This window comes from Cotesia glomerata, linkage group LG9 (genome assembly GCF_020080835.1).
Source record: "Cotesia glomerata isolate CgM1 linkage group LG9, MPM_Cglom_v2.3, whole genome shotgun sequence".
Classification (NCBI taxonomy): domain Eukaryota; kingdom Metazoa; phylum Arthropoda; class Insecta; order Hymenoptera; family Braconidae; genus Cotesia; species Cotesia glomerata.
In genome coordinates this window covers 10,751,093-10,866,902 of record NC_058166.1, presented here as the reverse complement: position 1 = coordinate 10,866,902, position 115,810 = coordinate 10,751,093, and the positions used below count along the sequence as shown (strand labels likewise).

The following is a 115,810-nucleotide window of genomic DNA, read 5'->3' as shown; positions in this document are numbered from 1 at the left end:
TGCTCCGCGTCTTCATTGATTCCTGGGCAGGACGGGCACTCCGGTGAATCATCATGCTTGAAGCGGTGAAGATACGTCCGAAAACATCCATGTCCTGACAACAACTGCGTCAGATAGTAATTGACCTCGCCATGACTTCGGTTTAGCCAAACGTCGATCTTCGGTATGAGACGGTGTGTCCATCTCCCTGTTGTCGCGGCGTCCCACTGCGATTGCCATCGTGCGATGCTGTTCTGCCGTTCTTTAGCTCTGAGTTCCTCGGCACTTCGTGCGGTTGTCCTCTTTCGTTGGTAAAGGTTCCGTCTTTCCTCAGCTAAGACTCTGAGCGGCAAAGTTCCGGAAATGACACACACTGCTTCCTCTGATATTGTTCGAAAGGTGCTGGCTACTCTTAGCGCGCTCAGTCGGTAAACTGGACATGCTTTCCTCCATGATTCTTGGATCTCAAGTGCGTCGGCCCAAATGGGTATACCATATGTGAGGACCGATGTAACTACTGATGATAGCAATGACCTCCTTGTCTGCTTCGGGCCACCGATGTTGTGCATCAATCGTACTAGGTTGGCTACTACTGCTGATGCTTTGGTGGTCACGTGTTCAACTTGTTGTTTGAAGTTAAGTCGGGCATCGAGCATCACTCCCAGATATCGAATGAATGGTTGGGATGTGATTTCTTGGTCTCCGACGTTTAGATTGATGTGTGTGTGTGTGTGTGTGTGTGTGTGTGTGTGTGTGTGTGTGTGTGTGTGTGTGTGTGTGTGTAAGTAAGTAAGTAAGTAAGTAAGTAAGTAAGTAAGTTCGAGAGATATCGTGAACGAAAGAAAACTGAAAAAAGTGTTTTTTCGGAGTTACTCCGAAATTTCTAGTTTGACCAATTGAAACTTATTTAGAATTCTTTATGAGGCGTAAAAAACTGCGTAGAATGCCACCAACCGCGTAAAAATCGGTTCATTCATTCAAAAGTTATTGCGGTTTGAAAATTCAAAAAATAGTGTTCTATGAAACTTCTATCAGACTTTTGAGCTCAAAGAGCTCAAAGCATACAAAAGGTATCTTTTTGAGTTCAAAGAGCTCAAAATAATACACAGATTGTATTTTTGAACTCGAAGAGCTCAAAAAAAGTGGCCAGGTATTAACGGAATTAGCGGGAAGTTACAGGGATGGCCTTTAGGGTCAACCGTTTTCCTAATTTTTTTTTTTCAATTGACCGTTCTGTTAAAATGTTAAAATTGATGTATAGAAGTTTTAAATAAAACATTTTTAACTGTGTAGCCACATCGCAATCGCCATTACAATGTAGCAGTCAATTACCTTTATATACATTTTCTGTTAATATAATAATTGATCACATATTATGTATATGTTTAAGATAAATATATAAATTTTAGATTATTATTGATAATTAATATATTCGCATGTGCGATTACGCGGGTGTTGTCGATGATTTTTAACTGTTTGAACATAATATACGCTCGTTTTTATCAATATTAAACAGACATTGATGATATTATGCTCATTTGTCCACTTGAAATTACTTCTTAATCTGAGGAAAGTTCAAAATCATTTTTTTATTCATCAAAGTTTAAATTATTGTTTACTATTTTATTTCAATTCTTTAATATTTATACATTTTTCTTCTAAAAAGTTTTATTTGCTTTTTTTCTTCAAATTAACCCTATGTTAAAATCTTAAAACTGAACCATGAAGTAGAGGTTTTCAATGAATCTCTGTAATAAATTGTCCCAGATGATTAAAATTCATGATTAATGTCCATTGGGGAAGCTCGGTAAGCATGAAAGCAGTAAAGAGGATGAGAGATACAAGATAAGGACTGAGAGCTTAGTTTGAGAGTCATAAGTTTATCGCAAGGATACCAAAGTAGGTATCAGAGTTTAGGACTTGGGTATGTATAAAGTGCGCCAAGTCTTGGGTAGTTTTAGGTAGTGTATGATGGGCAATGGGTAATGCTGCAGTTGCAAGTTTCATCAAGCGCCATCGAGCTTTGTAGGAAGCGATCCTGCACTCAACTCTCTCTCTCTCCTTCTTGCTCATTCAAACTCACCTTGATCTTTATCTTTACGTACTTGGTAGTTCTGATAGTTGATAGTTGTAGACTCTACCTATACATATACGTGCTGTTGTGTCGTGTCGTATCGACTATCATCAACGCGGCAAAGTATCGTTGGTAATGATTATCTCCGCACTCAAAAGTTTTAATTGCGAAACTACTGCTATCATAGTTTCATCCTCACCGAAACTCGTTGATACTTAGCACAAGTTACTAACATCAGTGTTTGTTTAAAATGTCTATTACTTAGGATTAGGGCTCATTTTAAATTAACATTTAATGATTTTAATTTTAATCAATACAATAAGCGTCTATTTTCGTTGATAAACATTTTAATGTCACTTCAATAAAACGCCAGAGCTTGTAATACCTAATCTTATTTTTAGTAAATACTTTTAACGAAAGTTTATCCAATAATTGACGATTTATTTTTCATAATCCAATAAAATAATAATATTTAAAACAATGGGCTTATCTCGCAGCACTGATTTCAAAAAATTTAACGGTGAATATATTTTATAATTTCCGGGAATTTCACTGAAAATTAACCAGCAGTTAATTGATTAAAGTCAATCCATTGTTAATTTAATCCTAAGCGAACTCACTGTTCGGATTATTATCCTACACAGGTATTCGGTGGAAAAATCATTGTCTATCGAGGATATTGTCAAGGATTTTGTACTCTTTTTTTTTTTAATTAAATTGTACATTGTTACCGTTGGTGTTATTCGAGATAAAATTTTTTAATTTTAATAAATTTTTAAAATCTCCGTTAAAATCGAAGATGAGCTAAATTAGTTGATTAGTTTGAAGGTTGTTCAAAATTTTTGATCATGAAAAAATTATTGATAATTCTTAAATAACTTTAAAATATGATAATCTCGTAAAATGTATCTTAAAGTTCGAAAGATTAGCTCTTATTGACATCATTTAACTTAACAGGCGAGACCATCTTTTTCTCGCTTTGCTCTCACGGAGTTCAACGGAACTATCTCTGTCGCTCTCCCAACAGCAGAGCAATTGCAGTTTCGATTGGTTTCACGAAACGAATGAAATTTTTGAAAAAAAACGCTTTGTGGTGAAATAGTTTATTAAATTATCTATTATCTCTAAAAACGTTTTTTCAAAATTTCCATTCGTTTCGCTAAACCGATTGAAACTGCAATCACTGGTCTCGGCTGTTAAGTCTGATGATTGTCGAATTTATTCTCCAGCTTTTTAAGTTTCGAAAACATGGATAAGTAGTTACTTTTATAAATTTATTTTTAAATAACTTCTAGATAGCAGATCGTATCTCAATTCCATAAAATGCATATTACAGCTAATGAAACAAGCTCTAATTTACACTATTACATTGTAACAAGGCGAAATTTGAATTGAATTTCGCGCTGCTAGTTCGTTATAGATGGCAGCACGGGAGGAGCGCTAGTTGTCTGCTCCTCTGCTTTTTAGTTAGGTTGGCCGTCGGGGTCTCCGGAGTGGGGAGCTTGGGGACTACTACCTCCAGTCAGTCGAGCGTCCAGACAGTTCTTGGTCTGCGAGCAAATAGTTCACACTAAAGTTCAGAGTTAAGTTTAGTTACCATTGTGAAGACCAGTCCATTTACTATTGGTGGAATCGTTGTTCATGGAGAGCCTACCCACAGAGGAAGACTTAAAAACAAGGAACCGCGACGTAAGGAGTTCAACATCGTTATAAATTCTTGGGGTTTTATTTCCATTGTTTTCTTAAATTAAATTCGAGTCATTAATACTAGAGTCATTGTTAATAAATTAATTAATTTGTCTGATTAAATTGTGGTTGTGCAGTGACAATAATTTCTACAACCGAGCCTCTTCCTCTCACTTAGCAATAATTAATTTATTAAGTTTATTCTGTGACCGAATACCAGTTTTGGATTACCCACTCCCTGAGTGTAAGCTAGCCTTAGTAACTCGGTTCCAGGAGGCCGAGTGAACTCAACACCAATAAACTCTCCTGGTGGCGTCCAGAAAATCTCTGGCGTGAACAGGATACCTTGGTTAGGGGGTCACGAAACCTGCTAAGTTACCACTGTTTTAACATCCATAATTTCACTTGAGCCTCTCATTCTTGTTCAGCACTCTGAAGACAGCTTCGAAAATTCTCCCAGGTTAATTAATGGTTATGTTCTGATTTATTTTCATCCATCATCTTGACGTAAATTTTAATTCAATATAACAGTTGAGGGGTGGATATAGGTCGAATTGAATAGGAATTATCGATGAATTGACAATATAAGCTTTACTGTGGATTGTTTAAATTTGATCGTGACTCTGCACTTGAAAGTTATTGGTAGTATTTATGATCAATGATATGGATGGTAAGTTCGTTCGATTTAAATAAAATGATTGTTTATACACTGATAAAAAATTTAATTTGATTCAAAAGAAAAAATCTGGAATCAAGAATATCATTTTGAAGAAAAAAATTTTCTTGAGTCAAGAGGAAAAATTCTTGAATTGAGAATAATTTCTTGAAGATATGAACAGTTAAAAATGTAATAATTCAGGAAATTTCTATTTTATTAAGCTTAATGCACTTCAACTTTAATTTCATAAATACAGTCAAACCTGGATAAGAGAGAGTTCAAGGGACTGCGATTTTTTTCTCGCTCATAGAGGATTCTCACTAATCCGAGTTTCTAGCTTATACAGGCATAGGAGAAGTAAGTCTCACTTACAGAGGTTATTTAATAAAATGCAAAATATTTAGTTATAAACAAGATAAGTATAGTCTATTAGAATGATAAGTTTGCAATGAAATCAAATAATCTACAATTTTATTTAAAGAAATCTGTTTGTTTCAACAGCGGCCCATCTATGGGAATATTCTTATTGAGGGTTTGTTTAATCCATTCTAGCAGGCATTTTTCAACGTGAGGAAACTCAGAAAGCCGGCTCCTCTTAATATTTCCGTATCCCTCGAAGCACTAAGACTTTATTGAATCTTTGAATTTAATAATCTTATAAAAGGTTATGTAATGTAATAATCTTATATCCCACAAAAAACAATTTCACTGTAAACCGCCGTGCCAAGTACACGTCCAAATATTGTTACAAACTATAATAATTCAATTTTTACAAAAAACTATTGAATCGAAAAAAAAAAACGAAGTACAAAAAATTTTTTAGATTAAAAAAACATTAAAGACAGTAAATATTCAGGAAAAAAATTTAATGTATTTGGTGAGCATCATTCGAATACTTTCATTATCCACAGTTTTTAAAATTGATACTTGTAGTGTGAATTGTATAGCACACCAAGTACACTAAATTTTTTTCCTTAGTATTTACTGTCTTTAATATTTTTTTAATCTAAAAAATTTTTTGTGCTTCGTTTTTTTTTTTTCGATTCAATAGTTTTTTGTAAAAATTGAATTATTATAGTTTGTAACAATAGTTGGACGTGTACTTGGCGCGGCGGTTTACAGTGAAACTGTTTTTTGTGGGATATATCTTTTTTTTGTAAAATAGAGTATATTAAGTGACATAATCAAATATTTTATAAATATATTAAAATTCCAAATATGTACTTCTCAAGTAATTCAGCTGATTCTTTATGCATGAATTTTTGTAATAATTTAATTACAAACAAAATTACTACAATACTTTAAATGACGCGCGTGACTAAACAATGTGACATCTAAAATATAGCGGTAATGATTTTGTGGCTCCACCTACTGTCATATATTGAAATGTTAAACTAAAGACCAACTACTTATATCGGCGCTAAGTTCAGTACTTAGTATATTAACTACTTAGATGGTAGAATAACAGGGTTAAGTGGTGCCAACTTGGAAATAAGAAAATTCGCCCTAAACTTGTAAAATCTCTCGTAGAATCGAAAACAGGCGCAAGCAAAAATTTTCAAACTGGCGATATATTAAATAATTGTTAAGATCCAATAATTTTTTGTAATATATGCATAATTGGTAAAAAGAAACTTATTAATAATGATGTCAAGTGTTAGTGTCTTAGCAATAATAAAAAAATATAGAGCTAAATATGTGAGGAGGTTATGTTAACATATGATGAGAGAATAGAGACACGTTGTCTCACGCCATATATTGGACGTGTACTTGGCGCGAGACACTATCGTGTCTCCGGATACGTTTATTTTTCGTTTTGACATTGTTTGTACCGAACCTATCAACTGTAGTTAGCATTACAAATTAGCTAATTTAGTTGATTAAGAGTTCTTCGAACTATAAAGAAAACAAAAACACACACAATTGCTGAAAAATGAAGAATGAGTCATACACTGCCAGTGTTAAATTTTCGCTTATAGAGGTACAGGCAAGAGAGACTCTCAGTTATAGAGGTCAGGGCGAAAAAAACGACTCTCACTTATACAGGTTATTGCTTCTTACTTATAGAGGTTTTTGGTGGGTCAAAGTTGGGGACCTTAGAATTATTCTTACTTATAGAGTTTTCTCGCTTACCCAGTTGTCTCTTATCCAGGTTTGACTATATTAATTTCATATATCTCTTAAATAATTTTTCATTGTATCTACTTTTTTTTACAATCAAGGGATCATTCTGGTTTGTAAATTATGAAAAAATTTTTTTTATTTTATATTTTCTGAAAGTACATATTTCTAGAAGTATTGTATTAAAATTTCTAAGTGATTGGACCACCGTAACTATATTAATTGACGAGGTTTATGTGGATTTTCGAATGAAAAAAGAATCTAATTTTTCAAGAGCTTGAAGGGATTTCGTATGGTGACGGCATCATTGATGGACTTGAGGTAAGAATTAAAGAAAAAATTAGGAAAACGATTGACCCTAAAGGCCATCCCTACCCGGACTACAACTTCCCGCTAATTCCATACCTAGGCACTTAAGGGGGATGGCCACTGTGAGAATCGAAAAAATAGGTGATTTTCAGGAATTTTTTTGACTGGGATAATAAAGGAATTTGGGGATCGGGTTTTTTTTTGTTTTATAAAGTATACATTAAAGATTATTCTTCGAAATTTTTATCAAAAAATATCATGTTGTTACAAAGTTATTAGCATTTTTTTGGAGCACCAAAAAAATTTCCCCCTCCATGATAGGATCTCTAACTCAAAAACGGATTATCTAAAACAAAAAAACGAAAGAGCGTTGTAATCTGCATGCATGTGGTTATCATTGCACGTAGGGGATTTTGAAAATTTGGATTAAAAAAAAAATGGCGACATATTAAAAATTTTTTCGTTTTTTTTTTCCTCATTTTTTTGGATTCAAACAGCCCTAAAAAATCGTAAAAATCAAAATTTCCAAAATCCTCTACGTGCAACTATAGGTACTGAATAGACGGATACAGGGGAAACAAAAAGTTGCAAATCGGTTCATATTTATGCAAATTACAGTTCTCAACAGTTCAAAAAAAGTAGTTTCGAGAAAAACGCGTTTCCATCGGAGTGCCGCGCGTGTAAAGTCAATTGACGCGCTGTCACAAAAATGACTATAACTCGGAAAATATTCGGAATTTTGATACTAAACTCTAGATACATATTTTTAAATCTACAAACTGGGATTTAGTAAAATAAAAAAAAATTTTTGTTTTTTGAAATTTCACAGTGGCCATCCCCCTTAAAATGGCACTAACGTTTTTGAGCTCTTCGAGTTCGACAATACAATTATATGTTACTAGTTGTTACCCGCCCGCTCCGCTGAGCACTTAAAACTATAGTTAGAATTGAACAGGATTGTATTTTTAGATCTAGATTTGAAATTTAATTGGAGTATTGTTTTGACTTGAACAGATTACAAATTCCATCGGATTGGTCTGTACCTTTTATCCATGTGATTATTATGGCTAATATTCATTGTAACTTTCAATGTGCAATTACTATAACATTTCCGTGGCTATCTTTCAAAAATCAATAATGATTGACATGAAGAAAAAAATTTTTAAATCTGTTGACCTTGAAGACTATCCCTGTAATTTCCTGTTTCTCTTAAGATTCTATCAAATTTTATATCTGTACTCTTTTAAAAGAAATCAGTGGAATTTCACTGGTTCACCAGTGGAAGTTCACTGATTCCAACCAGTGAATACAATGTCACTGGTGAATCAGTGGATTTCACTGATTCACCAGTAAAATTGCATTCATTGGTTGGAATCAGTGACCTTCACTGGTGAACCAGTGAAATTCCACTGATTTCTTTTAAGAGAGTAGGAACTGTATTTAAAGAATATGAATTTTTTGACTATTATTACTCCCGCACTTCTATGTTGGGGAAGAATTTCGTAAGATCCTATTCGAGATGATTTCTACATTATAAATAAAAGGTTCCAACAAAACTTCGAGTCCATAGAAACTATTGTTTGAAAATGGGAGATTTTCATTGTTAACACCCACCCCCGCAATCCATATTGAGAGTCGGTTGTCATAAAATCCGCTCTTAGATGATTTCTACCTCACATATTGCAGATTCTTACTAAATTTGGAACTTATAGGAGCTATAGCTTAGAAATTTAAAATTTTCATTGTTAACACCCACCTCCGCAATCCATATTAGGAGTAGGTTGTCATGAAATCCGCTCTTAGATCATTTTCACATCACATACAGAAGATTCTTACCAAATTTGGAGCTTATAAGAGCTACAGCTCAGAAATTTTAAATTTTGATTGTTAACACCCACCCCCGCAACCCCCTGTGGGGGTAAAATATTGTTAAAATCGTTCATAAATTATTTTTACATCACTTTCAGAAGATTCCTATCAAATTTGAAGTCGATAGGAGCTATAGCTTAAAAATTAAAAATTTTCATTGTTAATAGTCACCCCCACAACCCTCTGTGGGGTGAGATATCGTAAAATTCCTTCATAGATTATTTCTACATCTCTTATAAAAGATTCCTACCAAATTTGGAATCGATAGGAACTATAGTTTAAAAACGGGAATTTTTCATTGTTAACGCTGACCTCTACATGGCAAAAGTAATAATCCTACCAAATTTCAAGTCTCTATAGGTCTGATAGTTCCAGAGATATCGTGATGAGTCAATCTATCTATAGAACAGCGTCTATATATATATATATAGATTTTGAGCTCTCCGAGCTCAAAATGTTAGCTATTCTTTGTTTTTGAGCACTTCGAGCTCAAAAGTCTGATAGCGGTTTAATGAAACACTATTCTTAAAATTTTCAAACTGCCATTACTTTTGTATAAATAAACCGATTTTCCCGCAGTTAGAAACATTTGATGCAGTTTTTTGAATTCTATTATTTACTACTGAACACAAATTGATCAGACCGAAAATTTTGGAGAAATTTGAAAAATTCACTTTTTCCGAATTTCTTCTACAACGATTACTCCCTAACTGATTTCGACGTTTTTGGCGGCGATCGACGTGATTTTTCTAGCTATAAAAATTATTTCCTGAAATCAAAAAGAATCCAGGAAGAAATGTCGGAGTTATGTAAGAAAAACACTTTTTCCCAAATATTTCGTTCACGATATCTCACAAACGAATCAACCGACTTTGATCGCGTTGGCGGTGATCGATGCAGTTTTTCAAGCTTAATAACTAACTAGTCCTTAGAATCGATCGATAGAGCCGTTTGAAAATTATTCCAAAAAAACAGCTTTTCAAATTTTTGACGTTATACTTCTTTTGGCGCGTTAGGCAAAAATGATTAGGGTAAATTTTTACGATGCGCGCGCACACCTTCACGAAAAACCGACACCCTGAAGTTAGTTACTCAACATTTTAGTTTTTTAAAAAAAGTTACCAACAAAATAAAAATAAGTACATCTACGTATGTTTGCGTGAGAACTGGCTACTGTATTCAAGATATTTCATATAAATATATATTTTTAACTTCCCGCTAAGAAAATTGAAAATTTTTATTAATGGGAAGTTATTGATTTCGGTCCGATTTTTAAAAGTCGAGTTTTCATCGGATGTCCACGTTTTAAGGTCCCAGAAAGCCATTCTGATTATTCCCACCGAGGTGTCCGGCCGTGTGTGTGTGTCAATAAATTTTTATCGTACGGTTTTTCAAAAACGAATCAACCGATTGAGTTCTACGACACGTCATTCGAAAGGGTCTATCAAGAAATTTAAAAAAAAATTTGAATTTTTATGTTTTTTAAAAATAACTTTAAAGAGTACGAAAAAATCACAATGAAACCATGTATACATTTTTTTGCTTAAAAACTGCGTCCAATGCTTTTTTTAAAATGAAAATCGAACGACGCATTTAAAAATTATAGTTGTTTAGAAATTCACAAAATTTTTTTTTTTTCGGTATTTTTTTAAGATATTTTCTAGTTTCTTCAACCGATCAATAAAAACTTGTACATTTTCTTTTTGTGCTTTAAAAACTGCACCGAATGCTTTTTCAAAAAACAAAATCGAACGACGCATTCAAAAGTTACAGTTGTTTAATAAATACATTTGGAGCTCGAGGAGCTCAAAATGTGAAAAACTGCGCTTTGAGCTTGAAAAGCTCAAATATTAATCAAAAAACACATTTTAAGGTGCTTGAAATGCAAACTTAGCAGGAAGTTCTAGGGTTGGCCTGCACGGTCAATCGATTTCCAGATTTTTTTGTTTATGTAGAAATAATTTTTTTATGATATTTAAATAAACCTAATTTAACTAGACAATGCGTTATAATAAAACTTTCAATGTATTAAATACCTTTTTTTCTATTATTAGTGTCGTTTTTTCTACAAACGTAGGATAACGTGATAGATAAAATATTTAGAGAGATTTTTATCTTGTTACGTCAAAGAAGTATAACTTCTAACGTACGTACATAAGTACACACACACTTTTTTTTATTTTTGAGATTTCTCAAAATCTACTGGCCCGAATTACTTCAAATAGTATAAAATATGTAGGGGCAAAGAAATTCTTTCGATTGCCGCCGATTTCGTTTAAATCGGTCAAATCGTTCAAAAGTTATGTGTGTGTGTGTGTGTGTGTGTGTGTGTGTGTGTGTGTGTGTGTGTGTGTGTGTGTGTAAACCTCTTATAACTTCTGAACGGCATGAGCGATTTGATCGCAGTTGGTGTCATTCAAAAGGGCTTCACCAAACTTAGATTTCCTGTGAATTGGAATCAATTCGGACCGGTAGATTTTGAGAAATTGCAAAAAGAAGTGAAAAAAAAAAGTTGTTTTTGTTTTTCATTTTTTCAAAATATCTCCGAATTGGCTGAACCGATCGACCTCAAAAACTAATCAGCTCTTAACCTTGAAAACCCGCATCGATCGCCACCAAGTGCGTCAGAATCGGTTGATGCATTCGTGAGATATCGTTGTCGAAAAAAGTGTTTTTTTGTAATAACTCCGAAATGTTTCATCAGATCAACTTTTTTTGTCCCAAATTTTCTATAGAGCTCAAAAAACTCCGTCAATCGCCGCCAACCTCGTGAAAATCGCTTGATTCATTCATAAGTTATTGTAGTTTGAAAATTCTTTCCTATTCTTTCCCGCTTCACAGCATTATTTATATTTGTAAAAATGCTTGCCGTAAGATGGCCGGTGTGGCTTAATGTATATAGAATAAGTGAAAGGAAATTTAGTATAGACCGGATAGCTCAAATGGTAGAGTAGCCGACATGTCTTCGGAAGGTTCTGGGTTCGAATCCCAGTCCGAGCTAACTAATAATTTTTTCTCGCATATTCTATAAACTCACATTAAGATGATCCTCTCCACATTCCTTTCTCAATCCTTTCCTACCAATATCCTGTTACGTGAATGTGGAACGCTTCACGTAATAATTACCGTAACTCCTATTCTTTCCCGCTTCACAGCATTATTTATATTTGTAAAAAATGCTTGCCGTAAGATGGACGGTGTGGCTTAATGTATATCCGAACAAAAACAGTTTCACTGTAAAAAAATCGCGCCAAGTCCACGTTCATAAGACTATTAAGAAAAAAAAAATTTGTTTTTTTCTTTACAAGAATATATAAAATATAAAAATTAAAAAATCCAAGTAACCGATATGATTGTTTATGATTTTCGGAAATTAAAAAAAATTTTGTTATAAATTTAAAAATTAAGAAAAAAAGTTTGGAACGTATTTAGTGTGCGTGGTTGCAAAATTTAAAAAAATTGAAATACACAATGACGCACACCAAGTACGTTCCAAAATTTTTTTCTTAATTTTTCAATTTATAACAAAATTTTTTTTAATTTCCGAAAATCATAAACAATCATATCGGTTACTTGGATTTTTTAATTTTTTTATTTTATATATTTTTGTAAAGAAAAAAACAAATTTTTTTTCTTAATAGTCTTATGAACGTGGACTTGGCGCGATTTTTACAGTGAAACTGTTTTTGTTCGGATTTTAGTATTTTTGTAATTATAATAAAATTTACAATTGGTACCAACTTAATTAAATCTCGCGTTGGTTGCATTTTTTATAGCAAACTATCCCCTTGAAACTACAGTTTATGTAAAAATAATTCCAGCGCACCCTGGCGGGCGTAGATGCAAGCTGTGAAATATCTATTTTTAACTGTAGTTTCCCATCTAATGAAGGATTACTATGCATTCTCGAATTATTTAGTCTGTGGCAGATCACTTTGCCCATCGAAAAAAAAGTCAGGATCGAAATTTTTGCGTTGCTATAGTTTGTGCTGATTAAATTTAATAATTTCAAGTAGATTAATTGTTATAAGTGAATATAATTAATTAATAACAGTCAAATAAAGTATGAATTACTGTTATAATATACAATTTAGGAAAAAAAAGTACCGTAGAATTAATAAAATTTTGCAACCTCAAAATACCGTTCTGCTTACAGTAAACACAGTCGGTAGTCTGGCGCTCCGTTTACAGCAGATTTGAACGGAACTTGGCGCCAGATTCTACCGAATCTGTGGATAGAATAAGCAAAAGGAAATTTAATATAGACCGGATAGCTCAAATGGTAGCGTAACCGACATGTCTTCGGAAGGTTCTGGGTTCGAATCCCAGTCCGAGCTATCTAATAATTTTTTCTCGCATATTCTATAAACTCACATTAAGATGATCCTCTCCACATTCCTTTCTCAATCCTTTCCTACCAATATCCTGTTACGTGAATGTGGAACGCTTCACGTAATAATTACCGTAACTCCTATTCTTTCCTGCTTCACAGCATTATTTATATTTGTAAAAATGCTTGCCGTAAGATGGACGGTGTGTCTTAATGTATATAGAATAAGCGAAAGGAAATTTAGTATAGACCGGATAGTTCAAATGGTAGAGTAGCCGACATGTCTTTGGAAGGTTCTGGGTTCGAATCCCAGTCCGAGCTATCTAATAATTTTTCTTACTACGCCGGTCGAAAGTACGGGGTTCCCGCTGCGATTTCACGGCAGAAACCCTATCTTTCATGCATCGGTGTAGCTATGCGTGCGCCCTCTGTTTAGGCAGGAGTAAAAAATTTGTCGCGTGCACTGGTACTCAATACATGAGACTCCGATTATACTACTGTTCACGGTACACTCGGTTACTTTCGTAGAGCTCTCGTGAATATCCCCACCTCTACACCCCTCCATGCAAAAGTCTCGAAAAAAATACGATCCACGCAGTTGGGAGCTCTGCCACATTCTCGCTCAGATAACCTCAAAATTTGTTTATTAAAAGTTAATGCTAGCGTTTTAATAAACACTAGTGGATATTATTAAAAAAATAGCAGTTGCTAAAGTGTAAAAAATCAAAATAATAAAATGAATAACATAACCCCTTTACCATCTGATGAATCAACTGATGAAGAAGATGTTATTAGAAACTTTGAAGCTGAAGCACAATTAATTGTGGAAACTGAGACTTTACCGAAGAAGTCCGCTGAGAGATATATGCTAGTCTATAATACCTATCAAAAGTGGAAACACGAAAATAAAAATGCATTATCACAGTCTGAGGAAAATAATCTAATCGTGTATTTCAAAAATCTAAGTGCAAAATTAAATCCATCTACTGTCTGGAGTGTCTGTTCGATGCTAAAGTCGACATTGAGGGCCAGAGACAATATTGATATTAACCAATTCCACAAATTGAAAAACCTAGTTAAAAATAATTCTAAGGGTCATAAGTCCAAGAAATCTTCTGTTTTAACATGGGACCAAGTCATGAAATTTTTAAATGATGCACCGGACTATGACTATTTAGCTCATAAAGTATGTATTTCTCATTAATTCTATTAATTATTTAATAAATTAATTAACTTATTTACGTTTATTTTTATATTTGAAGGTTGTGCTCATCTTTGGTGTTTCTGGGGCTACGAGATGTGATGAGCTGAAAGAGCAACTCGCTGATGTCGAAGACCTTGGTGGAAAATACTTAGTTTCCATTAATGATTCTAAGAATGGTCTGCCTCGTAAATTTGTAATTGGAGACCTTTTTTATAAAACAGTAAAAAAATATATAGCATTCAAGCCTTCTGATTTTAAAACAGAAAGATTTTTTATACAATTTCAAAAGGGCAAATGTCCGCGACAAGTAATAGACCGCAATAAAATTGGTCAAATTCCTAAAATTATCGCCGAATATTTGGAATTGAATGAGCCACAACGTTACACGGGACACTGCTTACGTAGAACTTCAGCTACACTGTTATCTAACTCTGGGGCAAACACCACAATGCTTAAGCAATTGGGAGGATGGAAGTCGGCAGGTATAGCAGAAGGTAATTATTTTATTTATTAAAAGAAATAATTATTATATTTTCTATAGTATGAAAATTTAATATATATTTACACACAGAAAAAAAATGTTCTTGAATCAAGTATAAAATTTTGAAAAACTTAATACTCTTGATTTGAGTAAAAAAATTCTTGATTTACGGAAATTTTTCTTGATTTAAGGAAATTTTACTTGATTCAAGAATTTTTCATCTTGATTCAAGACAATTATCCTCTTCAAAATTATATTCTTGGCTCAAGAATTTTTCTCTTGAATCAAGTTAATTTTTTTTTTCTGTGCAGGATATATTGAAAACTCGTTGATGAACAGACAAAAAATATTTGATGGTATTACTATTGCGGCTAAAGCTAGTGCCCAATCGAATTCTCAACCATCTACGAGTAGAATTATTACAACTAAACCGCTAAACATTGATCCAAAGAAAAAGTCTACACAAATAGAAGCCGATTGTAAAAGTTTTTCTGAAGATTTCGACTTTGATAATGACACTCTGACAGCAATCGAAAATTCATTTGTATCAGAGAAACCAAAATCACTGCGACCTTTGTTTACTACAGGAAACAATCAAGACATCATAATAACTGATCCTCAAACAGCACAACCTACTCATTTTATGAAAAAAAAAGCCAATCTCAGTTTTTTGAGGTGGTGAAGAATGAAGAATGAAGAATCAGTATCTCCATCTACTGTATATACATGAAATGTATTTAAAACTTCTTATTATTTAAAAAAAAATGACTGAATATTAGTAAGTTAAATGTGATGAATAAATAAAGATGGCTGTTATAAAATAATTTTCTAATTATGATTTAAAAATATAGTCATGTTTATTAAATAATGACTATTTTTTTTCATAAGGGTGGATTACTAAGATTAAGATTAATATCTTTATTGACAAGTGTATTTGATGCCTGCCCCCCCCCCCCTCGACCAGCAGCACTCGCTTCGCTCGTGCCGCAAATGTCGGGGGCAGGCATCAATTTTTTTTCAAAGCAATTTTTTGCGTACTTTCGACCGGATAGCAAGAAAACTAGTATACACTACACGGGCAGAAATTTGAGAGCCCAGAACTGCGCGCCATGATGCCCTCGGCTTTGCCTCGGGCACATGGCGCGCAGTGCAGGAATCTTAACTTTCTGCCCTTGTAGTGTAATATACTATTTTCTCGCATATTCTATAAACTCACATTAAGATGATCCTCTCCACATTCCTTTCTCAATCCTTCCCTACCAATATCCTTTTACGTGAATGTAGAACGCTTCACTTAATAATTACCGTAACTCCTATTCTTTCCCGCTTCACAGAATTATTTATATTTGTAAAAATATAAATGTGTGGCTTAATGTATATACAAATATAAATAATGCTGTGAAGCGGGAAAGAATAGGAGTTACGGTAATTATTACGTGAAGCGTTCCACATTCACGTAACAGGATATTGGTAGGAAAGGATTGAGAAAGGAATGTGGAGAGGATCATCTTAATGTGAGTTTATAGAATATGCGAGAAAAAATTATTAGATAGCTCGGACTGAGATTCGAACCCAGAACCTTCCGAAGACATGTTGGCTACTCTACCATTTGAGCTATCCGGTCTATACTCAATTTCCTTTCGCTTATTCTATATACATTAAGCCACACCGTCCATCTTACGGCAAGAATTTTTACAAATATAAATAATGCTGTGAAGCGGGAAAGAATAGGAAAATTGTAAAAATCGTGTTTCATCGAACTTTGAGAAGACTTTTGAGCTCGGAGAGCTCAAAATGATACGAAAATGATATTTTTGAGCTCAAAGAACTCAAGAACGTAATATATGTAATTTTGAGTGCTTAAGTATGGAATTAGCTGAAAGTTGCAGGGATGGCCTTCAGGGTCAACCGTTTTCCTAATTTTTTTTTTTTTTAATCTCAGCTATTTTGTTATTTATCAACAAATATTAATCTCCGTAGTTTATGCAATAGCTACACTTCTATATTAAAGGTTAATAATTTTGGTTTTTCTGTTTTAGATGAGCCGTTATCAAGTTATCATGTACGTCAGCACTATAGCAACTTTTGGAGGAGTTCCGTTCACCTGTTGTTTGTTCATATAAAAAATATAAGAAAAAATAAAATTAGATATTATTTGTGTTATTCAAGAGTGTTTGTGTTGATCTGAATAAAGTTTACATCAATATCAATAACAGTTTCTATGTAAAAAAATAATGAATATTTGCTTTTGTTCGAGCGCTGGAATCATAATGATCCCTGAAAATAAAATAATTAATAGAATCTCCTATTTTTTCATCAACAGTTTCGATATTGAGTGAAATTAAATGTTTTCTCAAAAAAAGTTCTTAAAACATTAAAAGTGTTTTCAATATAACTTCATCTAAAACCAACTTAACAAGCCATCTAGAGTACCACCTGACAAACAAATAATTCAAAAGCCTCCTCTTAATCAAAGTCATTGAGGCGTCAGATACTCAATTCCCCAGTTTACCAACACCCCAAGTACTCATTTTCGCACCACTCTATCCATATTTACGTTGACTGTCCATGTGTAAGTCAAAGTACCTATCAAAATAATCGATGATAAATGCCTATGGATATCGATAGGCACTCGTTCCTCGTTCCTGCTCGGTGGGCCCGCTGGGAAACCACTTGGCTGTTGGGTTTTATTAGGGTGCGACTACACAACCAGTATGGTCCATGTAGAGGTTCATATACATCAAGGGTCAGTTGATAGCTCTTTCTCTTGAGCTTAAACATCAACCAAGACTACTCTTATAAACTCGCTTTTTTTTCCCTCTCTATTCTTCTTTTCGATCAATCTACTGGGATATTTGTGTAAATAAAAAGCTGAAGATAGAGCTCGACATGTGGAATCACCGAGGCAAGACCACCAGCATCTACTAACAACCAAAAGTCGATGGACAACTTCATCTATCTATCTTTCTGTCTATATAACCCCAGGACTTGCTACTACACTTTTTTTTCTTTCTAATGGGACATCCCCGAGGGTGTTACACACGTCCCAGTGTCTATGCTCGGTTCAGTTCGTTTAAGCAATAATCACAATCACAGTCTATGAAATGACGCGTTGCATAAGCCTCTAGATGAAACAACCACTCCCACATGATCATCAACACTAACACAAACTTGCTATAGCCCCCGTTCAATCGATCAATTTCTTACCCTTTTTCATCTGGTGCATTAAATGTCAAAACATTTTGTGACTTTAAGCTTCTTCTCCCTTTCCCTTTTAGCGTCAATTATGTGCATATGTGCGTGTTAGTGTGGATATACATTTAAATGTTTGCGCGTTTATTCATTTACGCAATTAAATGTTGACTGACTGTTGAATTTAAAATAAATTAACGCTGTCATTAAACGGCTAATGGATTAAAAATTAATGCTACGTTTTATTGCCGTTTTTTATTATCTTTTATTTTTGCGATTGAAGCATTAAAGTTTCATGTTGACATTTTGTTGAGCAAAAATTGTATGAAAATAAAATACTCCAATGTTTTGGATAAATTACTACTTCGAAAATTTTTCTGCAAGAGTCAATAACGTCGTTTCAGGACTATACCGACTGAAGTATGCCGTTTCGTAGAAAGATATAATTTTCTTTGGTGTAAATATATTTTTTCAATAAATAATTGAAAATTATCGAAAGAGTTCGTAATAACGTAATTTATTTCTCATATTAAAAATTCAGTATAACTGTAATTACAGTACAAATTATTTACCTTAAAAATAGATTTTCTATTGTCAGAAATATTTTTTGTTTCTAATTTTCTTAATCTTCAAGATTAATGATTAATGCATTAATATTTAAATTATAAGCTGATAAAATAAAATTTATATTTTTTTCACGACGAAACTATTAAGAGTATAAACTTTTAGGTTATCCATTAAATGAACATCGATAATTGAATATTAAATTTACTATAAAAATATTTCAAGCATCCATACAGTAGTTATTAATTATATTTTTGGTTGTTCTGATGAAAAATGTTATATATGTAAACGACTATATAATATATAATGACATAATGTTGGTTGTTTGATACAAAGAAATGGAACTAACAGAAAAAAAAAAAAAAATATAACTGTTATCAGCATCATGATTGTTTATTTTCGCACTATCTAATGTTAAAATTTAGACTTTGTTATTGAGAATTTGTTCTTGATTCAAGAATTCTATTATATTAACTGTATACTTTTGAAACATAAACAAATCTTTAATCAAGAACCCTTCTTACCTTAAAATAAATTATCGACCAATATCCTAGACCCGTAAAAAAAGTTTTATATCTGGTTATATATGGCCAAACTAAAAATCAGAGACAGATAAGCTCTTTGGGAACGAAAAATGATTTTTAACTTCCCACTAAGAAAATTGAAAATTTTCAAAAATCGGGAAGTTATTGGTTTCACCCCGTTTTTCGAAAATCGAGTTTTCAACGGATGTTGACGTTTTGAGGTCCTAGGAAACCTCCCCGAATATTTCCGCGATGATGTCCGTACGTCTATGTGTGTGTGTGTGTGTGTGTGTGTGTGTGTGTGTGTGTGTGTGTGTGTGTGTGTGTGTGTGTGTGTGTACGGCCGTATGTAAACCTCTCATAACTTTTGAACGGCTTGACCGATTTTATCGCGGTTGGCACCATTCGAAAGGGCTTGACAAAACTTAGATTTTGACTATAATTTGGATCGATTCAAACCAGTAGATTTTGAGAAATCTGAAAAAAACTTCAAAAAAAATTTTTTTCAAATGTGGTTTTTTTGGAATCACTTTTAAACGGCTTGACCGATCAATTCCAAAAACTAATCAGCTCTTAACATCAAAAAAACACGTCGATTGCCGCCAGCCCGGTCGGAATCGGTTAATTCGTTCGTGAGTTATCGTTAACGAAAAAAATCGAAAAAATCGTTTTTTGGGAATTACTTCGAAATTCCTTGTTCGATCAATTTAAACTTGAAAGTTCTTTATAAGGCTTCAAAAATTTCGTTGAATGCCACCAACCACGTAAAAATCGGTTCATTCATTCAAAAGTTATTGCGGTTTAAAAATTGAAAAATAGTGTTTTATTCAACTTCCAGCAGATTTTTGAGCTCGAAGAGCTCAAAATGATACGAAAATAATTTTTTTGAGCTCGAAGAGCCTAAAAACGTAATAAATGTAGGTTTGTGCGCTTAAGTACGAAATGAGCGGGAAGTTGCAGGGATGGCCTTTAGGGTCAACCGTTTTCCTAATTTTTATTTCAGAATTTAACATTCCAAGCTTAGCGCTCATCATGGGGGATGAATTCACGATCATGCGACCTCCGTCAAAGATTTGGAACACTATACCTTTGATCGACAAATTATATATGGGCATATATAAAAACATGGAGTAATATCATAAAATTTTTTCACTGCTAATTTAACCAAAATGAATAAATTATTTGCCGTATTCATAAAAAAATCAATTCCATTAACTTTTTAACAAACTAAATCGCAAAATAAATTAATATCAAAAATGAACTACGAGATTAAATAATAGTAAATAGCTTCAATAATTACCCACTGAACATTATTAAAAATTTACTACCCTATCCAGCATATAACATTAATAAAATATAATATAATAGCAGACATAAAAAATAATTCCGCCCCAAACAATATCAATCCAACCAGCCCGAAGTTATTTCAATTTATTCGAAAGTTATTCCAATTTACGACACTTGCCGGCCCTCAGTGGCCCTCAAGCCTCAAATGGGCTAAATATAAACTTCTATTATGTTGACATCGACGTGAGTATACACATACAACAATAGACTGGTGAATAAGACGATGAAAAAAGAGAAAAAGCTAATACCAAGCCAAGTAAAGTAGCGATGGGTATCCTGGTAGAGGTGAGACGTGGAGTTAGCCTCCGGCGGTGGTCGTTTTCACGGACAAGTAGCCGGTGGAGTGGATGGATAACTTGGGCATTGTGTGACGAGCGATGGCCCCAAGCAAGAGTAAATGATTGTCGTGGAAGCGGATACGGGACGGGACGGCAAGCAGGGTGATGATGGGGCTTTGTTGTTTAGAATAACCGAAGGGCTCATTGAGAGCTCTCTTAGTTTTCCCCTTTCCACTCTTCACTCTTCACTTATTGCTCTTTCTCTTTCTCTTTCTTTTTTACTCGCTCATTCTATTGTCACGGATAAATGTGTACACATATACTCAAATCCAAGCTATATATTACCCTTCCTATTCTCTATTATATATTACGCTTTAGACTCCTCAACACTACACCAGAGTATCTCTGTTTCCCGTATCCGTTAACTAATGTTAACTATTAACTGTTACTGCTGCTATCCACGCACTGGCGCTGAGTACACGTTCCAATTGGAATATCTAAACTAAAAGTTACTGCGTGTGCTGCCACCTGAGTTCGCTGACTGGTATTCACTTAATCACCATCACCATTATCGTTTTTTTTCTTGCCATCATGATTTTTTGGTTAGTTTACTCCATAAGTATCATCAACTGGCCCTGCCACGTGACTAGGCTCATTATCACACACCGTCATTTTTATAGCGTTTTATTTCTTTATTTTACTGGTATCGAGTTACTAAGCCACGAATTCGGTTATTAACCATTCTTGAGTCTCGCCCAACTCAAGCACAAATAAATAATGGTCTATTGTTATTGTTACAAATTTTACTTTACTGTTTGCATACATTAACTTAGATCAGCAATGTGGAAAAAAAATAGTTGATTCAAGAAAAATGTTTCAAAACTTCATTATCGTTTTGAGATTTTCAATTTAAATAAATTCAAAAAATTTATGAACAGAATCAATAAAATATAAAAAGAAAATAAACATAAAAAATTCCCCATTCTAAAATTTTATAAATTTAACGATACACTTTTCTATCTATAAGCAAGAGAACCTAGATTATCCGACCATTTCTTCATCGAGGATTGAGATACAAGGTAACGTTAGTGTAAGATTTTACCGATTTATTCCAAGAATACTAAAAATTCTACGATTTCTGCATTGATAAAAAATGTTAAGTTGATTCAAGAGAAAAATTTTGAACAAATAACAATTTTGCAAATTCTGATCATTTTTATTCTTCATGAAAAAAAGACCTGTCAAAATTTTAAAAAATCTGTCAAATCTAGTTTCACTTCTGTCAAAACATAATTGTCAAATTTATATTTTTCAAATACCATTCGACTGATCAACATGAAAATTAACATACACATCTTAACTCTGATCTCAGGGGATATAATAAAAATTTCGAATTATTAAGTTTTCGACTTAGCAAGTATTTCGGGATACGGAAGTTGTTACGTATAAAACTTCGACTTAGAAAGGCGCCTAATTCGCTCATCTTGTGACGAAAGTTGGAAGCCGACTAAAGACAAAACCACTCTGAAAATAAATTTCTTTAAAGATTTATATTATCACGTATTTATGGGTTCAGCGGTAAAAAATTAGGAAAACGGTTGACCCTGAAGGTCATTCCCGCAACTTCCCGCCCTATACCTAAACGCTTGAATTTGCACTTATGACTTTTTGAGCTCTTCGAGCTCATAAATACAATTTGTGTGTTATTTTGAGCTCTCCGAGCTCAAAAAAATGGCTATCATATGCTTTTCAGCTCTTCGAGCTCAAAAGTTTGGTAGAAGTTTGATAAGACACTATTTTTTGAATTTTCAAATCGCAATAACTTTTGAATGAATCAACCGATTTCCACGAGGTTGGTGGAATTCGACGCAGTTTTTTAAGCTTCATATAGAATCTTCAAATTTAAATTGATAGAACGAAAAATTTCGGAGTAATTCCGAAAAAACACTTTTTCGGTTTTCTTTCGTTAACGATAACTCACGAACGAATCAACCGATTTTGATAGGACCAGCGGCGATCAACGTGGTTTTTTTATGTTAAGAGCTGATTCGTGTTTGGAATTGATTAGTAAAGCCGTTTAAAAGTTATTCCAAAAAAACCACGTTTGAAAAAAATTTTTTTTGTAGTTTTTTTGAAATTTCTCAAAATCTACCGGTCAGAATCGTTCCTACACTGTAAAGAAGCGGTGTTAAAAATGGAATTATTTTAACACCGTGCGGTGTTTAAATAAAATAACATCGGCGTAACGGTGTACTTTTCCGGTGTCAAAACACCGGTGTTAAATCGTTGTAAAAACGGAGTAATACCAGTGTATAAGCGGAGTAAACAGTCTATTTAAAACATCCAGATTATAAAATCTATAAAACATAATGAAACTTAGTTTTTAAATTAAGAAAATATATAAAGTAGTATTCATTACACTAGCCCACAAAAAAAAAGTGGTCTGTACTTTTGACCGGACCTATCTATCTTTAGGTATTTTGACGTGTTGAATCTGAATCTGAAGTCAGTTTTGCCCGTACACCCTCAACATTTTGAGTAAAATGCAAAAAAAAACCCCAAAAAATTGCGAAAAACTGGTCACCGCAATGAATAAATTTTTGTCAACCCAGATAAATTATGATTTTTACGTATATCAAAATTCACTGAATCTGAATCTAAACGTTAAGTAGCCCCTTGAGCCGTCATTCTATCTTCGGGTTCTGAAGATAAAAATTCTGAGAATGAAGATCGTTTGAGAACAAAAACGTTTGATAACAACAAAGAACAGTTTAAAATTCGAGAAAATCGTTCTCTTCATTCTACTTATACATCATTTTTTATATATTTAAAAATTTTGTCAATTTTTCAATTCTAAGATCATATTTCATCCATTAAAATACACCCAAACCTGATCCGGGTCCACAAAATTTATTCATCGCTGTGACGTTTTTCGCAATTTTTTGCCTTTTATTGGGGTTTTTTGCATTTTACTCAAAATTTTGAAGGTGTACGGGCAAAACTGACTTCAGATTCGGATTCAGCGCGTCAAAATACATAAAGAAAGTTTGGAAAATCCAAATGAGCATGCCTTAAGCGCTCATATCATACATAAATTATTTAGATCATAACAAAAATTATTCGTTTTTAATTTGAATTTTCCCGCGAGTAGTATTATCCCCTCTGTAGATCGAACTAAAGAAAAATTTTAACAGATGATAAAACAATTAGTAATTATACCATCATGTATGTATAGTTTCTGCTTGTTTATAGTTATTTCAATTCTGTTTATGAAAAATAATATAAATGGCTGCCGAAATCGGAGAAAAAGTCACCGAACTTACAATCGAAAAAAATTAACTGCATCGAAACGGAATTATTTTGACACGCAATTTTCACAAGGGTTTTGATAAACTTTCTCAGGAATAAAACAAAAAAAAAATTAAATCGTGAAAGTGATTTTTGACAAGGTTGTGGTGTTATCAAGCCCATAGCTCCCGTGAATACCACGCTCTTATTCATTTAATTCATCAGAAAACGAGTTTTTTCTGAGAAACCTTATTTAATCGATAAGAAAATTTTTTTAACGTGTTCTGTAGTTACTATTATTTATTTCAATATGCTTTTATCCATAATTTTTTTCATTTAAATTATGAAAATCACGTTTTAATCGAAATCACGATTTTAAGGCATGCAATAGGTAGGTCCGGTCAAAAGTACAGACCACTTTTTTTTGTGGGCAGGTGTAATTTTTATGATTTTTAGTGAAATAAACAAAATTATGCCTATAAAAGTTAAAAAAAAAAATGTGTGACTTAGAAAAATATAAAAAGTCTATGAGTATCATCTAGAACAAATTTTAATTTTGGTTTGTAGTTATTTCAATTGTTACATATGTAATACAAACTTTATTAAAAAATTATACAATTTTACACCCAGCATTACAATAATTAATAGTTTTATGAATTAATGAATATACCGTTCTATAGTAGTAATTTAGTGAATAAAAACATTCATAAAGTAAAATATCTTCAACATCGAAACAAGCTTTAACACCGGAAAAAAATATTTACACCGGCAGCGGTGTTATTTTAACACCGCTTTCGGTGTTGGAATTTAACACCGCAAATTTTAACACCTACACCGCTTCGGGCTTACCCCGGTTTTTTTTACAGTGTAAGTATATTCAAAATCTAAGTTCAGTCAAGCCCTTTCGAATGGCACCAACCGCGATGAAATCGGTCAAGTCGTTCAAAAGTTATGAGGTTCACACACACACACACACACACACACACACACACACACACACACACACACACACACACACACACACACACACACACACACACACACACACACACATACACACACACACACACACACACACACACACACACACACACACTCGGGGCAGAAGAGATACTGCTACCGGGCGCGTCTCCCCGAGCGGATGGGAGAACGCTCGCTGTCCTTGGATGACACTTAATCTCTTAGTTGATGAGGTACAGCGGGTAGGAGCCAAGCAAAATAACCAAACAAAATAAGCTCCCGTGGACAAAACTCCCCTTTAATGGGTTGGTCACACTAACTGACCTAGCAAGACGATTGGTTCCTGCTGTAACTCACTGGGAGTGTCCGGAACCTGTATCGTAGTTTCCGACGATGCAGGCCACGGCTGATGTGAGCTTGCTCTGCCAAGGTGAAAGTTGCAGCAGTGGATCAGGAGCCAGCCACTTCGGGCCTTGATCAGGAAGTACGCAGTGAGTGTTAGAGATCGGAATCTTCACCGCTCTGAGCGAGTCTAGTCCGTCCGTGTATTCCGGGACTGGCTAAGTGTCGGCTAGGCCTCAGGGAACTGGGGTAGGAGTACTATCTCCGAGGGTACACCCGTTCCTAGTTATGACAACCCGCTCCACTCCGTACGATGCGGTGGTGAATTTAAAAGTATGAGTAAAATTCAGGAAAACAACAATAGTGAAAACGGGCCTCATGCCCAACAAGCAGCGATTGAAGCAAGCGCTGAAATGAAGCGGTCGCAAGCGTTTGAACGCCTTGAAAAGCTGACCAGTGAGCTAAATGACTTCATCCAATCTAAGGTCAATATCCACAAGGAGATTAAGACCAAGACGACCAGCGTAGCCAATGCCCTCCAGAGATTCAAGAAACTTGATGAAGAATGGTGTTTAACAGTACGACGCACTTCTCGCACTACACCGGAGAGAAGCATTCAAGCAACTATCGTGAATGAAGAAGCAATGGACACTGGAGCCGAAGGTGACGGTGAATCAGTCGTGGAAGACAGAATCAGAACTAGCAGCAAGTCAACTAAGAGAAAAGATCGATCTTCTCCCGACCCAACGATCTGCCAAGTTGTGAAGAAAAAGGACCTGAAACCAAGCCCTCCGAAAAACACGGCAGTGCAGAACGCCGGAAAAAAGAGGTGACTGAATGGCAGAAGGTCCAATCCAAGAAGGAGAAGAAGGAGCAAGCGAGAGAGCGGTTACCAAAACAACCGGTGAACAAATCTCGGCCGGAGCCTAAGCGGGAAAAACCGCGAAAATTCACCAAACCAGATGCCTTAATTATTCGACCCGTTGAGAAGGCAAAATATGCCGAGATACTGCGTCGGATTAAAAAGATGTCCCACCAGATCAGACCCGTGACGTCGTTGACAAGGTTCAAAAGACGAATGATGGGAATATGCTCATTACGCTTTCCAGAAAGACCGCAGACAAAGGACAAGCTTTGCTGAAGACCATCAAGAGCATCCTTAAAGAAGAAGCGCAAGTCATCTGTAAAGGCCCAGAGGAACAGCTTGAAATCCGGGACATTGACGACGAAACAACTAAAGACGATGTCCGGAAGGCCTTACAAGAGGCAGCTGGAAATGACTACGAAATACCTGAAGATGTCATTAAAATTCGTCCGGCCTACAGAGGTACTCAAACTGCTTCGGTACGATTGCCAGCAGCAATAGTGCAGAAGATACTTGGAAAGACAGGCAAAATAAGGATTGGCTGGGTAAATTGCCGTGTCAGAGCAATTAAGACACCACTACGATGCTATAAGTGCTGGCACTTTGGGCACACTACTGCCCAATGTAAAAGCGAAGTCGACCGATCTGGGCTTTGCATCAAATGTGGGCAAACAGGTCATCAAGCTGCTCAATGCCAAAATAAAGTGAAATGTGCGTTATGTGCGGAAAAACCTGGCTCTCAGGACACTGCTCACCGGTCTGGTTCTGGCCGATGTCCAGTCTTCCAAGAAGCACTCCAGAAGCTGACAAATAAACGAACATGAGGATACTGCAGCTTAACATCAATCACTGCGAAGCTGCGCATGACCTGCTTATGCAGACAGTACGGGAATTAAAGCTCGACGTTGTGCTTTTATCGGAGCCATATAAACATTTAGCTGGACAACCTTGGGAGACGGATATCACCACGAAAGCTGTGATCTGGGCTTGTGGTAAGCTCCCTTTCCAAAGTGTAGCTACCAATGGCAGCGCTGGCTTTGTAGCAGCATCAGTAGATGGCATCCGCTTTTACAGCTGCTACGCACCACCTAGCCTCTCAATTGCTGAGTTTACTGACTTCTTGGATCGACTGACCGAGGACGCGAAGCAACATCATCCAGTGGCGATAGCCGGGGACTTTAACGCCTGGGCAGTGGACTGGGGCAGTAAGCAGACTAATGCACGAGGAAGAGAGCTGCTAGAAGCTCTTTCTACACTAGATGTAGTCTTGCTCAACAGTGGTGCCACGCCGACCTACACCAAAGGTGACGCAAGCTCGATTGTAGACGTCACTTTTGTCAGTACCAGCCTTGCTAAAGGTAACACTAACTGGAAGGTACTGGACATCTACACTGCCAGTGACCATCATGCGATACTCTGGGAAACGTCTAACGACCAGAACCTCCGGGGGCCTATCAAGCAATTCAACACCGTCGGTTGGAAGGTGAAATCTCTTGACCCAGAAGTATTGCTAACAGCCCTCGATAGTGATCCGATAGAGACTGGATGTGCAGAAGAACATACTAAGGCTCTGATGATGCGAGTAACACAAGCTTGTGATGCCAGTATGCCTCGCAAACGTGTTATTAATTCAAGACCTGCGGTACACTGGTGGAATGATCATATCAGCAACCTCCGTAAAGAGTGTCATCGAAAGAGAAGAATATCACAGCGTGGCTATCAACGACCTTACTCTGCAGTGCTGATCGCAGAGTACAAAAAAGCTCGTCGTGAACTTAATAAGGCCATAAAAGAGAGCAAAGGAAGATGCTGGAAAGAGCTCACATACGAGGTCGACAAAGACGTGTGGGGTCGGCCGTATAAGGTGGTCATGACGCACCTGAAGAAACAACAAATGCCGTCACCTACGTGTCCCCAACTCCTTCAGAAAATCGTCACTGCGCTGTTTCCACAGCAACACAGTCTCAATTATCAGTCAACGCAAGATGAACTGGACGACATTCCACCTGTCACTGAAGAAGAATTGTTGGAGGCCTGTAATCGGGTAGGAAATAATAAAGCGCCGGGATTGGACGGAATCCCTAATATAGCCTTGAAAACCATCATAAAGGCAGCACCAACATTATTTCTAGACGCTTACAACGCATGCCTCAAGGAGGGGACTTTTCCTCGTAAGTGGAAACAGCAACGGTTAGTACTTTTACCTAAAGGAAAGAAACCGCCAGAAGAACCGTCATCTTACCGACCACTATGCATGCTAGATACGGCGGGTAAGATATTTGAGCGTATCATCCATCAGCGAATAGATGCAGTAGTCGACCCACTCTTGGCAGACAACCAGTATGGATTCCGGAAAGGACGATCAACCCTGGACGCGATCAACCTGGTTGTTAATACGGCCAAAGAGGCAGTCGCAGGAACTAGATGGAAGGGTGGAACGAAGAAGTACTGCCTGGTGGCTGCCTTGGACATCAAAAATGCTTTCAATTCCGCTAATTGGGACTGCATCATGCAAGCTCTCGACGAGAAGAACGTGCCAACATATCTTCGCAGACTAGTGATTAGCTATTTTACAGATAGAGTGCTGAAATACGATACAAAGAATGGTCCGAAAGAGTATGATATAACCGGTGGTGTGCCACAGGGCTCCGTTCTTGGTCCACTTCTGTGGAATATCATGTATGACGGGCTCCTGAGACTGAAGCTTCCAAGATGTGTCAAACTGGTAGCGTATGCGGATGATGTTGCCGCAGTGATCGTCGCCAAACACCTCGACGAGATTCAACATCTGTTTGACATCACTTTTGAGAAGATCAACCAGTGAATGGATACAGTGAACCTACAACTGGCCAAGCAGAAGACCGAAGCAGTGCTTATTACCAGCCGAAAAGAAGTTGAAACAATTAAGATTAATGTCGGTGACCGAGAAATCACATCACAACCTCATATACGATATCTGGGAGTGATGCTTGATGCCCGACTCAACTTCAAGCAGCAAGTGGAACACGTCTGTACGAAAGCGTCAGTAGTGAGAGCTAGTCTCGCACGATTGATGCCGAACGTCGGAGGCCCAAAGCAGAGCAGGAGGCTACTATTGTCATCAGTAGTCACATCGGTGCTCACCTACGGAATATCAATTTGGGCTGACGCACTAGAGGTGCAAGATTCATGGAGAAAAGCTGGACCAATATATCGTATGAGTGCCCTACGAGTTGCAAGCGCCTTTCGAACAATATCAGAGGAAGCAGTGTGTGTCATTTCCGGAACTCTGCCGCTTAGAGTTCTAGCTGAGGAAAGACGGAACCTTTACCAACGAAAGAGGTCAACCACACTAAGTGCCGAGGAACTCAGAGCTGAAGAACGGCAGAACAGCATCGCACGATGGCAATCGCAGTGGGACGCCGCGACAACAGGAAGATGGACACACCGTCTCATACCGAAAATCGACGTTTGGATAAACCGGAGTCATGGCGAGGTCAATTACTATCTGACGCAGATGTTGTCAGGACATGGATGTTTTCGGACGTATCTTCACCGCTTCAAGCATGATGATTCACCGGAGTGCCCGTCCTGCCCAGGAATCAATGAAGACGCGGAGCACGTTTTCTTTGAGTGCCCACGATTTTACCCACAGCGCGATGAGCTGGAGATGATCCTGAAGAAGAAAATCCAACCAGAGACAATAGTAGAAGCAATGCTGTCATCAGAGGCTGCCTGGAACGCCGCAAACACGTTTGCAACAGAAGTCCTTATAGACTTGCGTTCCATCGAAAGAAAAAGAGCAAATGACAACAACTAGAAGAAAGGTAAAATAATACCTAGTTACCAGAAGGAAGAGCAGTCGCTATATCCTCCCTCCACGAAGTAATGCCTAACGGCGGTTTCCATGAGGGATTAGAGGAAAGAGGAAAGGGGTTTAGGGTTTAGTGGGTAGGGGCGTTAGCGTCGAGTTTTAGTATGACGCTGCGTCGAGTCGCCACATATCCAGGCCAAACAGCTACGCCTAGAATCCGTAAAAAGGATTCCCCCCCCTAAAAAAAAAAAACACACACACACACACACACACACACACACACACACACACACACACACACACACACACACACACATCGGAATCTTCACCGCCCCGAGCGAGTCTAGTCCGTCCGTGTATTCCGGGGCTGGCTAAGTGTCGGCTAGGCCTCAGGGAACTGGGGTAGGAGTACTATCTATAGTTATGACAACCCGCTCCACTCCGTACGATGCGCTGGTAAATCAAAAACTATGAGTAATTTACAGGAAACAAACAAGGGTGGAAACAGGCTTCATGCCCAACAAGCAGTGATTAAAACAAGCGCTGAAATGAAGAGAACGCAAGCGCTGGAGCGCCTTGAAAAGCTGACCATTGAGCTGCAAGAGTTTGTCCAAGCTAAGGTCAATATCCACAAGAAGATAAAGACCAAGACAACCGGTGTAGTCAATGCTCTTGGAAGATTCAAGAAACTGGACGAGGAATGGCAGTCATCACGACGACGCATTCAAACTGAAGTTGAGACGGAAGAAGCAATGGACACTGGAGCTGACGGTGACGGCGAATCTGCTGCTGAGGACAAGGGTGAAACTGACACAAGGCCTGAAAAGAGAAAGGACCAAAATTCGCCAGAGCCAACCGACAAAGTCACAAAGAAGAAGGACTTGAAAAAAAGCCCTCCCCAACGTCTGGCAGGGCAGGGCGACGAACCTAAGAAAGCGACTGATTGGGAAAAAGTACAGTCTAAGAAGGAGAAGAGGAAGCTAGCTAGAGAGCAACTCTCAAAGCAGCCGCCGAAGGAGCCCAAGCCAGAGCCTAAGCGGAAAAAACCACGCAAATGGATCAGACCCGACGCACTGATCATCCGTCCGGCCGAGAAAACAAAGTATGCCGAGATTCTGCGTCGCATAAAGCAGGACGTCCCAGATGAGCAGGTTCGTTCAACGGTAGATAAGATCAACAAGACCAGTAGTGGCGACTTGTTGATTACGATTTTAAGGACGAGCACTGACACAGGCCAAGCCCTCCAAAAGACGATCGCAAACATCTTTAAGGAGGAGGCCAAAGTGATCTGCAAAGGACCATAGGAGACCATCAAGATCCGAGATGTCGATGACGACACGATGAAAGAGCATATTCAGACCGCTCTAAAGAGCGAAGCTGGAGAAAGTTGTGAAATCTTACTAGAGGCAATCAAAATCCGTAAAGCCTTTAGGGGTACGCAGACAGCCACAGTGTCACTACCAGCAGCTGCAGCACAAAAGTTACTGGAGGGAAACTGCAAAATAAAGATCGGCTGGGTCAATTGTCGAATGAGAGCAACGAATAGACCCATACAATGCTTCAAATACTGGCACTTTGAGCACTTCGGATCTCAGTGCAAAAGCGAAGTCGACCGGTCTAAGCACTGCATAAGGTGCGGAAAAGAAGGACACAAAATTGCTGATTGTAAAAATCTAGCTAAATGTGCACTGTGCGTTGAACAGCACGGCGTAGAAAAGACGGCTCACCATGCAGGCACGAACAGATGCTCCGTCTTCCAAGAAGCGCTCCAGAAGATAACGAAGCCAAGAACATGAAGATATTGCAGCTCAACCTCAATCATTGTGAGGCTACGCATGACCTGCTCATGCAAACTGTGCGCGAATTAGAGGCAGACGTAGCACTTATAAGTGAGCCTTATAGACACCTGAGTAACCAATCCTGGGAATCCGACAGCACTAACAAAGCCGTCATCTGGTCCTGCGGTAAATGTCCTTTTCAGAGAACAATCAACAATAAAGAAGCCGGCTTCGTAGCAGCATGGGTAGATAGCCTCCGCTTCTACAGTTGCTATGCACCACCTAGTCTCTCTAATGAACAGTTTGAAGACTTCCTTGATCGGCTAACTGAGGACGCAAGAAAACACTTTCCCGTGGAAATAGCTGGTGACTTCAATTCCTGGGCAGCAGACAGGGGCAGCAAGTTCACTAATATACGTGGAAAAGCACTTCTCGAGGCAATGGCCACACTGGACGTGATCCTTCTTAACACCGGTGACACGCCAACGTATAGTAAGGGAGAGGCAAACTTAATTGTCGACCTTACATTTGTCAGTAGTTGCTTAGCTCGAAGAGGTTGTTCTTGGAAAGTATTGAATATCTACACAACCAGTAACCATAGTGCGATACTATGGGAAATATCAACTGGCCAGAGTATAAACAGGAACGCCAGCTCGGTTGGGTGGAAAGTTAAATCTTTCGAACTCACTGCTTTAGTAGTAGCCCTAGAGTACGATCCGATCATCGTAGAAACTGCTGAAGAGAAGACCAAGAACCTAATGAGAAGAGTCACCCAGGCTTGCGACGCCAGTATGTCTTAGAAACGTGGCATGAATTCAAGATCTTCGGTGCACTGGTGGAACGATCACATTAGCATTCTACGTTCAGAGTGTCTTAAAAAAAGAAGAAAGTCTCAGCGTGGCTACAGACGACCTAACTCCGCAGAGCTGTTGGCAGAGTACAAAAAGGCCCGTCGAGAACTAAACAGAGCCATTAAAGAAAGCAAAAGACGCTGCTGGAACTGGTCGCAGAAGTAGAGAAAGATCCATGGGGCAGACCGTATAAGGTGGTTATGACCCACCTGAAATGCCAGCCAATGCCATCACCTACGTGTCCACAGCTCCTAGAGAAGATTGTTACTGCGCTGTTTCCCCAAGAGCCAGTATTCACCTACAAGTTGGAGCAGCTCAACCCTGAAGACATCCCAACTATCACGTTGGACGAGTTGATAGAGGCAGGCAATCGAGTAGGGAATAATAAGGCGCCGGGATTGGACGGAATCCCTAATATTGCCCTGAAATCAATCCTTAGGGCAGCACCGGCATCATTCCTGGACGTTTACGATACATGCCTGAAGGAAGGGACTCCCCAGAAGTGGAAGCAGCAACGGCTAGTGCTACTTCCGAAGGGGAAAAGGCCGCCGGAAGAACCGTCATCCTACCGACCACTCTGCATATTAGACACGGCCGGCAAGATATTCAAGCGCATAATTCATCAGAGAATAGAGGCTGTATTCGATCTACTCCTGGCAGAGAACCAGTTTGGTTTCCGAAAAGGTCGGTCAACTCTGGATGCGATCAAATTGGTTGTTAATACAGCCAAGGATGCAATCACCGGAACGAAATGGAAGGGTGGAAAGAAGAAATACTGCTTGGTGGCTGCTTTGGACATCAAGAATGCCTTCAACTCCGCTAACTGGGACTGCGTTATGCGGGCTCTAGAAAAAAAAAAACGTACCAGGATACCTTCGCAGAATGGTAGCGAGCTACTACACGAATAGGGTTCTGAAATATGACACGAAGAACGGTACGGAAGAGTACGAAATCACCGGAGGAGTGCCACAGGGATCAGTTTTAGGTCCTCTGCTATGGAACATCATGTATGATGGCCTCCTGAGAATAGCATTGCCTACGGGAGTCAAACTTGTAGCATATGCGGATGACGTAGCTGTCGTGATCGTCGCAAAGCACCTCGAAGAGATAGAAATGGCATTTGATATTACATTCAGACGAGTCAATTTGTGGATGGACCATGGTGAACTTGCAACTAGCCAAGCATAAAACCGAAGCAGTCCTCATCACCAGTAGAAAAACGGTACAAACTATCAAGTTGAGAGTCGGAGAACAAGAAATCACATCACAACCATTTATCCGTTACTTGGGAGTCATGCTGGATGCCCGACTCAACTTCAAGCAGCAGGTGGAACACGTCAGTGCTAAGGCGTCAGTAGTGAGGGCTAGTCTCGCACGGCTGATGCCTAACATCGGAGGCCCAATGCAGAGCAGGAGGCTACTATTGTCATCAGTAGTCACATCAGTCCTCACTTACGAAATATCCATTTGGGCTGATGCACTGGAAACCCAAGAATCATGGAGAAAAGCTGGACCAGTATATCGACTGAGTGCCCTACGAGTAGCTAGTGCCTTCCGCACTATATCAGAAGAAGCAGTATGCGTCATTGCCGGAACCCTACCTCTTAGAGTTCTAGCAGAAGAAAGACGAGCCCTTTACCAACTCAAAAGGTCAACTGCACTGAGTCCTGAAAAACTTAGAATTGTAGAACGGCAGAACAGCATAGGCCGATGGCAACTACAATGGGATGCTGCAGAGAAGGGTAGGTAGACGCACCGCCTCATACCTCGGATCGACATTTGGCTTAACCGGAATCATTGACCGGCGAGGTCAATTACTATCTTACGCAGATGTTGTCGGGACACGGGTGTTTTCGAGAGTATCTACACCGCTTTAAGCCCGATGACTCTTCGGAGTGCCCGTCCTGCCCAGGAGTTGCTGAAGATGCGGAGCACGTCTTCTTTGTATGTCCTCGTTTTGATTCACAGCGTGAAGAGTTGGAGAGGATCGTGAACCAGAGAACGCAACCAGATTCACTAATCGAAGCAATGTTGTCATCAGAAGCTGCCTGGAACGCTACCAACACGTTTGCAACAGAAGTCCTCAAAGACTTGCGTTCCACCGAAAGAAGAAGAGCAAATATCAGAAGATAGAAGGAAGGAAGTTAACACCTTAGCCACCAGCAGGAAGAGCAGTAGCTAGTTCCTCCCCTCACGAAGTAATGCCTGACGGCGGTTCCCATGAGGGATTAGAGGAAAGAAGAAAAGGGGTTTAGGGTTTAGTGAGTAGGGGCATTAGCGTCGAGTTTTAGTATGACGCTGCGTCGAGTCTTCACATATCCAGGCGAAACAGCTATGCCTGGAATCCGCAAAAATGATTTCCCCCTATGAAAGAAAAAAAACACACACACAGACACCATCGCAGGAATAGTCAGGGAAGCTTCCTAGGACCTTGAAACGTCGAGATCCAATGAAAATTCGATTTTCGAAAAACGGGGTAAAAACAGTAACTTCCCGATTTTCTTAGCGGGAAGTTAAAAATGGTAGTTCATTTTATCTTACTGCGGCTTTCCACTTGACGAGATTCGAGTTATCCAGGTTCAACTGTATATCTATTTTTTTACGGAGAAAGTTTTTGTGCCATACCTTTTGCTGTCACCCGCTATCAGATGGCGTTTATTAAGTTCCATACCGTTAAAACGATAGGTATGCTTATGTGCATGTCATCAAAAATAAATCTAAAACACATTTCAGAGTATACTTAATTGAAATATTTGTTTTTTTTTTTAATTTTTTTATTGAAACTACATTATTGTTAGCTTTGGAGGATAATATTTTTCGATGTCGAATTTGATTATATCTCACGAAAATAATATCCTGCAGAATTTCTCTTCGCTACGAAAATGAGTTTCGAGATAAAAAATTAAGGTAAGAAATTCTTAAAATAAGATTTTTCTTGAATCAAGTGTGTGTGTGTGTGTGTGTGTGTGTGTGTGTGTGTGTGTGTGTGTGTGTGTGTGTGTGTGTGGCCGTATATAAACCTCTCATAACTTTTAAACGGCTCGATTGATTTTATCGCAGTTGGCGCAATTCGAAAGAGCTTGACTAAACTTAGATTTTAGATACAATTTGGACCGATTCGAACCGGTAGATTTTGAGTTCGGTCAATTCAAACTTAAAAATTCTTTATGACGCTTAAAAAACTGCGTCGAATGCTGCCAACCGCGTGAAAATCGGTTCATTCATTCAAAAATTATTGCGGTTTGAAAATTCCAAAATTAGTGTTTTATTAAACTTCTATCAGATTTTCGAGCTCGGAGAACTCAAAATGACACGAAAATTATATTTTTGAGCTCAAAGAGCTTAAAAACGTCATAAGTGCAAATTTGAGCGCTTAAGTATGGAATTAGCGGAAAGTTTCAGGGATGGCCTTAAAGGTCAACCGTTTTTCTAATTTTTTATTCAATGTTGTTAAAAATTTTTTTTACGTCCTAAAATTTGATTCATCTGAAAGTACTTTATAAAGTATACTGTCAAAAACTTTTTACACCTATTCGCCATAATTATTATCATTGTTATTCTTATATTTTAGATACAAAATAAGCATCTCGAGTCAAATCATCACTTTAGCAATTATGAATCATGACAAAATTAGTTGAATAAAATATGTATAATTCGATGGATAATTGTTGCTTTTTACCTGTAAACTGAGCCGCTAGTTGGTTTCGTTGATTCTTGAAGACCCACAAGTAATCACCAGGTGTGCGTTTTAACCGTGGCAAACTCCGAGAGAGATAAAAACTAAATACTAAGTACGTACTACTTGAGAGCTAATGAGGGCTCAAAAACATCTGGTAAGTGAATTTATATCCATACACTATATTAATACAATAGTATTTATTATTATAAGGCAATAATATGATAATCAACAAATAAATGTATAGAAGTGTATTTTTTCGGACACAAAGTATCAAAAACGTACAATTAAATTAATCTTTAACTAATTTTAAATTTACTAAAAAAAATTTCTACATTCTAAGTTGTATCATGAAGTGAGAAGAAATTTAATGACTTATTAATACGAAAAGTTACTCGCGGAAAAAGTTCCGAAGTGAAAAAAAAAAAAAATTTTTATGGAAACTCATTGTAAAACATCACGTGATAAACCGTCTGTCTTGGTATACTTGTCATTCTATCGTTGTCATCCCCGGGAAATGAAAGCAAGAAAAGTGTATAACTACGCATTCGTACGCCGAAAATAAAGAAAGAAAAGACTTCAATAATCAGAGGTGTTAAACAAAACTAAAAGAGGACAGGAACAATATAAATAATAATGATAAAAATGAGAATACAAAGACCTTTTACTCATGTATACAAATGTACAGCGTAGAAAAATAAATCAACATTCTGCGGAGACAAAACATTGGATCGACGGTAGCTTTTTCTCGGTGCAAGGAATCGAAATCCGAGACTTTGCGTTATACACTCGATAAAGCTATTAGCATTTAGACGAGCTGTCGAGATTGTTCTCATCCAACTGCACCCACTCTCTTTTTCACTCAAACTCTATTTATAATGCGAATTCATTTTATGCATATAATATATTGTTGCTGAGCTTACAGTACCTTTGCCCTCTCCCCTTATTCTCCTTTTCACTACTCTGAGTACTCAGTAAATTTTGTGCGAGTTACTTTTACCTCAATGTTCCATTTTCACCTCTCTTTGTTGGCTTTTGGTTTTGTTACACTCTTATGCCCTCTACATCGAGGAATTTCCCGGCTGAAATGCATACCAATGTATCACGCCATTCCGCGAAACTCCCATCCCTACACCTACGGTAAAACCCTTCTCGCACATGACAATACCGAGGTATGTGAGCTTGCAAACGTGTCAGGTGCATATGACGGTACACGGTTATCCTTTTTTCCTGTGGAATAAAAGCTTTCGCTGGTTGGAAAATTTAAAATTTAATTTGTTAATAAATTGATATTAGTTGACAATTTGCGGAGTACAAGGCACAAAGTAATCGAAAATATTTTTTTCATTAGAATATTGTTTATTTTGTAATCTAATTTAATAAATTCACAATTTTTCATTTGGATTTCAAGCATAAAAAGTAACAATAAATTTTTTAACTCCGATATTTTTTGTAAGAATCTCGGTTCTGTGATACTTAAAGAATAATTTTTCGCAAATAAAAATTTTTTTTTAAACCCTTTGTAATTTAATAAATGAGCAAGATCACGTCAAGTGGACCCCCCATTTATCACTTGATCATAAAAATTTAATCTATATATATTTTTTATTAGTACTTATGATGGAAAATTGATCCCCCAAACGATTCTTCAAAATTTTGATTTTAACAATTTTTTTTTTTATAATGAAAATTTTAAGCACTTTTAATTAAAAAATGGATTAAAAATCAACCGCAAGAGATAAATTCGTGAAATTTTCAGGATCCATGGTCAAATGTCTATATTTTAAGAATATATTCACGAATTAAAATTATTTATTTATTTTCGTATTGTTAATTAACTTTTAAGTTAACAAATGAAAATTTAACTAACTTCTCGAGCAAAAAATGCATTGTTTTTTTATCGGTCACATACTTTATCCATTTAAGTTTAAAATTCCGGAATAAAATTTCACTGCTCGCCATTAGTTTAAACAAAATTAATTTATTTATGACAGCGCGCCAGGCGCCGAGCGCTGTGGAAATGCCGCGCTGCCGAGCGTCTTGAACTACATTAATGCTTTTATCAGTGATAATTTATAATAACATTACAAAATATTATTATAAAACAAATTTTATTATTATTTATCTTATAATTTATTATAATTATTATTAATAAAATTTAATTTTTTTCAACAATGTTATAAAGAAAATACAATCATAACATACTGAATAGAACAAACAAGCTTAAATGATTAAATAATATATTCTGTAGTCAGTTATTTTTATTTGTTTTTAAAAACTCTGTTAATTAACACTGTTTCATCTTCTGAAACGAGCCTAGATTCTAATGAAAAATTTTCCAATGGTTTGTAATAATGGAATTGGCGAGTATTTTTTATTGTTGTTAAGCGTTCAAATCGTGGTTGGTATTTTTTTTCATGTAGCTCATGATCTTTAATAGTACAGAAAGCAAAATTAATTTTCTTAAAAGAACTTTCGGCCCACTGAAAAAAGGAAAGTGCTGATGTTATGTGGTTATTCTTATCACGTTGAAGACTAGCACGATAAGCTTGTCTCTTTACACTTCCTGCCAAGCCATCACACGCTCCTTTGCCATGAGATGTAGCGAAAAAAGTCCAATCAGCATCAACACCAAAATCATTTTTATGATTAACTAAATTGGCAAAATTATATTTATTTTTATATTGTGAAGCTGCTCCATCGGAAAAATACTTGATTTTTTTAATTTTGTCGGTGCCAATTCCATTATTACAAACCATTGGAAAATTTTTCATTAGAATGTAGGCTCGTTTCAGAAGATGAAACAGTGTTAATTAACAGAGTTTTTAAAAAAAAATAAAAATAACTGACTACAGAATATATTATTTAATCATTTAAGCTTGTTTGTTCTATTCAGTATGTTATGATTGTATTTTCTTTATAACATTGTTGAAAAAAATTAAATTTTATTAATAATAATTATAATAAATTATAAGATAAATAATAATAAAATTTGTTTTATAATAATATTTTGTAATGTTATTATAAATTATCACTGATAAAAGCATTAATGTAGTTCAAGACGCTCGGCAGCGCGGCATTTCCACAGCGCTCGGCGCCTGGCGCGCTGTCATAAATAAATTAATTTTGTTTAAACTAATGGCGAGCAGTGAAATTTTATTCCGGAATTTTAAACTTAAATGGATAAAGTATGTGACCGATAAAAAAACAATGCATTTTTTGCTCGAGAAGTTAGTTAAATTTTCATTTGTTAACTTAAAAGTTAATTAACAATACGAAAATAAATAAATAATTTTAATTCGTGAATATATTCTTAAAATATAGACATTTGACCATGGATCCTGAAAATTTCACAAATTTATCTCTTGCGGTTGATTTTTAATCCATTTTTTAATTAAAAGTGCTTAAAATTTTCATTATAAAAAAAAAAATTGTTAAAATCAAAATTTTGAAGAATTGTTTGGGGGATCAATTTTCCATCATAAGTACTAATAAAAAATATATATAGATTAAATTTTTATGATCAAGTGGTAAATGGGGGGTCCACTTGACGTGATCTTGCTCAAATGTAATATCTTTTTTGTGCTATCAAAGCAAAATCACATCAATAATTACGCGTCGCATTAGCGTCAATAAATGAAAAGTTGTTAGTCTTTAGCAGGAAATTGGACGCAAAATTATAAAATTTTATTAATTTCTCAATAGATTAATCAAAAATTCTTCAAGCTTTTCAAACAATATTTTTATAAATTAAATTTAAAGTTTATACTTTAAAAAGTGAAACCGTTTTTAAAAATTACGGACATTATTCGTAAATAAGTCTAACAGTAAAGAAGTATTCTAGACTCAGAAATCCGTCAATAGTTCCCAGTAGATGGAAATAGGTAGTAACAGTTTTCGGTTATAAAGCGGTAGATCGAGTGATTAACTGCGATTCGAAAGTTCAGTTTAATATAGTACTTTTGTCCTCTGGAGATATCTTCAAATGTCTTAAATATTGTTCTATTCGCTAATCGAGATTATTGTAATTTAATAGATTAAAAGTAGTAATTATTGTAATTTAATAGATTAAAAGTAGTAATTATTGTAATTTAATAGATTAATTAGTCATTATCTAATTGAGGCAATAGCCTAGTCGGCTCGGTGCCCGCTTTTCGAAAGAGTGGGACCCGGGTTCGATCCCGGCACGCACCAATATTTTTCAGTGATTATAATTAAAAATATGTGCGTTACATTGCCAGCCTCTGGAAGTGGCAGAGATAGCCGGGCGGCACACGTCTGACTTGGGCAATCACCCACCCCCATGGAAAAATTATATATGCTAAGAATATATCCCAGAATATACTCTAGAATATACGCTGGAATATACGAAAATTCGCCGAAAAAATATATGCTAGGATATATGTGCTATTATATATCCCAGAATATATCTCGGATGTATCCATGGATATATACTTGCGCTCATATGTGTCCCGTTGTACGTAAAATTTTTTTGAGATCTATATAGTCTGGTCTGTCGTTAGATCTACAGTCTGGTTCATAACACATGCATATATATCTTAGAATATATCCTAGGGTATATTCTAAGATATATTCTAGAATATATCCTAGAATATATCTTAGAATATATTCTAGGATATATCGTAGGATATATTCTAGAATATATCCTGATATATTTTTCGGCGAATTTTCTTATACTCAGCATATATCCTAGAATATATAGCATATATGCTAGGATATATTCCCAGCATATATTCTAGGATACATAATTTTTCCTTGGGGGCAGTTAAGCTACAACTTAATTGGGTGACCACTCTAGTCAGCGTTGGTTAGCACAAGGGATCTCTGCACACTAGGAGAAGGGCCTAATGCTCCAGTGGTCGATAAAGAAGAGTTCCTTATCAATCACTGTAGACTTAGCCCAGCTCCGACTGTACTATCATGGGTTTTCTCTGTGTTTTCCCCATGATTCAGCTCCAACAGCCTAAGAAGGTGAGGTTCAGGGTGAATACGGTACAGAAAGCACAAGTCGGGCCACAGCCGCAAATATAAAGAGCAGTAACCAATCAAAATCATTAATGTTGAGAATGGCTTGGGGTGTAAAGGGGCATAAAAAGCCTATACACTAGAAATAAATAGAAATAGAAATAGTCATTATCTAATTTGACAGGACGTTAAATTTTTTTATATTTAACTTATTTAAATCATTTTGGAATTTTCATAAGTGTTATAAGCGCCAATGTAAAAAGTTAATTACATATTTATTCAACCGTAATGTGCGAACCAGAGTATCTAATCGTGGAAGGTCAATAATATCTTGACCTAGCCAGACTGCACACTACAGTCTGGCTAATTCGTAATATCACACCTACATTACGAATGTAGTCTATTCACGTACATCATGGAATAAATCCTCGGCTGGCAAGCCATATATCACAAAAACACACCGTCTAATTAATACTCACAATTAATAATGTAAAAGGTAAGAGAGTAAAAAATGTATAATTTATCTTTAAGCGCTTTGTATCGTTTTTTAAATTGATATGATAGCTTCCATTTCTTTCAATGACATTATCAATATGCTGCATAATTTAGATTTTTTTTAATTTTCAGATAATTTATACATGGCAGAATTTCCAATCATTTATCAAATGAAATGAATTCAAAAATTTAATCAAAAGTAATAAATTTTTTGTAAGAATAATTCTCTTTAGTCTAATAATAATTTATAGATTTTACTGTGTATGAAAATATTTACTAAACTACTATTGAATAATAAGTAATACTATCTATAATAATTTATTTGTTAAGGAATCCTCAAAATTTTCGATCATCAATTAATTTTAGTAATTTTAAAATAATTAATATTATTTATTATTTACTTATTTAAAGTCATTTTTAAATACTAAATCATTAACGACTACTATTTATACATAATCAAAATTCAGTACATCACATTTTTCAATAGCGATAGTTAAATCTTATGTAACAATTTGAATGGCTTTAAAAAATATAGTTCTTATACACTATTTTTGGTTTTTGAGTAAAGTTTTTAGGTTGTTTAAGAAGACCACGCTGCTTATTTTCTGATGGAGATAATTATATTTAATCAGGAGGTGCTTGATGGTTATCCTTACTTCACGCCTCGGACAAGCTTTCGGATTAATCTTATAATGTTATTAAATTAAACGTAGTCATGTTAATGATTTATTATTATAAATTTCTTATTTCAAGATTAATCAACAAGGTTTAAATCACGTTTAAAAACGTCAAATTTTTTTGAAAAATAAAATTAATAATTACAACCTTAGATTTTAGATAAACTTTTTGAAGTATTTGTTATCAATTTAACAAATTAAATTTGTTTCAGCGAAATAAAATTCATTTTAGTCTAAAAAATCCATACTCTGATGTTTTTCTGGATTAAAATCTATATTCACTCCGTAGAAAAAAAAAAAATCCAAATTTACTCCGGTACCCCGAGTAATGGGAATCGAAAATTCAGCCCCGATAAAAAAAAAATTCAATTCCATTATTCTTTAGCAGCTTACCACAACATCGTATCATAATTTTTTCTTCAATCTCAAAAAAAGCCTGAGCATTGCCAAAAAGAGTCACAATTCATAATCTCATGTTATTTATTATTACACCGTAACCATCAGAGTAGGATACCTTCCCCAAATCCGAAAAGCGAGTGTACCCGTATCCACACCCCCGTATCACACCAAAGAGATTCTATTCCTATTAAAGCCATCTTCTAAAGCTCCGTCGAGCGTGATGTGTTCCCGGGTATCTATACATATCCAGCAGAGACTAGCGTTGCCTTGGAAACCCACAGGGCACTCGCATTCTCATTCTCAGAACCACGGCATAAACGTATCTATCTCTCCAGCACCAACACTTGGCATCATCCCCGAACACCGATCTAGCTTCAAACACACCTACGATATAGAGATACAGAGGGTGCTTATATCCGCATACTCATCCGTACACCGTGCAAGTAAAGCTACCTTCTCTCTCTTTCTATCTCTATATCATCTGCTGTGCTCGCCAAGTAGAGAAACTGCTCCGCACAGTATAGCACAATATAGCACAATACAACTCAGCAAACGTAGTAAAAGTAGTGGGAGATGAAACAACCCTCTATAATAGCCGGGGCGGCGCCTGCACCCAACCCTAATAGCCCTATCTCACCCTCCACACTACTCGTTTTCTCCATCCTCATTTCATATATATCCCTCCTTTACTACTGCTGCTGCTAGCGTTCTCCGCCGAAACTAGTTCCCCCTCTCCAAAAAAGCTCACCATAGCCCATAGCATGGCCCCTCTTCTCTTGATCTTCTCTTCTCTATCATCGGCGAAACACCCATGCAATCTCACTTCCTACCCCTTCATTCCTCTTAACCATCACCAAACGTTCCTCACCGCGGCCTCTGTTGTTTATTTGATGCCTTTTCACTCTCTATTAGTCTCTACCGCGCTTCTACATTTTCTGATTAGCCGGATGTCGCGCTTTACCCACTCTCATTCTATCCGCTACATCTACACCAACCCTCTATCCTCTATCCTCTATCCTCTACCCTCTCAACTTCTGTCTATATATATGTATTCGTTGTATTGTATGTGCAAATCCAGAACTGTTCGCAGGAAAGAGACGAGCTTTTTCCTTGTGGCATTAGGAGGTGATCACTCCTGGCAACATTAACTCTCATCGCAAATGCCACAGAGGTGCTGCGATAGAGATGGAGGGACGTGATGAAATAGAATGTGGATGGGACTCAGGATCAGGGGAAAGGGTGGCTTTCCTGGTTTCCCTAAACCCAAAGCTATCCAAGCAACCATTTCGGTTCTTTGAGCGAGGCGAGGATCGATCCGGTTCTCTGTCACCGATTCCAGCCGAGGGTTCAAGGCACGAGAACGAGTCAGAGTAACGCGAATAAAAAGCCACTCGGGCTCTAAAACCGGTGTTATGTCTTTGAGGAAAAATGGCTATTTCAAGGGTTGCAGAAATAACTCAATCTCTGTAAGGAATTTTGTGAGACATATTATTGGTTTTGTAGATATTTATAGTAAGTAAATCTTTGAAAGAGTGGGTAATTTCGCTTCAGGACAGTACGGACTGAAGTATGCTGCGTTGTAGAAAAATATCATTTTCTTTGGTGAAAATAAATGTCTAGTAAACAATTAAAAATCGTTAAACAATTGATTCGTCTTAAAGAAATTTGTTTAGTAAGTTCAGGAATTGGCATTAAATAGAAATTTTTTATCAAAATTAATCATGGAGAAATATTGGTCATAATTATTTAAAATTCGATGTAACTCTAATTACAATGCAGATCATTCATGTTTAAAAATAGATTTTCTGTTGTGTCAGAAACATTTTATTCTGGAAATAATTTTCTTGATCTTCGAGATTAATGATTATTGTGTTGATATCTTGATTATGGGTCGACGAAATCGAATTTTATTTTTATAACAACGAAATTATCAAGAGTATAAGCTTTTAAGTTAACCAATAAATAAACATTGACAATTAAATACATTTATTATTAAAATCATTCAAAGTTACACACGGTAGTTATCAATTATATATTTGATTATTCCAATAAAAAATTTTATTTATGCATACATTTAAATAACAATAACATAATGTGGTTTATTGGATGCAAAGAAATGAAACTAGCTGAGAAAAATATAGAGAAAATCTGTCATCAGCAATATAAGTATGTTCACCTCAGCACTACCTGCCGTCAAAATTTAGACTTTGTACTCAAGAATTTGTTCTTGGTTCAAAAGCTCTATTATATTAGTTTTATACTTTTGAACCATAAACAAAGTAATCAATTTTCAATCAATAATCCTACTCAAGAGTATTAGAAAAACCATTTTTAAAATTTTCTCAAATCTAGTCTTTCAATCATTATTATTTTGTGCATATCGTCAGATGAAAATCACCCAATGCTAAAAAACATTAAAACCCGGGGCTTCTATAGCCCTTTACTCTTTTCCAACAGGTTTATCTTCGTCTTTTGTCATGAAGTCGGGTTATTTATCTCGAGCCTTTTCAGCGGGCGTCTATTGCCAGAATGGAGATCTATTTCTCTTTTAGTCTGTTATGTTGACACCCAACAACCAGAGGTTGCTCTGAGCGGAATTTCTGATGCCTGTGGGTTATTTATATTTTTTTTTTTTATTTTTTGCAGAAAGCACAATGCAAAAAGCGCTTCCTTACTCGACGAGAAACATCCTATAGACACCGCGCTTATTAGCTCCTCGTATTAAATTTGTGTCAAAAGAGTCGAAAGGTTATTGTGATCGAGATCAGGGAGCTAGCTCAAAAGTGTGTGGAGCATGAGTGCTGGAGTAATAAAGATGAATATACGTACACAACATGTATAAATTTGTATGCAGACATGTCGAATGTTGAGGATAAGGAAAAAGAGAAGGGGAAAGGGGAGGGATCTGGTAGCCTGGAGAGTTTAAGACTCAATGGCATTATTAGTGTTCGGCATTGGGTATAACTTGGCAAGCCAAGGTATATCATCACATCACCATGACTATTGCTGTGATCATTTTGTTTATGATTATTATTGTGATGGTTAGATTGTATACGATAATTATTTCCTCCCGCTTGAGTATGCACGGTGAATGTCAAAATAGAGGCTGCGAAACCCTCTTCATGTTTGCTTGAGTGAGCATCAGCTGCACACGTTTCGTTCACTTTTCGCTTTTCTTCGCTCACATTTGCTATTTCTCGTGCTAAACATCGGTACCAACATTTTTTATTATTTTTATCGTAGGGTCGCGAAGGAGAGAATAAAGAATTCATTAGCGAGGTTTGTCGAGGCGGTAATTAGCATTGCGTTTTATTGTTCCCTGTTTGTCGATCCTAGTCGCTCTTTGTATTGTTCCTGTTGACGTTTATTTCATTTCGTGCAGCTGCATTGGGGCGTGATGTAATGGAGCGCGGTTTCGATCAATCAGCTTTCAATTATTTAGTTTTATTTATTGCTCTGAGCGGTTTTTGGATAGTTTACTCCAGGATTTATTTGGGTTAAATTTTTGTATTTTTGTGCAAAATACATCAGTAATTGTTTTTTACCCAAAAAGCAAGAGTTAAAATTATAAAATTTAATACAGATACTTTGAAAGGGCTAAGTAACAAAATACCCAAACATCAATTTCTCAACAACTAATTACTCCATAAAAATTAAAAGGTGGTTTCAAAAACTACAAAAGGTTCTACGTCACTATATCCGAAGTCATTATATCCGCGATTTGTTTGTGTTTCTCTAAAAATACGCCAACACATAAACTTGTTACCGTGTTGTGCCCGTTTATCATGGATTTTGTGTGTGTTTATTCGATAATAAACCAACACATAGTGTCACGGATATAATGTCCTCGGATCTTTTGGTATGTTACCCTACAAAACATTATCTACAACAATCTGCCATGGTTTTTTGAAAAAGAAAAAATATATATATATATATATATATATATATATATATATATATATATATATATATTAGGGTGTGCCAAAAAGACGATATTTTTTTTTTTTCACTCTTAGCCCAAAATATGATAGGATATGTCTAAACAAAAATTCTGTCAAAAGGCCATCTCTTAATTTCAATTTGAAGAGCTCCTTCATCGAACTTTAAGTTTTCCCATATAAATAACATGGAAAGTACGGTCTTAAACAGTATTTTACCCTGCAAGCTGTGAAGAAAATTTTTTTTGATAAAATGAATGATTGGACCTTTTTAAGCATTAAATTTCTGAGAAAAAATTTCATTGAGTCATAAATCAATCGTCATTATTTAAGTTTTTACGGATCTTTGAAATTTGAATTTTTTGAAAATTTTACGTTTTTTGCATTTAACAGCCAAACTATTGGAGATAGAAAAAAAAATTAAATAGCAATTTTGTAGTTCGTTTGATGTTCTATAACAAAGTTCTTAACAATTTTTTTGTATAATCAATAACAAAAAAGCTACAGACCTACAAAGTTTTGTTTTTATTATTTTTCACTTTTTTTCAATTGAACTATCAATGATATAGAACAAAAAATTTAGTATAAATTTTTTAGTATATCAAATTTGCAACAAAATTGTATAGGTGAGATTTTTCGTATTATTGATGGTTAAAAGTTACAGGCTCAACAAATTCTATTTTTGTGATTTTTCATCTATATCATGTAGTATATCAATAATATATATAAAAAATTAATAAGAAATATAAAGTACATTCAATTTTTTACAAATTTATGCTTGGTAAACTTTATATACTGTCTGCAGTTCAATATCGTTACAATATTATTGTTACTTCAGTAATGTTTTGCGTTAAAGAAATATTCAATGAATACAAATTGAGTGATTATCGAGACAAATGGTTAATTTTTAATCAGCAAGATTGAGATTCCTAGATCAAAAATTGTTTACTAAATTCCAGTAAGAATCAGAAAAACTACAATAAGAATTTGTGAAATAGAACCCTCCTTCAAGTTGATTACTATGACTAGATTATTATAATTTTGGTTCATGATAAAATTTACACGATTAGATTAAATAATGATGATAATAAATTTATAATCACTTAATAAAAATAACAGACAAAAACGATTATCATAGTTTCAATCGTGTAGTTAAATTTTTTTTTATTTCTTTGAATAAGTAGCTACAATTTTATTTTTGGTAACGTAAGGAAATTTTTTTCTGTGTTCTTCGACAACTTGCAATAAATATTGTTTTTGTTCTTCATTTCTCGTTAAGCAGTTGTTGTAGTCCTGGATTAATGCAACACCTCTTTCAGCGAGATCGTTGACAACTTTTAAGTCTGAAAACACAGATTTGCAATGTAGATAATCTTGATCAAATGCCCAGAGCTCTGGATCCTTGTCCATAAATTGATACGGTAATTGATACTGCTCAAACAAAAATAGAGATTGCTTGCTAGCAAAATCTTCGATGTTTTTCGATAATAATAAGCTTACGTCTTTGACGATAAATTTTTTTGAATTCGAAGCATTACTTTCTCGCGTTTTTATTGCAGTTACGGTTTGTCTCTTAGCATGTAAGGAAACTCTGTCATCAAACAAAGCTAACCCGACCAACTCTTCTGACAAGTACCATAAGTGTCTTGAAAATGTCACCGTTGCTGCTTCAGACATTTTTATATGGACAGAACGGAATTCATAAAGATTTTTGATCAGATTCAAATCTTGATAGGATGACTTTATCGCAGAAGGTGCATTAAACCATGAAACCGTGTAGAAATTAACTAGAAATAAGCAGACATATCTCAGTCCATTTACTTCAGTTGCATTGACTTTAAACTGTTTTTTAAAAATGAAGATTTTTAAAGCATATAGAGCCTTAGCCATCCATCTTGCATGATGATTTGGTCCTGGAGCTCTAAATTTGATCCCGTTTTTCGGAGTACCACCTAAGAATATTAACACTAATTCCAAAAGCTCTTTATAATCATCTCTGTCATGCTTTTTCTGGAATATAAAAATGTTCATTAAGTTTTAGAAAATTATTTCAAAAATTACGATCAAATTATAAATCTCATGTCAGTTTTCAGTATTAGTTAAATTCGACTACTAGTCAAAAGTCTAAAGGAGCAAATGAATTTTTTTAATTTTTTAGTGATATTTGAAAGGCGGTACTTTCATCAATAACTGCTTGAACGAGAGACAAAAAATAGTATTTTGAAATGTTGAGTTTTTAAACGGAGAGGTTAAATTGCGATTAATTGATATTGAAAAGGAAACATATTTCTTTAGAGTCTAAATATATAATCAAAACTATAAAAAACTTTTTTATCTGTTTTATTTGCAAAGTAATTATAAATTTATTATCATCATTATTTAATCTAATCGTGTATATTTCATCATAAACCATAATTATAATAATCTAGTCATAGTAAACAACTTGAAGGAGGGTTCTATTTCACAAATTCTTATTGTAGTTCTTCTGATTCTTACTGGATTTTAGTAAACAATTTTTGATCTAGGAACTGCAGACAGTATATAAAGTTTACCAAGCATAAATTTGTAAAAAATTGAATGTACTTTATATTTCTTATTAATTTTTTATATATATTATTGATATACTACATGATATAGATGAAAAATCACAAAAATAGAATTTGTTGAGCCTGTAACTTTTAACCATCAATAATACGAAAAATCTCACCTATACAATTTTGTTGCAGATTTGATATACTAAAAAATTTATACTAAATTTTTTGTTCTATATCATCGATAGTTCAATTGAAAAAAGTGAAAAATAATAAAAACAAAACTTTGTAGGTCTGTAGCTTTTTTGTTATTGATTATACAAAAAAATTGTTAAGAACTTTGTTATAGAGCATCAAACGAACTACAAAATTGCTATTTAATTTTTTTTCCTATCTCCAATAGTTTGGCTGTTAAATGCAAAAAACGTAAAATTTTCAAAAAATTCAAATTTCAAAGATCCGTAAAAACTTAAATAATGACGATTGATTTATGACTCAATGAAATTTTTTCTCAGAAATTTAATGCTTAAAAAGGTCCAATCATTCATTTTATCAAAAAAAATTTTCTTCACAGCTTGCAGGGTAAAATACTGTTTAAAACCGTACTTTCCATGTTATTTATATGGGAAAACTTAAAGTTCGATGAAGGAGCTCTTAAAATTGAAATTAAGAGCTGGCCTTTTGACAGAATTTTTGTTTAGACATATCCTATCATATTTTGGGCTAAGAGTGAAAAAATATCGTCTTTTTGGCACACCCTAATATATATATATATATATATATATATATATATATATATATATATATATATATATATATATATATATATATATATATGTGTATCAAAAAAATCGAATATTTTTTTTTTTTTTCAATGAACATTGAGAAATCGTCAGAGTATCTCTAGAAAAAGATCATCGGAAAATATGAGCTCTTAATATTAATATTTAGAGGTAGCGTCAAGTAATTTCTATTTCCCATTTAAATAACATAGAAAAATATTCTTTTAAAGTTTGGAATTCTGTTACGTGACAACGAGCTACTTTATAGATAAAACTAAACCTTTTTCTTATAGGCAATTAAATGCTCTACAAAAAAGGTCTGATTAAAATTTTGCGTAAGTCAAGCCGTTTAAAAGATATCGAGCCTCAAACTTCAGACTGTTAAAAATTACGGTTTGTTTTCGTCTTAAACACAAGAAAATCAGTTTATATGTATTAAAAACCCATTTTTATTAACTTTAAAATAATAATATGCATATATTTAATAGAATTTTTGTCCAAAATTCTTAATAATTTGACAAATGCTAATTTTTATTAATTATTAACAAAAAATATTTACTTATGGGTCATTCCATGTCAAATCAAACAATAGTTGAAATTTTCCAATTTTTCCAGTTTTTCAATTTTGATTTTGTAATATCTCGAACGCTATTATAGATACAGGAATAGACTTTCGTTTGTTTGATAGGGGACACTTGGGGCTATTGAAAAAGAAAAAAAAGGAGTTGAAACTAATTTATTATTTAATAATTCCAGGTTGTGTATATAATTTTTTAATGCTCAAAATTACAATACAATGTATTCGCATACCTGAACCTCATTTAGAAATAGCAAAAAAAAAATTTTATTTTGAATTCAAAAATTCACATTTAAAAAAAAAAAAAAAGTTCTAAAAATTTCAGGATCTTCTAAGACTAATACAATGTATTATATAAAAGAAATTGAGCCAAAATTTTGATGTCGATTATCATTTTCGACGATGTTCAAAAATTCGAAATTTGACAAATTTGGCATTTTTCAAAATTTTTTCCAAAACTTTTTTTTTCAATAGCTCCAAGTGTCCCCTATCAAACAAACGAAAGTCTATTCCTGTATCTATAATAGCGTTCGAGATATTACAAAATCAAAATTGAAAAACTGGAAAAATGCATGCCTTAAGCGCGAAGCGCGCAGGTATGCTCTACTCTCGCCTAAAAATCGTTATTTCGATTAAAACGTGATTTTCATAATTTAAACGAAAAAAATTATGGATAAAAAGCGTATTGAAATAAATAATAGTAACTAGAGAACACGTTAAAAAAATTTTCTTATCGATTAAATAAGATTTCTCAGAAAAAACTCGTTTTTCTGATGAATTAAATGGATAAGAGCGTGGTATTCACGGGAGCTATGGGCTTGATAACACCACAACTTTGTCAAAAATCACTTTCACGATTTAATTTTTTTTTTGTTTTATTCCTGAGGAAGTTTTTCAAAACCCTTGTGAAAATTGCGTGTTAAAATAATTCCGTTTCGATACAGTTAATTTTTTTCGATTGTCAGTTCAGTGACTTTTTCTGCGATTTCGGCAGCCATATATATTATTTTTCATAAACAGAATTGAAATAACTATAAACAAAGAGGAAAAACTATACATACATAATGATATAATTACTAACTGTTTTATCATCTGTTAAAATTTTTCTTTAGTTCGACCTACAGAGGGGATAATACTACTACTCGCGGGAAAATTCAAAAAACGAATAATTTTTGTTATGATATAAATAACTTATGTATGACATGAGCGCTTAAAGCATGCTCATTTGGATTTTCCAAACTTTTTCAAATTTGCATATCTTTTGAAAAAAAAATTTTTTTTTTCTTTTTACAGAACTTCGTTATATGATAAAAGAAAACTTCTGACCAAAATTTGTCCAAATCGAAAGGATTTGTTTTCAACTATTGTTTGATTTGACATGGAATGACCCATAAGTAAATATTTTTCGTTAATAATTAATAAAAATTAGCATTTGTCAAATTATTAAGAATTTTGGACAAGCATTCTATTAAATATATGCATATTATTATTCTAAAGTTAATAATAATGGATTTTTAATACATATAAACTGATTTTCTTGTGTTTAAGACGAAAACAAACCGTAATTTTTAACAGTGAAGTTTGAGGCTCGATATCTTTTAAACGGCTTAACTTACGCAAAATTTCAATCTGACCTTTTTTGTAGAGCATTTAATTGCCCATAAGAAAAAGGTTTAGTTTTATCTATAGTGTAGCTCGTTGTCACGTAACAGAATTCCAAACTTTAAAAGAATATTTTTCTATGTTATTTAAATGGGAAATAGAAATTACTTGACGCCACCTCTAAATATTAATATTAAGAGCTCATATTTTCAGAGGATCTTTTTCTAGAGATACTCTGACGATTTCTCAATGTTCGTTGAAAAAAAAAAAATATTCGAATTTTTTGATATACTCTAATATATAAATATATATATATATATATATATATATATATATATATATATATATATATATATATATATATATATATATATATATATATATATATATATATATATATATATGTACATATTTCTACAGTGAAAAAAAAACTAGCTGATTCAAAAAAAATATTCTGTGAAAAATTTTATTCTTGTTTTGAAATTTTCAGATCGAATTTATTAAGAAAATTCACGAACAGAATCGAGAAAATAAAACTCGATGATAAAGAAAAAAAGTTCACTTTCAAAGATTTTTACCAATTCAACTAATCACTTTACTACTCTCGTAAAAAAAAATTTCTGATATAGCCTTACATGGCTATATTATAGAATTTTTTGACGGGAAGCTCTTTAAAAAATACATTTAAAAAATTTTTAAATCATTACTTACAATTATACCCGACTAGAAATTTCAGTGAAGCAGTGATTTGGCGCAAGTAAGGCATGCCGAATTCCAAACTTGCAGTAAGTGAGGCATCCAAACCAGGCCGAAGTTTGGGATGTAACGCAGTTGCGAGGCTCAGCCTAACTTGACTTCCTGATTAGGTTGCAGTTTGGAAACCAAATTCGCAACGAAGAATCCAAATCTAATTCTTTCTTGATTTTTAGCTTTTTTATTATCAAGCGAAAATTAATAATAACAAATGCTTATTTTTTTATCTTCTTTTACTATTTTAAGTATAAATATTAAATTTAGGGCTGAATTTTTTAAATATTTCATGAATAAAAAAAAAAAACAAATTCTTTGTTGCTTTTATTTAATATTATTTTTATTATTTAATTTTATTTTTTCTGTAATTTTTTTTTTTGTTTTTTGGAGCGTTTTTTAATGTGAAGAGGTTTTTTTGATTGGTAGATTTGATAAGTCAAGGGGGAAGGAGATGATGGAGGAGTTAGATACACTAATCACACATAACACTTAACTTTACTTCACACTCGCCTTAATAGTAATTATAATTAGTAATTATTAATTATTAAAAATCGTACATGTCGAACGCGAGACTCGAACACGGTACCCGACGCAGGAGGGCCCTTTACCTTACCACGACGCTACGCCGATGATGAGCGACCTCTTACTTCAAGATCCTTATAAGCACAACCAATGTTCGGCTTGCCTAATTTAAAACAAATAAGATTCGAATTGGGCTAGCCTAAGTTCGGAAAGCCAAGTTCGCTCCAAACTAGCAAAACTCAGGTTATCGTTACTTGAAATCAGTTCGGCGTTCCCATGATATATCAGACTTAAGGAATCCATGAAACTTTCCTAGTTACGTTCAAATATGGCAAGCCAAACATTTCGTTCTGCCTACCTTGGTTTTTATGAGGTACAACCTAGGCAAGCCAAACTTGCCCCGAATTGGTTCTTCGGCATATGCCTCACTGAAATTTCTAGTCGGGTACATGAGACACCATGTTTATATGTACAATACATAAATACTCTCATAAATACACACTTTTATATGTATAGAACTAAAAGGCTTAACCTTGGAAAGACTTAAAGCCAAATATCTTCTCCCACTCCGTTTTAGAATACTTTGGCAAGAAACGCCGAAGTTCGTCAAACGTTAGGAATGCCTAACTTGCAGGAAATTATAAAATCCAAAGGTCTACGGAAGTTCGGTTTGCCAAACTTGAAAGTAATTGGGGCCATCTATGGTAAGACGAAGTTTGGCGAATGTTTGGAATACCTAACTTGCAGGAAATTATAAAATCCAAAGGCTTACGAAAGTTCGGTTTACCAAACTTAAAGGTAATTAGGGACATTTATGGCAAGCCAAACTTCGGCAAATCTTTGGTTATCGTTACTTCCAGCTAGACAGGCATTCCAAAGGTTCGCCGAAGTTCGGCTTGCCATAGATGTCCCAAATTACATGCAAATTTGGCATGCCAATCTTCGTTTTGCCTAACGTGGATTTAAGAAGGCGCAAATTAGGCTTGCCTAAGTTAGGCAAGCCAAACTTGCCCCTCACTAATTGTTAGGCATTCCTCTGTAACAGGGCTATTTACCCTGTAACAGTAAAACCGCACACGCGTGATAATTATTCGACGCAGCACTGGCGCGTCTCGGTCTTCGGGACCCATTAGCATTAAGTGAGGGAAATTTTAGGTTTCTTGGCTGATCACGTAGCTGCGGTGAGTTAGAAGTAGTGCAGTGACCAACGCAATAACATCGCTAGCCAAAACAGTCCAAAGAAGGAAGCCTGAGTTTCCAAAGCACAAAAATTACACAGGTATTGAGACTTTGATTCCTTTGATGAGCCAAGGGGGTCATATACCCGGCTCATCAATTTTACTACTTCTCATTAAATCAAATTTTTTGGTAATTCAATTGTTTATAATAATTTGCTCAATAATAATTAATTATTTTAATTGATTTGGTTCGTTAGCAGTTTGAACATTCTTCTTGGGGATATTATACCCGAGGAATGTTCTAGACCTCTTGGGTTTGGAAGTCGTGAGTAATTAATTTGTTAATTTGGCCAATTGATAATTGTTAACATCTTAGATTGGCTTAAATAAATTTATTTTATTAATTAAATTCTGAACATCGAGAAGGTTCCAATCGACACGACATAGTATTCGGTACCCGAGGTCCAAAACGTGCTACGCAGCTACGAATAACGGCGTCCATTTTGAGCGCGCAAATTCCTTTGTGAATTCTACTACTCAACAATTTACAATATTAACAACTGGACTATTATTATAAATTATAACAATTGAGTTATCATTTATTAATATTATTTGTTACAAGAAAGTATTATTTATTTAATATAATTTATTGAGAATCGGCTACTGAGTTTCGACGCAATTGAGATCGAATTAACCGTGGATAATTTTTCGTGAATTTATTTTATATTGAGACAAATTGTTTTATTAATTATTTATAAATCGAAAAATTCCACGTGGTCATTTATATATTGAACTATGGAAGACTAAAATTATTATTGGAATTATTTATAAAAACTATTTATCAGTGTGGATTACGTCCGAGAAAATTTAGTTAGAATTTTACAAAGAATTATTCTTAAGAATTTATTCAAAATTTAAGAAATAAAATTACGAGTTGAAAGTGAAATAAATTTATGCGTCGATATTGTTCCTGAGAATTTATTTAATGTTGAGTATTAAACTCGTGGATAATTTGGAATAAATTCAAGCGTCGGTTTTTAGTGTAGATTTTTTTGAGAATCAAATTATTAGTTGTGAAAATGGGTTACGATTTAATTGCGAGCTAATGACTGAAAATTTTAATAAAAATTAATGTTGTAATTTTTGGAGTTTAATTTATGAGTCAGAAGTAAAAAGTAAAGTAGAGCCAGTGTGTGTGTGTGTGAGTGGGTTATGTGTGTGAAGATCGTGCGGGTGGTGTGAGGCATTTCTAGAGCGTGTGTGCCAAGTGGACAACGCGAAGTAGTTAGAAGCCGTTGTATAGACGCCAAGTGGGGTACAACGGTAGTAAGTTAGAAGCCGTGGTATAGACGCCAAGTGGGGTACCGCGGTAGTAAGATAGAAACTGCGGTATAGACGCTCCATAAGAGGGTACCGTCAGGATTAAGAATTTTGATAGAGCGTGAGGGTCCGGTGGACAGCGCGACTTAGTTAGAAACTGCAGTATAGACGCTCCATATGAGGGTACTGTAGGATTAAGAATTTTTGTTAGTTTTAAGAAGTCTTGGTCAGCCGTTAGTTAGGCTGTAGTCTTAAGTTGTAAATTGTACGTGTGAGGGCACGAGTTGTTATTCTATTTTGTTGTTAAATAAATACCGGTCATTTTTGTTAAATAAAAATTTATTTCTTTCAGATCACCTTCCTCCACTCTCTCTCCCTGTAGATTATAAGCTCAGCTCTGGTTTCCGGTTCCAGGAACCGAGATACAAAATCCTGGTGGCGCCCTTGTTAATTTAGAATCATTTATTTATTATATTGCTTTTATTTAGATTAATAAAGGGGCCAATGAGCGGCATAAACAGCCCGTTACACCTCACTACAATTTCTAGTCGGGTAATTGTAATTTTTGCAGTTTTTGAATGTATTTATAAAGTTTGTAAAAATTTTATTTTGAAACTATAACTGTTCTAGTTTTTGCATGGGGTACCTAACTATCACACTTTATTAACTGCAAAAATTCTGATATTTTTTTTTTCTTCCATGTAGCAAAAAATGAAAATCTAATTAAAGACGAAAATAATATCGTAAACTCATTTCATGAGTTTAAACAATTTTTTACAAGAGTCTTTCAAAAGAGAAATTTAATAAAATTATAACTCACACTCAGCCATGAATAGAACAAAAAATAATTATCCTTATAAAATTATTTAATTTAAAGTTTTTGAAAAAGCTATTAATTTAAAAACATGATAATATTTATTACACAATTTCGTTGGAAGCCGAGGCCTTAATTTGGACGGCACTAAATGAAAAATATTCAAGTTTATGGGCAACTATTTTCTATTTACTTTCATTATTCAGAGTTTTTACTTTCATCATCAAGATAGTAGCTCTCCCCAGCTTATCCTGTCTTGCGTGTAGGATTTGCGTTTGGGTCTGTTCCCAGCAAACCGAGCGAGTAACGAGAACGAGTATCCCTCGCTAGCTGAAAATGGAGTCCGTGCTCCATTCACTTATAGTCATTACTTGCTCAGTGAGAAAGACTCTTCTTGCCACTATATTATGGAGGCTGCTACTGTTTAGCTAAACCATAGACAAAGATAGTTTGGAAAATTTTGTAATTTAAAAAATGCTTAATCTGGAATTTTTAGCCCGTAAAAAAATGTTCTTATATGGTCATATCAGGATATCTAAGAAAATGAAAAAAAAATAAATAATTTATTATAATTGTTTGATTTTTTCTAAAAAATTTGCACGTCTATTGACATATTTTAAATTTAAATTGGCTTATTATTTAGTTAAATGAAAAAACAATGTCATATCAGGTCCTTAGTAGGGTCAAAAAAACATTTTTTTTTCTATCTTTTATTAATATCAATTTAATATTTACAGAAATGTAAATTTATATCATCATAGATATTGTCATTATACATATTGTAATAATTAGTGCTATTTGGCCTTGCAGACTCCTATCACTTGAAGTAATCTTTACATTTATTTCTATAAATTTTTATATTTATGCCTTGCATCACGGAAAGAACAATAACCCACTGTACATCCTCGTATAGTATACTCCGTCGTATTTGTAGTGAAAAAAAATTTCAGACTATAGTCAATATCCTTCAAAGTATACTAAATTATTTTTGGACTGTACTCAGTGAAGTCTCCGATTTGATCGATTAATTTTTCTGGTTATATCGCGTAAAACTTCACGGGATATAATCTGAAAAATTATTTCGTGTAAATTAAATTATACTCTGTTGGAATTTGGATTATGCCCACGGTGATTCCGCCATTTTTTTTTCTAGGGCCTGCGCGTAAAGTGCTGTTTATAATTTGTGAGTTATAGTCAATCAGCATATTGGACATTAATTAAAATATAATGAGTGAATTAAAATTTCAGACTATAGTAATATCCTTCAAAGTATACTAAATTATTTTTGGACTGTACTCAGTGAAGTCTCCAATTTAATCGATTAATTTTTCTGGTTATATCGCGTAAAACTTCACGGGATATAATCTGAAAAATTATTTCGTGTAAATTAAATTATACTCTGTTGAAATTTGGATTATGCCCACGGTGATTCCGCCAATTTTTTTTCTAGCGCCTGCGCACTTAGCATTATCATATCTATTATGTATTTTAAATATTAGGTTAGTCAAATATTGTTTTAAATAATTATTACATACATCAAAAACATTTAAGGAGCTTTAAAGCACAATTTTTTCGATAATTTGGGGTTAAAAAATTTTTTTTTCTTTTCTTAGACTCTTCGAACTTAAAAATGTTAGGCTAAGAAAAAATATTTTTACATATCAAAATATATAAATAGTCACACACTCATATAATTCACTGATTATATTTTAATTAATGTCCAATATGCTGATTGACTATAACTCACAAATTATAAACAGCACTTTACGCGCAGGCCCTAGAAAAAAAAAATGGCGGAATCACCGTGGGCATAATCCAAATTTCAACAGAGTATAATTTAATTTACACGAAATAATTTTTCAGATTATATCCCGTGAAGTTTTACGTGATATAACCAGAAAAATTAATCGATCAAATCGGAGACTTCACTGAGTACAGTCCAAAAATAATTTAGTATACTTTGAAGGATATTGACTATAGTCTGAAATTTTTTTTCACTACAAATACCACGGAGTATACTATACGAGGATGTACAGCGGGTTATTGTTCTTTCCGTGCAATATATATATTAAATTTTTAGGAAAAGTCTTTCAATGAAAAATCTCAATTAAATTAGAGCGAAGAAATGACTTTTTTTTATAGAAATTAATACTTTAAATTTAATTCTTTTGTAAGCAGACGATTCAGAAAACATGCACCTTCTTTCGGAGATTTTTAACACCACCTTTGATCGAAAAATTATATATAGACTAGGGTGCGTGTCAATTTTAGGCGACTTTTTTTTTTCAACGAAAAAACAGGCTGAAAACTTGCATGAAGGTGAGAACAGAAGCCTGTTTAAAGCAGAGCTCTTAATATTAATATTTAGAGGTGTCTGTCCCTAATTTTTCATTTCCCATTTAAATAACATAGGAAAAAAAATTCTTTTTTTTGTTCATTTTTCTAGCTCGGCATACGCACGTCATATGAATAAGTCCATAGCATATTCTTGTAGGAAATTCAACGCTCTACAAAAAAGGTCTCTTACACTTTTATCATAAAGACAGCCGTTCTAAAGTTATTCAGACGTAAACTTCTAAATGTATAAAATTTTGATTATTCGAGTATTAAACTGATACAAATTAATTTATTACTGTCTTAAAAATTATTTTTATATGTAAAATTGGTTCTGATGTGCTAACATTTTCATAAAGCTGAAAAAAATTACTCATGTATAAAATTTTTTTCTTCGTTATTTCATTTACTGTAAGAAAATCATGACCCGAGTTGAATGAATTAAATTTTTAAAAAGTTCCATGGAATTATCAATTTATTACTCTACACGGAGAGCAAAGATAAGTTTGGAAAATCAGAAAAGTGCACGTCTCATAACGCTCATTTATCACAAAAAAATCTGAAAAACGGTTGACCCTAAAAGCCATCCCTGCAACTTCCGCTAATTCCATATCTAAGTGCTTAAAATTGCACTTATGAGGTTTTTGAGCTCTTCAAGTCAAAAGTTTGATAAAAGTTTCATAGAACACTATTTTTTGAACTTTCGAACCGATCAATCAACCAATCAACCCATTTTCACGTTCTTGGCAACGATCAACGTGGTTTTTTAGACACCGAAAATTATTTTATTTCATCAAAAACAATCCAAAAGAAATGTCGACGTTATGTAAAAAAAACGTTTTTTTTCGATTATTCGTTAATTCATTCAAGAGTTATTGCACTTCGAAAGTTCAAAAAATAGTGTTCTATGAAACTTTTATCAGACTTTTGACTTGAAAGGCTCAATTAAAAATTTAATTCATTCAACTCGGGTCATAATTTTCTGACAGTAAATGAAATAAAGAAGAAAAAAATTTGATACATGAGTAATTTTTTTTAGCTTTATGAAAATTCTAGCACATCAGAACCAATTTTACATATAAAAATAATTTTTAAGACAGTAATAAATTAATTTGTATCAGTTTAATACTCGAATAATCAAAATTTTATACATTTAGAAGTTTACGTCTGAATAACTTTAGAACGTCTGTCTTTATGATAAAAGTGTAGGAGACCTTTTTTGTAGAGCGTTGAATTTCCTACAAGAATATGCTATGAACTTATTCATATGAGGTGCGTATGCCGAGCTAGAAAAATAAACAAAAAAATGATTTTTTTTCCTATGTTATTTAAATGGGAAATGAAAAATTAGGGACAGACACCTCTAAATATTAATATTAAGAGCTCCGCTTTGAACGGGCTTCTGTTCTCACCTTCATGCAAGTTTTCAGCCTGTTTTTTCGTTGAAAAAAAAAAAGTCGCCTAAAATTGACACACCCTAATATAGACATTTATTCATATCAAGCCAAATATGACTTGATATGCCCATATGTAGCCTCCCGAGTCGAAATTCGAGTTCCGTTTTAACCGTAATTTTTTCCCATCTCAATTTTACGGTCAAAACAGACTTGGCGCTGTATTGATAGCTCATTTAAACTGAGCCTGGTTTCACCGTAACTAGTGGAGTTTTGTCCCATTCTACCACGATTACGGTCAAACCAGGCTTGAAATAATGATAATAATAATAATAATAAATAATAATAAATTAAATTTTAAAATTCTTAGGGGTCCGGGTTCAAATCCAATTGAAATCCCATTTATTTATTTTTTTTTTTGTTTTAATCACTGCAATAATAATTATTATTATAATTAATAATTATTATTGTTATAAGAAATAAGTAATAGTAATTAATAATAATTGTCATTAACATAAAAATTTGTAATTAACAATTATTACAATTACTACTATCAAAATCGTTTATGAGCACAAAAAAATATATAAAATTAATTTTGTAATAAAAAAAACAAAAATGGATGATTTCCCAAATTTGAGTCTTTTTTTTACGAACAGGGGTTATTTATTGTCCAGTATATACATATTAAGGAGTAAGGAAATAGGAGGAAAGGATTACTTATGGTAACTTAACCTAATACGCTTCGTAAATAAAGAAATAAATAAAAGTCGCTTTGCCCTAACCGAGAACCGAACTTGGAACCTATCGCTCGTCAAGACTTACGCGCTACCCGCATCGCTACACTGCCGATTGGTAAAAGGCGAATCTCAGTAGTCTCATAAACTTTTTAAATGACGCGTCTTGAAATGACTAAGTTCTGAGTGGAATCTGAAAAAGAACTTAGAAATTAAATTAAATTAAATTAAATTAAAAAAGAACAGAGAAATTAAATGAATAGTAATAATTATATTTATAGACATTCAAAATTGAAATTTAGTTACCCATTCTCAATTATTAATCTTATACTTCTATTTTCAATTGTAAGATTCGGTAATTGCTTATTTTCACGGGGTGTGAAATCAACATGATTAGATTATTTTCTACTTAATAGATATTTTTTTTTTTTTTTAGAATAAATCTAAAATAGAAAAATTTTTCAAAATTTTTTTCAAAAATGTTAATTTTGGGATAAGAAAAATTATGAAACGTTTCAATTTTTTAACTAAAAACAAATTATGAAAAATTTCAAATTTTGGGTTAAAAAAAAGTTTTAGCAAAATATCGAAAAATCGATAATTAAAAAAATTTTTTTTTTCTACTTGTAAAATATTTTTTTTATCAGAGTAAATCTAAAATAGAAAAATTTTTTTTAATTTTTTGAAAAATTTCAATTTTAGAGTAAAAAATATGAAAAACGTCAGTTGTTGGATTAAAAAAAACTATGAAAAAATATCAAAAATTAATTACTTTTAAAAATGTGAAATTAAACAATTACCTGCGATTCTTATATATTTTAAAACTTTTTTCAGTGAAAATATGTGAACTAAGCTGAATTTAGAAAAGAATAATATTTTTTTTCCAAAATTCAAATTTTTGAAAGAAAAACCCTTCTCTGAGATTATTATTGTTGTTATTATTATTATTATTAAATTTTTAATTTTTAAATGTCAACTTTTCATGTTTTTTATTAATTTAAATTTTCGCGCCTAAGAACTACAAGATGGCAAGAGAAATAATAATAATCAACAAGATGACAAATATAGTAATAATATTTATAATAATAATATTATACTCCTGGAAATTTTTACGGTAAAAACAGACCTGCGTACGCCTGTTTTAACCGTACTTATTCTCCGATACCGTCTTGTACGGTCAAAATAGACTCGATTTTTAGCGGCATATTAGACTTCAAAGAGTTGGGACATTTTTACGGTCAAAACGGGACTCGAATTTTGACTCGGGCTGGTACGGCTAATTTTTATATTAGCCTATATATAGTCGTATCAAGCCACATTAGCAAATTTTTTCAGAGGAATCCAAAATTTAAACAATTTTTTTAGCTGAAAAAAACTTTGTACACTAACTTTAAAGAAGCGCAAAATGTATATTAAGATGAAACAACATTCTTGGTGTCAGTATGTCAAAACTTTTTAAAAATCCGCGTATATTTTCTTGCTTTCTTATTTTCGTTTGAAACAAAAAGCTGTAACAATAAAGACAAAAGAGCGAGATAGCTTTTTATCTACACTGTGTACCTACATGATGGCGGAATGTAACCGCACGTTAAAATGGCAACGTACGTCTGACTCTCTGACTCTCTGCTCTGCACTTGTTTGATATTTTTATTTATTTATGGTTTTCGATATATTTAATTAAAAATTTATTTAAAATAAACAGATTGTTAAAAATAATTAATGTCCCGAGTAAAAACAGAATTCCGCCGCACCACCGCCGCAACACCGCTGCACGGCTTTTTAAGCGCCGCACCACCGCTGCACTACAGCCGTGACAATTTTGATTATTTTACAAGTGCCGCATCACCACCGCACCACCACCGTGCCAAGTAAAGATTTTATCTATTCGCCGCACTACCGCCGCACTACAGATGTGACGCGCCCGGGTGAAAATAAAATTATTAATTTTTACGAAAAAATAATAAATTTCGTTCGACCGCCGCACCACTGCTGCACCACCGCCGCACCATACTACTGTTTGATGGTATATACATTGAAATAAAATATTTGTTGATCATTCAAATAACTTAACTAAATTTTTTTAGTTAACTATGGCTTGCAACTCAGTAGACAATGTTCGAGACTTCTATGCAGACGATCCAGGTTCGAATCCCATCACAGTTCAATTTTTAAAATTCTTTCAGAGTATTTCGATAGGCGTAGCGCTTTTGTGCAACCCGAGGACGAAATTAAAAATCTACATCAATAATACGACTAAAAAAATCAATAATTTCGCGGTGCTTTGGCCTGATTTAAAAAAAATTTTTTTTTTTAATATTAGGCATTTGATTAAAAGGAGGTTGATCAATAGGTCTTACATTAAGATTTCTAGTCGCATTATTTATTAATTAATTATTGCGTGATAAATTAATTATGATACCATTTTTTGTGAAATTGTAGGTATGATTTAGCATTGGTGCGACGGTGGTGCGGCGATGCTAGGGGGAGTAAATTTTTAGCGTGCGGCGTAATAGTCTGCCAAACGGCGGTCGTGCAGCGGTGGTGCGGCGGTCGAACGAAATTTATTATTTTTCCGTAAAAAATAGTAATTTCATTTTTACTCGGGGTTTCTTTTTATTTGACTAATTGAAAGTTATTTATATTTATTACTTTATAAATATAACATAATGACTAATAAATAATAGTTTAAAAAAACTAAAAACACGCTTTTTATAGAAAACCAAACTGAAAAATAGAAAATAAATTTTAATAAATTTAAATTAAGAATAGTGTTAAAAATTTCAATAAATATAAATTAATAATAGTGTAAATAAAAAAATGTATTTTATTTTAAAAAAAGCGTGGGGTGCTTTTTAAGATATCAAAATGATAATCACTCTACTCATATCTGTCAATAAAATATTTATAACTATTGACACCATGCACCCCACGCTTTTTAAAATAAAATACATTTTTTATTTACACTATTATTAATTTATATTTATTGAAATTTTTAACACTATTCTTAATTTAAATTTATTAAAATTTATTTTCTATTTTTAGTTTGGTTTTCTATAAAAAGCGTGTTTTTAGTTTTTAAACTATTATTTATTTTTACTTTTAGTTTGGTTTATTTATAAAAGCGTGATTTTTTAGTTTTTTTAAACTATTATTTGTTGATTATCAAAAATATTCAGGCGCGCAAATTACCCACGGAGAGTTACATACTGACAAACTGACATACAAGTGAAGCTAATATAAAGCGTGTAAAAAACCTACGGAGGAAAACACCTGGTTTCGAAATATAACTTCGGGATGGTCATCAGAGGATTCCGGGTTGATGTACGGGTTTATCTGTGCCATTCCCGATGAAAACCTACGGAGGAAAACACCTGGTTTCGAGATATAACTTCGGGATGGTCATCAGAGGATTCCGGGTTGATGTACGGGTTTATCTGTGCCATTCCCGATGAAAACCTACGGAGGAAAACACCTGGTTTCGAGATATAACTTCGGGATGGTCATCAGAGGATGACTAGGAAGGTCATCACCTGGGTTCTAGGTTGATAATAATCAAAATTTAAATAATATCATTATGGTAGTCTCTTTATGCGAAGGAGAGTTACATACTGACAAACTGACAAACTGACAAACTGACAAACTGACAAACTGACATACAAGTGAAGCTAATAAAAAGCGTGTAAAAAAATAAGTTATTCCACTTAAAAATTTCTAACATAAATGATCATTAGCTGATGCGTCAACTGCAGGATGGTTAAAATTTCTATCGTCATGATGGGAGCGACATATGCTCTTTGAATTTATAGAAATTCTTTTTACCAATATACTTATATAAAAATCTTTATTGTGTTATAATTAATTAATTAGCCTTCTAATTAAAATAAATTTCTTCATTAAGTATAGAGAACACTAACTTAAATTCAGACCAAATTTGGCAATTTTGAAATTATAGTGTCTACAGATAAAATACTAATTAATGAATAAAAAAAAATTTTTTTAAATAATTCCAAGCAATATCATCGACTGTCAATTGTTTTTTTTTCTTCGAAAATTTAACCTGCAATAGTTAACATTAAGTACAATCCAAGTAAATATCTCAAATTAATATTGATTATCAAGAGAATTAGTCAATTGATCTATCGAAAAAATAAATTGAAAATCTATATTATATTTACAAGCTTATACAAACATTTATACTCTATCTGTACATATAATTTATTTCAAGTTTCATTGGTAATTTAAGAAAAATCAATTTCTGAGGAGTGATAAGGCCTTAAGGTAGTTCCAGCATGAAATCACTTTTCGACAGAGTCGGCTGAAATTTTTTTACGGGTTCAGAATAGCTTTATTTATAAATTCCTAAAATTTCATAATTTTTGACCGTTTAGATCGCGAGATATTTAAAGTCAAAGTTGGCGATTTTGAGGGTCATGTTCCATTTAAAGTATGTAAAATGTCCGGTTTCTCCAAGTATTTTTTATTATATTAAAAAATTCTCTGGACAGAATTGGAAAAAAAATTAGGAGAGTGTTGAAAAATGTGTTTAGAATAAGTTAAAAAAATAAAAGTAGCACCTCACCGTTTTGTTATCGAGATATAATAATTAAAAAAAAATAATTTTCGATCCATTTCTAACCTGCTTATTGAACAATTTATAGCGATTCGGCAATGCCGTGCGCAACGCTCTCTGAAATAGTGTAGCATAAAAAGCGGGAAATTCAAATCTTTCACGGTTTTCAAGAGCAACGTTGCCAGATCACTAGACTAACAATATGTAATTGTATGTGTGAACGTCTGTGTACCGAGGCTTTTAAATTTTTGTCTATAGTAAATGCTCTGACTATACTATACCACGCTGGAACTACGTTAAAAGATTAAAATGAAATTTATTCAAGTGAATAATAATTATTTGTGAAATTTTAGTTAATTGAACGTAACTGGTAGCCTTAAATTTTCAAAATAAACAAAAATCTGGAAAACGGTTAACCCTGCCGGCCATCTCTAGAACTTTCCGCTATGTACAAAACGCTTGAGAAATGAGCTTTTCCGGTTTTGAGCTCTTCGAGCTCAAAAAAAGAACTTTTATTTTTTTTTCGACCTTGAAAGTCTGGAAGTTGTTGAGAACATACTTTTTTGAGAATTTTTAATTGCGATATCGTCCGTACGAATCAATCGTTATTAATGGGACTTGCAAACTAATTAATCGATTATGATAAGGCTTGCAGCGATCGACACAGTTTTTCAAGCACTCATAATTAACTTGCTACATGACAAATGATCCGACAAAAAATTTCGAAGTTATTTAAAAAAAACAGTTTTTTCAAAATCGATTTTGATTTTGTAAACGGCATTCAGCGTCATTTTTTAAGCTTAAAAGCTGATTAGATTGTGAAATTGATCGATGAAGCAGATCAAAAGATATTTTGGAAAAACATGATTTCAAAAAATTTTTTCATTCGGTTCTTTGGAATTTCTCGAAATCTATCACACCGAATTGGTGTAAACCTACACAGTAAAAAATTTTGCGTCATTGCGTCAAAAAACTTAGTGTTAAATATTTAACACTTTTATGTGTAAATTTAACATTTATTCTGTTAAATCAACACGAAAAAGTGTTAAATATTTAACATAAAAATTTTTAACACAAAATTTTTTGACGCAATGACGCAAAATTTTTTACTGTGTAGATAAAACCCTAAGTTTTGCTGATCCCTATTGAATGACGCAATCCTCGTTTAAATCGGTTGATTTGTTCAAAAGTTATGAGAGGTTTCACACACACACATTTTCATAGCGAGAAGTTAAAAAGTAAATCCGTCGAATGTTAATTTTTTTTCTTCAAACATTTAATTTTTAAAATTTATAATTAAATATAATCCTAGTGATTATTTAAAGTTATTATTCATTGTTAAAAGAATTAATCAATTGATTTCTCGGAAAAGGAAGTTAAAAATTTTTATTACTACACAAATATCTAGGCTCTGTACATATTATTCCTTTTAATTTTGTCCGTAATTTTTAAAAAATGAATTCCTGCGAGATAAATAAGGTTTTATAAGAAACTAAAATAAAATTCTTTCGATTGAATAATTATTTACTGTTATAATTAATCTTATAAATTCATTAAAGTTACTCACTGAGGTCGTTTTTATTCGAAAATCGTGACAAAAATAATGAATGTCGAAAAATTGTAAAGTTATAATATTATATAGTATTCGACAAAAAAAAAAACCGAAGTTGAATCATCATTAGTATTTTCTTGCATTAGATGGAAAAAATAATAAATCGTAACTTTGTAACTCCAGTTTATTGAACGAAAGTAGATTTTACAGTTTACAGCATCAAAAATAAAAATTTTTGTATATCTTGAAAAGTAAAAATACTCATTTATCATCCACAGAAAGAAAAAGCCTTGCGCTAATTTAACAATAAAAATTTTCAAATAATAAACAAATAACGCTAAATAATTAATACAAAGTTACACAAATAAAGAAGTTAAAAGAATATTGTCCCAAGTAATTATAAAATTAGCTTAGTAAGAAAAACACATTAAAGTGAATCTAGATTGAGACGTTTCACGAGATAAGTGCTAGCTTACATTTTAATTAACGAGAAATGAGTAGAGCCGAGGGCTTATTTAACTCTCTCGTAAGATCCAATGTTTCACTTTAATATTTTTATTATTTTTTCTCCACACAGAGTGTACACTGTTCAGTATAAATTTTATATTTTCTTTCTGGTGTTTTTGCTGTTTGAAATCCAGTTTTTGTCCGGGCCTCGAGTTTCCTCTATTTTTTACATTTTATTCTCGTTAGAGTTTCATGCGCCAAAAGAGTCGGGATAAAATTTCCGCGAGGTGACGAAGAACGGCTAAGGCTAATAAATATAAGAGGATAAAGGAAAGAAGAGAGGAGATACAAGAAAAAAGACAAGGACAAAAAGAAAACAGACGGAGAAAGAGGTAAGGGCACTTTTTTATTTTTTTTTGTCTCCCGTGGCTACTGAAGGAAACATTCCCGCGACAAACTCAGACAGCCGTTTTTTAATTCCCGTTTAGTCTCAACGGCGTCGAGTAATTAGTTGCTCGGTACGAAGCTTATAATGTAAGGCATTAAAGCCGGTATTACCGCTTTCTACTCCTTGATATTATAGCAACCTTCTTTAGCACTCCTTCCCTACTTATCATACACAGACAAACACCGACGTTAAAAACAATCTCTATTTATGTGTGTATGTGTGTATTTTCTACCCTCCATTCTATTCCTCCTCTTCTATTGTTCCTCGGTGTCTATATACATAGAATCTTTAGCAGCAGCAGCATCACTTCCTTAAATTTCTCAAGCTCTTCGTCATTGTGTTCAGCTCCTCCCTTCGGGCTTCACTGTCGTTAATCGTTTGTTGTCTAAACGTGCTGACGATCTACTACTGTCTTTCATACTTTATTGTACCAACAATTTGTCGATATCTTATACATAGTACCTACTTAAATTATTATTATTATTATTATCCTGTTGTAACTTGTAGAAAGGTTGTCGATAATTCACGTTAACTCAAACCCTAGTAGAAATGAAATCGAGTTTTTAGCCATTAACTGGCCAGTTTGACTAGACTTAAACTAGTAACTGGCCAGTGTAATATCGAGTTTCTGTCGAGTAACTGGCCAGTTTTACTAGAGATCTAACAAAACATGGCGGCCTTAGTGAAACTGTCAATTTAGAATTTTCAGGTTATCAGGGGTTATTAAAATTGTCAAAAAAAATAAAAGTGATGTTTAACAAACGAAATGATTTAAAAGTTTCATTTATATTTATATTGTATAATAGATAACATTATTAGACTAATAGACTAATAATAATAAATCTAACAATGAAATAATAAAATAATTGTTTTTTATTGGAGATAATTAAAAAAATATTCATTTAGTTTTTCAATTTAAATAAATTTATTCCATCGATATTAAATTGTCAAAATATTAAGCTTTGTTTATGAACACTTGGATTAATAATCCCTGTAAGATGATCTTCAACATCGAAGTAAACAAATTCACTCATTGTAACTTTATCAGCATTTGAAATTTTTTCAATTTTAAAAGATACACTGCATTTATTTAAAAATGTTTTTGCAGTTATTGGTAACTCTGGAAGAACTCCAGCTTGCAAAATTCTTAACAACTCGTCTAAATAACAATCTGAAATATTTGTTTTTATTTCCCACATTCGCAATTCATTCATTGTGTCAACTTTTTTTACTGCATCTATTTTGTAATATATATTGAAAATTATTTATACATAAATATACATAAATTTTTATTGATTTAGACTGATTTTTAACATTTTTTACAATAATAATACGTACAGGTTAATAGAGAAAAATAAACAGACACACACAACTCGTAAAGGTATAGTGTCAATGTGACCAATGTTTATCATTTAGTTGTAGATGGCGCGATTTCGAGTTTTTACTCGATATCACTGGTCAGTTACTGGTTTATATCAAGTGAAAACTCAATTATTTCTACTAGGGAAGCGTTAACAATGTGAGGAGTAACTCAACTATTTTCATATAATTATTCATAGATTTTATTTTATTTTTTTAGTAGATTTCATCGAAATCTAACTATTGCATTGGCCTTCATGACGGAACTTTTGAAAAATTTTGCTATATATCGACTCAGCTCGTCAAACGGATTCAGACAACACGTATGGTTCGAAAACTAATATATGTAGCTACTGTTTATATGTATTTAAATATATACGATATTAGCGGCTCTGTCTCTTCCATAACTCCCTTAATTCTGAACGGATTTCAATGAAACGTAACATACTTTTTTTTTGGACGATTTCTGAGGTTAAGTTCTAAGATTAGCCAAATCTGTCGATTAGTTTAGAAACGGCAGCAATTCAAAAATTTTTTTAATTCGCAAAAATTTTCAATTTTACCCTATTTCTATACAATAACAATTAAACGCAATATCATATTTAATTTCTGTAAATTTTATCTGAAAGCTTATTTAATAAGCTTGAATTTGCATACTTGTTTAATTTTCTAAATTAAATAATTTAGGAATTACAGTAATTAAAAAATGTTTAAAAATCACAAAAATTTTCACTTTTACCGTATTTTCGTGCAATAACAATTGAATGCGATATCCTGTAAAATTTCTGTAAGCTTATTAAGTATTCTTTAATTTGCATACTTATATGTTTTGTTAAATTATTATTTAAATTATAATAATATAATAATAATTATAATAATATTAATTATTAATTAAATAGTTTAAAATGACAGAAATTTGAATTCTTCAAAATCCTCAAAAATTGTCACTTTTACTGTTTCTTTGCGAAATAACTATTGAATCCAATAACTTGTAAAATTTTTGTAAATTGCATCAGAAAGCTTATTAAATAAACTTTAATTTTCATACCTTACCATCAATCTAGCTCAAAGATTCCTTACTATTTCTGTCTATTTAATTAAATTTTACTTTTGCATTCGTTTTAGAAATGATTATTTTAGTAGTTGTTGGATTCACTGTGAAATCTACTTCCATCTCGGCTGCCAAATGCTCTTTTTTACTCTTATTTTTATTTTAAGTACAGTGTGCGTCATTGATTTATACCGGTTAATAATTTTATGGTAAAATAGAAAAATCAAAATTTCGACATCTGTAAATAAAGAAATCAATAAAAGGAAAACCTTTATAAGCATCAATTTAAACAAAATTGAAAAAATAATGCACTGAAAATAAATAACTCAAAATATCAATCACAATTAAAATAGAAATTTAAAAATATCAGTAATTAAAATAATTACACTTTACAAAATAAATAATAGCAAATTTATAATATTAAAAAAAAAGACAACAATATAATTGGATAATTTTAAAAATTATCAAATATAAATATAGACATTGAATAAAATAAAATGAACTGAATTCAGACAAGTCAGTAAAAAGACATTTGAATATTTATATTTATAAAAATATTGACAGTTATTAATATGCGAATTCTTAAACAATAGACATCTATAAATATAGACTAGCAAATTTAGAAACCCGTAATTTTAGACATCTGTAAATTTTGATTTATATAAATTCATAAATTAAAATAAAAATACAATCAAATATATAATTGCTTGCAATTTATGAGGTAATAAAAAATTAAAACAAAACTTCTATAATGCTCGAGAGTCCTCAACTGCAACCCTTGGATGCTTACGGAGTCAGTTCTCCGGAAGGTTGCGGATCAGGCAGCGGCGAAATTCTCTGCGCTCCAAAAAATAACCTAGACAATTTTTAAATAGCGAGTGTCGTGCTTATCAGAGTTAGCTACCCATGGAGGTTTATCGTCCTCCAGGAAGTTGCGGATCAGGCAGCGGATGGATTCTTTGTACTGCAAAAAATAACCTACATATTTTTTAATTAAATATAAAAATTTACTTACAGTTTTGAATCTTCATACACATGTCAATTTTTCAAATGGTTATTTTATTTTTCTGTTTCTGCTTTATTTTATAAAATTCTTTGTTTACAGTCAAAAACAAGCGTCGACGACGTAAGAAAAAATTTGTAATCAAATATTAAAAAAAATAATATTAAAAACAAAATTATAACAGAATGCAAAATTGTAGGGAACATATACAACCTCAGTCTGAAGAAATTACACACGCTATTTTAAAAATGTCAAGGTTATTTTTTGGAGCGCAGGGAATCTCGTCGTTGTCTAATCCGAGACGTCCTGGAAAACCGACTCCGTAAGCATCCAAGGGTTGCAGTCGAGGGCTCTCGAGCATTATAGAAGTTTTGTTTTAATTTTTTATTACCTCATAATTTATGAATTTATATAAATCAAAATTTACAGATGTCTAAAATTACGGGTTTCTAAATTTGCTAGTCTATATTTATAGATGTCTATTGTTTAAGAATTCACATATTAATAACTGTCAATATTTTTATAAATACAATCGTCGTCATTGATTTGTAACGGTTGGCAATGATTCGAGTAAAATAAAAAATTCTCAATTTGGACATCTCTCACTAAAAATTTCAATTAATAATATGTTTGGAAAATAAAAAAAAATAAACAATATCAAATAACTATAGCTAAATATAAAGACATTTACTAAAATATTAGATCATATCATCATACAAAATTAAAATTGAAAAGGCCTAAAATTAGAAAATAGACCATTAAAGCAATTAAAATTTTTTTTCTGCCCTCCGGCCGGAAAGTGGCAACTTTCTGGCCGCTGCGCTAAACAAAGTTGCCACATTCCGGCTACGTCGAGCAGAAAAATAGTATACACACCTTGGCCAGTAAATAAGAAAGCCTCAGATCACATGTTTGTCAACCTCGGCTTCGCCTCGGCCAACAATTACATGTGATCTGAGACTTTTCTTATTTTACTGGCCTAGGTATGTAATATACTATAAAAATGGAAATATAAATAGAAGAAACAAAGGAAATTAAAAAATAATGACAAACCTAAATTCAGACAATTCGAATAAAAGACATCAAGGTTATTTGACACATACACAAATGAACAACTCTGAATATAGAAAAGCTTTACAAATGAACATCTCTAATTATGGACAAGAAAATTCGGAAATCTCTCAATATGGACATCTCTGATTAAAGAAAATAAAAAAAAAAAATACAATATTTATAAATTAAAAAATAAGTAATAGTTCAAAAAAACATGCTTTAACATAAAACCAAACTAAAAAGTAAGAATAAATTTTTCGGAAAATTTAAAATTAAGTTAAAGTGATTAAAAAAAAAAAATCATTTTTATGTAAATAAGTGTGGGGATCAGATAAAAACATTTATTCAAGGGTAATATACTCTGCACCAAGACATCTTCTTCGGAGAACTTTGCTGAAAAATTAATTTTTATTAATTATAGGTAATGTACGATTCTTTAATTTTTAGCTAGATTTTTGAGGGGTTAGTGCCGATTGAGTATCAGCACCGGCACGTGCCAGAGTCGCGGCTAATTACGCGGTTATAATTACCATTACGCCGGTACACGATGATCCGTTTTGATGATACGCTGAATTTGATGATTGAGACGAATCGCCCGCCATCTCGTCGTCGCTCAAATTATCGAGGTCATAGGAGTACGCGGTTGATGCAGCGTTCATCGCTGATGACTATAGTCAATGACGAGGGTTATTTATATCAAATTTTTCTTTCTTGACTACTAACGTGATACTATAATAAAATTCATAAAGATCAGTTCAATAGATAGATTTCTAAAAAATCTACCTAAAAATTAAAAAATCGTACATTACCTATGATTAATAAAAATTAATTTTTCAAAAAAGTTCTCCGAAGAAGATGTCTTGGTGCAGAGTATATTACCCTTGAATAATTGTTTTTATCTGATCCCCACACGGAGAAAAAAATTTTGCTATAGGAACTCTATAGTAGTTAGTTAGTTGTAAAAAGTTCCAGTAGGTTAACGTATTCTTATGGTAACAATATCGTTTGGCTCCTGCAACTCTACATCGTTGAGCTCTGAGAGCTAAACGTTATTTACCTCTCACAACTCTACATGATCGTTCTGAGACTATAACAAATTTTTGGCAGTCTGTTTAATAATTTTTTTTACAATTTAGCATTAATAATTTAATAAATAAATGCGGCAGACCGAATTTATATTGCCAACAATAATTGTATATGACAAATAAGAATAGTAATATAATAGAAATAAAATAATAATAGAACTTATGTTACAAATAAAAATTATTTGTAAAATAAAAATATGGTCGTCACAAAATTATCTTATTTTCTTAATTATATCAATAAATATTGGACATAAAATCACTACCGTATATGCACAAGAAAAGATAAATAAACGAAAACAAATTTTATTTTGTGGTAAATGGGGTTTTTTTAATGTATTCCGATAACTGATTACTTATCACAATATATTCAACTAATAAATTAAATTAACAGTCACTGCAAATGAAACTTGAAAAACCATAAATACAAAACTGTTCTAACGAAATTCCATTTGACAAAAAAAAAACCTATTTCCTTAAATAAATAAACTGGAGACTTAATTGTCCTCATATATTTTTAATAATATGGATGAGTAACAAAATAATTCTGTTTGTCATTTTAGAAGGGTATGAAATATGTCAGCGCACTCCACTACTGCGCAACATAGAGTGCTCCCAACTATACCGTTTGGCTCTGAGAACAATCCCGTAGAGCTCTGAGAGCTCAACAACATTGAGTTATCAGAACTAAATAACATTTTGTTACTGTAACTCTACAACGAATAGTAAACTGTGTATAGTTGTGGTAACTCTACAGTTAGGTTACCAGAACGAAATTTTTTTTTCCGTGCACACTTATTTACATAAAAATGATTTTTTTTTTTTTAATCACTTTAACTTAATTTTAAATTTTCCGAAAAATTTATTCTTACTTTTTAGTTTGGTTTTATGTTAAAGCATATTTTTTTGAACTATTACTTATTTTTTAATTTTTTAATTTATAAATATTGTATTTTTTTTTTTTTATTTTCTTTAATGAGAGATGTCCATATTGAGAGATTTCCGAATTTTCTTGTCCATAATTAGAGATGTTCATTTGTAAAGCTTTTCTATATTCAGAGTTGTTCATTTGTATATATGTCAAATAACCTTGATGTCTTTTATTCGAATTGTCTGAATTTAGGTTTGTCATTATTTTTTAATTTCCTTTGTTTCTTCTGTTTATATTTCCATTTTAAAAAAATTTTAATTGCTTTAATGGTCTATTTTCTAATTTTAGGCCTTTTCAATTTTAATTTTGTATGATGATATGATCTAATATTTTAGTAAATGTCTTTATATTTAGCTATAGTTATTTGATATTGTTTATTTTTTTTTATTTTCCAAACATATTATTAATTGAAATTTTTAGAGAGAGATGTCCAAATTGAGAATTTTTTATTTTACTCGAATCATTGCCAACCGTTACAAATCAATGACGACGACTGTATAAATATTCAAATGTTTTTTTACTGACGTGTCTGAATTCAGTTCATTTTATTTTATTCAATGTCTATATTTATATTTGATAATTTTTAAAATTATCCAATTATATTGTTGTCTTTTTTTTTTTAATATTATAAATTTGCTATTATTTATTTTGTAAAGTGTAATTATTTTAATTACTGATATTTTTAATTTCTATTTTAATTGTGATTGATATTTTGAATTATTTATTTTCAGTGCATTGTTTTTTCAATTTTGTTTAAATTGATGCTTATAAAGATTTTCCTTTTGTTGATTTCTTTATTTACAGATGTCGAAATTTTGATTTTTCTATTTTACCATAAAATTTTTAACCGGTATGAATCAATGACGCGCACTGTATAAGGAAGGACGTCATTTAACTTACACAGAGAAAAAATAAAAATTATCTTCAGACACGAATTTCTTGAGTCAAAAATTTGTGAAAATAAACAATTTAATATAATAATTTTTTGACAAAAGGATATTAATATCTGTTTCGATTATTACAAGCAAACAAACAAATAACTACTTGAATTAAAGAAGAATGATTTTAATTAATTCGACCAATTCTTCAGACAAAAAAGTACATTATTGAAAATTTTCAAGAGTATATTCTTGTGTCAACAACTGGTGAAAGAAGTATTTTTTTTTTTTTTCAGTGTGCGTCTAATCATTTTGAAAATTATTCTACAATTTTCAAAATTTCATAAATATGGACAAGTAGTTAATTTTACAGGTTTATTTTTAAATAACTTTCGGATAACAGATCGTATCTCAATTCCATACAATGCTTTTTGTTCTTTCTTATGAAACAAGCTACAATTTACTCATACATCTGAAAATTTTCCAAGGTCAAATTGATGAATATGATGCAATTTATTTCCATTCATTATCTTTATGTAAAAACTAATTTAATATAACAATTGAGTAGTAGAGAAGTCAAACCGAATGGTAATTATAGATAGATTGACGATCTAAACTTTCTTGTATATTATTTAAACTTAATCGTGATTCTGTACTCTTAAGTTTGCTCGATTGAAATAAAATAATTTTTTTATAATGAATTTGATGCTCTTCATCAAGAGACCCGGTAACAATTTTACTATAACGAGTCACATTATTTGTATCGTCATTTACTTGACTTTTTTCGAATAATTTCGAATATATTGAGAGAAAGGCTCGTTTATTTGAAAAAACGCTAACAGAATAGTTTTTTGTAATTCAAATCTTTACAAAAATGTCCCTGACAGTCATATTGCTTAAATGTATAGTTTTTAAGATATGAAAGTTTAATATTTTATGATCAAGAAAATTTGTATTTATATAATTCAACTTTTTTTTTTTTTTATTCATTTGTTTTTAGTCGTATAAACTACTAAGGTCATGAGCGACTACTGTAGGGAGTAAACTTTTTGTGATTTGACTCGTTTTATTTGGGCTGAGCAGAATAATACACTTAAATATTGAAAAATATTCATTAGTGTACGCCGGGCTCGAACCCAGTCCAATGCTTTGTTAAGCAAGAGTCGGATCCGATAGGCTACTGCGCGCCACTATAATTCAACTTATAATTCATAAAAATCTATTTAAAGAGACCAAAGAAAATATTAATACTTAATTAAGAAATCCTCAAAAAGTAAACCGCTTCTTGTTACATCGACGATTTAACGATTTATATTTATATTTATGTTTATCCTTATTTCGCTCCGCAATGATCGATTGTCGATTCTCAGTGGGCGTCCGAGTCGGCATATTTGAACTCACGCTCAAAATAAGTCTGAGTATCCACATTATCCTCATAAAACGAAAACAACAAAGTGAAAGCTACAAAAAACCGTGGTAGCTGGAAAGAGAAAGGAACAAAGTACCCGTAAGAATAAAATAAAATAAAGAGATCGCGCTGGGCGTAGATCGTTTGTTTGTTCGCCAAAATATCTAAGCGTAATGTATACAAGGTCCAAAATTATCCTCCATCCTAGTGGCTCCAATAAATGTAAAATATCCATGCGTAGTCTTGTTGCAGCATAATAGGGTACCCCCCGCGGTAGCTTACCTGCATCATCGACTAATCACATCGGATAATAGACAACAATGCCAAAGCCCGTGAAAAGTGAAGCATACTCACCACTTACGTCTCAAGAGAGGAGAACATAATCCTCTTACGCACCGCGCGCCAGACACAAAATAAATCTTTTATCTTCTTTTCTCCTTTTTAACCGATCTCAATAAAATGTGTACCATCCACTCACACTCGAACACACACACACACACACACACACACACACACACACACACACACACACACACATATGGAATAAACATGAGAATGTTGATGTAGACGAATTCTAAAGTGTGCTGGAGCAAAAAACATCGAGAGATAGCCAGATACCCGGCGCACCAAATGAAACTAAGTAAAAGGAAAAACTAAAAAGGCGCGAGAGAGAAAAAAAGTGGAGAAAAAAAAACAAGTTTGCAGTTTAGTTACAAGTAGCCAAACGAAAACGATCGTCAGGCATTGTTATAAAATCCAGAAGCTCTTGAGCGGGTGCTAAATTGACCCAAATCGCGTGCAACGATCTCTGGCCGTCGGGCCTCACAAATCTAAGGGAAAAGCATTCTTAAATCGTTTTCCTTACATTACATTAGCTCTGTAGAATTTATTTTAACCAAAACACATAAATGTGAGGGTGTGTTTACTGGATTCTCTTTGTTTAGGTAAAAGGAAGCAATTAGTGGTGATTGGCTTTTTTATTAATTGAAAAAGGAAAAGCGTCATGGGATAGGAAGATTAACTTTCGGGAATCTACTGGACTAGTAGAAACTTTTTTTCCGTTTACTTGAGGTGAGAAAACTCATTTTCAGGACAAGAATATGTATTTAAATTAATTAATCTAAAACAAAAATCTAAAAAGCAATAGCTGACATTAAATATTTAACAGCTTGTATTTACTAGAACAAAAAGAAATTATTGCGTCAGAGCAGTAATTTCGGAATTACCGAGAAAAATAATTTGTCTCGTGAGCCTACAACAAAAGGATCGATATAGGCTTAAAGGCGCGGCAGATTGCCCGGGTGGTTTTGATGAAGCCCCGTAGCATATCTCGACACGTAAACCAGGCACGTATATGCTAGAAACCACGCGAAAATCGACGCGTGGTTCCTATGCCAAGAATAATAATGATAATTCTCAGTACGGCTATTTAACCTCCGCATCTACTTACGACACAGAGGGCATAGGGTTGATCGTTATATTGTGCTTACCACTCATCAGAAATACTTGGCTCGCTAATGGCGGGCAGTGGATTACGTGAGTCAATAAAGTGACATTAGAATTCAGATGAACTAAGGGAATTCTGCCCTGCCCATGATTCTTCATGCTGAATTATCCAATGATAATGATGATGATGATGGTGAGCAACTACGGAAATCCAAACCAGAAGAGAAGTAGAAGATTAGGTGAATATATCGCGTAGTAGAGGTTTAACGGGTGCCCTTTCTTCTGGCTCTGGATGAGCGAGATGCTAGGATCTGAAAAGAGCCACACACTATATCCGATGAGTTGAGATATTCTGATGGTAAGGAAAACGGAATGGGTAAGCCGAGAGGGATGCTAAATGCCAGAAACTAGTGTAACAAGCTTGAACCAGAGCGAGAGAAATTGTTAGACGGTAAGGTGTGTAGAAAGACCGGGGAGAGCAGCATCATCACATCACCACCAGTAGTTAACAGCAGCTAGTTGTAGTCGTTGATGCTTGGAGTACTTCTAGGGTGAAGTAGTTGTGGTAGTTACAGAAGTGGTATTGGTAGATACGCCGCTGAGAGTGCTATACACTGAAAGCAGTTACAGCAGATCCAGTGGTGGTAGTCGCAGTAGCTGAAGAGATGGGGGACGCCGGCTATAAAGGCTAATTGGTTAAAAGCTCACCGCCGCTGCAGGCTTAAATCAAGATCTTGGAGTGTTATAATGGATAAGTAACACGGTGTGCCAGACATCCCTTCCAGCCACGGGTACCTCACTGTAGCGATCTTTCGAGTTAAGGACCACGGTTTGTCTGGGATTGGTTGCCACTGAAAGCTACCCCTGACGTTACCAGGAAATACAGGCCATCGATCGTACCTCCACCCTATGAGGAGACGTGAGAGCCGTCCCCTTGGTACGAAACTCCGCCCTGTCACCCTCCAGGCTAACTTCCAAAGGTCTGTCTCGCTCTTTCACACTGAAAGAGCATTAGATAGGGTGTCTTTGTTGAAAAGCACCGCTCTTTCAACAAGCGACAGCCGTTAAAATCTACCCCCGCGGGTTTTGGAGGGTCTCTCTCGCTCTCATGTGGCAATCATTGGTGAGAGGGGAATCCGGCAGACTAGACGGTTGCGGAACCGCCGCCCCGTGACTAGCGGCACTGATGCCAGTAGATAAAACCGACGCCTGTATTAATGTATGTTGGTGGTTGTTGTTGTGCTGTTGATATGCTGAATAGTGTATAGCATGTGATGTGTTAAACTCGGGCATGAATCGGTGTGGATTTTAGTTTTACTGTGTTGGAGTGGGCCGCCCCGTGTGTGACCTGCGGTTTCTCCGGTGTTTCTGTCCTTAGTTTTAGTACAGTAACCATCCACAGCCCGTGACAATCAGCCCCCGCTCACAACACGTACTCACTACTGATACTCTCTACTAATTCATCAACTGTGTATCATCACTACCCGGGTGTATCACCTAAATTTAGTGATTACTTTAATTATTTATGGATTGAGTGTGTTTGCTATAAATCCGTATATTTTTACTAAGTTTGATTGCTGTTTAGTGAGTGGTTGATGTTGATGTTTATAGTCATAAGTGATCGGGGTTAATCACTGTGAGTGGATATTGGAAGTTAAGCAGTGATTACCAAGGATTTTTACTCTGGAGGTGCTAACGGTGTGACAGGAAGACTACTGTGCCAACCTAACTTCGGCATCAACCTAACTTGGGTTAACGAAGATAGCTGCTAGAGGAGATGGAGATGGAGATGAATTGATAGCGGTTACAAAAGTGGGGAGTAAGTATCACGGAGGGGTTGCCCACCTAAAGTGTCTTGTCTCCTATCATCTTCTTGTTCGGGATCGCTTACGAATGAACCGCGATCGAGGGATCGGGTGGTTCAATCGCGGCGACTATCACTGTTGTCGTCGTTCTCGGGTTGTTAGCAATCATCGGCATTGCGTACTGCCTGGTATCATGATTGTCAGATTGGTTTGTTACTGTTCTTGTGTGACAACGCGGTGAAAACAACTTAGTGACTTGGATTCATATATGTGTGGATAAGTTATGATAATAATAATAATGATGATTTATGATCACGATGAGTAACAAGGACATGATGTTTGATGTGAGGACCGTTTCTTTAAACTAGTGTTAAATTATAATCGCGAGTGTGTGTTGCAATCACAAACAATAATCAAGACCACAAAGCTATATGCAGTGTGGAGTCGAAAAGTAACCACGAAAATTGTTCGACGCGTGCTGTTCCCGTCGGCCTGTGCTGGGAGGAGGTTGAACGTCATTGAGACGAAGAAAGGTGAAGACGCAGGAGAGGAGACGGCTGCACAAGCAGCCGACAACTTGGAGGTGGCGGTTGAAACGACGGGGGAGGCGGAGGAGGACATGTCGGCAGAGACCGAAATCGAGGTATCCGTCGTCTCCGAGGAAGATTTGGAAGCCTCTCGTGGCAGCAGCTCCTCTCCACATCACTCCGAAATGTTGCTCCAGGACAAGCAGAGACTCGGGTGCAATATTCCCAGCCATCCCTTCAGTTTTGACGTCGGCAAAGCTGCTCTCAGGCCGGCGTGCAATGCTCACTATACGTCTTTCAGCATCTCTAGCATCCTAGGTCGCTCCGAATCCCCGACGGCAAACGCTACAGCGGCTGTTAGCATTGTCAGATCGTCTTCCGACGCAGAACGCGGGTCTCCACCGGCGGCTACAACCTCCCAAAAACTAGTAACCTCTTGTGAGTCTTCGCCTACCGAAAGGATACTATCACCCACATCGTTGATCCTCACCGGCGGTTCTAGTGCAAGGTCAATAGTTAGCCAAAGCACCCCGGAAACACGCAATAGCAATCCTACCATTGGATTATCATGGAGTTCCGGTGCTACAACCAGTCCTCCGAGTTTCACCGCTTCTGGAGACCATGCTAATCCGCTGATGGGCCACCAGGCGTCGGCGAATCTGGCCATGTTGTCTAGGTAAACTTGTTTTAATGTCCTATTAGCTTTAAAAGATAGAAGAGAGCTGTTGGCGGGTAGTTAGATCTCTTTGGTTAGGTTCTTTAATGCAAACAATGTTTGCAATTGAAGCAATCGTTGTTTTGTTTCTGAGGAATGGTAGCACCACTGACAAATCCTCGTTTTCCTGAAGCAAATACTTGTTTCCGTTGACAAACCATTTCTTAAGCCCAAATAAATCCTTTTATCAACGCTGTGGCGCCTAAATATTTGTACTGTAAATTGTTCAGTCCAAATGAGCATCCTTAGATGTAAGATATAAAACACTTGAGTCTAAATGCAGGTAATTCTCTGAGGAATGTATCCCAAATCTGGGTTTACTTCCGCACCAGTAAACTGGTGCTATCCGAAACGAAGCCCAAAATCTTCCAGACATTCTTTTTATAACTGAAAATGGATATTATGGATATACAGAAGACTTTCGAGAAACTGTCATCAGGAATTTACTTTTTTTTTGTTGGTTAATCTTGAGTTAAAAGGTCTATGAGCATTATCTGTCGTGTGATCTAAGTGGCTACGGTGTGTGGGCGCGCGTGCAAGATGGATAAAGATATACACTGTCATGGTATAGTTGTACAGTTTGCGGTGTATATAGTATAAACTAGTATAGTAAAGTTTGATATAATATAATATAATAACAACATAAAAGAGTAAAAGCGAGGAGCGAGGGCGTGTGATGGTTGAAGGGGCTGGTGAGTTTATTCCTTCAGCAATATGATAAGGCGTGCGGTAAGGATTATATGATATGTGGGATAGGAATGGACCGAGGGTCCAAAGAGACGGGTAATGGGCCTATTAGGCTGTCTCATTTAATAACAACCGTAGTAACAACCACCCTCTTACTTTCGTTAGTTACTCTCTGATGGTTTGCGTGTTGGGGGTCCCGAGATGGAATGATATATATTTAGACAGACTACAGACTATAGACTACGGACTATAAACCCGAAATTTATATTATGACAAAGACGGTTGTTTCTCGATGATACGAGGAGAGAAGAGTTTTCACAAAGGGGATGCTTACAGGGGATGAGATTTTATCTGATTTGACGCTCAGTGAATAACGTACCAGCCGAATCTAAACCTTTATACCCTAATTTTATGTCGTAGGTGGCTCAAATTGCTTGTTTTCCACCCGTTTACCATTTTATTAAGTTATTACGGGCTAGTGCCGATTCTAGTGTGATTAGAGGCCTTTTCGGTAGTTATTTTGTTAGGGAATAAAATAAATGACAGGAAAGGCTCGAGAGCCACTTATTTTTGAAAGTCTTTTTTGGGAGGAATTGAATTTCTGGGTTGAAAGGAAGCTGAAGAGAGTGCTGAGAATATGTTATTTAACTATCGTAAAGAAATGCCTGTTTTTTCACTTTACATAGATTTTCTTCTTCTCAAAAGAATTTAAAAAATGATAATTAAATTTCGTTAAGTATATTTTAAAGTTCGTGAGATTAGCTCTCATTAACGTCATCTAAAAACATTTAATAATTTTCAAAATTATTCTGCAACTTTAAAAATTTCAAAAACATAGACAAATAATTACTTTTACAAGTTCATCTTTAAATAACTTTGCAATAACAGATCGTATTTCAATTCCATAAAATGCATGTCACAGCTTATGAGACAAGCGACAATTTACATTATTACATCAATAATTTCACTTGAGTCTATCATTTTTGTTCAGTACTCTAAAGGCCGCTTCGAAAATTTTCCAAGGTTAAATTAATGATTATTTTGAGATTTGTTTCTATCCATCATCTTCAGGTAAAAATTAATTTAACATAATAATTAAATGGTAGATAAACCAACAAGATTAAACAATTGATGGTAGATCTAATTAGGTATAATTCTCGGTGGATTAACCATCATATTAATGATATCGGTTTTGAAAATCGTTTTTTCGACTTTTTTAGTACATTTTTTAAGATAGTAAGAGAATGGCTTGTCTTATTAACAAACCGCAAACATAACAGTTGTAAGTAATTTAAATTTCTGCAGAAATAATTATAACGATGATGTCGCTAAAACGAATATATTTGAAGATATAAGCAATTGAATATTTTACAATTAAGAGAATTTGTATCTTTTTCGAGCTTAATGCATTTCAACTTCAACTTTATGACCATTAAATAATTTTCCTCCACATATACATTTTTTGATGACTGAAAAATTCATATAAGGTCATAAAATCTTTTAGCGTACTGAAACAAAATTATAAAACTAAACTGAAACTTTAATAAAACGCATAAAATACAAACTACTTTAGCGTCATTAACATTAAAGAATATGAATAAAATAAAATTCGTTTTACCTTGAATATTTAAAAAGAAATGTATAAAAATGACTTATTAAAACGTCAGCAGTAAAAATGATGCGTTTGTTTCCCGAAAAAGTTTTTTGATCTTCTGTTATTGTTGATAACGATTGTCAGTAAAAAAGAAAAATATTTATTGTACAATCTGGGATAGAAATAGAAGCTTGATCAATTATTAGCCAGGCCGTTTGTCGTCAATATCTTTTTCCAGCGAAGCCTAGAGCTTTGATCTTCTTTCTTCATTTCTTCCTCCTTTTATTTTCTTCTTTTTGCTTCAATCGCGAGAGTACTTTGTAAAGTCCGGTGTTCTTCCATGGCCATTAGGCTACCAGTCGAGGGGAACAAGCTCAAACTACCAAAAAACTACGACCAAAAATTAGGATGATTAAAATTTTTCTTCGATTTTTAGTGCCTGATCTAATCAGAAGATTTTATGAAAAATTAACTCATAGTTCATGATTAATAATCTGTCAATAATCACTTTACTGGGCATTTGACTTTATAATCGACGAATAGGCTGTAATATCAATATTCTCAAGCAGCTACTGCGAGTATGTAATAAAGTGGTATTGGGATGACTTAACAATGAGTTATTGGGTTTAGAAGTGCAGGAATTAATCCACTGGTTGGCTTCTATTCGTAGTACGATCACTATTGAGGGCCAAGTTAGGGGATTTATTTCTTGTGCTTTCGACGACCGGTACGATGGATTATTCACTCTACGAAACTTGTTACTTTGTACTTTAGTTATATTACTAGCACTTCATTGAAAATAAATCCAGATTATATGCAAAGTTTGCTGATTTTTAAAAAATTTTAAAAAGTGCCATCACTAACAGCATTTAAAAAGAAAATAAAATTATTTGACTCAAAAAAAATATCCTTTTGAAAATCTTATTCTCATTTCGAGATTTTGTGTTTCAATTGATTCAAAAATTTCATTAATTAAAATAAGAAATTACAGCGAGAAAGATTGAATGAAAAAAATTCGTCAGTCAATAATTTTACAAATTCATTGATGTAATTTATTATTTTCAAACCAGATAATCTGAATTTCACCCAATAACTTTTTTCTCAAAGATAATATTGATTCAAGATATTACTGGCTTGTTTCAAGAAAACCAATTTTCTAATTTTTTAAGTTCTTTATACCATCAAAAATAAATCTCAAATGCGTTTCAGAATTGGTTTATTGCAGAACTCATGATGCGAAGCATCAGATAGTGCTTTACGATCGAAAAATTTGTTTTGCAACTATTAGTTTATTTAAAATATTCGTTTGATTTTTTTTTTTTTTTAATTTTGAATGGAGAAACTTTTTCTTGCACCAAGATTATGAATTTTTAAAATAAAATGAAATAATTATTAGTTTTGCAAAATAATTTTTTCTTCGATGTCGAATATGATTGTATCTCACAAAAATAATATAGTCTTGATCCTCAAATTTTAAATTGACCTTCGCTAAAAAAACGAGTTAAGATAAAAAACTCTTGAATCAATACAACCAGTTCTCTTTAGGATAATTTTCTCGAACCAACAATATTTTTTTTTAATTAAGTATTTTTCGTTCAGCGCATTCATTTTAAAAAAGAACAATTTGACAAAAAACAGAAGCTAATTTCTAAAGCTTAAAAATCAAGATACTTAAAGATACTTAATCCTTTAAAAGACCCACAATAAATTTCTACTCTGGGACTAAGAAATTTTGTTTTCACTTTGCTACAATGAATAACCTCAAAATCTATAAAAATTCCTAATTGTATATCCATAGACAAAGTTAACAAGTAGCAAAATTAAATGATATTCAATATTGTATCTCAGGTATGTCCGCTTAAATTACAATAAAAGTTTATCCGTAACATGATTCAATAGACTGGTTCGATTATTAGCTCTATTTCCAACAAAAAGACACTGTATTATCATTGAGTTCCAAAGTGATGGACAAACAAACAACATAATGGCCCGAGAATCAAAATCGGGTCCGATGAGTTACGAACTTTGGGGCAGTCGAAATAATTTTATTGGATCAAGCATATCTCTCTTGAATCAATTTTTTTTCTTTTAGTATAATCAAATTTTTTTTAGATTCTTCTTTCATTAGTTTATCTTCAGCTTCCGTAAAAATTAATCACAATATTGAATACAATAATTTTAATTAAAAAATTTCATTTACACGAACACGCGTTCTTACAATATCGTCAAATACATATGAACATGTATATTCAATATCTCGGTTACATATCACCAATAGAGTTATACAATTTCTTTTGTCGTTGGAACCAAGCGAGCGATTCGTCACTAATTAACGAATCAGTCATCATTGATGGTCGTAATTAACGTGAGAGAAACTCCATCAGAGATTATCAGAATGGGAACGCGATCCGGAATTTGATAGGCTTCTCAGTGCTCAGGCAATGCAAGTTATTGGCTCTCCATCATATCGCTGGAGCACAGACCACTGGATTATCATATAACGACGATCTCTTTGTCGTTTCATTTCAATGCTTGGTAATTATTATTCAATTAGTAATCACTTCATCATTTCCAGTCCAGCTTTACTTCTGTGGATCCATCGCCGTGATTGCTATCAAGCCATTACTAATATCAGCAACTTATCACATCGCACACTGAAATTTATAATCTTAAAGTAGAAAAATGTTTTGTCTTCAAAAGTAGCTGATAAATTCTGCTCAAATTTAAATAAAATATTTCCGTGAGCGTTCTTGAGAATATTTCTTCATCGAATTATGTATACTAAAAGTTAAGTTACCAAAGTTGTTTCGTTGTGGAGTGGTATAGCTTATATAGAGTACAAAGGAACTTAGAAGCGTTGGGTTAAATAATAAATAAGGCTGAGAAAGTTGCTAAGTTCCTTCCTTGCAGAGGATGTAAAGACTCTCTGCCGAAACAAATGAACAGATTGCCGGATAAGAGAACCCTGGACCCCACTGGCTTCTTTCGATCTGGGTCTATGATGGTAAAGTATACATATATAGTAGATATACACATACGTGGATAGATGGTGGATGTGTTAAAGTGAGGGATAAATAGGGTACATTCTACTCATCTACTCAAGGGAGTTTTAAAACTCCTTAACCTTTACTTTAGCGAACGCTCTAGACTCTACCAGGTATCCATTATGCAAGCTTCTTCCTAATTGATTTCTTCAACGCGCCCATTAACCGACGGTATCAAACTAAACGGCTTTTAACTTTGTAATCTTCAAATATAAGTTGTATGACATTTTAATCTATGGAGCTGTAATTACCGCATGAACTATAGAAAGTTAGCCATAATTGTAATTATATCTCAAATTTTTTCAATATTTGAAAAAATTTTTTTTCTACCCTATTTCGAAATTTTTAATTAAATTAATAAAAAAATAAAACAGCAGTGGAAAATAGAACAGCAGTATGGAAAATATATCAATATGAAAATATAAATTGAAATTAAAATTAAAGGCTCAAATTTTGAGGAAATTTTTCCGGTGTTTCAAACAATATTGTAAATTTTCAGTGGAAAATTTGATGAGGAAAATTTGATAATATACATGTGATTGGATTACTTTTTGTAAATATTTTAAAACGTTCACAACTAAAAACAAATTTTTTTTTCTCAAAAAATAAATTTAAAAACCAACCACTAAATAACAATATAACATAACTTTAACAAATGCTTTAGTGGTTTCAATAAACTGCTATCTTTTAATTTAAAAGCCTAAGAAAAAGTAATATTTATATTTTTTTATCGACTACGAGGCCACGCGTTGATTACCAGTCTAGCCAGTGAAGCATACGAACATTAAAGTTCTTTGTCGTTTCTCCTCTCTATGGCTTCGATTATGTGTTCATTTTACTATTGCATTTTTATATGACTTACTTTGCAGTAACTTGTTGTTAGTTATACATTTAAATTCACTACTTATATTTAACTGCAAGAATAATTTACTCACTCACATATGTGGATAAATCCGTACATATGTGCATCGCACAATTACGAAAAAAGATTATGGATAGAAATCGATCGAGCATCAGATATATAAGACTACTACTGCGTACAATATAGTCATCAGCACGCGAAATTGTTCATCCATTGTCAGAAGTGAAGTTTAATACAGACGTTTGAGTGATGGCGCTGATGAAAAAATCACTTGAGCAAACCAAAGCAACCAACTGAGCCACGAAAAGCCTCAACATGCTTCCTGCCGTATACTAAGCTGATGCCCTACACTACTGGTAATATAAAAGAGAGAATCGATTGAAGAAAATTTATGGCCTTTGGAGTTTACAGAGCCCGAATGAAGATTCTTTCATCCGTATTAAATCCTTTAAAATCTGCTCTTACATGTATTGCTTCTGCTACTGTACTATAAACACTACCCAAGTCTTTTTAAGTAAATGAAATAATATTTCAAGTTTATTGGAAATAAGATTGGTTTTTTTTTTGTCTTCATTAACTATTACTATGAATTATTTCAGTCTTGATACATGAAAATAAATTTGAGTGAAATATAAATTTAAATCTATTCATAATCATTTTTGTTTTTTGTATGAAAAAAAAAAGTTTGGTGAATCCAAATGTATATGCCTTAAGCGCACGTGTCATACGTTAGTTGATCGAAGTAAAGTTCGAGTATACAACAAGTTTTTATTAATAATCTTATTACTGTATCTAATTTTTCAATAATTTTATGTCAAACGTCAACAAAAAAAAAATAATTATCTACTGTATACTACAAGAATAAATTAAAAAAATAATTTTAATAATAAGTTGATTGCAAATAAATTACAAGATATTAATTATATTTAAAATTAAATTTTGAAGCTCGTTTAAATTTTTCCGCGTATAGTATTTTTTTCATACGAATTAAACATCCCTTTCCATTCCAATTCGTGAATCATAAAAAAAGAACCAATTAAAAATTGTATTACCGGCGATCAACCAGCAAGATAATTGAGTATAATATCAGCTTCTTCAAGCTGTATTTACAAATAAATTTTATGGCTACTTAAAGAACGGAAAATTTTTCTGTCACCCGAAAAAAAATTAATTAAAATTAAACAAAACAATACTAAACTGCAATTTTTATTTTACAACTTCCCAAGAGGCAGATAAGATTAAAAAAAATTTTTAAAAAGTTCAGCGACCATTTTTCTTTTTAACAGTATACTTTTTGTATTACTTTATATGTACATTGTGCCAAGTACGATTTAATGTGATACAATGTTAGGATTTTGATTTTGAATATTTTAGTTATAATTGAAATACATTCAAAATGTAAAAAAAAAAATGAAATTAAAATTTATTTTAAACTATATAAATAATTTCAGTATATTTACGTAATTCTACTTTTTATTGGTTGAAAAATTATTTTTTTGCTCGACGGGCAGAAAGCGTCAACTTTCTGCCCACTGCGCTAAATGAAGTTGCCTCTTTCTGCCTTCGTCGAGCAAAAAAATAGTATACACTTCACGGGAAGTAAATAAAAAAGCCTCAGATCACATGTAATTGTTGACCTCGGCTTCGCCTCGGCCAACAATTACATGTGATCTGAGACATTTCTTACTTTACTTCCCTAGGTGTGTAATATACTATTCATAAGGGGTGTTGAACGAATAAAACATAAGAAAGCTTTTTCGATGACTTTGTGATAGTAATGCAATGACGATGATTGAACGATATAAAGATATTACGATATAACGACGATTGTTAGGAAAATGTGGGTATTAGGTAAGTAGGTAGGATCACTTGCTCGTGGTGGATAGGCTTCAGAAGCCATGCAACTATCCCCTTTTTTCTCCTGGATATACTGACGGTACTTCGATTATCGTTCCAGGGATATCTCGGTTGTTAAGATATCGCAAATCTAGTTCCTCAATTACGAATTAAGCAATATCATTTTTATTGACTTTGGTTCGATTACCAGTTTCGATCACTGCTATGCTCAATTAAATTGATTAGATAATAATTAAAATTGCTATTTTTTCTTCTTACTGTATTTTCGACTTCGATCAACGAAATTTTAAATTCCGGAAAGTTAAAAATTTGTAAATAAAAATTATATCACTTTCTTCCATTAATAAGTTATGATTCATATTTTTTAATATATCAAAAGAAATTTGAATAGCGCGCCTTAATTTTAACCAATAATGAATTGTGACACATTTTTTGCGAGTTTCGACCTATAACTAACTTCAAGACTTTGATGTATTTTATAATATAGGATAAATTATAAGTATTTTTAATGATAGACTCTTAAAACTGTACATTTATATTCATTATGAACATTTATGGCCTGCAAGTATACAAATTACTGCGTTTAGGAATTACTCTTCAAGAATTTTTAACCTCCCGCTAAGAAAATCGAAGATTTTTAAAAATCGGGAAGTTATTGGTTTTACCTCGTTTTGCAAAAATCGAGTTTTCATCAAATCTCGACGATTTAAGGTCACAGGAAGCTTCCCTGACTATTCCCGCGATGGTGTCAGTGCGGCTGTATGTATGTATGTATGTATGTGTGTGTGTGTGTGTGTGTGTGTGTGTGTGTGTGTGTGTGTGTGTGTGTGTGTGTGTGTGTGTGTGTGTGTGTGTGTGTAAACCTCGTATAACTTTTGAACGGTTTGACCGATCGGATTGAAATAGGTGGCGATCCAAATAGTATCATTACCATTAAATTTCGTGAAAATTTGAATCGATTCGGTTCACTAGATTTTGAGAAATCTAAACGGCTCCACCGATCAATCTCAAAAACTATACCGCTCTTAAGTTTGAAAAACCACGTCGATTGCCACCAGTCCCGTCGAAATCGGTTGATTCGTTCGAGAGTTATCGAAAACGAAAAATTTCGAAAAAAGTGTTTTTTTCACATAACTCCGACATTTCTTTTCGGATCGTTTTTGATGAAATAAAATAATTTTTAGAGCTCAAGAAACTGCGTTGATCACCACCAAGAAAGTGAAAATTGGTTGATTCGTTCGTGAGTTATCGTTGTCAAAAGAAAACCGAAGAAAGTGTTTTTTCGGAATTACTTCAGAATTCCTTGTTCGAGCAATTAAAACTTAAAGATCCTTCATGAGGCTTTAAAAATTGCGTCGAATGACACCGAGAACGTGAAAATCGGTTGATTCGCTCAAAAGTTATTTAGTGTTTTATTAAACCTTTCTCAGACTTTTGAACTCTGAGAGAATTAGCGGGAAGTTGCCGGGATGGCCTGTAGGGTCAACCGTTTTTCGAATTTTTTTTTTAGCAAATTTGGTTTCCTAGAAGACTATGCGAATTGAAAATTCTTTGTTGAACGATTCAAAAGTTGTTGCAATTTCAATAATAAAAGAATTTTTCACGTATTTCAATTTTAATGGAAAATTTCAAATAGCTACCAAAACCTGTTAAAATTTAACTAAAAATTATTTCAAGCGGAAGAATTTTACTCTCTAATAAAAATTAGAGTGTTTTGTTGTGAACAAATATTTTTTTTCGCTCCCAGAACGAAATATTGTTTTATGTAGTGAAAATAAAAAAATCTCTGAAAGTGTAAGCCTCTACAATTAAAAAAAAAAAAAAAAAAAAAAAAAAGTGGTTATAATTAAAATTAAAGTTTTTTCATTTAAAATAAACATGAAAATTAGAATTTTTTGTCATTTACCTATAACTTAACGGCATTTAACGCTCTTGCAATAAACTTAAGCTCAATCTGAAGACACTAAAATATTCTTTGAAAGTACTTTCAGCCGATTGACGTTCACTCATATATTTTGGTCGATTTATGTTACAAAAGTCATTTTTTTACGAAAAAATCTTATTTTACGCATTTTTCAGTGAAACATTTGAAGTGAGAGAAAAATTAAACGCAAGTATTTTGTAGAAAATTTAATTTAAAAAAAAAAAAATTGTTTGCATTGAAATGGTAAAAAGCATTGTTTAAAAGATATAGAGCATTTAACAAATTAATTAGAAAAATATTGATGAAGTGGTAATTTCTATTTTAATTTTTTTTCAATTTTTTTCGAAAATTACGTAAGTTAAATTTTTATAAAATGTATTGAAATATTGAAATTAAACATTTAAAAAATTTTAATAATAATCCATTTATAAAAATTTATCTCTTAATGCACTCGGAATGAGTAAATCCAATATCGCGTGATGATCCTTAGGATTTGGTGACAAATCCATAGAATCCACGAAACATCGCAAGCCGTATAAAAGCACCCAGGATAATGTAGCCGGAATATTAGTAAGGGCTGGCAAAGGAACAGAACATGAACAAGAAAGTTGGAAAAAGACACCCTACTGTACCCTCGCCAGTGTCTTTAGTCCTCCCTCATGTATACTTGTGTATTCCGTACCTGGCTGGTAAACTCTTGGCTGCTTACAAACAGACGCTTGTCAGATTTCCTTTATACTATCTTCACCAAGGAATCTGGAGCGCATGCCTCCAGATCCTCCTCCATCTCTCAACGGTTTCCAACTTATTCGTCCTCTCACTTAACAGCTACCCTCTTTATACTTTAAATTCTCTTAGGAGCCACCCTCATTGCAACATCACACTCTCGTTCCCGTAACATCACACTCTGCCAATAACACAATAATACTGTCCCAAAGTTCTTAATTTATCGCACCCGATTCCGATTCTCGGGCCATTATGTTGTTTGTTTGTCCATCACTCTGGTACACAATGACAATACAGTGTCTTTTTGTTGGAAATAGAGCTAATAATCGAACCAATCTATTGAATCATATTACGGATAAACTTTTATTGTAATTCTAGCGGACATACCTGAGATACAATATTGAATATCATTCAATTTTGCTACTTGTTAACTTTGTCTATGGATACGATTAGGAATTTTTATAGATTTTGAGACTATTCATTGTAGCAAAGTGGAAATAAAATTTCTTGGTTCCGAGGTAGAAATTTATTATGGATATTTTAAAGGACCAAGTATCTTTGAGTGTCTTGATTTTCAAACTTTAGAAATTAGCTTCTGTTTTTCATCAAAAAGTACTTTATTCGAAAGAAATATTGTTGGTTCGAGAAAATTATCCTAAAGAGAACTAGTTATATTGATTCAAGAATTCTTTATGTTGGAATTCATTTTCTTAGCGAAGATCAATTTGAAATTTGAAGATCAAGACTATATTATTTTTGTGAGATACAATCATATTCGACATCGAAAAAGATTATTTTGCCACACTAATAATTATTTTATTTTTCTTCAAAAATTTATCTTCGTGATGCAAGAAAAAATTTCTCCATTCAAAATAATAAAAAAAAACAAAATCAAACAAACATTTCAAATAAACCAATTTGGAAACGCATTTGAGATTTATTTTTGATGGTATAGAGAGTTAAAGAAATTAGAAGATTGGTTTTCTTGAAACAAGTCGGTAATATCTTGAATCAATATTATCCTCGAGAAAAAAGTTATTGGGTCAAATCCAGATTATCTCGTTTGAAAATAATAAATTGCTTCGATGAATTAGTAAAATTGTTGACTGACGAACTTTTTGTATTTCATTTCTTTATTTTAATTCATAAAATTTTTAAATTATATCAAATGGAAAATCTCAAAACGAGACTATATTTTTCAGAAAAATATTTTTCTTGAATCAAATAGTTTCTTCACTGAATAATTTTAAAAATCTGTAAAAAAAGTTTATAAATGTAATCACAAATTTTTAAATCTAATCATACATGATTCATATGTGACTATAAGAGTATTTCATTTGAACCGAGTATTTTTTTTCACTGACACTTTGAGTGTTTTTTTTTAGTGTAAAAAAATATCATATTTAAAAATTCATTTCCTCGAAACAATTCAATAAAATCAAAAATTTCATAAACTATACAGCAAATTCAAACTATGAGATAAAATTCCACCATCAATTGTCATCCGGTTTAGTTACAAGCAATTTGTTGATTTAAGCGTCATTTATTTACACTATCCACACAGTTAGTTATCCATATCAAAATATTGGATTTATGACAAATAAATATGCTTGTTTTCATTCTACTAACTCACAATAGAACAGTGGATTGAATATTTGTCATTTCACCCAAACATTGCTCCAAAGTTTCAATGCATCGAACAATATTTGAATATTTAATTTTTATTTTCTTGACGCAAAAAGTAGAAAATATCAAAATTTACTCTACGATAAATAACTATAAGCACTAATAAATTCATAAGTGAATGATTTTATAAAAATCTTATAAAAATCGGAAGGTAAAAATTTAAAAAACCGAAAGTTTTGGCAGTAAAGATTTTATTGAGCCATTTTGGTCGTATAGACCGTATATTCGGTATATATATTTATATATATATTTATATAGATGGCAGCAATAATGGCGTTACGAGATAATAGCTTATGGTCGGGTCAATAGCGATACGCGATAGCGCGAAGCGCCCAATGCTGGGTTTTCGATCGATGCCACAGAGAATTTCAGCATTTACCTGAAATTGTTCGCTAGTTTATCCCGCAAACGATGAGGAGGAACGCAATGCACCAGAGGCAAGAGGGACTAGGGTAGTTCTAGTGGTAGCCAGTAGCATCAGCCATCAACAAACAGATTGTGTATAACTGGATACTCTGCCCGGTTATAACGATTCGTTGATTCCGCTATTGGGCATTGGTCGGACATAACCGACAGGAATATTTTATCGGGTGAATACAAATTAACTCTGATACAAATTAATGCCTTCGTGTGTATCCGAACTGTATACATCATTATTAAATCGCCATTTAAACCACATTAATACAATTGGGGATTACATTCTATCGATTTTTCGTCAATTGCCACCGCCGAAGGCTTTTAATAATACTGATCAAAAATTGTCATATTTAATTCTGATCGTATAATACCAAAAGAGATTACACAGTCATTGTTCTGTTTTGGTTACCATTACTTTTAACGATGATTATAACGATTCTATACTATTGTATATTTTGAACGTGAAACGCCAAAAAAAATAGCGATATCCCGTGAAAAAATTTCTGATAAATCCAAATATTTCTATTAGGATATTTCATTTTTTGGCGATATTTTTTTTATTTTATTATGTAGATTCTGCTAGGGTAAAAGACTCCATTAGCAGCGGGGACCCCATTACTGACACTTTCTTTGATTTTGGTACTTATTCAATTAATGAAATCATTAATTTCATTAATGAATATATCATTTCTAATCTTTAAGACCTTTAGATCAAAAAAATTTTTTATTTTGATCCGAAGTAAAACATTTTTTCATTGAAAGAAAAAGGGCCAGTAATAGGGGTTGAAGGTGCCACTAGTGGGGCCTTTTACCTTAGTTAAAAAACAAAAATAAATATCCATTCATGAAAAAAATGCAATGTGATCTTAAAAAGGCTAGATAGTGCTAACACTCATCCTATGAAAATTTTTCGAACATGAGTGGATCGGGTTTTAGCAAACTATATCTAAAAATAAAAAAATTTTCACTATGATTTTTAATTTTTATGCACAGCCAAGAAAAATTAATAGGTCATTCCACCAACTAATTGTTATCTATTGGAAAACCTAATTATTTTTTAACTGTAAATCGAGATGATCCAAAGGATTAGCAAACAAAAATACTAATGTAAATTTTTTGATTGCTAATTCACTATTTCTCATTACAAAGTAAAAAATTTTGTGTCATTGTGTCAAAAAACTTAGTGTTTAAAATTTTTCGTGTTAAAGATTTAACACTTTTATCTGTAAATTTAACATTTATTCTGTTAAATCAATACAAAAAAGTCTTAAATATTTAACATAAAAATTTTTAACACAAAATTTTTTGACGCAATGACGCAAAATTTTTTACTCTGTATCTTAAAAATTCATTTGTAATTTCAGCTAGTGGTCTCTGGCAAAATTTGCCACTGGATGTATTGTATGAACTTTTTTTGATTATCAATTGTCATTTAACTTCTAAGAAATTTTAAATGTACAGAATATTTATTTTAAATAATCATATAATTCATGGTTTTCTATTGCTAGAGCTTTAATCAGTTTTATTAGACTAAATAAAATTATTTTTAGTTAAATGTCTCTTATTAATAATTAATATTATTTACTTAATCTTATTATATCATTATTATTTGATATTTTATCTATTTATTTTATACATTATTATTATTATTATTATTATTATTATTATTATTATTATTATTATTATTATTATTATTATTATTATTATTATTATTATTATTATTATTATTATTATTATTATTATTATTATTATTATTATTATTATTATTATTATTATTATTATTATTATTATTATTATTATTATTATATATTTACAGTTGTAACTTTTGTGACTAATTATTTTGCCGTTTGGCTTGTGTCGGCATATTACACCTATAAAATAAAATTATGTTCAAGGGGATTTCTCCTCCGGTCATTTTAAAATTTTGTAGACATGTTCTCTAACAAAAAAAAAAAAAAAATGATGTCAACATTGTAATTTTCTCTAATCATACATTTGAATCTTGAATTAAAAATTAGGAAAACGGTTGACCCTAAAGGCCATCCCTGCAAATTCCCGCTCATTTCATACTCAAGCACACAAAACTACATTTATCACGTTTTTGAGCTCTTCGAGCTCAAAAATATAATTTTCGTATCATTTTGAGCTCTCCGAGCTCAAAAATCTGCTAGAAGTTGAATAAAATACTATTTTTCGAATTTTTAAACCACAATAACTTTTGAATGAATGAACCGATTTTTACGTGGTTGGAGGCATTCAACGCAGTTTTTAAAGCCTCATAATGAAGTTTTAATTTTGAATTTATCGAACAAGGAATTTCAAAGTAATTCCCAAAAAACGATTTTTTCGATTTTTTTCGTTAACGATAACTCATGAACGAATTAACCGATTTCGACCGGGCTAGCGGCAATCGACGTGTTTTTTTCATGTTAAGAGCTGATCAGTTTTTGGAATCGATCGGTTAAGCCATTTGAAAGTTATTCTAAAAAAAACCACATTTGAAAAAATTTTTTTTTGCAGTTTTTTTGAGATTTCTCAAAATCTACTGGTTCGAATCGGTCCAACTCGTATTCAAAATCTAAGTTGAGTCGAACCCTGTCGAATAGCACCAACCGCGATGAAATTGGTCTAGCTGTTCAAAAGTTAGGAGAGGTTTACATACGACCGTGCACACACACACACACACACACACACACACACACACACACACACACACACACGCGCGCGCGGGAAAAAATTTCTGGGAAAATTTACGATACAACTATTGTAAAGCTGGACTATACTTTTATTACTATTAATTGTCAAATATTTTAGAAGAAAAAATACTATTTATTCATGAAAAAATACGATATTACTATTGTAAAAAGTAAGAGATGAAAATTTCCAGTGCTGCCTCTGTATCTTTCCAATAGAACTATAGCAAATTTTACAATAGTTGAATTGGAGTGTTTCTCAATTAGTGTGAGTGATGGCCGTGCACAGCACTAGACTCCGAGTTTATGTAAATGTTAAAGGATACGGGTCTTAGTTTACCTCGGATAGCGTAGAGGGAGAGTCTCTAGCTGCCAACACAAAGTTCTGGGTTCGATTCCCAGATAGCAGGAAAATGTCGGTTTCTTTTTTCGATTACTGTATAGGTACCAATTAGTCCAACCTTCTATCTCTCTCCCTCCCTAATATTTCTTTTAAAAAAACCAACTGTGAATTTTTACAATAGTTGAATTGTAAAGTTCACAAACACATATTGTATAATTTACTCTAGTATTCGACTTTTTAAGACTCTTGCTAGTCTTATTTGTTGGATAAAATTTACAATAGTAAATCGTAAAAATTACTAAATAAGAAGTATAGTCCACCGTTCCTATTTTATTTAGTAAAAATTACAATAGTAAAAACTCCTTCAATTTTCTTTCCGTGTACATACAGACGTACGGACATCATCGCGGAAACATTCGGGGGGGCTTCCTAGGACCTCAAAACGTCAACATCTGTTGAAAACTCGATTTTCGAAAAACGGGGTGAAACCAATAACTTCCCGATTTTCGAAAATTTTCAATTTTTTTAGCGGGAAGTTAATAATAATAACTGAGTTTCTTATTTTTTCAGACTGGGTCTAGTATCTTCGTTGATCGAGAGGTATCCCATCGGCGTAGGCGGGGTATTTTTCCCCTCAACACTTCAGCACCTCCAACAACAGCATCATTCCCGGCTTGCAGCTGTCGCAAGCTCAGCTTTAAGCAATGCCGGTCAATCCGACGCAAGTGACGCTGATGGAATACGCGGAGTTTTACCGGGAAACGGAGGCTGGCCGTTTCCATGGAGGCCGACTCATGGGTTGCAAGGTCTCGAACATCCATCCCCAAGCGACGTTATTGGATCGCACAGTCGTGTTAGTCCACCCTCTGGGTCTTATCTTAAGCGAGGTGAGTTTTGTTGTAGTACTAGTATTTTATTCTATTTATTCGATGAAATTTTTCAATATAATTCAGTATCATCCATGTGTTAAGAAAGTAAACAGTCAGCAAAATAATTATTAATCATGCACACAAAAAAAATTTGCTTGAATCAAGTTAATAATTATGAAGGACTTCATCTTCTTGATTTGAGTAAAAAAATTCTTAAACTAGAAAATTTTTCTTGTTTTAAGGTAGTTGTAGTGGATAAGGCATACTGTCAGAAAATTCTAAATTTTTGTATACTTATCAAGGACATGATGATACAATTACCCTAAAACTTTGAAGTCGATTGACCGCCTATAATCTGAGATGAATTCAATTAAAAATTGGATATCTAACATTGATTGCATATGCTCTCTGCAGTTCTGTATCAGTTTCTTAGATATAAAAAAAAAAAACTAACTGTCAGAAACTTTCAAAAAACTGACAGTCATTTAATCTATTTGTTGTGAGTTTAAAAAAAATACAAAAAAAATTTGGAAAATCCAAAAGTGCACGACTCATAATGCTCATTTAATTGTGAAAAGTTTTTCGATCGTAAAGCACTCTCTGATGCTTCGTATCATAAGTCGTGCAATAATAATAGAATAAAGCAAATGTGAAAAAAAAATATCAAACAGCTGAAATAGGATGATAATGCGCACGCGCCTCTAGTGAGATGAATGTACTCAATATATATATACAGTCCTTTTGCTTTTTAATTTTATTAATTGCAAATAAACGACTCTAAGTTACCTAGCCATTCGCATTCGGTGACCTACAATTCTTTCAAAGAATTTTTCAAAAAAAAATTTGACTCAATCAATGGGTTTTTTCGCAAGTTACAGTGTTTTCAGGGTTTCATACATAACGGACAGGAAAATTTTTTTAACTATTTTGATGTTTTTTTCCGTTTCTATTGCACTTATTAAATTTTTGAAAAGTATGGAATTAATCTCAATTAAATTATCTTGACAATAGTATGCAAAATATCTTGATTCCGTGAACTAACAAGGGCATAATAATAAAAATAGTTGCCAAAATGAGACGAAAAAAATTTTTCGATCGTAAAGCACTCTCTGATGCTTTGCATCATGAGTCGTACAAAATTTTTGACCGTCTAATTATTTATAAACAACGGATTAAAGTTCAACAATTTATGAAAAAGTATTTCTCTATGGAGTCGGACAGAAACTATTGTATGGGTTGCGTCTCCAAGGGGACAGTGTTGAGTAAAAATTTTGGATTACTTAGCTACAAGCTCATATGCTTTTGCGGCGCGTATAATCTCTAATTTGTCGACAATTGTACCATGACAACTATCTTAAGTAAATTTTCCTTTATTTAAGAATTTTTCGTCTTTATTCAAAACAATTAAACTCTTCAAAATTATTTTCTTGGTTCGAAAGTTTTTCTCTTGAATCAAGTTAATTTATTTTCTGTCTATGAATTAATTTAACGAACTTACTGTAACAAATTTACACACTGATAAAAAAATTGAATTGACTCAAGAGCTAAACTCTTGAACCAAGAATACCATTTTGAAGAAAATGATATTCTTGAGTCAAGAGAATAAATTCTTGAGCTAAGAAATTATTCTTGGTCTAAGACGATTTTCTTGAGTCAAGAATTTATTCTCTTGACTCAAGAAAATAATTTTCTTCAAAATGGAATTCTTGGTTCAAGAGTTTGGCTCTTGAGTCAAATCCATTTTTTTTATCAGTGCATCAACTAAGTGACCCTCTTATTGACCTCTGGGCTGTTGGGTTTTTTCAAAAGAAATAAATAAGTAAATAAACAACCCGACAACGAATCACTTTGTTCCGACGATTAAGGCATTTTTTGTAGGGGATTGAACAGTCTATAAAAAAGGTTAAAATAAAAATTTTCGTTTGTCTAAAATCCAGTAAGAAATTTTTTTTAATGTCAATTAATCATAATTGGTTCAGGAAATTCTTTTGCTTCTTGCTGCAGGCGATTAACGTTTAAATTATTCGTTCAAGTTATATAAGTCTTAGGCTTAAATAGGAAGGGAACACAAAAATTTAGACAGTAATATAAGTCCTTATGTTATTAAGGTTCGACACTAAGAGAAAAAATTACTTTTCAGAAGAAAGAACATTTTTGTTTCAAGAATTAAAATTTTTGGAAATATTTAAAACTTTTCTTTTTCAGCTGAAAAAATCACTTTTTTGTCATTAAAAGCTTTAAGTCTACAATGAAATACTTTTAGACTTTCATTCAAATTGTTTCTTTCTGTATGAAAAAAACCTTATTTTATAAAAAAAAAATTAGGAAAACGGTTGACCTTCAGGGTCAACCTGAAGGCCATCCCTGTAACTTCCCACTACTTTCGTAATTAAGCGCTCAAAATTGCACTTATCATGTTTTTGAGCTCTTCGAGCTCAAAAATATAATTTTCGTGTAGTTTTGAGCTCTCCGAGCTCAAAAGTCTGATACGAATTTAATAAAACACTATTTTTTTAGTTTTCAAACCGCAATAAATTTTGAATGAATAAACCGATTTTCACGCGATTTGCGGCATTCGATGCAGTTTTTCAAATTCTATGATGTATTTTCAAAGATAAATTGATCAGACCGGAAATTTCGGTGTAATTCGAAAAAAAAACTTTTTTTCGATTTCTTTCATCAATGATAACTTACGAACGAATCAACCGATTTTGACCAGCTTGGTGGCGATCAACGAGGTTTTTTGATGTTGAAAGCTGATTCGTTTTTGAAATTGATCGGTCAAGCAGTTTGAAGATTATTAAAAAAACAAACACATTTGAAAAAATTTATTTTCGCAGTTTTTTTAAGATTTCTCAAAATCTATAGGTCCGAATCGGTCCAACTCATATTCAAAATCTAAGTTGAGTCGAACCCTTTCAAATGGCACCAACCGCGATCAAATCGGTCAAGCCGTTCAAAAGTTATGAGAGGTTTACATACACACACAAATACACACACACGAACACACACACACACACACACACACACACACACACACACACACACACACACACACACACACACACACACACACATACATACAGACATACAGACACCATCGCGGGAATAGTCAGGGAAGCTTCCTAGGACCTCAAAACGTCGAGATCTGATGAAAACTCGATTTTCGAAAAACGGGGTGAAAACAATAACTTCCCGATTTTTGAAAATTTTCAATTTTCTTAGCAGGAAGTTAAAAATTAGGAAAACGGTTGACCCTGAAGGCCATCCCTGCAACTTTCCGCCAATTCTATACCTAAACGCTTGAAATTGCACTTATGACGTTTTTGAGCCCTTCGAGCTTAGGGGAGAAGGGGGTCAATTGAACCAAAAAAAGTTTTGTAATTTTTTACTATTCGAATTAAAACTAAAAAATAATTTTTTTTTTCTTGGAATGGTAGCTTATTAAGTCTACTATTATTATCAACACATAAATTAGTCAATAAACAACGTGAATTTTTAAAAATTATTAATTTATCCAAACGCGTCGAATGGTTCAATTGACCCCCCGCTCGGGGGCAATTGAACCACTGCTTGGGGTCAATTGAACATTGCACATTTTTAATGCACAGATATTATATTAAATAAATTAAAAATCAATTTAAAAATAATTTTCATTATAAATTCTGTTCATCAGATTGTTAGGTTATTTCCCTGAGTATTTTTCACGTAGTCAAGATACGCGCGCATGTTCCATGCTTCTCCGTATGGTTCAATCGTGCCCGGGACTGTTGTTTCAATTTACCCCATATAATTTTATAACAATTAATAGTAAATAATAAATAAATAAACTATTATATCACTATGAACAAAGTTGAGGATTATAAAGTATAAGTATATACAACTACTACGATTAAAATTTTATCAATTAATTCAAAAATTGAAATATTATCAAACAATTTGTCACCAGCCGAAAAAAACAGTTTACATGCCTAAAAATAAGATAATCTCAATTTTTCAAAATTTATTAATCGCAATGATTTCAAATTTTGATCATATCCGAGTTTAACATATTAGAATCTAATTCTAAGAGCATGAAGCGTTTTTTCAATTTTTTCGATTTTTTAAGTCGAGTGGTTCAATTGCCCCGTTGTTCAATTGACCCCCTTCTACCCTATAAATACAATTTGTGTGTTATTTTGAGTTCTCCGAGCTCAGAAAAATAGCTTTTGTATGCTTTTGAGCTCTTCGAGCTTAAAAGTTTGATAAACGTTTGATAAAACACTATTTTTTTAATTTTCAAATCGCAATAACTTTTGAATGAATAGACCGATTTTCACGCGGTTGGTGGCATTCAACACAGTTTTTTAAGCTTCATGACGAATTTTCAAGTTCCAATTGATAGAACAAAAACTTTCGGAGTAATTCCGAAAAAACACTTTTTTTGGTTTTCTTTCGTCAACGATAACTCACGAACGAATCAACCGATTTTAACTGGACTAGCGGCGATCGACGTGGTTTTTTGATATTAAGAGCTGATTAGTTTTTGGAATTGATCGGTAAAGCCGTTTAAAAGTTATACCAAAAAAACCACATTTGAAAAAATTTTTAACTTGCTAAGAAAATCGAAGATTTTCAAAAATCGGGAAGTTTGTGGTTTTACCCCGTTTTTCAAAAATCGAGTTTTCATCAGATCTCGACGTTTTGAGGTCCTAGGAAGCTTCCCTTAATGTTTTCGCGATGATGTCCGTGTGTGTGTGTGTGTGTGTGTATGTATGTAACCCTTTTATAACTTTTGAACGGCTCGACCGATTTCATCGCGGTTGGCGCCATTCGAAAGGGTTTGACCAAACTTAGATTTTAAATATACTTTGGACCGATTCGGACCAGTAGATTTTGAGAAATCTAAAAAAAAACTAAAAAAAAAAATTTTTTCAAATGTGGTTTTTTTGGAATAACTTTTCAACGGCTTTATCGATCGATTTGAAAAATTAATCAGCTTAACATCAAAAAACCACGTGGATTGCCGTCAGTCCGGTCAAAATCGATTGATTCGTTCGTGAGTTATCGTTGTCGAAAGAAAACCGAAAAAAGTGTTTTTTCGGAATCACTCCGAAATTCCTTGTTCGAACAATTCATACTCTAAGATTCTTTATGAGGCTTTAAAAACTGCGTCGAATGCTGCCAACCGCGTGAAAATCGGTTCATTCATTCAAAAGTTATTGCGGTTTAAAAATAGTGTTTTATTAAACTGCTGTCGTCCTAATTTTTTTTGTAGTTTTTTTGCGATTTCTCAAAATCTACCGGACCGAATCGTTCCAAGGTATATTCAAAATCTAAGTTCAGTCAAGCCCTTTCGAATGGCACCAACCGCGATCAAATCGGTCAAGCCGTTCAAAAGTTATGAGAGGTTTACATATATCCACACACACACACACACACACACACACACACACACACACACACACACACACACACACACACACACCATCGCGGGAATAGTCAGGGAAGCTTCCTAGGATCTCGAAACGTCGCGATTCGATGAAAACTCGATTTTTGCAAAACGGGGTGAAAACAATAACTTCCCGATTTTTGAAAATCTTCGATTTTCTTAGCGGGAAGTTAAAAAAAATACTACAAGAAAAATGAGATTTTTTCAGCTTAGTGAAGGAAATTGTTGGAAATTTCCAAGAATTTAAATTTTTGTAACAAGAGTGCTCTTGTTTCTCAATTTCAATTTTTCCTCTCAGTGTACTGTATTATAGATTATAGATGTGGCCAGGGATTATAGAGCAAAAATGATACTAAACTTTGCAGCAAAACATGACGATGAAATTATTTAAAATACACGAACATTAATATGCAATATTTATCTATCACAAAAACATTAACTATTACAAATGTTGTCAAACTAAAATTATTGGATCACATGTTTCGGGTAAATAATTTGTCAACATATGTAACCGCTATAAATTAGATAGCATCGAAAAATTTACCACCCGCGATTAGTAATTTCGTTCACGCATTAGCAAATGTCATTAAACAAAGGCATCATTATCATGAGAGTTTATCTAAAACAAAGGCGCAATTAGCCGAATTGGAAGATGGGCACAAGCTAAATGTAATTTAACACAACAGATAGAAGGTCAATTGAATTTTTATCATAAAATCTTAGTTGTCAAAAGTAATAAACCGCTAATTTAGGCGATAGGCATTGGCCAAGGCCATCTGGTGTCCCCTCTGTCAGTATTCGCTGGATAGACCATCCCAAAAATTGACTCATCTCATTCACTCATTCACTGTCGACACAATATAACAGTGCCAGTCAATAGATAACCATCAAATTAATACCATCAAACGAGCTAAAAGTCTGCTCTCTCTTTACTTACACTAAAATTTAATCTACCACGTCGAGTGAACCCCTTTACTTTAGTAAACTGTAACCTCCAGTTCGTGCACTTTTTAGTATAGGGGTGGCCTCTTGAAATATAAATCTCCGTTTTGTGACTCGAGACATATCCTCGGGTTGTATATATATATATATATATATATATATATATATATATATATATATATATATATATATATATATATATATATATATATATATATATATATATATATATATATATATATACATATACACACATATATATATACATATTTAAATACATATTTATATATATTTGTATTATATATGTACGAGTTCGGTACTCGGTTTTCTCTGATTTTCTGGACGAACTGGTATGGCGTTTCGCATGCAAACTGAGACACAAATAATAAATATAATTTTTCATATAACATTTTTTTTCTTAAAAAAAAAAAATTCTAAAAAGGTGCAATTGCATCTGTACTTAGAACCAGTACATTGTAGATAACAGTTATACATAAATTAGACTTACATATTAATAATATAGTGCATCGTAAATTAAGCTGCCGAAAACAGAATTATAAATATATCTTATTCTTAATTGTAGCTTATAATTATTAGTTTTTGTCCAATTACTACACTTCTTATTTAAATTAACAATTTTTTAGAACACACATAAAGTTTTCATATTGTTAGGTTATTGATTATATTTTGAAAGCTACATAATGTGCATTTTTGTAGCTAATTGTTTCATTGATTTTGGGAAGGACTAACAGCTTAGATCTCGTACCAACTACGTTCTGTAAATATAGGTTCTTACACTCTTTATAATAGTAATGAAGATGATCTACGATAAAAGACACTTTGATTTCTAGAGTCATATATGCGCATGTATAGAGATATATATTTCAGAGTTTTGGAATTTCTGTCCGTTACTATATTTTGATAACTTTAATAACTTTTAATTTATTACTTACCGCATAAACTGCAGTTTCAAAGTAATTCAATCGATTTTTCATTAGTAGTGAATAATGAGGCAATATCGAAAAAATCTGTAATTATTTATCAATAATACATTAAAAAAAAAAATTACTTCTTGAGTCGGAATATTTGGGTTACATTAAACTTTCGTTAATTTAAAAAGCTTACAATTGATTTATGTGAAAATTTTCAATATGTTGATAGTATTTAGACTTTAATAGCTTGAATATAACTCAATTAGCCCTAGTTATAAAATTGAACTTATTGATGACTTATTATGGTTTAAGCCTTGACAGGCAAATCGGGCAAAAAAGTACCTACCTCTAATATTTAACTTTATTAGAACTTTGCAGACTTTGTTCATATTAAATGTTATTTTTATATTATTAAATTATTTCAAAATTATATCTATCTTATCCAGAATTATTTGCGCTTTCATTAAAAAACAAAAAAATTTCTTTGCCTTTATTGAATAAAGGCTTGCCGTAAGATGGACGGTGTGGCTTATTGTATATAGAATAAGCGAAAGGAAATTTAGTATAGACTGGATAGCTCAAATGGTAGAGTAGCCGACATGTCTTTGGAAGGTTCTGGGTTCGAATCCCAGTCCGAGCTATCTAATAATTTTTTCTCGCATATTCTATAAACTCACATTAAGATGATCCTCTCCACATTCCTTTCTCAATCCTTTCCTACCAATATCCTGTTACGTGAATGTAGAACGCTTCACGTAATAATTACCGTAACTCCTATTCTTTCCCGCTTCACAGCATTATTTATATTTGTAAATTGTACTAGTTCATTTTACTCTCATTGTTGTTAAAGGAATAACGTTTAAATATTTGCCTATCAGGGGTTAAATAAAGTTTATTATCAAAAATGTATACTGAAATTAAAAAACTACTTGATTCAAGGAAAATATTCTTTTTGAAATTGGGTTGGCGATTTTTAATAGCACACTGATAGAAGGATTTGTTTATAGTTAAAAAGATTTGTTAATACTTAACAAATTATTTATTTGAAGCCATTTGTTAGTCCTTAACAAATATTTCTTAGTATTTAAAAAGATTTATTAAATACAAACAAATCATTTTAAATACTAAGAAATATTTGTTTAATACTAAAAAGTGGTCTCTAATAAATGATTTGTTAACTATTAACAAATATTATTTAATACAAATAAATCCTTCTATCAGTGCAATTTAAGAGGAAATTTTGGATAAAAAGATCAAAGGAAAATGGTGTCCTACTCAGTGGGTATTTTTGGTATCGGAAAAAATAATTCGGAGAGCCTGAATAGGAAATCGAACCCTGATCTTTTAGTTACGCACTAAGAGTACAAAGAAACCTACGATTATTACACCGGAAAAAAATTGAGATGATTTAAAACAAAAATCAAGGAGGAAGAATATCACTTTAAAGAGTTTAATCATTCTGGATTAAGTAAAAAAATTATTGAATTAAGAAATTATTCTTGGTACAAGTAAATTTTTGATTCAAGATTATCAAACTCTTCCTAAAGTTCTTGATTCAAAATTTTTTCTCTTGAACCAATTTATTTCTTTATCAATTTTCTATTTTTATATAGTCAAAATAAGTCTCAAACACATTTCAAAATAGCTTTAAGTCAAATACTTTTTTTTTAACATTATTGTTTTGGTATCTTGAATGAAAAAACTTGTTCTTGAACCAAGAACATAAAATTCTTTGAGGATAACGAAATTGTTGTTAGTTTTGGAGAATAGTGTTTTTGGATGTAGAATGTGATTGTATCTCACAAAGATAATACATTTTTAATCTTTTTACATCAATTTTCTCCAACCGAAAATCCATTCAAGATGAGCAATTCTTAAATCTAGACAACCCATTCTCTTCAAAATAATTTTTTTGTATCAACATTTCTTTTGAATCGAGTAGTTTTTTATTCAGTGTTCAATTTAATAACAAAAAGAGTATTTTCATTAACATAAAATACATCGAATGGCAATTTCGAATGAACAAAGTTATTTTTTTTTTATAATGTTCTAAATTATAACATAACAAATCCTTTGAAATGTCTTTTATCACTTGTGTGTATTGACAACAAATAAGCATCTACATAGTGGGACTTTGCAAACATTAACAAGGCAAAATGGCGATAAACCGTTGGGGATAGTTTGACGCTATAAGTATAAGTACTGTGTACTCGCAGAGGTGGCAATAGCAAAACGATCGACGAGTGTAAGGCGATCGACGTTGGTTTGTCGTAGCGGAAGCCGTGGAAGCCGTATATTTATGCTATATAGTGATAGTCTTGCATTAAAGCATTGTACTCCCGGGTATATCGTCTCAATTCTGTCTCTCATACTTTGTGCTTCACATGCACAAGCACACACCCTCACACCCATCTATAATATACAATGTATATATATATATATATATATATATATATATATATATATATATATATATATATATAAAATATTATGTATAGAAGACTGTGCTGAATTCCGTTCCGGCTTTACATATAGCTTCCCTCTAGGTCTCCTCTACTCAGCACCCTCTTCCATCGCCGCCCTCGTTCTATCATCGCCATCCCAAGCGTTTAGTCCCGCACGCACAACAACCACCAGTCCAACATAACTAAACACGGACATAGAGGAGATACCAGTGGAGACTCGGAACAGTGATGGAACACACTCTAAACTCTACACCGTAAATGTTCGATGTGAATAGAATAGAATGGGAATACCATCCAAAAGAGTCCAAAAGAGATAAAGAATAAACCACGGTGAATACCCAGAACACACCCCATTCGAAAATTTTAATCACACCCTCCTGTTGGCCACGTAGCGGTTTTGTGAGGAAACCAACCTCATTCTATCTCTACCTTCTACCACACACGAATAAGCAAAGCGTTAACAGTGTTCCCTTCCCACGTGAAATGCCAACTCGTCTCGAGAACCAAAGACAACTTTATTTGCTGGGAATAAAAAAGTTTAATCGGACTTTGTCACCAACTTTTTAATATTTTTGTCAATGAAAAAAAAAACTACTTGATTCAAAAAAAATATTTTGTTCAAAATTTCTTTTTATTGTTAAATTAAAGGAAAAATTTGATTGAATTTAAATTTAAGAATTATGAACATCTATTGGAAGTCTGTAAAAACAAATAATTTTTCGTAGTTTTTTTTAGATTTCTCGAAATCTATTAGTCCTAATCGGTCCAAATTAAAATGAAAATCTAAGTTTGTTCAAACCCTTTCGAATGGTGCCAACCGCGATCAAATCGGTCAAGCCGTTCAAAAGTTATTAGAGGTTTACATACATCCATACACACACACATACATGTATACAGACATACAGACACCATCGCGGGAATAGTCAGGGAAGCTTCCTCGAATCTCAAACCGTCGAGATCTGATGAAAACTCGATTTTCATTTTTTTATATTTTTTAGAAAAGTATACTTGGAAATAAAAACTTTTGAAAAGAAACGTCTCTTTTTCAATATGCTTATCGGAAAAAGTAGCCATTTTTTTTTAATTCGTAATTTTTTTTTAGTAGATTAAAAATATTTCCTGAGAAATCAATTTCAAAAGTACTAAAACTCACTCACTAATTATCATTCTTTCAGAAGATGACGATGACAATCCGTCAGACGATCGACTGCACCGAGGTCGAAGTCCATCCACGGGAGACGAAGTCCACGAAGACTTAGGAGATGTCGACGACGGAATGGACGGCGACGACGGCGAATCTCCAGGTTCCTCCGGCCACCACGGTTCGATAACAGCAGGCGGAAGTTCAGGGGGACAGAACGTAAACGGACAGGATTCAAACGTGAAACGTAAGAAGAAAACGCGAACCGTGTTCTCCAGATCGCAAGTGTTTCAACTAGAAACAACCTTCGAGATGAAGCGATACCTTTCTTCTTCAGAGCGCGCCTCATTGGCCGCCTCGTTGCGGTTAACAGAGACCCAGGTAAAGATCTGGTTCCAGAACCGGCGGAACAAGTGGAAGCGTCAATTAGCTGCAGAAATAGAGGCCTCCAGCATGGCACACGCGGCACAGCGGCTGGTTCGCGTACCCATTTTGTATCATGAGGCCAGCGCTACAAATAACACAGTAGCGACCTCTTCTTCCGTTGGACAGGCTCCCAACGCTACGAACCCTTTGACGGCCACTAGCGGACCTCATTCTGTTGGTGTTAGTGTTGGCGTTGGTGTTGGAACTTCCTGTGTTCCCTGCACCACAGCACCATCAATATTCTACTCCCCACACGCAGCAGTAGCGGCTCATCACCAGCATCACCATCATCATCACCATCCACCGCCGCCTCACGTTCAGGCCCACACATTGCTACCTCATCAGGTGCATCCTCAGCCTCCACCACCGCCACCTCCACCGCCCAATTCTCAGGTCCAGTCGTCGCAATAACCCATCCTTAATTCATCCTATCACTCCGGATTGATGGTGAGATTGGATCCTCATCAAAGTCATCATCACCATCAGTTTCCGCGATTCCTCGCTGCACCGTGATAATATTCACTAAATATCATGGACGATCTTATAACTGTAATAATAGTTCTAATTGATATTAATAATAATTATATATATATTATATATAAAGTAATTATAATGATGATGATATTATATATTGTAAAAAATGAAGATTTTATGATTATGATAATATTATTATATAGCGGAAATGATATTATTTGATTTTAAATCGCACCGCTTTATAAATAATAATTGATTCGTACTCGCCCAGATTGTCCTATGATGTTATTATTATTATTTAATTTAAATTAAAACAACAAAAAATAAATCATCGATGATGTACGTGTCTGAGAAATTATGTTTTGATAAATTTATTCACTAATTGTAAGATTTAAGTCGTAAGTCAAAAAGTACACGGATAGACAAATTCATCAAGAGAAGCAAAACTTGAACAATAAAAAGATTATTTTAAAGAATTTTTTCGTCTTGAAAGAAACATGAAAGATCTTGAACCGAATAAAATTTATTTAGACTAAAAACAGTATTATATTTTAAGAATTTTTAAACTCGATTCAAGATAATCGAATGATTTAAAATAATCTTTTAGGATTAAGAATTTGTTTCTTGAAAAAAATTAAATATTTTATTGGTGTATATTAATAGTTTCATTGCCTTAACCCTCATAAAAAAATACACATGTTAACGTAGGCAAATATATCAAAAAATATATCTTAGGGTAGTGAAAAGAAAAAAATAATGCCTTTTTCGCAAATTGGCTTAATCGTTTCGTGTAAACCTAAAAATTAACCTGTAAAAATATAAGAAAGTACACTGATAAAAAAATTGACAACTCAAGAGCCAAACTCTTGAACCAAGAATTCCATTTTGATGAAAATGATTTTCTTAAGTCAAGAAAATAAATTCTTGAGCTAAGAAATTATTCTTGGTCTAAGAAAATTTTCTTGAGTCAAGAATTTATTCTTTTGACTCAAGAAAATCATTTTCTTCAAAATGGAATTCTTGGTTCAAGAGTTTGGCTCTTGAGTCAAGTCAATTATTTTATCAGTGTACTAATGTTGAGACGATCTGCATCAAATTAATTCAGCATTGAGAGAAAAAAATGTTTCTATTAAAAATATTTTCTTGACTCAAGAACACATATTATTAATAATCATTATGAATATATTTTCTAGTCTAAAAAATTGATCAAAATGATCCTTACTTAAGGGGTTATTCTATAAAATAAAGTATACTTTGGATGCATGAAATATAACGCTATTTTAAAATTTTTTTTAAGAACACTGATATGTTTATTGATATAATAAGACTTCTAAGGCTCAAAAAATACATTCATAAACTACAAAAAAAGAATTTTTATTGATTTAAACCCTTTGTTTAGTGTAAAAACGACAGTTAAACAAAAAGTAGGTAGGTGTGAGCTGTAGAAAAAATCTCAGAAACTTCTGAGCCGACTCTTATGAAATTTTAACTATATATTATATGCACTTATCACTATGTTCCATATCAAAATTATTCATTTTTATGCCAAAATAAAAAAATGTCGGTCAAAAAAAAAGAAAAATACGTTTTTAACTTCCCGCTAAGAAAATTGAAAATTTTAAAAAATCGGGAAGTTATTGGTTTTACCCCGTTTTTCGAAAATCGAGTTCTCATCAGATCTTGATGTTTTGAGGTCCTAGGAAGCTTCCCTGAATGTTTTCGCGATGATGTCCGTATGTGTGTGTGTGTGTGTGTGTGTGTGGCCGTATGTAAACCTCTCATAACTTTTGAACGACTCGACCGATTTCATCGCGGTTGGCGCCATTCGAAAGGGCTTGACTAAACTTAGATTTTTAATACCATTTGGATCGATTCAAATCAGTAGATTTTGAGAAATCTCAAAAAAACTACAAAAAAAATTTTTTGGAATGTGGTTTTTTTGGAATTCCGTTTAAATGGCTTTACTGATCAATTCCAAAATCTAATCAGCTCTTAAGATAAAAAAACCACGTCGATTACCGCAAGCCCGGTCAAAATCGGTTGATTCGTTCGTGAGTTATTGTTGTCGAAAAAAAAACCGAAAAAAAGCGTTTTTTCGGAATTACTTCGAAATTACTTGCTCGATCAATTTAAACTTAATAATCCTTCATGAGGCTTTGAAAACTGCGTCGAATGCCGCCAACCGCGTGAAAATCAGTTCATTCATTCAAAAATTATTGCCGTTTGAAAATTCAAAAAATTATGTTTTATTAAACTGCTAGTAAAGTTTTGAGCTCAAAGAGCTCAAAATGACACAATAATTATATTTTTGACCTCGAAGATCTCAAAAACGTAATGTGTAACTTTGAGCGCTTAAGTACAAAATGAGCGGGAAGTTGCAGGGATGGCCTTTAGAGTCAACCGTCATCCTAATTTTTTTTACGTGATTCTTCGCAATAACATGTATTAAAAATATGAATTTTGTAATAATTCCGCTACGGAATATAGCAATAAGTGTACAGAATATGTAATTAAAATTTCATTTTCAGTTTACCTGGCATTTTTCCACTGAAAAGGGGGCTAAAATTAATAAAATTTTATATTTTTTCTTGTAGTTTATGAATGTCATTCTTGAGCCTAACAAGTATTATGTTAATAAACACAACAGTATTCTTCAAAAAAATTAACAAAAATAGTGTTATTTTTTGTGCATCCAAAGTAGAATGATCCCTTAATTCAAGTAAAGCTTTTTGTATTTTTATTTGTTATAATAAAAGAAAATATTTTTTGGACAATAATATTTCTTTTCCTCAATGGATACAGCGAAATAATTGATCATAATGTTACATACGCTAGTCTGAATCGGATATCGGATTTTCTCGCTAATTCGGTTACTAATGTGTTAGAATATTGAATTTAAAGCTTATGCTTTTGATCCGAAATTTATACATCTTATGAACTATTTTGAGTATCAATGGATGTATTCATCTATCATCAATTATTAGGTTAGTGCAGATCGGTGTAAGTCATTTTGTGCCAAATTTTTGAGCTTTTGATTTAAAATGTATATTTAGTATGAAAAAGCTTTCTTAATCTCACAAAAACATCTTACACAGCCGACTGCACTCAAATGATGAAAAAAATGTTAAAAAAGGTGAGTTATATTCCATTGAAGAGATGTACGTGATGTATCTAATGGTTGCCGTGAAAAATTTTCTAGACGAGTGCACCGGCGGAAGCGGTTACGAGTTTTATAAGTGAGTGAACGTCATCATCTCCATCTTCATATCCATCTGAGCATCTCTGCGTCGTTTTTGTTGTCATTTGTATATTATATACAATGTCCTCTTGGGTTCTTTAACTCACATCTCCACTCTTCACTCTTACACACATATAACAGAAAAGTTTATGAGTGCATGAGTTTGGATAAGAATTTTTAGTTTTTATGCACACCGCAGACCCTAGACCACAAGGGAACACATCCGTATGACAATACTTGTACTCGTTGATGAGTGTCACGTATTACGTGAGTTAAGTGCACTTCAATCATCATCTTGGTGTGCATACGTATACGTATAGAGATGTCACACTTTCGCTGCTCTTTGGCCTATGATCTTCAGAGCTTTTACCCTTATTTCATCCTTCATTCATCCTCTTCATTTCACCATCAGAACAAATCAAAACTTTCCTCTTTATATATTTTACGCACCATCAGATTCTAGATGCACACCCTCGGCATTTTTTAGACACCGACTCTATTGCCCGTTGGGAGTTTACCAGGTTTCATTTTTTGTAGCATAAATTTTTTCATTTGCATTTCGACGATGAACAAGTTTTAAATATTGATGCAAATTTTATGGAGTGTAATTGATCATTTATTTTTTGGTACCCATCCGCTGAAGTACAAAATAACTTCAGTAAAAATAGAAATTTCAGTATAGAATTTTAAAAACTTACATTATAGAATTTTCAAATGTAGAATTTCTGAGGAAAAAATTTTGAAATTTGCAAAAATATAAATGACTATTCAAGTTTAAAGTCAAATCGATCAATTGGTTTCAAAAATATAAAAAATTTTCGATCATGGATGAAAATTTCAAGAATTTTTAAATAACATTGAAAATTGATAATTAAATATCGTAAAATATATATATATATAAATATCTTGAAGTTTTAAAAATAATAATTTCATTTTTTGAAAATTATTCTACAGCATTTAAAGTTTCGGAAATATGGACAAGTAAAATACTTTAACAAGTTTATTTTTAAATAACTTCCAGATAACAGATCGTATCTCAATTCCAAAAAATGCATGTCACAACTTATAAAACAAGCTACAATTTACTTTATTACATCTATAATTTCACTTGAGTCAACCATTTTTTATCCAGCACTCTAAAGGTAGCCCGAAAAATTTTTCCAAGGTCAATTTAATTGTTGTAATTTATTTTCATTCATTATCTTTATTTAAAACTTGATTCTTTATAACTACTGAGTGGTCCATAGAAATCAAATTTAATAGTAACTATCGGTTATGTATTATTTAAACTTAATCGTGATTCTGCACTTGAAAATTTTTTTTATTGTATTTATCGTCAGGTATTCTAATAAGAAGTATGTTAATTGAAATAAAATAATTGTCTGTAGTAAATCTGATGCTAACCAAAAGACTTTGTAACAATATTCTTTGTAACAATAGAGACAAAGACTTTGTAATAATAGATTATTACTCTATTTCTAGTCATATTAATTTTATTAGCTTTGAAAGTGATTTTTTCGAATCTTTTCATATATTTTTAAAAATATTGAGAGAATAGTTCGTCTAACCGAAAAACCATAAAGAAAAAGTGGTAGGTAATTTAATTTACTACAGAAATAGCTCGAATCGCTCAAACGTATAATTTTAAAAATATGAGCAGTTGAATATTTTACTATCAAGAAAATTTGTATTTTATCTCTTGTATAATTTCTTCATCAGATATATATTTTTCGCAATTGAAATAAAATAATTAATAAAATCCTCAATTTTTCTTTCATATTTTCGGTGTTGAGTGAAATAATATTTTTACAAAAAAAATTTTGTAAATACTGAAAATATTTTATATATCATTTCATTTATAACTAACTTTACTGCACAGTAAAAAATATTGTGTATTTATGTTAAATACGATCTGTGTTAAAAATTTTTTGTCTTAAAATAACATAATGTGCGTTGAATTTCAACACAAATTTTGTGTCGATCGTATTTAACACAGATATTGGGTTGATTTTACACAATATTTTTTAACTGGATGCTATCACAAACAATAAAGCCTAATAGGTTATATTAGAATTATAAATAACTCTATACAAGAAGGGTCTGGATTAATATCCTCCATTAAATTCGAACAAGGGCCCGGTCAAGTTTACATCAAGCAATATTTCTTTTGACTGTAAGATTTGACAAACACACTCGTAACACGATCATTACACGTCAGTATATAGTCTATAGGTGTAGGGTGAGATAATAATTCTTGTGAAGGGGGCGCTAAATACACTGCGGGGGCACATACTGCTCTCTCTCGTCCATTGTCATCCCCTTTACGCGTTAAATTACTCTGGGGTACGATACGGTATACACGCGTGTTGGGATAAATGAAGAGGACAAAAAACTAAACTGAAATAAAATAATAATAAAAAAAGAATAAGAAGGAAAGAAAAGAGGGCGGAGACGTAAAGCGACGAGCGACGGCAGCAGAACGACAACGAGCTCTAAAGACCCGCAATTCGACTCCAGATTGCCGGGGTAACAATAATGTCACCGGCAAACTTTCGATCCGTTGCAAACTCGATACCTACTGT

General features: G+C 33.2%; 1 protein-coding gene and 1 long non-coding RNA gene across 3 annotated transcripts; both read left to right on the top strand.

Moving 5' to 3' along the window:
* Nucleotides 1-39,457: 39,457 nt before the first annotated feature.
* On the top strand, nucleotides 39,458-65,878 carry LOC123271951. Its single transcript, XR_006510983.1, has 3 exons — nucleotides 39,458-39,470; nucleotides 58,620-58,625; nucleotides 65,473-65,878. It is a non-coding gene; the product is annotated as an uncharacterized LOC123271951 (long non-coding RNA).
* Nucleotides 65,879-79,534: 13,656 nt separating this feature from the next.
* On the top strand, nucleotides 79,535-110,118 carry LOC123271850 (homeobox protein Hmx). Of its 2 annotated transcripts, none has more exons than XM_044738351.1 (3): nucleotides 79,535-81,438; nucleotides 97,881-98,197; nucleotides 109,128-110,118. In XM_044738351.1, the coding sequence occupies exons 1-3, from the start codon at nucleotides 80,855-80,857 to the stop codon at nucleotides 109,925-109,927; spliced, it is 1,701 nt and encodes a 566-aa protein (XP_044594286.1). In that variant the 5' UTR covers nucleotides 79,535-80,854; the 3' UTR covers nucleotides 109,928-110,118. The 2 variants fall into 2 exon arrangements, with proteins under 2 accessions (XP_044594286.1, XP_044594283.1); XM_044738348.1 differs by having other exon boundaries at nucleotides 79,542-81,438; nucleotides 109,125-110,117.
* Nucleotides 110,119-115,810: the final 5,692 nt, after the last annotated feature.

Coding starts and splice junctions, on each gene's coding strand:
- LOC123271850 (XM_044738348.1), top strand. CDS start 80,855: ATGTCGGCAGAGACCGAAATCGAGGTATCCGTCGTCTCCGAGGAAGAT. Junction 81,439..97,880: donor AATCTGGCCATGTTGTCTAG/GTAAACTTGTTT, acceptor TTATTTTTTCAG/ACTGGGTCTAGTATCTTCGT. Junction 98,198..109,124: donor TGGGTCTTATCTTAAGCGAG/GTGAGTTTTGTT, acceptor TCATTCTTTCAG/AAGATGACGATGACAATCCG.